The sequence below is a fragment of the Galleria mellonella genome, unplaced genomic scaffold (assembly GCF_026898425.1).
Source record: "Galleria mellonella isolate WM207_F2 unplaced genomic scaffold, CSIRO_AGI_GalMel_v1 utg778, whole genome shotgun sequence".
In the NCBI taxonomy this organism is placed as follows: Eukaryota; Metazoa; Arthropoda; class Insecta; order Lepidoptera; family Pyralidae; genus Galleria; species Galleria mellonella.
In genome coordinates this window covers 2,242,757-2,345,334 of record NW_026442150.1, presented here as the reverse complement: position 1 = coordinate 2,345,334, position 102,578 = coordinate 2,242,757, and the positions used below count along the sequence as shown (strand labels likewise).

General features: G+C 38.6%; 4 protein-coding genes across 8 annotated transcripts; 2 read left to right on the top strand and 2 right to left on the bottom strand.

The window, feature by feature from the left end:
- Positions 1-9,875: 9,875 nt before the first annotated feature.
- LOC113510056 (ATP-citrate synthase) lies at positions 9,876-70,488 on the bottom strand. Of its 4 annotated transcripts, none has more exons than XM_052901356.1 (23): positions 70,328-70,488; positions 37,112-37,239; positions 34,764-34,869; positions 32,936-33,121; positions 31,113-31,226; positions 30,232-30,311; positions 28,204-28,462; positions 26,802-27,014; positions 25,726-25,883; positions 24,688-24,850; positions 23,889-24,056; positions 23,267-23,390; positions 22,643-22,740; positions 21,619-21,717; positions 20,835-20,950; positions 19,833-19,973; positions 18,610-18,749; positions 17,925-18,163; positions 16,565-16,707; positions 15,147-15,309; positions 14,381-14,514; positions 13,713-13,919; positions 9,876-12,651 (listed from the first exon to the last, which is right to left on the bottom strand). In XM_052901356.1, the coding sequence occupies exons 2-23, from the start codon at positions 37,159-37,161 to the stop codon at positions 12,489-12,491; spliced, it is 3,264 nt and encodes a 1,087-aa protein (XP_052757316.1). In that variant the 5' UTR covers positions 37,162-37,239; positions 70,328-70,488; the 3' UTR covers positions 9,876-12,488. The 4 variants fall into 4 exon arrangements, with proteins under 4 accessions (XP_052757316.1, XP_052757314.1, XP_052757315.1 ...); XM_052901354.1 differs by lacking the exon at positions 70,328-70,488 and adding an exon at positions 55,616-55,775; XM_052901355.1 differs by lacking the exon at positions 70,328-70,488 and adding an exon at positions 55,612-55,765.
- A 162-nt stretch (positions 70,489-70,650) lies between these two features.
- On the top strand, positions 70,651-80,027 carry LOC113510165 (zinc finger protein 2-like). The gene is made up of 6 exons (XM_026893613.3): positions 70,651-71,110; positions 72,377-72,645; positions 73,311-73,509; positions 74,679-74,820; positions 75,889-76,069; positions 76,721-80,027. The coding sequence occupies exons 1-6, from the start codon at positions 70,949-70,951 to the stop codon at positions 76,887-76,889; spliced, it is 1,122 nt and encodes a 373-aa protein (XP_026749414.2). The 5' UTR covers positions 70,651-70,948; the 3' UTR covers positions 76,890-80,027.
- A 633-nt stretch (positions 80,028-80,660) lies between these two features.
- On the bottom strand, positions 80,661-96,635 carry LOC113510057 (uncharacterized). The gene is made up of 10 exons (XM_031910684.2): positions 96,480-96,635; positions 94,910-94,975; positions 93,558-93,623; positions 92,193-92,324; positions 87,607-87,672; positions 86,515-86,646; positions 84,991-85,106; positions 83,107-83,288; positions 81,607-81,790; positions 80,661-81,038 (listed from the first exon to the last, which is right to left on the bottom strand). Exons 1-10 carry the CDS (start codon positions 96,504-96,506, stop codon positions 80,903-80,905), a joined length of 1,107 nt encoding a protein of 368 aa, XP_031766544.2. The 5' UTR covers positions 96,507-96,635; the 3' UTR covers positions 80,661-80,902.
- A 2,686-nt stretch (positions 96,636-99,321) lies between these two features.
- Positions 99,322-102,060, top strand: LOC113520115 (zinc finger protein OZF-like). 2 transcript variants are annotated; one of them, XM_026905380.3, is made up of 3 exons: positions 99,322-99,458; positions 99,563-99,699; positions 100,404-102,060. In XM_026905380.3, exon 3 carries the CDS (start codon positions 100,411-100,413, stop codon positions 101,965-101,967), a length of 1,557 nt encoding a protein of 518 aa, XP_026761181.2. In that variant the 5' UTR covers positions 99,322-99,458; positions 99,563-99,699; positions 100,404-100,410; the 3' UTR covers positions 101,968-102,060. The 2 variants fall into 2 exon arrangements, with proteins under 2 accessions (XP_026761181.2, XP_052757333.1); XM_052901373.1 differs by having other exon boundaries at positions 99,563-99,787.
- The last annotated feature ends 518 nt before the right edge of the window (positions 102,061-102,578 follow it).

The following is a 102,578-nucleotide window of genomic DNA, read 5'->3' as shown; positions in this document are numbered from 1 at the left end:
ATATATTGTATATTATATATATAAAATTTCTATGTATTACACAGACTCCAGTGTGAGAGTACGCAGTGTTCTTTTTCGTCACATGAATATTTTTGCAAAACTAACTCCAATTAGAACAGATATGATATCTAAATTTTAAATGACTTCAAAAAATAAGGTAAAAATGTATATACCATAGTTATTAGTCTCGTTCTCTCTTCAGAGTTGACGTTGACTTCGAACAGATTGAAAGTCCAATATGAGTTTATTTTTCGCTTGTTACATCTATTCTTTTTTTTTTTGAAGTCAGTTATTTTTAAACAAACAAGTTTGTTTATTGTTTACATTTCATCAGATAGATTGTATCTTTAACGCCTTTTGCTTACATATTTTTTTAAGAACAAATAAATGCGAAGGCCTAAGGCACTTATACAGTTATCTCAAACTTAAAACATCTCTGAATGTTGATATATTTAATTGTAAACTATTTAATTTAATTTTATCTCTAAAATTAAATTAATAAATATCGAATCGGAAAGTTGTGTCATTATTGTTAAAGGTAAATATGTAAAAATGAAAATTATACTCTGCTAAGTGCGTTTATATAAATAGATAAATATAAATATAAAAATAGTTAAATGAACAAAATTATTTATACATAGAAGATTGGTATGTAAAATCAAAGTATTTGTTGTCCAAAATGTATTTAGTATCATTAGTTTTTTGTTGTTACAAGTTCTTATTCGGGAACGGGCAAATGAAATTGTCTATACGTCTTTAAAATTATCGATTGTGACTAAGCGGTAAAACTGTCATATGATGATTGATAAAAGAGGTCGATAAACGTTCTTCCTAATTTTGGTTAAAATAGACTAGGGTTGATCCTAGAGCGTCATTTCTCTAAAACGATCTCTTAATCTAATATTTTTAATCGATATTTCTGAAAAAGTACTATTTAATTAGTCATATTTATAATAGTTTTGATCTATTAAAAATTGACTTCATATTGGTTCTTAGAATAAAGGTTATGCTGTAGTCATCGTTTATATTAGCTGTTAACTGTCCACTGCTGAACATAGGCCTCCCTCATTAACTGTCATCAGGAACGGTCTCGAGCCATCAGCGTGCTAAACTCCCTGCGATGCATTTGAGGTCGTAGTTCCATCTAGCGAAAGTCTGTTCTGCATTACGTTTATTTATGCGAGGTCGCCACTCAAGAATTTTTCTTTCCATCGGTTGTCGGTTCTTTGAGCTACGCGACAAGCCCATTGCCACTTCAGCTTGTTTCTTTACTTACTTTACTTTGGTTCTTCTGCGGATATCCTCATTTCGGTTTCTATCACACAAAGACGCTACTTTATTGTGGTATCAAATTGAAGTAAATTAAGTATAGAGAAATGATCTCTCGACCCCATTGTCTGTATATTCTTGTCGTAGATTATCTGTGGCAGATATCTCTGTTCAAACTAAGAAACGACATAAAATTCGAATGTATTTGTTAATCTAAAATAGGTAAAGACTGTCTACGATGGCACGCCCCTTCAAAATGCAAAAAATTCAAAATGTGCGAGTAAAAACATTTCCAAAGTTTCGACTGAGCAATATAATTTTGCCGGAAGAAATCTCTTATTAGAGATAAGCTCGCCTTTGTACATTATGTTTATAATGAATTGTGATTAACAGTATGTTTTGTGTACAATAAAGAATAATGCTCCTCTTGCCGGACTGCCGCTGAAAACGTCTCCTCACAAACACAAACAGAGCACCACGTCTGTATATGGACATACAAGTTGAAGGAAAAAGATGGAGGAGCGTGCCATGTTAACGTGGACAGTCAATAACTACACCAACTTGCTTGTAAAACTAAAGTTTTACGTAATTAGACACATATCGTGAGAAAACAACAAAACGAATGTTTTATAACATTTATTTTAATTGGTTATGCATTAACATATAGAAGAAGGAAAATACCGAAGAAATAACTACATGGCACAGATATAGGAAATACCAGGTGCCATATTGTATAGGGAGGTCAAATATATGGCCTGGAATAGAGCTGGCTGGAGGAGAATGCATGAATTAGTTGCTGCGGCAAGAGAAAACTCTAAATGAAAAAAAAAATGAATTGTATATTTATATTTTAATTATAAAGACTGTTTACTAAATATTCCAATTAGATAAAATCCTATCCCTATAATGAAGTACAGTGTTTGTGACTCACCGTTCATACCAAAGGTTGACTGGTAGACAATGCTACTAGCATTTTTTTTTTAATGGGTGAAAATAGTATGGTAACCCCGCCTGCGCTAACGGGATACGCTGGCGGAGCACCAGTGAAGGGTGATAGATGAGAATGAAAACAGGCCAGTTAGCCCATCATGATGAATTCATCATGCTACTAGCATTAAGTCCGCCTTTTTGTACCATATTTTCGTTTTGGTCAATAAACTTAGTGCAATGTTTTTGCAACTTCATATCGTATTTGGGGGTTATGCCCTACTGTCATGCTTGGCAGGCAGATTGGCAACCGCAATTAGACTGAAGATATTTTAAGAGGGACGCTGCTGCCCACGCCTCGCTCTCCCTTAGTCGCCTCTCACGAAACCCACGGGAAAGGAAGGAGTGGCTTATTCTATGCCGGTACCATACGGCGAGTGTATTTGGATTTTGGACATATAATATAATTTCCTTTGCCCATTTCTTTAAAAGAACTATTATTATTATTATTTAAATAATATGCCACATGTAGCTATAATATGTTCACGAGAATAGAAAGTAATTGTTTTATAATAATTTCCACGTTGATTCGTACAGATGATATGTTATCCAGTAAGAGAGAAAGAGACGAATATATTTTGATTATTCCTCTCGTTTCAGTGTAAATATTTAGAATTTAATTATTAATAAGCAGTTAGAAGACCAAATTATACCCTATTAGTATAAAAAAAAATATTGTTTGTATGTGTTTAGTGTTAATGATGTATAAAAACCCGTCATTTTTTACTGACATTTGTATAATTAACGAAAAATTATATATTTTTAGTTATATAAAAATAATATAGAATCAGCCACATTTCCATAGATTCTAAACTAGTGTTTTACTTTTTAGGATTAACGAATATATATATATATATATATATATATATATATATAAAAATATAAAAACTCATTGTATATTTATCTATAGTTGTATAATAGTTTAAATTAATAATAATAGAAGGTAACTTTTGCAGGTTAACGTTAAAAAGTAATTTGATATCGATTTAAAACTATTATTTTTTTCTCAATGAATACAAATAAAATATTAATTGTAAAAAAAAAAATATTTACGCAGATTATAAAAAAAATAAATATAATGTTAATTTTATTTCGCAACCGAATTACGTGGCGTGGCGTTGCTAAATCGTCACTATGTAACTTTAGTATACAATATTATATATTTGTATATTATCTTAGCGTTGTCAAATGTATAAGAGCCGTCGTAAATATAAGTTATATAGGCTAATGTATAATATAAAAAATGAAGTATATTTATACATTCACTTGTTCCTCAAACGTCATATTTCTGATAAGCGAAAAACAGGTCACAACTTACAAAATATTTTTACCTTTATACATATACTGGCGACCCGCCCCGGGTTCACACGGGTGCACCTTACATTACATTAGAAACCTCTAAAATTATCATTGTTTCTCTACAATTTTATGCATGTATTATACACGTAATCCTTTCTCTTGAATCACTCTATCTATTAAAAAAAAACGCATCAAAATCCGTTGCGTAGTTTTAAAGATCTAAGCGTACATAGGGACAGACAAACGGGAAGCGACTTTGTTTTATACTATGTAGTTATTTTAGTCACAGGACAAAATTATAATTTCTCTATGCAGCAAACTATATATATATATATATATATATATATATATATATATATATATATATATATATATATATATATATATATATATATAAAAAGAGCCTGCTATGAATTGAGAAAAATAGCAACTGATGTTGTATCTTTCGTCCTCTTTTTACTAATTATATTTAAATAAGAAGAAAGGAGGCGACCATATGATTTACAGTTTTTATCATTCCTTCCATGTAATTCCTTGTTCTTAGAGCCTATGCTACTCATTGAAAACGTAGCTTCCAATGTATTTTACTGTGATGAATTGTGAAGAGAAATGATTTAATATATGATTAACAGTTTCTATTTTATCGTTCCCTCCATGTAATTCCTTGTTCTTGACGTAGGCTATATCCTATTTTAAAAAAAAAAAACTAAGCTATGGAGCAATGAAACAGAATGTTTTGTGAGTTGTGTTCCTCAATGCAGAATTAATAGTTTTACATATTAATTGATATACCTATTAATGAATTTTATTTATAATTATGTCACAATTTTACGACTCGTTTCATCTCGAGACTCGATCGCGTCGCGTCTTGCTGCTTTATAGGAATCGACGGAGATGTCGCGTAACATACAAACATACACTCCTATTAAGATCCTCTTAGAGTCGGTCGCATAAAAAAATGGATAAATGTTTTAAAATTGCAAAATTTTTATTAGACAGTTGTCAATGTTGGTAATAAAACTGCCCGTACACGTCGATAATTCACCGGTAGATACGTTTTCGCCACCGCATCCGTGAGAGAAGGAGATAGCAGCGGCTGAAGTCTTGTTCCTTTTTTTGACAATAGCATGACATGTGAGTACACCGTCCTGAGGAGTACAGAGACTTTATGATCCATGAAAATGATGAAAAGAGATAGAATGATTCACTCACAACAGTCGACTGCACTATGCCGGCTTACTAAGTGAGCTCCCTGCCGAGGTTTTCCCAAGAGACTACAGCATGGGGTTCTTCAAAAGGGGGGTAAAGAGGTTTCTTCAGGGTCGGCAACGCGCGCGTAATATCTCTGGTATTGCAGGCGTTCATAGGCTACGGTAACCGCTTACCATCAGATGGGCCGTATGCTTGTTTGCCACCTCAGTGGTATAAAAAAAAAGTGCCATTTTACGCTTCGTTTGAAGGATTCGAGGTTGTATGGTGGAGGGTCGTGGGAAAGGTCGCTCCATATTTTCTTACGGTACGGTTCACGTAGGGATCCGCGAACTTGGGCATCCCTGCCATCTACCGGACTTTTTTTTTAATGGATGATAATGGAATGGTAACCCCGTCTGCGCTGTCGGTATACACTGGCGGGGCACCAGTGAGGGGTGATAGATGACGGTGAAGCAGGTCCGGTTTATATGTACACGCGTATGTAGCGCGGGCGGCCTAGTCTATACGGATACACGTGGTGGGACGTCGGAAATATGATTTTTTTTTCTAACGCGACCGTTTAATATAGCGATATCAAACTATATGTTTTTCTTTCTATGTTTGGCACAGTTTGTGAACAATCTCGGTATGTTTTATCGAAATGACTAAATGTTATATATATATATATATATATATATATATATATATATATATATATATATATATATATATATATATATATATATATATATAACTAATAGTTAATTTTATTAATTTAATCTGGTTATTATTATTTTTTATTTGTTTTATTTTAAACACAGCTTTAGAATTGTTGCTTTATGGCAGAAAAAATGAATGTTTGTGCTAAAAGGGTGGTATACCGTAACTGTCCATTGCTGAACATAGGCCTCCTCCAATGGGGGGGGGGGGGGGTATATGGCAATAAAATTACGTTGTTATTCCTTAGCACTTTAGTCCACAAGAATGGCAACGCATGGAAGTATCATGGGCGGCACAGTGTAAACTGTTATGTCCATGGTGCTGTTCATGTCTATAGGCGACTGTTAGCCCTTTTTGGATTTTGAGTTCTATAAGAAGCCATGCTAAGCCATTGGGGTCGATTCTGAAGCGTCTCTAAAGTTATCCCTTAGTATTTGAATTTGATAATTTCACGAAATGTCTGTTTTACGGACGATCAAAAACTATATTTATAAAAAAAAAAATTTAAAACTATATAAACATTAATTTGTATTGGTCCTTACAATAAAGATTTCGTTATAATATCAAATTGAAAATTTTATTTTAGCTTTAGATAAATGACGCTTCAGAACCGACTCCATCGTTAACCAATAGTGCCAACTGTAGAAAAGCAATTTTATATGTGTCCGCGGTATCTCTAAGCGGCTGGAAAGTAGCAGCGCGACCGCTGCAACCCACCCTGACCAATGTATTATAGACATATAATCTTACTGTCCAAAAATTGGATGTCTTGTACCAAATTGTCATATAGTTGATAAGTTATATTTTGTAATGTTTAAGTTAATCGCACGTAGGTTTGGTGGCGCGTGTAATGTACCTACGAGTACTAATTGACGTTTGAAATGTATAATTCATCACCAATGATGAAGAGAATAGATAATGAATCAACTTCATCTAATTGACATTGTGACCAATTAATATTACAATTATTCGTCAAATTTTTATTAATTTTACAAAATACTAAATATTGTTTTCATATTTAATTAATTTTTTTTAATAAAAGTGTGTCGATTCAGTGTTGCCATCTCTCTAAATCTATTTTTTAATCAAGTGTCCCAACATTTTTTCCCTTCTGACTGTTAGTCATTCTAATTAATTAGAAAAAAATAATTGGCAGTCTGCTCGTTTGCCTCCCTAACAATAAAAAAAAAAACACTGCTATATCAAATTGAAATTTTAAGTATAGAGATAGGTTTAGAGAAATGGCGGCTCGGAATCGACCACAATGAATGGCAGCATCTTCGAAGTACTCGTGTGCGCACTCCACCAAACCTGGTTATTAATTATTATAATAATTTTGTTATCAACTCATAGGTTATTATTGTTTTATTTATGAACGTGATCGGCGACTATTCAAACGTTAGTATTTTTTATCGCTACAGGTAACTCATGTTAGTTTTACTATATTCTAAGTGGTGCCGCCATATTGTTGTCAATAAAATGGCGGACGCAGAATTTTCAGTAATGGAACGCAATTTGAAATTGTTAAGTTTAGGCGGGAAATCATTATTTAGGCTCGTACTGCTTTTGTATGTTTTTTTTAATGACCACAATGCATGGTTTTGTATTTACTACCCATAATTATTGTAAGATTATTGAAATAATTGGCGTTAGCTAACTCAAATATGTTATGTAAATGTTAGAACGCCTTTATGCTAAGTCTATACCTTTCAGGATTATTTCAAATCCATTTTTATATGACCATCGAGTTACTTTTTTTGTATGAAATAATGTTACTGAGAAATTAAAAAAAAAGGTATACAGTGTGAAAAGAGTACCTAATTTTTTTTCAGATTATATATTTTTTTACATAACAAAATATCCTCAGTTACTTTGCATTGAATATAGATGTGTAAAAACAATAGTATTTAATCAATTATGAGGCTCCTTTAAAGTTTATGTATTTAACTTTATCACGTTAAAGGGTGGCGCCACTTGGAAGTCTACTGACAGTGACATTAAATAAAATGGCGCGAAATTTTTTTTTTCTAGACTGTTATAAGTCATAAAAAATACAGAATATAAATAGAAATTAAGTTTGTTTATAACACAATGCTTGTTTATTGACAATTTATGTAAATATTTATATTAGTTTCTGTTTTGCACTACTGCTGCCCACTCACTTCCTATGCCACTGTGTTAGGTTGACTGGAAGAAATCTCTTTTAGAGATAAGTTCGTCTGTGGTATAAGAAAATTGGCAGTAGGCTTCCCCATATATTACATTAATTTTTTTAGAATGAGCCAAATTATTTTAGCAATAAGCGGTACTTGAAATCTGCGTCCGCCATTCAGCTCGGGCGTCACCGTAATTACCTGTTAGGAAATTTAAAAATAAAAATTTAATCAACATATGTGTTTTATTTACTATCTTTTCATCCGTTGCTTCGTCCGTCCGTTCGTTTCAGAAGGAAACCAATAAAGTAGATCTATAGATGACATACAAACATAACTATGAAAACGCCATCAAATTTGGTGCAGTAGTTTAGCGTAATGCTGGAATAAACATACATATGTATATACAACTAAATTACTAAGAATTACTTGTTAAAAGGTCATCACCCATTTCGATATCGCCCATAAATCAGTAATGACCTTTTACTAATTAAAAATGAATATATAATTAAATAAAATATTCAAAGGTTTTCTCTAATTGAATTTGAAGCATTCGTCCTAAATTTTTAATTGATGAAAAAGCGACGAGTTTACGTAAAGAAGACTGAGTAAGACCTCCAATAGCACCAATTTATTTATTTATGTATAATAATAACCAACATCAAAGTTCAGAGAAATCCAAAATATAGATATCGAATTGGTATCGAATCTATATTTCCCATGCTTAATAAAAACTATCGTACTGTTTTTTAAATGTCGCGAGTAAAGCCGACGCATAGACCAGAGGGAGACTTTGTACAAAAGTCGATTGCTTGGGTACCTCTGCCCCATTCGTGTTTCAACTGTGAAGCGGTTGTGTTTGCATGGCTGTTTCGGTTTGAAGGGTAGAATATCGCAGTGAATTTACTGGGTACAGAGGAATAACACCTGTCCTCAGGAATGGCAACGCATGGGGGGTATCGTGAGCGAAACACTATACCCTGTTATATCCATGGTACTGCTTATGTCTGTAGGCGACAATTACCACTTTTCATCAAGTGGACCGTCAGCTAGTTTGCCTTTCTAAGTTGTATAAAAAAAAAAACATTTTTGCCCGGACCGGTAAATGTTCATTTTGCCGATAAAGATACGGCAAAATAGGTAAATCGCGTGCTGATCAGGACGTGTGATCACATTAGTGGCACTTTGTCTGGATAATTTTGTATTTTTTTGGATAACATATTTTTATACTATATTTCTTAGTATATGAATTATCGATCAGAAAATAATGGTTGTTCTAAAATCAAATTTTGTAGAATATACAGACAAAAAGTCCCATGTATTGTCTCTATAGGCAATTAGTAGTCGTCGGTAAATTAATTTATTAGCCCCAGCTAGTGAGTGGCTAGAAAAGTAGCGGCATCTAGCGCACACATGAACAACTACAAATTAGGCTGAAGAATAAGTCGACTTAGGACTTTTCACTTCTTTGTTCGAGACGATGTATCTGTACTAGTATAGTATTATATTATCTGTGCTATAGGAGAAATAGACGCATCACGATTGTTCCAATTCGTAAATAAATAAAACTGCATTTTGTTAAAAAATATATTTTAGTAAATACATTAACAACTTAATTACAATAAAATGGCCAGTGACTATGTTAATGTCCATGGTTTATTTCAATAGAAATTAATAAAAAAAAATATATAAGAAAATGCATAAACAACCACAAGACAGTCGGCTGATGTCTAATATGATTAAAAAAAAAACAATCTAATATTTTGTTTTGTTACCAATTCTATTGAAACAATCTGTGTTTAATTTCAACTAAACTTGATTACCATTTTATTAAAACATATTATGCTATCATATATATGATCATATGTATATATATCGCAGTCAGTACAGGAAAGAAATTAAGTTATCACAATAGACTGTTTTGAAATTATACAAGGTGTTTCAAAATACTTTTTGATGTAGGAAGCATAGATGCAGTATTAAACAGTCAGTGTTCTCGTACTGGCAGACCGGCAATGGATTGAGAGCGGGAAAAACTATACTAGTATAATTACCATGGATGTACTTAGAGCGGTGTTTTTCAACCTATTCCAGGACACGACCCCCCCATTTTTTTTATAATTTTAGATAAAAATAAATGCAGATATGTTTTTATGAATAAGGGGCTATTGCCCCTTCTGTATGTAAGTAATCTAAATTTGCAAAGTTTTATGTTAAAAAAAATTTCAATTCGTAGGCATTCAAAATTGGTTTAGATTAATTGCTACATATTTTTATTCATCCAATTTTAATACATTTGTTATAGTTCTACAATATTATATTTAAACATATAAAAACATTTAAAGTGCACTTAATCGTATTTATTTATTTATTTACTAGTATAATGCGTTCTGTGGGTTTTTCTATGTTACATCCAATTTACACTAACATTTTTCCTATAAAAAAAAAAAACAAAAAAACTAAATCAACCCCAATTATCCCTTGTGAGAAATGTACACATATTCGCCGTCTCGCTCGCACACACAGAACAAACATATCTTTTTAAATTTAACAGATCTTTAATGTACTTATACTATATGCATAATATAATAGGATAGGATGTATTACATTAAAAAAAAAATTGGTGACCACAGACATTTTTTTAATATTGTCTATGGTATTAATGTAGTTGGTTTTTTTTTTTTATTTATCATAATGCTTGCAGTAACAAGACGACGAAACGCGATAGTATGTTTCGATGAAGTTAATAAACTAAACAGAATAATATAAGATTAAAAATCTTATTTTGTAAACTTAATGGAGCAATAAATTATTATTATTATTAACTTAATTAATAATTAATTAACATAATTTTTCTTATGTAACTGTAAAATAACGAACTTAAAGTTCGTTATTTCATAAGTCCGGTGTATGATAACAAACTATAGTTCGGTTTGGTCCTTCGAGCCGAATAATCTGACTCGAAGGATCAAAACAATAATTTGTTAATATTTTGACAAAACAAAACATAATTTACCATTTGTCCAAATTAATGTATTCCCTGTAACGAATTTCAAATTTAATGCTTCCTAATGTTTCTTTCTATGACAAACAGCACAATTTACAATTTAGTGACTAAAAGGAGAATTCATAATAGTAATAGATTAGTTCCTAAATCGCACTGCAGAGGCAGCACTGTAGTTTGTTCGCTATTCGCTCTTAAGTAATAAAAGAAATATTTGCTCTTATAGGAAAACATCCTCCGGATCACATTTTGTATAAATCATTCAGAAATATTGAAAACTGATTAATTATACTTGAAAATTGACAATACAGATGTGATCACACCAATATAGTCCATTTCAATAGAACTAATGAAAATATTGGCCATGTGGTCCCGGTATAGAACAGGCCACCACTTCCTTTCCCGTGGGTGTCGTAAGAGGGGACTAAGGGAAACTTATAGTCGAAGGATAGGCAGCAATGTCTCTTTTTAAACATCACCAAAGCTTAAATACAGCCCGATACGCTTGTCAAGCGCGGCAACTACTGGCAAAACCTCATAATAGTAGGAATAATAGACCTATGTCCAGCAGTGGACAATTAACGGCCGATATGATGATGATGGGAATGAAAACGTAAACAAACGTAAAACCGACCCGATCATAAGATACTCAATTTCATATCAAATTTTTAAGTCCACTGTTGAACAAAAGTCTCCCACTAAGGGGTTTTGCCAATAGTTGCTACTCGTGGCAGGCGGATTGGCAACCGCAGTGTTTTTAGGAATGTTTTAATAAGGACGCTGCTGCCTATCCCTCGCCTTTTCTTAGTCGCCTATAACGACACCCACGAGAAAGGAAGGGGTGGCCTATAGACACTCTGCTGACGTCCAAATATAAAAAAAAAACAATGGATTGAATGTATCCATTTGTTACCAAATTCATTTCTATGTTAATATTTAATAACAATTGGATTACATTTACATTAAGTTCTATTGGAACGTATTACACGTGCATTATTTTTGCTTATGTTTTGATTTGAGCATTGTCTATTTAATAGAAAAATAAATAATACATGTGTATTTATTAAGAAGTTACAGGGCCGGTGCCCACCGTTGGGACTTGAAACGTTTTAATTATTAGCTAGAGTTATTATATAGTTGACAAGTACAGAGGTTTGGATATTTATCAAGTTGTAAAAGAAATTCAAATTTAGAACAATAGGTTATTTATCTATGTCCCATATGAGAAATGAAAACAATAAGTAAAAAATAAGATTATGTCTATTACTCAAGGATATATTAAAAAAATAAAAATAAAGCGCAAAAATAGAAATATTGTTAGGTAAATTTAATTCTTACAGTCATATTTCTAGTTTTTTTTTAATGTATGCAATGTTAAAAAAAGAATGAGGCACATAGATAATATATTTTTTATTTTTACTTTTTTATTGATCGAACATTTCATAATTATGGTATATAATAAAATGAAATTAAGATTACTAATTCCATTTTTAAAATTGCATATTTGAAATTGGAATAATATTCAATAGGTAGATAAAGAATATGTTTTCTTTTTCTTATATTTTTAATGCAATTTTATATAATTTTACAGCATGACATAGACAAAAATTTATTCACACGCATGCATTTTTTTCTTCTTTCATAACGCGGCACATACAAAATAAATTTAAAATTGTCACAATAAAGCCCTACACACAATTTCTTACATTACAATTAATTAAATATAGAAAATTATCTACAATCATGTAACCTATTATGAACTAAGGGAACAGCGGTCGACTAACCAAACCTCTGACCGCCGGACGCATGCTAACGGGTGCTGACGCATGTTAACGCATGCTGACACGTATCTCGCGTGCTGCCGCTCAATTCAGCGGCGACATATAGGTGATATCGTCCCATGGGTGGCGGTATAGGGGTTGCTTCATCCTCTTCTGGTCTAAGTAGTGGCCAACAAGGCCTATGGTGCGGCCAAGCACGAACAGTGCATTAATGGATCCCATATTGATGTAGTTGTTGCCTTCCTCGCTGAAAATAGAGATATGTTTTATTTTAAATATATTTTTGTGTTGTTGCGTAGAAAAAGTTTTTTTTTTATTTTAGTAATACCTGTCTAAAGGCTAAAATAAAAAAAAAAAATTGAAAGTAAATGAAAAGAATATCAAAACATTTTCTTAATTCATTGCCCATTAAACTGTCTTTTAACCTCGACCACGTAGTACCACTAACAATTCCCGCGGTGAACAACGGCTACAATACCGTCCACGTAAAGCCACTGTGACGTCATATACGTCACTAGTCGGACGATAACGGCGGAAAATATCAACCATGACGAAGACTACACCTTTCATATTGAGGCAGGGTAACGTCAAAACACACTTCACCTGGTAAATAGCTAACAATGGCGGAACAGATCAATTACAGAGGCGGTGCCAACACCTTCAAAATTGAACTATCGTGACGTATAGTAAAAAATAACTCACGCAGTAAACAGTTATTAATGGCGGAAAAAACCAACCATGGAGGCAGCGAAGACGCCTCCCAAATAGAGCCACCGTGACATTACTCACGCCTCTAACAAGTAACAGTTCAAAAATAAACTCATGCGGTTAACAGTTGACAATGGCGAAAGAGATAAAAAAAAAGGCCGCGACGACGACAACTTGCATACTGATCCACTGACATTACTTATATTCTAGGCACTAAAAATAAAGAAAACTCACGCTGTGAATAGCTGACAATGGCGGAAAAGATCAAAAAATGGCGGCGGCGACGACACCTTTCATATTGAGCCACTAATGTTATTTACGCCTCTAGTTACTAAAACTTATAAAAATCACAAATCACGCTGTGAACAGCTGACAATGGCGGAACAGATCACCCATGGTGGTGGCGACGATACCTTCCATATGAAGCTACTGACATTACTTACGCCTTTAGTTACTAAAAACTATAAAAATGACAACTCACGCTGTGAACAGCTGACAATGGCGGAAAAGATCACCCATGGCGGTGGCGACGACACCTTTCATATTAAGCCACTAACGTTTCTTACGCTACTACTTAAAATTATAAAAACGACAACTCACGCTGTGAACAGCTGACAATGGCGGAACAGATCAACCATGGCGGCGGCGACGATGCCGTCCACGTTCAGTATGAGATTGGGCTTCTTGCGGGTGGTGATGGCCTCCACGTCGAGCGCGTACCTCGTCACGGGCCACGCGGGCCACCGTGACGTCACGTACGCCTTCAGCTCGCGGACGCGCGAGTCCGGGTTGTTGATTGACTTCACCCTGTATATACAGATATAAAGGTAATGTTTTTTAAGAGTTTTTATTTAACTTGCAACATATGCTTTTAAAAGCTTTTATTTAACTAATAATCATGGACTGAAATAATTCAAATAACTCTCAAGCTATTTGCGAGTCAGAATTGACACAAATTATTCATGTGCGCGGGTATATGTATGCGTTTCTTTTTCTGTGTATATATGTGTATGTGTGTTTGAGTGTGTATATGTGTGCATGTGGATGTGTATATGTGCGTGCGTGCGTGTGTATATATGTGCGTGTGTGCGTATGTATATATATGCGCGCGCGTGTGTGCATGTGTTTGTTCGTGTGTGTGCGTGCGTGTGCGAGTGTGTGTGTGTGTGTGCGAGGGTGTGTATGTGTGTGTGTGTTGTGTGTGTGCGTGTGTGTGTGCGTGCGCGTGCGCGTGTGCGTGTGCGTGTGCGTGTGTGTGTGTGCGTCACCTGTGTCCGATGCCCATGATGAGCTCGCCGCGCGCCCGCTTGTCGTTGACGAACTCCTGCGGGTGCAGGCCGCGGTCGTACGCCGCGCAGAAGTCGGCCGCCGCGCGGTCCAGCGCGCCGCCGAACCGGTCGCCCTGCACCGCACGTGCGCATACACGGACCATTAATACTCGTACACTTCATTTATAATATAAACGTGGGATCACATCAACGTCATCATATTCCCAACTTTATCTCAATTATTATTTAGCCGACTCCAAAATCGTAATATATTTTTCTCTTCCATACTTCTCTATTCGCTCTTATTCCCATGTTTGTATATAGCGTTGGACTGCTTTGATTTTACAATATAATAAATAGTTAAAAATATATATATATGTAGAGTTAATGATTAATATTTGCATGCCATTTGATGTGGCATAACACATTAAATGGCATGCAAATTTTTTATACTACTTAGAATGGCAAACAAGCTGACGGCCCACCTGATGGAAAGTGGTAACCGTCGCCTATAGACACCAGCAGTACTATGGACATAACAGAGTATACTGTTTCGCCCATTATACCCCTCCTTGCGTTGCCATTTCTGAGGACTCAGGTGTTATTCCTCTGTACCCTGTAAATTCACTGCCATATCCCACCCTTCAAACCGAAACACAGCTATGCAACACAACTTTACGGTTGAAACACGAATGGGACAGAGGTATCCAAGTAAACGACATTTGTACAAAGACCCCCTCTGGTAAAATATGGGTTAGAAACTAACTATGGTGAGCAGGCCGCTGACGACGGAGGAGATGAGGTCCTTGCCGGCCCTAGCAGTGACCATGGTGTTGTGTGCGCCGGAGACGGCCGGCCCGTGGTCCGCCGTCACTATAAGCACCAGCTCGAAGAACTTGCACGCCCACTCGGGCAGCTCGCGCTGGAACCTGCACCACACGGAAACATCTAGGCTTTATTTATTTATTTATACTTTACTAGGTCTAGCTCTATCCCGCAGCTTCACCCGCGTGAATCAGCATATAAAACAGTGTTTCCCAACCTTTTTGTGCCATGCCCCACTTAAACAATTCTAAAATTTTTATGCCCCCATACATAATTGTTCCCGGCAAAGTTTACTTGACGACTCTAATCGCCCAATTGATATTTTGGTAACGTCAAACGAAATTATACCTAATAAATATTTAAAGCATTTTTTTTTTAATTTACTTTTATGTTAAATTTGCCACCGATATCTACTTGTAGCATTACATTTAAATGGCCTGGAGCAAGAGAGTTAAAATCGCTTCAAGTCCATTTTTTAATTGCCCCTATGTGGCGTGGGCCCCACGTTGGGATATAAAGTATTCTATGTTCTAACTTACCTCCTTATTTATATAAACGACAATCCTGTCACAAACCTATTTCAGTTACTGGATTGTTTTGTCTCTCTCTCTCAAAATAAATAAATAAATAGTTTACATAAAAAAAAATATGAATACTAATTGCTTCTTCTTTAACTTAATATTTTACTTCTGAAATGAAATCTGTGTTCATGAGATCAGGTGTTGATTGTTGAAATACATTTGAGAGTATGCATTTGAGGTCGTCACCCCATCTAGTGGAGGGTCAGCGTTTGCCCGTGCGGGGTCGTCATTCAAGAACTTTTCTTCCCCATCGGTTGTCGGTTGTTCAAGTCATGTGACCAACTCATTGCCACTTTAATTTACTTATACTTCGGGAGAAAGGGATTAGTGGGAGGAAGGGTTAGTAATGCGGAGGTTAGTCCTTATTACTGTCAATACATCCTATCAGGTCGACCTCCACGTGGTCCTCCCTGGAAACCATCGTGACTAATTTATCGTTGAATTCATCACGATGAGCTTACTGACCTGCCTTTTCATCCTCACCTATCATCCCTCACTGGTGCCCCGCCAGTGTATACCGATAGCGCAGGCGGGGTTACCATTCCATTATCATTCATTAAAAGATAGATCGATATTCTAAGTGCTATAAATATGTATATATAAAAATATTATTCAAAAATGCACCGGCTACGTATTTCTCTGTTTGTCCAATGGTCGACTGGTAGAGAAAACCGTCCGATGTAAAGTCCGCCATATGTACACAGAATTTTACTGTGCGTTAAAGTTTAAATAAATAAATAAATATATATATAAACATAGTGTTTGTTCCCCCACTGACCAGAGCAGACTGATGACACCGCCGACGCCGAGCTGCCGCTCGAGCACCTGGCTGATGGGCACGCCGCAGTAGCTCAGCTCCTGGCCGCGCTCGTCACAGATGGTGCTGATGAACGCCGCAGGTTTCCTAATGATGCCCAGTTTCTGTCGACATACCGTTTATAGAGCATACTGAAAGCGCACGAAGCACCTATACTTGCATGGTTGTTTCGGTTTGAAGGGTTATGGAATGGTAACCTCGCCTGTGCTAACAGTATACACCGGCGGGGCACCAGTGAGGGATGATAGGTGACGATGAAAAGACAGGTCAGTAAGTCCATCGTGATGAATACACCTGGGATTCAGGATAATGGTTTCCAGGGGGATAACATGGAGGTTGACCTGACAGGGTGTATTGCTAGAAATGGTACTGGTAATCTGCATTATTAACAATTCCTCGCTCCTGTTTTGAAGGGTGAGATATGGCAGTGAAATTGTAAGGTACAAAGGTATAACACCATGGTCCTAAAAATGGTTTGAAAAGTATTCACAAGGGTCACAATGTACTCCTGGTGCTCATATTACTTTCCATCAGGTAAGTCATCAGTTGGTTTGCTATTCCAAATTGGTTAAAAAACAGCTGCTTACTTTCTTGACTTATAAGTTGCCAATTTCAAAGTTACTATCTTATAAGGTTACTAATTTACAAATTGTTAATTTTCATATTGCCAACTTACAAGTTACTAATTCATAACTTGCCATTTAAAAAATGCTAACTTAGAAGGTTGCAAATTTATAAGTTGCCATTTCAAAGTTTTTTTTTTTTTTTTATAGAACTTAGAATGGCAAACAAGCTGACGGCCCACCTGATGGAAAGTGGTAACCGTCGCCTATAGACATGAGCAGTACCATGGACATAACAGAGTATACTGTTTCGCCCATGATATCCCCCATGCGTTGCCATTCCTGAGGACTCAGGTGTTATTCCTCTGTACCCAGTAAATTCACGCCATGTCCCACCCTTCAAACCGAAACACAGCCATGCAAACACAACTGCTTGTTGTGTTTGCATGGCTGTGTTTCGGTTTGCAAGTTGCTAATTTATAAATCGCCTATTTATAAGTTGCTAATTTATATGTCGCCAATTTATAAGTTGCTTATTTCAAATGGTTAACTTATAAGGGTGCTAATTCAGTTATAAATTGCTAAATTACAACTGACTAATAATCAATCAACTTTAATAATAATACATTACTGGAAAAAACAAAATATGATTTTTTTTTACTAACAATTTAAAGTTTGTTACTAACAAAACGGATCTTGTTATAAGATTTAAAAAAAAAAAATTTGCAACCTGAGAATTTTTAATTTTACAAACTCACCCTCGCCCAATCGTAGTCCATGGGCACCTTGGGCGGCTCCACCTCCTCCTTCACGATGATCTTGCCCGCATTGACCAGACTCTTGTACACCTTGTTGACGGCGTCGCCGAGCCCGTCGAACGACTCCGGCACCGTGACGCCGTACGCCTGGAGGCCGGCGTTCTTCGCGACCGCCTTCTCGAGGGCAGAGCCCGCGAGCGAACCCGCGTGACCGAACTGTACTTCCGACGTGAACATGTCTGTGGAGGAATATTGTCATTAACTGATATTTTCTCCCATGAAATGTTATTAAATGAGCTCCCTGTTTATGTTTTTCCAATGGACTACAGCATGGGGTTCTTCAAAAGGGGGATAAATGTGTGAAAATGGAATTATTACCCCGCCCGCGCTAACGGGATACGCTGGCGGAGCACCAGTGAAGGGTGATAGATGAGAATGAAAACAGGCCAGTTAGCCCATCGTGATGAATTCCATATGTATTCATCACGATGGGCTAACTGACCTGTGTTTTCATTCTCACCTATCATCCCCCACTGGTGCCCCGTCCACTCCATTATAATCCATTTAAAAAAAAAAGACGAAGGTTTGGTGATAAAGATTATGACAGATTTAGTACCAAATGAATTCCACGGTAATCACCAAGTACCCTAGCAAGATCACCAATATAAACAAAGTGGCTGCCAACCTGAGCAGGTGCCGATGCACCAGGCGACCATGGGCTTGGTGATGAGTCCGTCGCGGATGGCGCGGCACACGTGGTACTCCTCCACGCCGCCCACCTCGCCCAGCAGCACTAGCATCTTCACCGCCGGGTCCGCTTCGAATCTGCACAATTATATATAGATAGATAGATTGTTCATACAACTTAGAATGGCAAACAAGCTGACGGCCCACCTGATGGAAAGTGGTAACCGTCGCCTATACACATGAGCAGTACCATGGACATAACAGAGTATACTGTTTCGCCCACGATACCCCCCATGCGTTGCCATTCCTGTGCACTCAGGTGTTATTCCTTTGTACCCTGTAAATTCACAGCCATATCCCACCCTTTAAACCGAAACACAGCCATGCAAACACAACTGTTTCACGATAGAAACACGAATGGGACAGAGGTACCCAAGCAAACGACTTTTGTACAAACTCTCCCTCTGATAGATAGATAGATAGATACTCTTTATTGTTCCCTCCATAAGAGTACAATAATAAACTTATTATAGATACAAACAATTACAATTATGGTATAAACAGGAAAAAAAGAAATTTATTCATCTTTAACGAATAGTGCCACATGATTACACCAATCGCAGTGTGGAGGGAGACTTTGTACAAAAGTCGATTGCTTGGGTACCTCTGTCCCATTCGTGTTTCAACCGTGAAGCAGCTGTGTTTGCATGGCTGTGTTTCTGTTTGAAGGGTGGGATATGGCGTGAATTTACTGGATACAGAGGAATAACACTTGAGTCCTCAGGAATGGCAACGCGTGGGGGGTATATTCTAAGTTGTATAAAAAAAACAGAATAGGCCATCCCTTCCTTTTCCAGTGGGTGTCGTAAGAGGCGGCTAAGGAAATTTAATGGTCAAATAATAGGCAGCAAAGCCCCTTATAAACCATCACCAACATCTAACTACGGTTGCCAAGCTGCCAAACGTGACAACTACTGTCCCCCCCTCCTCAAAGGGGCGGTCTACATTCAGCAGTGGACACTTCACAGAACTGTCCATATTTATCGGCAACGGTTACCACTTACCATCAGGTGGGCCGTCAGCTTGTTTGCCATTCTAAGTTGCTTAAAAAAAACGAACATATATTTATTTATATATATTCATTCTAAGGATTTACAAAAATATTAATTTTGTTGAATATTTTTATGTTAATACAATAAGACATAGATCCGTGGTGATTACCTGAGTAGATGGTCGATGAAGGTCGTCCCCGGGTACCTGTCGCCGCCGATGGCGACCCCCTCGCACACGCCGTCCGCATGCTTGGACAGTATGTTGTTTAACTCGTTGCTCATACCACCCGAACGCGACACGTACGCCACGCTGTTAAAATAAAAAAAAATAATAAAAAAAAAAGTCTATATTAGAACACTAAATGAAAAAGTAAAAAAGTTACATCAATACTAGGATTGGGTACTGCAATATATATATATATATATATATATATATATATATATATATATATATATATATATATATATATATATATATATATATATATGCATGCGTTGCCATTCCTGAGGACTCAGGTGTTATTCCTCTGTACCAGTAAATTCACGCCATATCCCACCCTTCAAACCGAAACACAGCCATGCAAACACAACTGCTTCACACACGGTTGAAACACGAATGGGACAGAGGTACCCAAGCAATCGACTTTTGTATATGTACATATAGTATGTCAAATATCAACATAATCGGAAGCCAGCAAGTGGGTTAATAGATTTCAAATTTATTTTTTTAACCACTTTATTCAGAGGCATAATTATGAAAGTTTGTAACAATTTAAGATTGTAATCCTGAGTCCTCAGGAATGGCAACGTGTGAAGAGTATCATGGGCGAACAGTATACTCTATTACGTCCACGGCTCTGCTCGTGTCTATAGGCGACGGTTACCACTTTCCATCAGGTGGGCCGTCAACTTGTTTGCCATTCTAAGTTGTATAAAAAAAAATATTGATAGAAAGGAGAGAAAGGAATTATCAACGATAGAGTATAACTCCCCAATTGGTAGCTAAATCCCTACCAATAGTCTTATCAGATCCACCTTGCGATCCTGGAAACCACCGTGCAGAATTCCATGCACATTCATCACATGCTCACCTATCATTCTTCACTAGTGAATTCAGAAAAAGTACCATGTAAAATTAATGGGAACAGGTGGTGTGAAGCATGACACGTACCTGCCGGGCCTGTACAGTTTGCTCTCGACAATGTTGTCGATCATGCCGGCCGTGTTGCCGATCTTAAAGCAGCCCGGCTTGATGCCGCCCACCGTCGCCGGCCCGATTATGTTCACCTGCCGAATGTATATAATAATAAAGGTAAAGCAGTTAAGGGGTCGCCTGTAAATCAGCGCTATATAGGTACATCTCGCTGGAGCTGGACATATATAGCAACAGCTGAGGCGGCTCCAGCAACCAGCAACATTAATTGTTTTTTTTTTCTTTTTGTTGTTTTTATTTTTTATTTTCTTAATACTGGTAATAAAGGTTATCTATCTATCTATCTATTTATCTAATATATTTATTCATGTTTGCTCACAAAAAAACCTAAATTTACACATGAGGTATTTAGGATAAAATAAAATTAAAATAATACCAGAGAAGAGGAGCTGTTCTGTTCTGTTCTGTTCACCAGAGGGAGACTTTGTACAAAAGTCGATTGCTTGGATACCTCTGTCCCATTCGTGTTTCAACCGTGAAGCAGTTGTGTTTGCATGGCTGTGTTGTGTGAGGCCTGTGAAGAACCCAGGAAGCTTCTGCGCTTCTGGGCGGAGCTAGGTTGGCTGTACTAGCCACGACTCATACGCACAACGGCCCAAATGAGAGGCTAAGCGCGGAAAATGGAGTCTCTTTCACATTCACCCCCCTTCATGGGGAAGAGCTATGTCCAGCAGTGGACAATTAACAGTTAAGCTGACAAGATGATGTTAATGATGATTGCATATAAAAAAAAACCACTCACCCCTCTGGCGTCTGCCAACTTGATGAGCTTCCTCGTCATGTTCTCAGGTATGCCTTCGGCTATGATCACCACTGTGTTGATCTGTGGGTGCTGCATCGCCTGTTTAAACGAGAGATATAAAAAAATATTATTTTCTCTCCACCTGCATTGGATTGTCTGGAAGAGATCTCTTAAAATAATCAATTAGTCACGATGGGCCTGATCTGACCAGCGGGTGTACCACGAAATGAAATCCCGAAATTTCGGACTCAATTTCGTGTTTTTGTTTATACCAAAATCGGACCAATAAATGGAGTTTAACATTTAGTTCGTCATACATCCTATCATAAAAGTCCAAAGGAACAATATTTTAACATTTTTAATATTTCCAAACGACATGTATTATGTAATTTTAACATCAAATTTCCGTTTCGTTTGGCTCCGAAATTTCGGAAAACATTTCATGGTAAGCCCTCTGACTTCGTGCTCACTTATCACCACTCACTGGTTTCCCACCAGCGGGGTTACCGTTCCATCACTGTGTATCTTGCATAGAATAACAGCGCTGTGGCAGTAGATAAACTGCCATAGCATAATACTGGGTCCTGGGCACGTGGGCCAAATAAATAAGTAAATAAAAAAAATAACTAAACAATTCCTCAAAAGGGGGGTAAAGAGGTTTCTTCATGGTTGGCAACGCGCGCGTAATACCTCAGATATTGCAGGCGTTCATAGGCTACGGTAACCGCTTACCATCTGGTGGACCGTATGCTTGTTTGCCACCTCAGTGGTATAAAAAAAAAAAAAGTAAATTTATAATTACTCCTCTCCATCCAAAGGTTGGCTGGAAGAGATCGCTCTTAGCGATAAGGTCGCCCATTGTTCTCTCATTGTGATTATTTCTTGTAATTATTTATATTTATAATAAGTTTACTATTGTAATCTTTTGGAGGAAACAATAAAGAGTATCTATCTATCTATCTAAACAAATAAGTAAATAAATAAATAAATAAATTATTACCCATTAAAGAATGAAGGCGATTACCTGCAGCGTGGAGTCGTAGGCGGAGCGCAGCGAGGCAAAGTTGACGAGCACCGTCGCCTCCTGGTGCTTGCGCATGGCCACGTCCATGTCGGAGAACACTGCAACACGCGTACATGTTATTATGTATTTATGCGTATATATTACTCGCCATGCTGTCCTGGTGTAGAACAGACTACCCCTTTCCCCGTGGGTGTCGTAAGTGTCGACTAAGGGAGGGCGAGGGATGGGCAGCAGCGTCCCTATTAAAACATCACCAAAGCCTAACTGCAGTTGTCGGGTGGAAGGGATTGTTAGCAATGGAGTTTGACAGGTCCATTGCTAGCAATATGCCCTATCAGGTCAACCTCCACGTGGTTCCCCCAGGAAACCATCGTGAACAATTCTTGTTGAATTCGTCACGATGGGCTAACTGATCTGCTTCGTCCTCACCTATCATCTCTCTGCCAGTGTATACCGATAGCGCAGGTGGGGTTACCATTCTATTATCACCCATTAAAAAAAATACCTCCAAAGCCTAACTGCGGTTGCCATTCCGCCTGCCAAGCGTGGCAATTACTAGCAAACCTCCACTTATGGGAAAGGCAGTGGACAGCTGAAGCCTGATATGACAATGATGGTACCAACCTGGTATAAAGACTTCCTTGTTGCCGAAGTAGTACTTCTGCTTGTGGTCGGCGGTGAACGGGTACACGATCGCCACTACCGACGGCTCCGACCGTCGACATATATAGTCGAAGTCGAGCATACCCTGGAAATTTAACATAGTGGTGATCAATCTTCGAGTGTTACCAGATGCAAGCATACTAAAAGTAAATATTTATGAGTAGGGATATATATTTTACATTATTATATGTATCATACCAGAGGGAGACTTTGTACAAAAGTCGTTTGCTTGGCCACCTTTGTCCCATTCGTGTTTCTACCGTGAAGCAGTTGTGTTTGCATGGCTGTGTTTCGGTTTGAAGGGTGGGATATGGCGTGAATTTACTGGGTACAGAGGTATAACACCTGAGCCCTCAGGAATGGCAACGCATGGGGGGTATCATGGGTGAAACAGTATACTCTGTTATGCCCATGGTACTGCTCGTGTCTATAGGCGACGGTTAACACTTTACATCAGGTGGGCCGTCAGCTTGTTTGCCATTCTAAGTTGTATAAAAAAAACATATATTTGTACTAATGAATAAATAAATAAATAAATAAAGTAGCGTGAAAATCTATACTATAGCGTATAGATATGACTTACCTGTATAGCTCTGTTTTGCATGCCCCATATGATCGCCTTGGTGCGATCCGAGAAAAGTGGCTTCCCTGTCGACATTTGCTGTCCGAGGTCCATCTTTGTGGGCGCTTGTGAACACACCAGATCCAACAGCTTGTGAGTTAACTCGGGTATCTCCAGTTTGGGTTTGGGCTGGAATTAAATGGACACAATCTGTACTTATAATAAATCTGTAGAGAGGTCAATTCTGTACATGAAATATATTTACAAAATAACTATCAGCGGGTGATTAGTGATCGATACTGATGCCAAAAATGCAATCAGTAAAATTTTTGTCTGTCTGTCTGTATGTTCGTTATAGAAACAAAAACTACTCGACGCATTTTAACGAAACTTGGTACAATTATTGTTCATACTCCTGGGCAGGTTATAGTATACTTTTCATCACGCTACGATCAATAGGAGCAGAGCAGTGAAGGGAAATGTTGGAAAAACGGGAGAAGTTACTTCATTTTAAAGCCTCCGTCGCGTGTACAGCCTTAATGGTCACTTTTTAAAATGTAAAAACGTCCACCCGTGCGACGCCGGGACGGGCCGCTAGTTTACAATATGTGTATGTTTATTTTGTTTGTTTGTATTCTATTTGCCTTGTATATCTTTTTACCTTTAATAATAATATATTTTGGCAAATAAATTATTATTATTATTATTAAATGTCTTTTCTCATCTAAACGAGAGTATTTTTTTTGGGCCCATAACGTATTGAATTGTCGTTTCATGGGCCCATAACGTGTTGAATTGACACGACACTGTGGGTACTCACGTGAGGTTGCGGCTTGGGCAACTGCTTGGGCGCGTAGTCGAGCTGGTGTTCTTTGGGTATGGGCGAGTGGCCGAGCGCGAGGCCAACGATCGCCGTCATGTTGGTCTCTGGCCCGAACACGTACAGTGGGATGCGTAGACGCTGGCCCACTTCGCGCATTTGTCTGTAGAGGTTTAGAATGAGCGCGTTTAAAATGCATGATATGAAATTTATTCAGTAAAACTTGACCCCAGAAACCACGCGTGGTAAATAAGTAGCAGAGAGAGGCTGTGTACAAAAGTCTTCTGCTTAAGCACCTGTGTACCATTCGCGTTTCAAACGTGAAGCAGTTGTGTTTGCATGGCTGTGTTTCGGTTTGAAGGGTAGGATATGGCAGTGAATTTACAGGGCACACACGAATAACACCTGAGTCCTCAGGAATGGCAACGCATGGGGGTATAATGGGCGAAACAGTACACTCTGTAATGTCCATGGTACTGCTCACGTCTATAGGCGATGGTTACCACTTTCCATCAGGGGGGCGTCAGCTTGTTTGCCATTCTAAGATGCATAAAACGGCCAAGTCCCTTATACGACATTTTAATTGACACTTTTTACCACGACTGGTAACTTACATTACTGATTGTGACAAAAATATACCACAAACAGTATAAATGTAAGTTAACCAACCCGTGCCCCTTTTATGACAATTTTGATGGCATTTTTACCACAATTAGTAACCCACGTCTCTGGTTGTGGTAAAAAAAATATCACAAACAGTATAAACGGTCGGGTGGTGGCAATGATTGTTAGTAATATGGACTACCAGTCGCATTGCTAGCAATATGGTACCTAGGCCGACCTCTAAATGCTCCCCCTCTTAAAACCATCGTGCTGTATTCCAGGTGAAGTCGTCACGATGGGCAAACAGATATGCCTTTTCATCCTCACCTATCATCTCTCACTGGTGCCCCACCAGCGTACACCGACAGCGCAGGCGGGGTTACCATGCCATTATCATCCATTAAAAAAAAAAGTATTAAACTTTCAGTTACCAACCTGAGCCCCTCCTGGTAGTTAGGCCCGCCCCTCCTTACGAATATCGTCACGTTGTACTGCAAGAGGGCGTCCTTGTACGTCTCTATGGCGGTGATGATGCCGCGGAACGTGTCCGCGACATTTGTGAAGTTGGCGATGCCACCGCCGATGATTAGCACCTGTCAATTAATTTTATCAAGTCCTGTAGATCCCGGCATGGAATAGGCCAACCCTTCCTTTCCGAAGGAGTAAGGGATTGCTAGTAATTCTAACGTCTAACTGTCCTTTTACTAGTAATACATCCTAACAGGTCCACCTCCAAGCGATTCCTCCTGGAAACTATCGTGGTTAATTCCTGTTGAATTCGTCACGATGGGCTAACTGACCTGCCTTTATCATCACCTGTCATCTCTCACTGGTGCCCCGTCAGCATATACCGATAGTGTAAGAGAGGTTACTATTTCATTAACACCTATTAAATAAAAAATAAAAAACCCCTTCCTTTCCCGTAGGTGTCGTAAGAGGCGACTATGGGATCTTAATGGTAGAGAGATTTTTTTTATACAACTTAGAATGGCAAACAAGCTGACGGCCCACCTGATGGAAAGTGGTAACCGTCGCCTATACACATGAGTAGTAACATGGACATAACAGAGTATACTGTTTCGCCCATGATACCACCCATGCGTTGCCATTCCTGAGGAGTCAGGTGTTATTCCTCTGTACCCAGTAAATTCACGCCATATCCCACCCTTCAAACCGAAACACAGCCATGCAACCACTACTGCTTCACGGTAGAAACACGAATGGGACAGAGGTACCCAAGCAATCGAATTTTGTACAAAGTCTCCCTCCGTTGGTGTTGTGGGTGATCATGGGCTGCGGTAGTCATTTACAATCAGGTGAGACACATGCTCGTTTGCCCCTGTGTTGTAAAAAAAAAAACTACTGGCAAAACCACCTCTTATGGGGCGATTTGGATGAAATTTAGTAACCTCCCCGAGGTTATATCCTAACTTAACATATAGGATACTTAAATTACCGATTTAAAGGAACGATTTCGCGGTACAGAGCTAGTAGAAGTATAGGAGACGTACCTTCCCGTTGGGATGCTTCTCCCGGCACATGAGGCTGAAGATGGTCTTGGCGTAGTCGGCGGTCTGCGTCTCGGTGGGCGCGCCCGAGTACTCGCCGTAGTTGGCGAGCTCCGCAGCGCCCCCTAGCTCGCACACCGTGTCCGTGTACACCACGGACGCGCCGCCGCCCGCCACCATCGTCCATATACGGCCGGACTTGTTCAGCACCGTCAACTGGGGGGAAAGGGATTGTTAGTAACGTGGACTACCAGTCCCAGTATTAGCAGTATACCCTATCAGGTCTACCTCCACGTGGTCCCACCTGGAAACCGTCGTACTGAATTCCAGGTGTATTCATCACGGTGGGCTAACTTACCTGCCCTTTCATCTCACCTATCATTCCTCACTGGTGCCCCGCCAGCGTATACAGTTAGCGCAGGCGGGGTTACCATTCCATTATCATCCATAAAAAAAAAAGTAACATCAACTGTTAATAGGTACTGGCGACCCGCACGCATGCTAAAGGTAAAGGAGTTAAGGGGTCGCCTGTAAATCAGCGCTATATAGGTACATCTCGCTGGAGCTGTACATATATAGCAACAGCTGAGGCGGCTCCAGCAACCAGCAACATTGTTTTTTTTTTCTGTTTATTGTTGTTTTTTTTTTTATTTTTATTACTGGTAATAAAGATTATCTATCTATCTTATAACAAAAATTATAAAGTTATGACAAAATAGGCAAAAAATATTCTTATACAGCTATATTTACCATTTACAATCAGCAGGTCTACTCTTGAATCTGATACCAATATCAATCCAGTCTATTGCCAATGACAATTCTATACTGCACTCGTGTAACAACAGTTAGGAATTAGCTTATAACTGGGATCGGTTTACAATGGTTTGCATCGACAAGTTGCACTAATATGCATCTATCAGAACAATATGGAGCCATTATGTCGCTAGTGTTGCGATTCGAGAGTGTGAAGTCACAATTTCAATATCGATCTATTGGGATTTATTCCAAAAGTAACCCACCAGTTGGGCCAAAGGCTTGTTTGTCACCTCAGTGGTATTTTTTTTTATACAACTTAGAATGGCAAACGAGCTGACGGCCCACCTGATGGAAAGTGATAACCGTAGCCTATAGACACGAGCAGTACCATGTACATAACAGAGTATACTGTTTCGCCCATGATACCCCCCATGGGTTGCCATTCCTGAGGACTCAGGTGTTATTCCTCTGTACCCTGTAAATTCACGCCATATCCCACCCTTCAAACCGAAACACAGCCATGCAGACACAACTGCTTCACGGTTGAAACACGTATGGGACAGAGGTACCAAAGCAATCGACTTCTGTACAAAGTCTCCCTCTGGTATCGTGGTTGACCGAGGCTATTGCCTTCCAGAACATCACTAACCTTCAAACTGGCCCCACTCTTCGCGTCCAGATCAGCGATATGCGCCTCCTCGGGGTACGCGTCCCGTCCGAACGGCGGGGGGAACACCACCTCTCCCCAACTCTTCGCACAGATGAAGTCGGCCGTCTGGTCGAGCTTGGCCGCCAGGTCCAGGAGGTAGATGCGCTCGTTGGTGACCACTATGGGGTTTATTTCCATATACGTGAAGTACAGGTCCACATATACACGGTACAGTGAATGGATGAACAGGGTCAGTATCCTGGAAGAGAAGAAATATAAAAGATTGATAGTCTGTTACTAAACTAGGTGTTATCTCGCGGAAGTCCATATCACTGGTTTCCTATCATCACCATATCAGCCTTTAACTGTCCACTGCTGAACATAAGCCTTCCCCCTTGGGGAGTTTCGAGAGTACTTATCATGCTTGGGCGGGCGAATTAGCAACCGCAGTTAGGCTTTGGAAATGTTTTAAGAGGGACGCTGCTACCCATCCCTCGTCCCTTAGTCGCCTCTTATGACACCCACGGAAAAGGAAGGGGTGGCCTATTCTATGCCGGGACCACACGGGAAATACAACTGGTTATTTGTTTAGAATTATTTTGTTTAATTCCGCTACTGTTAGTATGTGTGCGACTGCCAACACTCGAAGACTGACCACCGCTATTACTGCCAGAAGTCTCACAACCTTCCATATTAGATTGACGGCTAATATGGAAGGTCGCGGAACTTCTGCTAGTAATAGCGGTGGTCAGTCTTCGAGTGTTGGCAGTCGCACACATACTAATGGTGGCAGAATTAAACAAAATAATTGTAAACAAATGACCAATCCATAGTAATTGGTTAAACGTATAAGTGCCTCTGTTCCATTCGTATATCTATCGCTAAGCAATCGTTCTTGCTTTGTTTAGGGTATTTTTTTTTGTATACGACTTAGAGTGGCAAACAAGCTGACGGCCCACCTGATGGAAAGTGGTAACCGTCGACTATAGACATGAGCAGTACCATGGACATAACAGAATATACTATTTCGCTCATGATACCCCCCCCCCCCCCATGCGTTGCCATTCCTGAGGCTCAGGTGTTATTCCTCTGTACCCTATACATTCACTGCCATATCCCACCCTTCAAGCCGAAACACAGCCATGCGAACACAACTGCTTCACGGTAGAAACACGAATGGGGCGGAGGGAAAAGGATTGTTAGCAATGGAGTTTGACAGCCCCATTGCTAGCAATATACCTTATTAGGTCGACCTCCACGTGGGTCCCCCTGGAAACCATCGTGAACAATTCTTGTTGAATTCGTCACGATGGGCTAACTGACCTGCTTCATCCTCACCTATCATCTCTCACTGGTGCCCCGCCGGTGTATACCGATAGCGCGGGTGGGGTTACCATTCCATTATCATCCATTTTAAAAAAAAAAAAACACGAATGGGACAGAGGTGGTCACGCAAACGACTTTTTTTTTTAATTATAAATTTGATATTATATAATGTTGAAAGCGCTATGTTTTACTGTCTTTTGACATACAAATATTATCACAAAACCCTTTAATTTTAATTATTTTTTTTTAATAATAACAATTTATGTCAATTCAATTTATTACAATGAATTATAAAAACTTTAATGTAATCAACAAAATATTTAATAACTAGCGGCCCGTCCCGGCGTCGCACGAATGGACATTTTTAACATTTCTCTTCACTGCTCTGCTCCTATTGATCGTAGCGTGATGAAAAGTATACTATAACCTGCCCAGGATTATAAGGAATAATTGTTCCAAGTTTCGTTAAAATCCGTCGAGTAGTTTTTGTTTCTATAACGAACATACAGATAGATAGACAAAAATTTTACTGATTGCATTTTTGGCATCAGTATCGATCACTAATCACCCGCTGATAGTTATTTTGGAAATATATTTCATGTACAGAATTGACCTCTCTACAGATTTATTATAAGTATAGATTTATTTTATTTATTTAGCTAGCTAGCAACTAATGACTCGAGTCAAAGATAACCGACTGACCTTCTGACCGTTTGTGACTTGACATTCTTGAGGAGAACCTGATCGATCTCCTCGCCGGACGGGAATGTGTCCACAGGGACCTGCGTATCAGCAACACCAAGGAGTTAGTTCTATATATTATACATAGATAATTTATTTGCATTACCTACAGCACACAAATAATAATACAAACTTACATATAATACAGACATATACAGTAAAAGGAGATAAAAGAATGAAAAACAAAAAAAAAGCAACAAAAAAAAAAAACAAAAAGCAAAATATATATAACAACAGTTTCCTTTATAATTTAATTTAATTATTTTTGTGAGTTCAGTTCAATTCGACTGTGCGTGTGCGTGCGTGCCTTCGTGCGTGCGTGCGTGGATGTGTGGGCGTGCGTGTATGAGACACTGTACCGTGTGAGATTGATCTCCACGTGGTTCTTCTACAAACAGTCGAGGTTTTTTTTGTATTAGGTGATAATGGAATGGTACTCCGCCTGCGCTATCGGTATACGCTGGCGGGGCACCAGTAAGAGCTGATAGGTGACGATGAAAGCAGGTCAGTTAGCCCATCGTGACGAATTCCACTTGGATTAACCACAATGGTTTCCATGGGGGAACCACGTGATTAGCACACTAGCAATGGGACTATTTATCCATATTACTAACAATCCCTTTCCCCCAAGAGTCGAGGTTAATTCCTTTGAACTGACCTGACCTCATCCTCACCTATCCTCATTCACTGGTACCTCTCTGGCGTATACCGATAGTACGCAAACAGAGTTACCTGTCTTTTACATCCATTTTAAAAAAAAAATTGGCATCTGTGTATTTGTGTGTACGTGTGTGTGTGTGTGAGAGAGAGAGAGAAAGAAATAGTGAGACAGAGAGAGCGACCTCTAGCCTGACGGCGAGCGCGTCCACATCTCCCACGTCGACACCGCCCTGGTGGTGGAACAGTATGGTGTCCGAGCGCCGTCCTGATTGGATACACAGGTACATCTCCTCATTCTGGTAGGAAATAAAAGAACATCATTATAAAATTAATTTAAAACAAAATAAAATTTTAGTCTACGTAATAAAAGGAGATAGATTCCAATTGGCTTCCCATTCATTAACGCAGAAACGTTAGGACTCTTTGTACCCTCTTTACTCTTTTTCGAAACCCCCAGTCTCCTAACTACTTAAGCAGCAAATTCCAGTACCTTTTTGAAACTAGACGTAAACGATCGTAACCTTCGTTCTAGTAATACTCTGCAACTATCTATCTCCTTTTTTTTTATACTACTTAGAATGGCAAACAAGCTGACGGCCCATCTGATGGAAAGTGGTAACAGTCGCCTATAGACATGAGCAGTACTATAGACACAACAGAGTATACTGTTTCGCCCATGATACCCCCCATGCGTTGCCATTCCTGAGGACTCAGGTGATATTCCTCTGTACCTAGTAAATTCACGCTTTATCCCACCCTTCAAACCGAAACACAGCCATGCAAACATAACTGCTACACGGTTGAAACACGAATGGAACACTCTCACCGTACTGGTTTCGCTTCAAATTCTTTTCTCCTACATTCTTCACGACTCTGGAACGCGCTCCCTGATACCATTAAGAGACTACCGACTAAACAGTCTTTCAAAAAAAAAAGTTCATGCTCATTTTTTTATTTTATCCGAGCAACTAACTAGGATCGCGAATCTGTCTAAAAAATAATGTAGAGAGTTTTGCCAATAGTTGCCACTTGCCACGTTGGGTAGGCGGGTTGGCAACCGCAGTTTTTTTTTTTTGATGGGTGAAAATGGAATGGCAACCCCGCCTGCGCTAACGGGATACACTGGCGGAGCACCAGTGAAGGGTGATTGATGAGAATGAAAACAGGCCAGTTAGCCCATCATGATGAATTCATCAGGAATTAAGCATGATAGTTTACAGTGGACCGCGAGGAGGTCGACCTGGTTGGGTATATCGCTAGCAATGGGATTCTTAGTCTCCATTACTAACAATCCCTTTCCCCCCTGGCAACCGCAGTTAGGCTTTTAGAGATGTCTTAAGGACGCTGCTGCCCATCCCTCTACCATTATCTTAGTCGCCTCTTATGATACCCACGGGAAAGGAAGTAAAAACATAACCTAATTATAGCCACATTGTCCCTGTGCCTCTGTGTCCCTGGCCGTGTGGTCCCGGCGTAGATTCTAATTCTACTATTCTAAGAATTCTATACCTATTCTCATAGATCACTTCTTCCTTTCCCGTGGGTGTCGTAAGACGCGATTAGGGGATTTACGCGATTTAAAAGGCCGGCGGCACACCTGCAATGCCGCTGGTGTTGTGGGTGATCATGGGCGGCAGTAGTCACTTACCATCAGGTGAGATGCATGCTCGTTTGCCCCCTGTATTGTACAAAAAAGGGGAAGGCGAGGGATGGGCAGCAGCGTCCTTCTTAAAACATCTCTAAAGCTTAACTACAGTTGTCAACCAGCATGCCAAGAGAAGCAACTGCTGGCAAAGCGCAGCAAGCAGCAAATGTTCAGCAGCGGACAGTAATAATAATAATAATCAAAGCAGAGAACTTACACAATAACATAACAATAAAGCCTAACTGCGGTTGCCAAGCCGCCTGCCAAATGCCGCAACTACTGGCTAGACCTTCCAAAGGGGAGGCTTATGTCCAGCAGTGGACACCTAAAGGCTGTTCTAATGATGATGCTGATAGTCACCTGGTCGTGTTTGACGAACGGCTCCACTATGAAGTGCCTCAGTTTGCCAACAGCGGCGCCGACCTGCTGCTCGCGGCCCATGTACTCGCTGAGCCACTTGCGCACTTCAGCCGCCGTCTTGTTCACCCCAACGAGGCCCAGCTTGCCGCGCCGCTTGATCAGCTGGTCGGGCTTCACTACTAGTTGCTGTAATTAAATAGAATGGATGTTAATAGTGCCATTTAGAGGGTGGGAGGGGGGGGGGGGGTAGAGAGGGATTGTAGTAATGAGGTCTAATAGCACCATTGTTAGCAATATACCCAACCAGGTCGACCTAGTCGCGGTTCTCCCTGGAAACTATCATGGTCAATTCCTGATGAATTCATCATGATGGGCTAACTGGCCTGTTTTCATTCTCATCTATCACCCTTCACTGGTGCTCCGCCAGCGTATCCCGTTAGCGCAGGCGGGGTTACCATACCATTTTCACTCATAAAAAAAAATCATCTATGATGACGCACATACTGGTCAGGGTTGATTTAAAATTTTTCATTGTTTGCTTATCATTATGAAATATTAAAATCCGGATTAATATTTGGATCATCAGCGAAGAATGATTAAGACATTAAATACAGGATATGAAATACTCCGCAGTTTGTCGCGACCAATGTATTGTTGTTACAGTAGATGATGAATCAACATCATTTCAGACTTTCATTGTCCCTCACTAGGCATAGATAGCTTATCTTAATTCTCTACATTCTTTTTTTTAACCACGAAGTTGGCAAACAAGCATACAGCCCGTCTGATGGTAAACGATCACTAGCCTATGGCTATGGACGCCTGCAACACTAGGGGTGTCACGTGCAGGCACACCCTACATATGACCCTAGGAGGTGTGCGCACGTATCCGTGCCCTCCTGTGATGGTAGGGTGGGAGGGACATTCCCCACCCTAACTAAGAGAGGAGGCCTGCCCTACACCACCTACAGGGCGGGCCGTCGCGTTGGATACTCGGTAGTCGTACAAACGGGAACCCGGTATCCAACATAAGCGCCTCGAGGTACGTCGTGTGGTTTTTAGTGGGCACGAATCCCACACACCCCAGCTGCCCTCCCTCCGGCAGATGGGACGGACTTGCTGAAGATTTTCCACACGTTAAACAAAAAAAAGGGGAGTCATGTGCGCGTTGCCGATCCTGAAGAAACCTTTTTGAAGAACCCCATACTGTAGTCTCCAGGGAAAAACCTCAGCAGGGATCTCATTCTACAGCCTGAGCGTTCGCGTAGTATGAAACAAAGTCGCTTCCCGCTGTCTGTACGCATATTTTTTTTAAACTACGCAACTGATTTTAATGCGGGTTTCATCAATAGATATAACAGATATCCGTGTCCAAGTGGCCGTTAGCTAACTCTAAAATAAAAAAGCCAGTCAAGTACGAGTTGGACTCGCGCAACGAGGGTTCCGTACAAAAGCCACTAATTATTTTTTTTTGTGAAATAACTACATATTTACGGTTTTCGGATTTTTTCCTTCACTTTTGCTACATGACATTGCTTCTTGGCAAATTTCATGATTCTAAATCAACGGGAAGTACCCTATAGGTTTTGATTCCCATTGTGAATGTCAAAATATGCGATATAAATGGAACATCAACGGCCGTATCTTTTGATGGCGTCGGTTTATAAGCTTGATTTTTTTACTACTTTAACAGATTGCAGACCTGAGTATATGATATATTAATTTCAACTTGATACCTCCACGCGTTCCTAAGAAAAAGGGTCTTGACAGACTGACGGACGGAAAACGAAGGGCTCCGTTTTATTCTAGCTTCGAAGCTAATCCTTACCTCCTTGGCGAGCCATGGGTTCTTCCCTAGCTCGTCCTCCCACACTGTGCTCTGTTCGAAAGTAGCGAAACGACTCGGCACCAACGCCGTTCCCGGCGCTATATGTCTGCAATGAGAAAAATACACCATAAACTAAAATTGAAAACATACAGTACAGAGACATAACCTTTTAGTGGCACATGAGGGTTTTTTTTTTAATGTGGGTCGTCATATCATCATCACCAATGCCAAACGATAGACAACATGTTAAACATCGTGTGGTCCCGGCATAGAATGGGCCACCACTTCCTTTCTCATGGGTGTCGTAAGAGGCGGCGACTGAGAAAACTTATTCGAGGAATAGACAGCAGCGTACCTCTTAATCTATCACCAAAATCTATCATATACAAATACATATACATACATACACACATACATACATATACATACATGGATATAAACGCCTACACAAATACATAAAAATATATAAATATTGTTCACGAAAAGTATGCAAGTAATAAGTATGCTAACCAGACATATAAACATATTAAGAAGATGACAACTTGCTGAAATAAAAGTCCTTAAGTTTTGTTTTAAAACTAGCCATACATTCTATATTTCGTAAGGAAACTGGTAAAGCATTCCATAGCCGTACAGCTTGCACCGTAAATTATTTGTCATAAAAATTAGAGAAATGTACCGGAGTCTTCAGCTGGAGGCCCTCAGAAGACCTAAGATTAAAAGAATTGACGGTATGCAGGAATTCAAACCGCGCCTTCAGATAGTGAGGGGAAGAAGAGTTGAAAAGGGCATTGTGGAGCAGTGAAAGAATGTGAGTATTCCGGCAAAAACGAATAGGAAGCCACTTGAGCTTAGTGCGAAACTCGGAAATGTGATCATATTTTCTAAGACCGAAAATAAACCTGATAAAAACATTTTGAAGACGCTCAAGTTTGTTAAGCTGGTCTTCCGTAAGATCCAGATAACAAGTATCGGCATAATCAAGAATTGGAAGTAAAAGAGATTGGGATAGCGCAATTTTGGTAGCAGTAGGAAGGAAATTACGCAGTCTACGAAGTGAGCATACAGATCCGAAAACTTTCCTGCTGACAGATTCTATTTGTGGCCGCCAAGTAAGGGAACTATCTATAATTATACCTAGATCTTTCACTTTTATATTCTTTACATATATAATATGTTTTTATATTATTCTCTTTGTATATATATATATACAAAGAGAATAATATAAAAATTAAAATATTTTTAGAACAAGATAAGATATCACTTGAGTACTGTTTTTCTATTACAATGCATATTTAGTAAACAAATTGGCTATATCTGTTTTATCATTATTAGTCATTTACAAAAACAAGACAGACAAAAAAATAATACCTTATCTTATATATTATATATTTATGTATATATTTATTATGTACAGATATAATTGTGATTATTTACACATGTTTAGATCAATTTTTTTAATTTGCCATCTAGTCATTTATTAATTCCTACTATCCCGGGGGGAAGGGATTGCTTTTTTAATGGGTGAAAATGGAATGGTAACCCCGCCTGCGCTATCGGTATACAGTGACTGGACCCCAGTGAGGAATGATAGATGAGAGTGAAGGTGAATTCGACAAGAATTAATCACGATGGTTTCCAGGGGAACCGCTTGGAGGTCGACCTGACGACCGACGGCCCTATTGCTAGCATTAGGGCCGTTCCAAATCATTTCTAACAATCTTTTTCCCCCGAGAAGGGATTGTTATCAATGGGGAGATTTTTTTTTATGGGTGAAAATGGAATGGTAACCCCGCCTGCGCTAACGGGATACGCTGGCGTAGCACCAGTGAAGGGTGATAGATGAGAATGAAAACAGGCCAATTAGCCCATTATGATGAATTCATCAGGAATTAACTATGATAGTCTCCAGGGAGAACCGCGATGAGGTCGACCTGATTGAGTATATTGCTAGCCTACCTACTACCCTACCCTGGTGTCTCGCCAGCGTATGCCGATGGCGCAGGCGAGCTTACCATATCATTATCATCCATTAAAAAAAAACCCTTCGTAATAGTCACGCGAGGGGGGAAAGGGATTGTTAGTAATGGAGACTGAGAATCCTATTGCTAGCAATATACCAAACCAGGTCGACCTCCTCGCGGTTCCCCCTGGAAACTATCATGGTTAATTCCTGATGAATTCATCATGATGGGCTAACTGGCCTGTTTTCATTCTCATCTATGACCCTTCACTGGTGCTCCGCCAATGTCTCCCGTTAGCGCAGGCGGGGTTACCATACCATTTTCACCCATAAAAAAAAATAGTCACGCGAAGTCGCTGGTAAAAATTTGTCATTCTATAATTACCTATTTATGAGGTCCTTGCCGGTCGCTTCGTATATCGCTTTCGAAGACATACTGTCTGTTTGTTTATCACTAATTAGATATCAGATCTATGGGGCGCTGGCTTCGCGTCATATGGCTGATGGTTGGATCTGAAACAAAAAAAAACATATTTATACATTTTTGTATAACTTCTTTGTATGGTATATTTGTATGTATTTATGCGTATATATGTATATGTGTATGTGTATGTATATATATGTATATATTTGGATGTATGTGTTTATTTATGTATGTGTATATGACTATGCTGTCACAGATATTATTTTTTACAGATCTATTTCTTTTAACGCGCCACCTACCTACTTATGCTTTAATTCCTTCTACCCAAAGGTTGTCTGGAAGAGATTGCTTAGCAATAAGACCGCCTTTTGTACTACACTATACGTATTGAAAATTGTTCAACAAATTATGTTATGTTGGTGCAATAAAGTGTTAAAAGTAAATAAAAATAAATAAAAATGGCTGGTGTGATGACGTCATAAGACAGATTTAGTTTTGTCCTTCAATATAAGTTCAAATAAATATTCGTATGTAAATTTTCATGTTGAGTATACGTAGGGCTGCCATCCGTCCGGAATACCCCGGATTTGTAATAGTTTGAAAGGCGTCCGGGCGCCGTCAGGTAGGGGTTTTTGAAAACCAATCTTTTTTACAGGTAGGCGATCAATTGAAATAAATCTAAGTTACAAATTCATCCACAATAACCCTGGTTTTACATAACAATGTTTTTATTTTTGTTACAAAAAATATTCTTTCAAAAGCGTCCGGGGAAAAAAACCACATTTTGCCCAAATGTCTGGGGACTTTTGCCATGTTTATCCGGTGTCGGCTATTTAGGTGATGGCAGCCCTAAGTAAACGTAATTCTTTAAACATAAGCGGCAGAAATCAATATTTGGCAACTATGTTTTAGAATTCGTACCTACAGCGTCGTGCTAGCTTTTCGATCGCTACACATTTGGTTTCACTATGAATCCTACCATAAATGCCGGGGGGAAAAGGATTATTAGTAATTGGGACTAATAGCCCCATTGCGGGGGGAAAGGGATTATTAGTAATGAGATCTAATAGCCCCATTGCTAGCAATATACCCTCTCAGGTCAACCTCCACACGGTTCCCCCTGGAAACCATCATGTTTAATTCTTGTCGAATTCATCATAGTGGGCCAACTGACCTGCATTCATTTTCACCTATCATCTTCCACTGGTGCCCCGCCGATGTATACCGGTAGCACGGGCGGCGTTACCATTCCATTATCACTCATTAAAAAAAAATAGCCCCATTGCTAACAAACCCTGTCAGGTCGACCTCCACGCAATTCGCCCTGGAAACCATTGTGATTAATACTTGTTGCATACGTCACGATGGGCTAACTGACCTGCCTTTCATCCTCACTGGTACCCTTAAATTTTTTTTTTTCAAGTTAGAATGGCAAACAAGCTGACGTCCCACCTGATGTAAAGTGGTAACAATCACCTACAGACATGAGCAGTACCATGGACATAACAGAGTATACTGTTTCGCCCATGATACCCCCCATGCGTTGCCATTCATGACGACTCATGTGTTATTCCTCTGTACCCAGTAAATTCATGCCATATCCCACCCTTCAAACCGAAACACAGCCATGCAAGCACAACTGTTTCACGGTTGAAACACGAATGGGACAGAGGTACCCAAGCAATCGACTTTTGTACAATGTCTAAAGAATGATATTTTAAGATTTTCAATATGTTTAAACGGTAATGTATCATGTATTATTGTGCCACACGCATGAAGAGAAAAAAATTTATACAAAATTTTATGCATTTTGTTTTTGTATTTTTTTTTTTATTTTTTGTACATGCATCTTTTTTTTTATCTTTTTTCACCGTGCATTTGTGTCTGTTGCCGTTTGTGTGCTGTAAGTAATGCAAATAAATTGTTTATCTATCTATCTATCTAATTAAAACACGAAATTTTGTTTCGTTCGGCTCTGATTTTTGGAAAACAGTTTATGGTAAGCCTTTTGGTTTCACTCGGGGTTGTTGTTTTTTTTTTAATGGGTGATAATGGAATGGTAACCCTGCCTGCACTATACATTGGCGGGGTACCAGTGAAGAAGGATGACAAGTGAGGATGAAGGCAGGTCAGTTGGCCCATAGTAATCAATTGAAAAATTAACCACTATGATTTCCAGGGGTAACCGCGTGGAGGTCGACCTGATGGGGTGTATTGCTAGCAATGGAGCTGTTAAATCTCATCACTAACAATCCCTTCCCCTCCGGGGTTTTTTTTTTGATGGGTGAAAATGGATTGGTAACCCCGCCTGCGTTAACGGGATACGCTGGCAAAGCACCAGGGAAGGGTGATCGATGAGAATGAAAACAGGCCAGTTAGCCCATCATGATGAATTCATCAGGAATTAACCATGATAGTTTCCAGAGAGAACCGCGAGTAGGTCGACCTGGTTGGGTATATTGCTACCAATGGGATTCTTAGTCTCCATTACTAATAATCCCCCCCCCCCCACGTGGTTATTGTTGTAAAAGTCGAGTGTGGCTGGTAATGGTGCGCCGCGATTGGTGGACGGGGATCGCGCGCGGTCGCGTGATCGTAACGACTTTAAGGTAGACACTGAGAACAAGGAATTACATAGAAGGAATGATAAAGTAAAAACTGTATATCATACGGTTGCCTCCTTTCTTCTTATACAAATATAATTAGTAAAAAAAGGACGAAAGATACACCATCAGTTGCTATTTTTCTCAATTCATAGCGGGCTAGTGTACAGAATCCATAATGTTTTATGTATTTGTTGTTAAGCGTGTTGAGTCTCCCATCCGAGAAATAGGTACTGGCGACCCGCACGCATGCTAAAGGTAAAGGAGTTAAGGGGTCGCCTGTAAATCAGCGCTATATAGGTACATCTCGCTGGAGCTGTACATATATAGCAACAGCTGAGGCGGCTCCAGCAACCAGCAACATTGTTTTTTTTTTCTTTTTGTTGTTTTAATTTTTTATTTTTCTTAATACTGTTAATAAAGGTTATCTATCTATCTATCTAATTCAATATGGCCGGTTTTTAATGGGTGATGATGAAATGGCAAACCCGCCTGCGCTATCGATATACGCTGATGGGGCACCAGTGAGGAATGATAGGTGACGCTGAAAACAGGTATGATAACTCGATAGGTGAGAATGAATGCAGGTCAGTTGATCCATCGTGACAAATTCATCAATAATTAACCACGACGGTTTCCAGGGGGCACCGCGTGGAGGTCGACCTGTTAAGAGATAATGTTAAGCCCCATTACTAACAATCCCTTTCCCCCAATATGGTCGGTTTTAAGTCGCTATTTCTCTAAAACCTTCCAAAGTGGTCCAGATGGACCCATAAGGGTCTACGGAGGCTTGACAGGGATCTGGTCACGTTGGAATGACAAAAAAAAAATGGGGGTCACAATTCGTAAGCGGGGGGTCCATGAAAATTCAATGAATTGAATCATTCAAGTGAAATACTGTAGCGTAAAGTACAGATTAAAATATACACATAAAGGTACTTAGGATCCAATTCTCCCCTCAACAGAATGTTATCATCGTATAATAAAGTCGTAAACGTTGACCATGATATCGACATCTTTGGTAATTCTTTAGTGCAGTATACTAGGCTTATTAATAATATGGATTGGTAGTTAGGTCTTTTCTAATTGTATAATTGTTAGTTAGTATACATTGACGCTTATCTGTGAGAGCTGTATACGCCTTTAATTGATATGTTCATATAGCCTTAAGCTTGGTAGTGAGGAGTAAGATTTTTTGTTCAAACTTAGATTTAAGCATTTTGTAATAGTAGTTTTTCTCTTTTAATTACTAATAATATTGTATATTATCTACTTAATTATTGTGAGCATATTGTTGGTGTGTCTTTTATAAATAAATAAATAAATAAAGGTACAAAAGGCGGTCTTATCGCTATAACAATCTCTCACAGACTTATGATATCATATTACAATTTCCGAGTCATTTGGTTGTAATGACTTAATTATTATTGTTATTACATTACATTGTAGATGATTTTTTTTATACAACTTAGAATGGCAAACAAGCTGACGGTCCATCTGATGGGAAGTGGTAACCGTCGCCTATAGACATGAGCAGTACCATGGACATAACAGAGTACACTGTTTCGCCCATGATACCACCCATGCGTTGCCATTCCTGAGGACTCAGGTGTTATTCCTCTGTACTCAGTAAATTCACGCCATATATGCCACCCTTCAAACCGAAACACAGCCATGCAAACACAACTGCTTCACGGTTGAAACACGAATGGAATGATACTTCATCTATTTGCATGTACATCATTGCAACACGCGTACTAAATTACTAGTTACTACACGTGTTTTTTTTATCCAATTAGATGCAACTGTACAGTAGAGACTGAGGGAATAAAGTTGCAGAACCGACGAGGTATGTTCGTAATGGGGACTAGCGACCCCATAAACTATAAACACAATTTCACACGAGATGTTGCGAACAGCTGAGCGATGGTTGACCGCGCACCGCGATTGGTCGACGCGGATGGCGCGCGGTCGCGTGATCATAACGATATTGGAGTAGTCGCCACAGATATACATGCAATTAGATGGAGCTACAAATTATGCATAAATATTATAATAAATATATAAATAGTGCCGTTTCTACCGTGAAGCAGTTGTGTTTGCATGGCTGTGTTTCGGTTTGAAGGGTGGGATGTGGCGTGAATTTACACGGTACAGAGAAGTTTATTTATTTATTTATTTACACATACACTAAACAAACCTTTCATTTAAATGATATCATTAGTTAAATACAATCGCTCTTTAAGAAAAATAATATAAATTATACATGTTACATCTGACAAAACAACATAATAATGAAGACCACACAATTATATAATGACATTACTATTTTACTTTGAATTTAGAATAAAAAGAAAAACATATAAAAAACAAAATGAACGTAGCAGTGTTTGTGCAAAGGACCTAACTCGGCATATGTCGCAGTTTCAAATCTGAAGCTACGACACTGATATTCAGTAGGCCCTGATTAATATGTAACTCACGAACACACGTGTGCAAGAGATGTTATGTATAAATATATAAGAATAATATATAACATTTAAGTCCTCAGGAATGGCAACGCATGGAGAGATACCATGGGCGAAACAGTATAATGTCATGTTCATGGTACTGCTCATGTCTATAGGCGACGGTTACCACTTTCCATCAGCAGGTGGGCCGTCAGTTTGTTTGCCATTCTAAGTTGTATAAAAAAAAAACAGTGATTCCAAGAAAGACAGTGGAATCTATAAAATCAAGTGGTTCACTATTAAATTGTACATTAGAATTAGAATCGTGATTTTTAGAAAAATAAATGTAGCCCTATCCCATATAGTACATGAATACTATGAATGAGTCCATAAAGTTAGCGCAGGTGTGACGTATTTACTGGTCTCGGGATGGTTTGTGGGATCATCGGCTGTAGTGTTCGCACAGTATACTCCTACAGTGCGAACATTGTAGCGGATGCACCATACTAATATTGTTATGAAATATGGTTTTATTTGCTTAACGGATGCTTATGTTTTGCGCTGTGAATAACTATAATTAGCTAATATGTAGTAAATATAATTTAATATGTATTCAATTTTGTAAAAAGCTGTTGTTTTCCCAAATAAAATAAAATAAAAAAATACCAAATTTCACTGTGAATAGTTGAGCGGTTCAAACGCCAAGAGATAACAAGCGAACTCACTCTCAGATATTATATTAGTAAGGATTAACGTAGGCCAGTCCGTCCGCCGTTCGGAGGCCGCCAGGGTACCGTACGCTGAAGCCGGCCGCAGATGTGTGGCTAGCGGCACGTTTTACAAGCGGGATGAACGACCGGCCTACATACGGACCAGCCTTGATCTTGACTTAGTGTGATACGGAGCCGCGGTCGACGGCGAGGCGGAAATCGCGCGAAATATTATACTACCTTTTAATAACTGTCATAATAATAGATGTGTGGTCCCGGCATAGAATGGACCACCCCTTCCTTTCCATTAGGTGTCGTAATTGGCGCCTAAAGGAACTTGGTTAAGAGACCCTTTTAAAATATTACCAAAGCCTAAATTCATCTGCCAATCGTAGCAATTTTTTTCTACAACACAAGGGGCAAACTAGCATGCGGCTCACCTGATGGTAAGTGACTACCGCCGCCACAAAACCAAAGGCATTGCAGGTGTGCTGCCGGCCTTTTAAGAACTACTGGCAAAACCCCTCCAATGGCAAATAGAAAGTGGAAATGGCTCCTGGAATGCAGGCGCTCAGAACTGTTCCTTATGGCAGTATTTGGGAGACGTTTATGTTCAGCAGTGAACAGGTAATGGCTGATTTGAAAGACGATGAATGAATCACACTGATCACCTGGTCCTCGAACTAGCATATCCTGTGTTATGAGGAACGTTCCTCTTCCTCCTATAATATCACCAAAGCCTAACTGCGGTTGCCAGCCCGACCACCAAAGCAACTACTAACAAAACTCCACCTTTTGGGATAGTTACCTTCAGCAGTTAAGGGCTGACATTATGTTGAATCTTGTAGTCACAGCATAGAATAGGCCACCCCTTCCTATCCCGTGGGTGTCGTAAGAGGCGACTAAGGGAGGGCGAGGTATAGCAGCGTCTAAGCTAACTGCGGTTACCAATTCACCTGCCAAGGGTGGAAACTACTGGAAAACCCCCAAGGCGTCCATTGCCAAACATAAGCTTCCTGCTTATGTTTAGCAATGGACAGTTAAAGACTGATATGATGAGGATGATTGTAATTAAAATACTGGAGAGAATTGGCGCCTCAGAATAGATCCAATTACCCTCTTTCGCGAAGTTGGTTAAACAGTTTTTTTTTTAATTTAAATTGGTGATAATGGTATGGCAACTCCGCCCACGCTATCTGTATACACTGGCGGGACACCAGTGAGAGATAACAGATGAGGATGAAATCAGGTCAGCTAGCCCGTCCTGGTGAATTTAAATAGAATTAAAAACAAAGGTCTCCAGGGGGAACCACGTGGAAGTGAAGAAGAAGACCTGAGAGAGTATATTGCTAGCAATGGGACTGGTAGTCCGCATTAATAACAATCCTTTCCCCCCCTGGCTCCCGATTTTTTTTTTTGATGGGTGAAAATGATATGGTAACCCCACCTGCGCTAACGGGATACGCTGGCGGAGTACCAGTGAAGGGTGATAGATGAGAATGAAAACAGGCCAGTTAGCCCATCATGATGAATTCATCAGGAATTAACCATAATAGTTTCCAGGGGGAACCGCGAGGAGGTCGACCTGGTTGGGTATATTGTTAGCAATGGGATTCTTAGTCTCCGTTACTAACAATCCCTTCCCTCCAAGCTCCCGATTAGGTTATTAGATTAGGAAGGCTGACGTCAATTCCATACAATACAATAGCATACGCACGTTTGTATCCGTGATCCCGAGGGGGGAGGGGGGTGTAAGCTAGCCCATTATTAGCAATATACCCTATATTTCTAGTAATGGGGCTATTTGCCCCCATTATTAACAATCCCCCCCCCCCGGTTAAGCAGTGTTGTAATGCTGTACCTCGACGTATTGTGTTCGATAATGAATTCCCATTGTACTCTAGGACGTCCACGTGACGTCACGCGGTATTTCTTCACGCTGACGCTGGGCCGTGAACCGTGACACGGGTGTCGAGTGACGACGTGATATATTTGCAATAGATACGTCATAAACACAATATCTAGTATTTTCTGTTTGAAGAATGGGATATGGCGTGAAAAATGACATTATGACAGCAAAAGCCAAATTTTTTTATACAACTTAGAATGGCAAACAAGCTGACGGCCCACCTGATGGAAAGTGGTAACCGTCGCCTATAGACATGAGCAGTACCATAGACATAACAGAGTATACTGTTTCGTCCATGATACCCCCCATGTGTTACCATTCCTGAGGACTCAAATGTTATTCCTCTGTACCGTGTAAATTCACTGTCATATCCCACCCTTCAAACCGAAACACAGCCATGCAAACACAACTGCTTCACGGTAGAAACACGAATAGGACAGAGGAGCGCAAGCAAACGACTTTTGTACAAAGTCTCCCTATGGTAAATCTCCATTTGGTGGAGTATTAAAAAAAAAATTGTATATTTAGCACTTGCGCGTACATTAGACGCGTCACGGCGCAATGTCAAAGGTGACTACGACACCAACATTGATTCCAGACTAACGTAACACGAATACGAGAGAACTGAAAATTGTACAGTCACGGCGTTACGTACGGACGTGTATTTGTATTTTAAAAGTATTTCTACAAAATTATTTTTATAAGCAAATAAAAAAAAAGGCAACATTTTTAATCCTGACAAAATTATTAATGACAAGTAACCTAACGAGTCTTATTAAAAAAAGATATAAGATGCGCAATTCTTTTTTTAAATAAAATAACACGCTCAAATTTCCAATAAAACAACGCGCGCAATTCTTATTTTAAATGTAATAACGCGCGCAATTCTTACTTCAAATGTAATAACGCGCGCAATTCTCATTTTAAATGTAATAACGCGCGCAATTCTTATTTTAAATGTAATAACGCGCGCAATTCTAATTTTAAATGTAATAACGCGCGCAATTCTAATTTTAAATGTAATAACGCGCGCAATTCTTACTTCAAATGTAATAACGCGCGCAATTCTTATTTTAAATGTAATAACGCGCGCAATTCTTATTTTAAATGTAATAACGCCCGCAATTCTAATTTTAAATGTAATAATCCGCGCAATTCTTACTTCAAATGTAATAACGCGCGCAATTCTTATTTTAAATGTAATAACGCGCGCAATTCTTACTTCAAATGTAATAACGCGCGCAATTCTCATTTTAAATGTAATAACGCGCGCAATTCTTATTTTAAATGTAATAACGCGCGCAATTCTAATTTTAAATGTAATAACGCGCGCAATTCTAATTTTAAATGTAATAACGCGCGCAATTCTTACTTCAAATGTAATTACGCGCGCAATTCTCATTTTAAATGTAATAACGCGCGCAATTCTTATTTTAAATGTAATAACGCCCGCAATTCTAATTTTAAATGTAATAACGCGCGCAATTCTTACTTCAAATGTAATAACGCGCGCAATTCTCATTTTAAATGTAATAACGCCCGCAATTCTTATTTTAAATGTAATAACGCGCGCAATTCTTACTTCAAATGTAATAACGCGCGCAATTCTTATTTTAAATGTAATAACGCGTGCAATTCTTACTTCAAATGTAATAACGCGCGCAATTCTTATATTACTATTATAATAAAATTGTAACTAAACGATGTCTTGTCTGTACATGAAAGATATGTAAGAAAAATTACCATGAGGCATTAAAGATGGGAAAAACAATAATTTTTAGAAGTTTTAGCTGTCTATCCTGTCTGTCTACCTATTTGTTCGCATCAAATTGGATGCAATTTTCACAGTTGTTTTCCTTATGCTCTAATTTAAACTATTGTGTATTTTTCCTCTCATTACTACATCTAGAAGAGATATATTAATGAATTTTTTTACTTCTAAAATCCACGCGAGCGAAGTAACGGGCAATAAGTTAGTTTCATAATAAAATAGACCGCACCGATGACCGTGACGTTTCGTAGATAGATTGGATTTAAATATTTAATTTTAGAACACTATATATGTTAGTGGAGGCTCGGCATGTTTGCATGGCTGTGTTTCGGTTTGAAGGGTGGGATATGGCATGAATTTACTAGGTACAGAGGAATAACACCTGAGTCCTCAGGAATGGCAACGCATGGGGGATATCATGGGCGAAACAGTATACTCTGTTATGTGCATGGTACTGCTCATCTCTATAGGCGACGGTTACCACTTTCCATCAGGTGGGCCGTCAGCTTGTTTGCCATTCTAAGTTGTATAAAAAAAAATATCACCTTGATTTTTTTCACCAATAAAAAACATCATGCAAAGAAGGGTTAACCTACTAACTCTCAACTTTGCTATATACATACTGTAAGTGACGCAGAAGATTACAGGTTACCTTTTATGCCGATTAGTAAACATACTCCGGTCACGCAAAGTCGCGGATAAAAGCTGCACACATAAAACATGCTGCGTGGAAATATCAAAATTAATAAAAAAAAACAGTTTGTAAGCACAGCTGGTCGGCGATGTCAGAAACATGGACGACGGACGTATAAACAGCTGACTTTTGGACACACCTCCTTGGTTCAATAAAGAGTAAATTAATAAATAAGTTAATAAAGAAAATTAAATCGATTATTTTTAAACGACTACTAAAATTAGATGGTCTCAAGTCGATTATATATGTTTATTTTATATTATTACTCTTATTTTGCAATAGATAGGGCTCACTTTAGTATTTATCTCATGTTACCTTTATCACGATCGAATAATCTTTCACAAAAAAAAAAAAAAACAACTATTTTCTTTTGCGGAGCTAAATCCTGATTTAAATTTAGAACAGGATTCTGTCAAATGTAGAACAGTGATACATTTAACAGAATTGCACATTCCAAATTCAAACATATCAGATGTAATAAAACTGAATCATACACACCGTCCATTGATTTTAAAATAAGAATAATAAAATTACAAGACAATAATGACTTCATCACAATTAAAGTCGCATTTTTCTTTTGCTACGCAAGCGTCCAAAACACCTGGTCGTCATATCTACACTTCTACATTTGACAACTTTCCGTATTCCAAATTCAAATATTTAAATTTAAATTATATTAACATCGATTGTTGCATTTTATTAGTTTTAAAATTAGAACAATGAGACTGTAAATCATTTGTAATTTTGTCGACGATAGAATTGGCTTTTTTTATGCGGAGTGGAAACTATTTTTGTTTACTATATCTATTTTTGTGCTGTTTACCCGATGCGGTTTGCATTCGTAGTAGATAGTATTTGAATAATGCATTGCATCGTACTCGTGTAAGTAAATAGTTGACTATATACTTTAAACCATAATAAAGAAGTGCCAAGGTCGCCTCTGCGAGTATTCTTTTTAACAAACTTCGACAAGGAGTATGCCATATACGTTTATATGAAGACGATATCGTATCAGCCGTTGTGTTCACTGCCGAACATAGGCCTACTGGAATGTAGCACGATGGTTTCCAGGTACCCCGCCAGCATATGCCAATAGCGCAGGTGGGGTTACCTTTCCATCTTCACCCATTAAAAAAAAAACAATCCCTTTCCCCATTGAACATATAAGTATAGATGGGGAAAACTATATAATGCGCTACTTTAAACCCTTTTTTGCATGATTTTTTTTATTGGTGAAATAAATCAAGGTGATATATATAATATTCAAAATTAAAGGAAAAATGGTTAAAAAAATAAATTTGACAGCTATGTTTTTTTTCTGCAATGAACATTAAAAAGGTATCTAGACACGATCAACTTAAAGTGAACTTGTTCTTTTATATAATTTTTGAGCATTCAATATCACGATGGAAATTTCCACCGTTATGCAAATAGGGGTTTTTTTGATGAGTGAAAATGTTGTGGTAACCCCGCCTACGCTAACGGGATACGCTGGCGGAGCACCAGTGAAGGGTGATTGATGAGAATGAAAACAGGCCAGTTAGCCCATCATGATAAATTCATCAGGAATTGACCATGATAGTTTCCAGGGAGAACTGTGAGGAGGTCGACCTGGTTGGGTATATTGCTAGCAATGGGATTCTCAGTCTCCATTACTAATAATCCTTTTCCCCCCATTATGGATCCTGTTTTATATAATTTTTGGACATTCAATGTTATGATGGAAATTTCCACCATTATGCAAAGAAGGGTCAGTCTACAAACCACGGCGGTCACGTGGCCAAGTGACAGATAAAGTGATTAGTGGCACTAGAATGATAAATTCTCATTAAAAAAAAAAGTTATTATCAGAAATGATTCACAGATATATTGTTTATTGATAAAGCATGTCGTAGTAGAAATGGCGGCACGTTACACCGGTCACGTCATTCATAGGATCATATCCTAGAGACGTCATTTTTATAATTTATTGTGTTATTTCATCATTTCGTGATTAAGCAAAACAATGATGGATAACAGGGGGAGACTTTGTACAAAAGTCGTTCGCTTGGCCACTTCTGTCCCATTCGTGTCTCTACTGTAAAGCAGTTGTTTGTTTGGGTGTGTTTGGTTGTGTTTCGGTTTGAAGGGTGGGATATGGCGTGAATTTACAAGGTACCTAATGACACCTAAGTCCTCAGCAACGCATGGGGGGTATCATGGGCGAAACAATATACTCTGTTATGTCCATGGTACTGCTCACGTCTATAGGCAACGGTTACCACTTTCCATCAGGTGGGCCGTCAGCTTGTTCGCCATTCTAAGTTGCATAAAAAAAGCAAATCAGTGATGAATAACAGAGGGAGACTTTGTACAAAAGTCGATTGCTTGGGCCACCTCTGTCCCATTCGTGTTTCTACTGTAAAGTAGTCGTATGCAAACTGTGTTTCAGTTTGAAGGGTGGGATATGTCAGTGAATTTACACTATAGGTATAATAAACACAAAATATAAAAATAATAATAATTATTATTATTATTATAAAATTGATCGATAATTAAAACGTTGCAACACATAATTATGAACGCTTTTAAATACCGGTTTTACGGTAAAACATTCGCAATGGATTGCAACGTAATCAACTTTTGTAAATAGCATAAATCATTACGATCATTATGGACGTTCCATTCAGCTAATTCACCGACGTATATTTCACATATCCTTAAGGGAATAATGTTTTTACACTTTACATAGTATTGCACCAATCATTTCTAGGGTTCCGTACCTTAAAAGGAGAAAACAAAACCCTTATATGATCACTTCGCTATCCATCCGTTCGTTAAGACCCTTTTTCTTAATACCGCGTGGAGGTATCAAGTTGAAATTAATATAAAAAACTCAGGTCTGCAATCTCTTAAAGCAGCGAAAAAACCAAGCTTCTACATCGACGCAATCAAAAGATACGGCCGTTTATGTTATATTTATATCGCATATTTTGGCATTTGCAAAGGGAATCAAAACCTATAGGGTACTTCCCGTTGATCTAGAATTATGAAATTTGGCAAGAAGCAATGTCATGTAGCCCAAGTAAAGGAAAAAATCCGAAAACCGTAAATTTGTAGTTATTTAAAAAAAAAAAAAAACTTGATGATTTTGTACGGAACCCTCGTTGCGCGAGTCCGACACGTACTTGACCGGCTTTTTTTTACATGTCTATTTGTGCTTACACTTTGTATACACGCTTGAACCTAAATAGTCACGTACTACGCGATTTTAAAGGAATTTCCTCCAGCGAACGTTCAGGCTGTGAAATAAGCTCCCTGCCGAGGTTTTCCCTAGAGACAACAGTATGGGGTTCTTCAAAAAGAGTATATTAAGGTTTCTTCAGGGTCGACAACGCGCACGTGACATCCCTAGTGTTGCAAGGGGGGAAGGGATTATTAGTAATGCGGACTAGTAGCCCATTGCAAGCAATTTACCCTGCCTGGTCGACATCCACGTAGTCCTCCCTGGAAACCATCATACTGAAATGCAGGTGTATTTATTACGATATGCTATCTGATCTGCCTTTCATCATCACCTATCATTCCTCACTGATGCTCCGCTAGCGTATACCGTTAGCACAGTCGGGGTTACCATTCCATTATCACGCATTTCGCCATGTGTGTCTTGGCATAGAATGGACCTCCCCTTCCTTTCCCGTGGGTGTCGTAAGATGCCCATCCCACGCCTTCCTGTAGTAACAAGGATGGGCAGCAGCGTCCCTCTTAAAACATCTCTAGAAGTCCAACTGCAGTTGCCAACCCGCCTGCCAAACGTGGCATGTCAAAACTCCCCTTATGGGAAAGACTTATGGTTCATGGATGATAATGCCATTAAAAAAGTATTACAGGCGTCAATACTCTACAATAACTGATTACCATCAGATGGGCTGTATGCTTGTTCGCCAACTTCGTGGCATAAAAAAAAACACGTGGCCGTGTCAAGACCACACAACCACATACATGAAGCTAGTTACATACGAAAACAATTAAGCAGTTTCTTAAAATGCAAAACTGGAAATGAACTTTGGATATATGCTAATACCGCAATCAAACGCTATTCGTCGAAATAATGTACACGTTAAGAAAACCCGATGACGTCAATCCGACACACTGGTTTTATATTTCTTTGTTTAAATATGATTTAAACACGAACATTAACTTATTGACTTCAATAGGGGGAGACTTTGTACAGGGGGCCTACTATGAAATGTTTTCCGAAATTTCGGGCTCGAACGAAACGCAGCTTTGATCTTAAAATTACCATAATACAATTTTAAAAAATATTTAATATGTTAAAATATTGTTCCTCTCGACTTTTTTGGCGGGATTAAGAACGAACGAAACATTAACATTCATTTACTGAGCCGATTTCGGTATAGATGAAAACATGAAATTGGGTCCGAAAATTCGGAATTTCAAGACCCCCAAAAATCATCCACATAGAAGGGCATGGGTAATATCAATACCGCTGCGATATCTATCTATATGTTGTTTCTATAACGAACATACAGACAGACAGACAGACAAAAATTTTACCGATTGCATTTTTGTCATCAGTATCGATCACTAATCACCCGCTGATAGTTATTTTGTAAATATATTTCATGTACAGAATTGACCTCTCTACAGACTTATTATAAGTATAAATTATAAATTAATGAATAAAAGATGAATTATAACTTTATTTGCTTTTTATATTATCACTACATAATATAAATACACTCCCCGTCTGTCTGTCCCTATGTATGCTTAGATCTTTAAAATTACGCAACGGATTTTACTACTGTTTTTTTTTTTTTTTAAAAAAAAAGAAAGAGTGATTCAAGAGGAAGGTTTATATACATAATACGTACATAATATTGTAAAGAAACATTGATAATTTTAGAGGTTTCTAATGTAATGAGGGGCGGGCGGAGTTATTTAGTATCAGCATAGCACCCGGACGAAGCCGGGGCCGGTCGCTAGTTAATTATATATACGATTATATATTATTATATTTTAATCGTATTTAAAGTGACAAATGATTGAGGCGTAATTATGTGAAAAACGTGCAATAATGTGGTTGTTTTCTTGTAAATTATGTTATATACAGGTATAACACAATTAATTAATTCTAATTGCATTCATCACCATCATCATCATCACATTAGCTTTTAGCTGTCCACTGCTGAACATTAGCCTATACCAGAGGGAGACTTTGTACAAAAGTCGTTTGCTTGGGTACCTCTGTCCCATTCGTGTTTCAACCGTGAAGCAGTTGTATTTGCATAGCTGTGTTTCGGTTTGAAGGGTGGGATATGACAGTGAATTTACTGGGTACAGAGGAATAACACCTGAGTCCTCAGGAATGGCAACGCATGGGGGGTATCATGGGCGAAACAGTACACTCTGTTATGTCCATGGTACTGCTCATGTCTATAGGCGATGGTTACCACTTTCCATCAGGTTGGCCGTCAGCTTGTTTGCCATTCTAAGTTGTATAAAAAAAAAATTAAAACTAGAATTGGCCACATCTCTCTGAGCAAATTTTATATCGCATTACAGAAACGAACTAAGCATAGATTTCTCTATGTTTTATAACGGTATTGTAATAGCCTGACATGATGTCTCAATGCCAGTAATATTAGAGTCTACGATTTATTGAATTTAGAATCGGGGCATAGACGTAAAGGTGCTGCAGTTTTTTTTTTTTTAATTGACTTTTAAAAGGAAGTTTTTTTTGATGGGTGAAAATGGTATGGTAACCCCGCCTGTGCTAACGGTATACGCTGGCGGAGCACCAGTGAAGGGTGATAGATGAGAATGAAAACAGGCCAGTTAGCCCATCATGATGAATTCATCAGGAATTAACCATGATAGCTTCCAGGGGGAACCGCGTGGAGGTCGATCTGGTTAGGTATGTTGCTAGCAATGGGATTTTTAGTCTCCATTACTAACAATCCCTTTCCCCCCAAAATATTTGACGATATTGAATATGTACCTACACACATTAATTGATTTATAAATAAATAAATGTTTAAGAACCGTTTTTTTCTTTTTTTATTATTCTATAATCTTAATAATAACTAAGTTAAAATTGTATCCTTATTTAATCAATAAATTAGATTTGCACGCCTACAATTTTAAGGCAATTGAACAGATGCCAAAAAGTTTTGTCACATGGCCCTTATAATGTCAAGTGTCTGTTTAAAGCAAATTAATATTTCGTTTCATTTCGGTTGTATTTTTTTTTTTTTTATGTTTTGTTACCGCCATCATTTGTAAACTGACTTGGGATTTTCTTTTTTTTTTTATTTGAATGGATACTTATAGATACTTTTTAAATTAGTAAATTTTTTTTTAATATTTTAAGGGCTTTTACCTTCTTCAGGTATATCAGTCCTATTGTACCCTGAACTGATTTCTCAAACTAGTAAATTTTAAATAGTAGTTTAGTTTTTTAAAATAAAATAACTGGTTTTACTACAAAGTGAAGTCAGTTTTCGTTTTTGGAACACAATCTTAAGTTACATAATACTTAGAATGGCAAACAAGGTGACGGCCCATTTGAACAAAAATTAAAGGTAAAAGGATTGTTAGTAATGCGGATTACCAACAATATACCGTACCAAGTCGACCTCCACGTGGCCCCTCTAGAAACCAAAATGCTGAATTCCAGGCGTATTCGTCACGGTGGGCTAACTGACCTGCCTTTACATTCTCACCTATCATCCCTAACTGGCGACCCGCTAGCCTATACCGTTAGCGCAGGCGGGGTTACCATTCCATTATCATCCATTAAAAAGAAAACTTGATGGAAAGCGGTAACCGTCGCCAATAGACGTGAACATCACAGAATAAGCTGTGATAATACATTTGTTCTACACTTTTTTCTTGTTTAGTTATGTATTTAATTTTTTTTTATTTCATTTCAAATATATTTTAATTTTCGAGTACCTAAATGATAAAATTGTAATAATAAAATTGTAAAAATAAGGAACCGGACTGTAAATGGCAATAAATGTGAACTAAATTAGCCAATCACTGACTACTACGATACAGGCCTGCGAGCCTAGTGTAGTAATCACTGTATAAGAAATTGTGTACCCGACTTTTAGCTACAATAAAGTTATTATTATATTATTATTATTACTTGTTTGTTGAACTTTTTGTTACTTTTATAAACAATGTTAATAATTTTAACACTAGATACAAATTAAAACATCCTGTTCCGAGGTATCGTTTAGAAAAAGTTAACAGATATTTAATGGGAAAGTCCATTAAATGTTATAATAAGATACCGAAAGGTATTTTGGATCTACCTTTTAATTAAAACTGTTATTTTTTTTTTTTAATGGATGATAAATGGAGTGATGACCCCGCCTGCGCTAACGGTATACGCTGGCGGGGCACCAGTGAGAGATGATAGGTGAATAATGAAAAAAGCAGGTCAGTCAGCCCATCGTGATGAATGCACCTGGAACTCGGCACGATGGTTTCCAGGGGGAACCGCGTGGAGGTCGACCTGACAGGGTATATTGCTAGCAATGGGACTGGTAGCCCGCATTACTAACGATCCCCTCCCCCCTAAAACTGTTATTAAAAAAAAAACACTTATTGAACAAAGCCTATCACACACTAAGCGATTACTTGAACGACAAACGTGCATGGTGTTAGGTCGATCATGCACGGGCCTTTAACGACCATGCAGTTTTTAGACATAGTACATTTAAATAAATACACATAATGTTAACAGAGATTTAAAACAGTAACTGTCGAGTTTCTTGCGGGCTCTTCTCAACAGATAACAACTTTCCGAACTCAGCGTTCATAGAAAAAAAAAAATGACTATGTAAAATAAAAGTGCTTGTAAACAAGTACCATATATTTGAATAGAGACGATTATAATTTGAATTTAATGCACTGGTATAATTCCACGCAAAAAATAATCGCTGCTGTCATTCAAATAGATACCTTGAGTACATTGAGTTAATGTTTAAATGTAATTAGCGAAAAGAGCACGCCATATTTACTTAGGTAGACCGTACAAACTCCATTAGGAATTAATTTAAATATATTAATTGTATATTCTTTATTTATAGACAAAATTAACGGTACGCCAAACTGAATAGTGCAAAGAACGCGGCAACGGGATCACTAACCTGACCAGAGACAATTAATTGAAATTTAATAAACTTTTTCCTTTTCCGCCCAGCTTGGCAACACCGGCCGTACGCTAGACGGAACAAACACACTTTCGCCCGGACAACGCGAACTTATTTACATAAATTGTAAAATAAAATTTTTATAATATCAATACGCACTCACTTCGAAGCAATGCCGGGCCGCTTTCCGTTTATTCCTGATAAATAAATAGATTGTAATCACACGCGTTTCAACACACGCGAATTTCAACAATTACTTTTTTTTAAAGACACGTCTGCGTTCCGCGACAGTCGATGAGTGACTGATTAGCGGTACCAACCTTCGTATAATCGGTCGCTTCGTACATACAGGTTGTCTGTCCTGTTACGAGCGCTGCGCATGCGACGTGACATCGACGTATCGAGGTATCGTTTTTTAAAAACACATTTACATGTATATCGGCAAAGCGTTCGAATACTCAAATCCTATACAATACCTAGACACCATATCAGAGGTTGAGAAGTCGAAGAACAGTCCTCGGTGGAACGTTTTTTTGGGGTGAGAATGGAATTGTCACCCCGCCTGCGTGGTCAATTAGCCCACAGTGACGAATTCCACAAGACATAATCACGATGGTTTCCAGCGGGTACCACGTGGAGGTCGACCTGACGTCCTCGCGGTTCACCCTGAAAACTATCATGGTTAATTCCTGATGAATTCATCGCGATGGGCTAACTGGCCTGTCTTCATTCTCATCTCGTCCCGAGTCGGTCAGTGTGATCCCGGCATAGAATAGACCACCCGTTCCTTTCTCGTGGGTGTCGTAAGAGCCGACTAAGGGAGGGCGAGGGATGGGCAACAGCGTCCCTCTTAAAACATCTCTAAAGCCTGACTGCGGTTGCCAATCCGCAAGCCAAGCGTGGCAACTACTAGCAAAACCCCCCAAAGTGGTATTATTTTTATACACCTTAGAATGGCAAACAAGCTGACGGCCCACCTGATGGAAAGTGGTAACCGTCGCTTATAGACATGAGCAGTACCATGGACATAACAGTACACACACATACTGTTTCGCCCAGGATATCCCCCATGCGTTGCCATTCCAGAGGACTCAGGTGTTATTCCTCTGTACCCAGGAAATTCACGCCATATCCCACCTTTCAAACCGAAACATAGCCATGCAAATACAACTGCTTCACATATGAAACACGAATGGGACAGAGGTACCCAAGCAAACGACTTTTGTACAAAGTCTCACTCTGGTATAGGCTAATGTTCAACAGTGGACAGCTAAAGGCTATTGTGCCAAGCATGGCAACTACTGGCAAACCCCCCAAGGGGGAGGCTTATGTTCAGCAGTGGACAGTTAGAAGGCTGAAAAAAAATTCATAGATTAAATCTAGCAAAATAAAAAAAACTCACAATTACATAAGTAAGTAAAGTCTAACATGTAGTTACTACAGGGCTCTTGTAGGTCGAGTGCGTACCTCTTGTTTTTATGGTACAACGACATGTAACTTATATAGACAGTCAAGGTTGAGAGGTACGTAAATATTTTGCTATTTGCTAACAATACGTCATCTATATTCATACATAAAATAAAACTGAAGAAGTCAAATGTGTGTACGTAGAAAAAAAAAACTAAAAACCAAGTCAGAGAGGTAAGGGATACAACATAGTTTTTTTTTATTGCATGAAAATGGTATGGTAACCCCGCCTGCGCTAACGGGATACGCTGGCGGAGCACCAGTGAAGGGTGATAGATGAGAATGAAAACAGGCCAGTTAGCCTATCATGATAAACGTATTAGAAATTTATTATGATAGTTTCTAGGGGAAACCGCGAGGAGGTCGACCTGGTTGGGTGTATTAGTAACAATGGGATTTTTGGTCTCCATTACTAACAATAACCGGATATATATAATGGGATATGGCAGTGAATTTACAGGGTACACAGGAATAACACCTGAGTCCTCAGGAATGGCAACGCATTGGGGGATATCGTGGGCGAAACAGTACACTCAGTTAAGTCCATAGTACTGTTCATGTCTGTAGGCGACGGTTACCACTATCCACCAGGTGGGCCGTCAGCTTGTTTGCCATTTTAAGTTGCATAAAAAAAAATATAATTATAGATAGATAATTTATTTACATTACTTACAGCACACAAATTACAATAAAAAAAAAACATACATATAATAAACAGTAAAAGAGATAAAAGAATGAAAATAAAAAAGCAATAAAATATCGGACTCAATTTCGTGTTTTTGTTTATACCAAAATCGGACCAATAAATGGAGTTTAACATTTCGTTCGTCATACATCCTATCGCAAAAGTCTAAAGGAACAATATTTTAACATTTTTAATATTTCCAAACGGCATGTATTATGTAATTTTAACATCAAATTTGTGTATCGTTTGGCTCCGAAATTTCGGAAAACATTTCATGGTAGGCCCTCTGGTTTTACGTTCACTTCTAATACTATATATATATAACATAACATAAAGAACTCGGGGTCGTGATCGCAACTCGAGCCTTAGCGACCAGTACTGACCTAATATCGGTCACTTAAGACCATTGAAGGCCACTGTCACAATGCATTCACGTATTGTGACCATAGATAAGGCAATTTGATTTTTATTAACAATACATCTGGATCTTATACAGTCGTAAAACTAAGAACTAACTTTATTCATAAAAACATCACTATTTCAACCATTAAAGTGACGTCTCTTTATTTTGCGGTAATTTCTCTATTTAAAATGACAAGACACTCGACAAACAATAGGTTTTTTTTTATAATTTTTTATGCAACTTAGAATCGCAAACAATCTGACGACCTACATGATGGAAAGTGGTAACTGTCGCCTATAGACATGAGCAGTACCATGAACATAACGGAGTATACTGTTTCGCCCACGATACCCCCCATGCGTTGCCATTCCTGAGGACTCAGGTGTTATTCCTCTGTACCCTGTAAATTCACAGCCATATCCCACCCTTCAAACCGAAACACAGCCATGCAAACACTACTGCTTCACGGTAGAAACACAAATAGGACAGACGTGTCCAAACAAACGACTTTTGTATAAAGTTTCCCTTTGGTATAAGTCTTAGAATAGGTTTGGAGGCTTTAGTTTCAGTGAATAAGGATGTAAGAATACATTCATGCTTTAGAATGTAATAAGAAAATAACCGGTTTTAACGATTGAAGCAGATTAATTTTGTGGTTCAAAGTCCCAATCATATTTATATATATCTATATTGTATATTATCAACGTGAAAATATATGCTTTCAAATAAAAAAAAAAAAAACCAAACCGGTTTATAAATAACATAATTTTAGAGTAACATAAAAACATAGTCGGAAAATGATAAAAAGTAAATACCCTCAAATATGTTGCCCTCATTTCGGCGGCGATCAAGTGAGAATGGCACGTTTTTCGTTAACAATTTCTTTCGACGGCGCCACCCATGTACCACGCCACGCAAAGGTTTAAGGTTAAACCAGATCACTCACCTCGCACTCTGCGCGCACTGATCCAACTTATTGCCTAATCACTCGTTAAACATACGTGTAAAAAAGATAATTAAACAATAAACAAGATAACCTCTCGCTAAATGACCATAGATAACCTAGACCCTGGCGTGACCGTGACGAGCAGATGGATCGCATGTTGTGATAATAAGTTCTTACTTTATCTTATCCGTAAGGCCGTGTTCACACCAAACGTATAGGGGGGAAAGTTATGGAGACGTGTTAGTAATGGAGACTAAGAATCCCATTGCTAGCAATATACCCAACCAGGTCGACCTCCTCGCGGTTCCCCCTGGAAACTATCATGGTGAATTCCTGATGAATTCATCATGATGGGCTAACTGACCTGTTTTCATTCTTATCGATCACCCTTCACTGGTGCCCCGTTAGCGCAGGCGGGGTTACCATACCATTTTCACCCGTAAAAAAAAACCAAACTTATAGGGGGGAAAGGAATTGTTAGTAATGAGGTCTAACAGCTCCATCGCTATCAATGTACCCTATCAGGTCGACCTCCACGCGGTTTCCTCTAGAAATAAATAATAAATAAATATAGCCTATGTTACGCAGGGTGAATGTCACATTCTAATGGTGAAAGAATTTTTGAAATAGGCAAAGTCGTTTTTGTATTTATTCATTACAAACATACATACATACGAAAATACAAATCTTTCTTCTCTATAATATTAGTGTAGATGTAGATAAACAAACACTGCGTGATCACTTCGTGACAGATTGCTAATTGTCAAAAATAAATGTATTATGAAGCACGATAGATTGCTAATCGATAGATAGAGTAGATCACAGACATATAGGGTAGCCAGGTGGGCTGTTCTCATAGACTGGTGTCCGCCCCCATAATCCCTGATTCCTGGAGAGAAAGGGATTGTTAGTAATGGAGAATAAAAATCAAATTGCTAGCAATATACCCAACCAGGTCGACCTCTTCGCGGTTCCCCCTGGAAACTATCATGGTTAATTCCTGATGAATTCATCATGATGGGCTAACTGGCCTGTTTTCATTCTCATCGATCATCCTTCACTGGTGCTTTACCCCGCCTGCGCTAACCGTACACGCTGGCAGGGCACCAGTGAGGGACGATAGATGAAAACGAAAAAATCAGGTCAGTAAGCCCATCGTGATGAATTTACTTAGCATTCAGCACGATGGTTTCCAGGGGAGACGACGGTGAAAGTTAACCGGGTTGGGTATATTGCTAGCAATAGGACTCTTAGTCTCAAATACTAACAATCCCTTCCCCCAGGTTTTCTTTTTATACAACTTATAATTGCAAACAAGCTGACGGCCCACCTGATGGAAAATGGTAACCGTCGCCTATAGACATGAGCAGTAGCATGGACATAACAGAGTATACTGTTTCGCCCATCATATCCCCCATGCGTTGCCATTCCTGAGTACTGAGGTGTTATCCCTCTGTACCCAGTAAATTCACGCCATATCCCACCCTTCAAACCGAAACACAGCCATGCAAACACAACTGCTTCACGGTTGAAACACGAATGGGACAGAGGTACCCAAGCAATCGACGTTTATGTAGTTTGAAATCAGTCAACATCAAGAAACTGTTTAGGGTCGGATCCATTTTTTTTATTTACATTTACAATAAGTTCTACTGAAACGAACTATACGTCTATGGTCGGGCGACGGTGTTCGGTGTGAACGCACCCTTACTATGATGCAGTTTGACGTCACTGCAGTACAGTTGCATAAGTCGCCTCAAGTACACACACCGGTTCCGAACTCTTGACTCCTCCCACAGATAGCGTATGGTCTATCTGATCACGATAGGCAAGTGTAAAGGCCAGCGTAGACGAAGGAAAAAAAATCTTTTATGTAGTAAAAAACAAAGCATAATGTTTTCGGCCAGTGTGATTTTCTTTATTCCCCCATAACTTCTAAATGCCTGTTTTTAATAGATGATAAGGAAATGGTAACCCTGTCTACGCTGTTGATATACCAGGGAGAAATGATAGGTGACAATGAAAGCAGGTCAGTTGACCTATCGTGATGAATTATTTAATAATGAGCCAAGGTTTCCAAGTAGAACTATGTCAGAGGTCAGCCTTATACGGTATATTGACATCAATGGGGCTGTCTGACCCCTATACTAACAATCCCTACCCCCCCATGGGTTATCGTTATAGTTCATACATTATCCCAAGTTGACTTTATCGAAAAAGATTCGTTTTTTTGCAGAACACTCACAACCGTGAAGCAGTTATGTTTGCATGGCTGTGTTTTGGTTTGAAGGGTGGGATATAGCGTGAATTTACAGGGTACAGAGGAACAACACCTGAGTCCTCAGGAATGGCAACGCATGGGGGATATCATGGGCGAAACAGTATACTCTGTCATGTCCATGGTACCGCTCATGTCTATAGGCGACGGTTACCACTTTCCATTAGGTAGGCCGTCAGCTTGTTTGCCATTCTTAATTGTATATAAAAGAAAACCCGAAACCACTTTAACATGGCCTTTCTCGTTTCAATTGCACAGAGACACCTTTCAAATCAACTTGCTTGCACACAACTGAATTATAAACAAGTTGAAGGCTTAAATGTAAAGGTCTTAATATCATAAAAGCTTTGTCTTGAGGTCACAACACAATCGAGAGCAGATCTTGTGACTGGTAAAAAAAATCACACACGATCATGTTTCTTAAAAACAGCTATCTCAAACTTGCTGTTCCCAAGTATCGTTTAGAAAAAGTCAGTAAGGGCATAGGAATTAAATGTTATAATAAGATACCGAAAAATATTTTGGATCTGCCCTTTAATAAATTTAAAACTGTTATAAAAAAAATCACTTAATGAACAAAGCCTAGCACACTAAACGATTACTTGAACGACAAACGTGCATGGTGTTAGGTCGATCATGCACGGGCTTTTAACGACCGTGTAATTTTAGACATAGTACATTTAAATAAATACACATAATGTTAACATAGATATAAAAGAGTATTTGTTGAATTTCTTCTCTTCTGAACAGATAACAACCGTCCGAACCCAGCAGTAGATTTTAAAAATATCATGATTTACAAGTCTATTTGAAAAGATGAATTTGTATTTAATTTTAATGGTGACCCGCTTACGCTGTCGGTATACGCTTGCGGGATACCATTGAGGGATGATAGCCTTTTCAGACCCAAGTTTTTTTTTTCTTTCAGATTAAATATATTTTCGTGTTTTGGAGCGAAGCCATCTTGCCGGCACGCACGAGACTACTGTACCACCTGACCGCTAAAATGATTTCTTATTGGCTGGTTTAGAATCTCACTATCATGTTATTTCAGCTTCGTGCGTAAAAATGAATTGCGCGCGTTTTTAGAATTTTTTAATGTTACAAATCAAGCCCGTATCGTTCAGGTCTGGAAGAGATAGACGTGGATAATGTCAAGTCAGTTCATTTTAATGCGTGAAATGGAATGGTCACCTTGACCGCACTATCGGTATACACTACGGTATGGCGAAACACCAGTAAGAAATAATAGGTGACGACGAAAGCAGATAAGTCGGTCCATCGTGACTATTTTGACAAGAATTAACTACAGTAAGGGAACACAACGACCCCATTACTAACAATTCCTTTCCCCCTAATCAGGCCAGTTGGCCCATAGTGACGAATCAATCAGAATCAACCAGGAAGATAGCCGTGTCGCTCCAGGCATAGAATAGACCACCCGAAACCGGGACGGGAAAAGTCCCGTGGGTGTCGTAAAAGACGAATAATGGAGGAATTGGTAGTACTTAGGAATGGGTAGTAGCGTCCCTCTTAAACCATGACCAGAAACCATATATACCAACCATAATACAAATACCAACCCGCCTGCCAAGCATATCAACTATTGGCAAACCCCTTCTTATGGGAGAAACAGGCTATGGTCAGCAGTGGAGAGTTAAGGACTAACATAACAATAACAACCAGGAAGATAACTAAGGTATATCGATCACAGGCGGTTTTTTTTTTGATAGGTGAAAATGGTATGGTAACTCCGCCTGCGCTAACGGGATACGCTGGCGGAGTACCAGTGAAAGGTGATCAATGAGAATGAAAACAGGCCAATTAGCCCATCATGATGAATTCATCAGGAATTAACCATGATAGTTTTCACGGAGAACCGCGACGAGGTCGACATGGTTGGGTATATTGCTAGCAATGGGATTCTCAGTCTCCATTACTAACAATCCCTATCCCCCCCTATTGTTCACAGGCGGTTCTCACCATTCCATTTTCAAACGATTATAAAAATAATTATATTTGCGGCGATATTTCGCCGAACCGCCAACCCTTCTCGATTGGAAAGTCGAAATCTGAAACACCAGAGGCCAGCTAGCAACGCTTCCTGATACAGACCTCTGTGACCCTCGAGCGATAGCCTTCGAACCTGCCAATGTCGGTCCAATGACGGCCCGTCCTCCTGATAAGTCAGGTGACTGGGTGAAGGTGAACCCGTATTGATCATAATGATACTCATGCGCTCTCACGAAATTTTATGCGTGTGGAGAAGCCATTTTAGACGCATTACTTGGTTTTGTTCTAAGACTAGTTCTAATATCTATTATTCAACACTTTATTGCACCAATATTACAGGACTTGTTGATGTGTTTTTAATAAGCATAGTGTTGTATAAAAGGCGGTCTTATTGCTTAGCAATCTCTTCCAGACAAACTTTGGGTAGAAGGAATAAAAAATTGAATGGGTGGGTGGTGCGTTAGAAACATTAATGTAAAGCTAATTATATACATAATTATATCCGTAAATAAAAAAAAAATGTCATAAATCACCTTTTATTTTCAGACTTTAAATTACATTTAGTCATCTTTTATCATAATTTTAAATATACCTAACAAAACAAAACCTTATTAAAATTTCTTACAAATTATTTTAATAATTATTTAGAATGGCGGTGAATTTAGCGAGTCGCTTCATCGGTTGACCGCGGCGTGCGGGGACAATACGTGAGTCGCAAACGGACCAAGACTTTAAATTTTTAAACCCGGACTAGCCCCTGCCCGGAAGCTCCCCGGATACCCTCTAAACTAGGACAAATCCGGGGAAACCCGGACGAATGGCAACCCTATACATATAAAATATTAATATACAGGCGGAAAGGGATTATTAGTATGAATGAATGAATGAGTATACTTTACTTGCATTATACAATATAGGAAATAAGCAAGACAATTTACAAATACAACGATACAATTGTATACGTCTTGGGGTCTAATGAACCCATTGCTAGCAATACACCTTATCAGGTCGACCTCCACGCGGAAACCATCGTGGTTAATTCTAGTGAAATTCGTCACAATGGGCTAACTGACCTGCTTTCAACGTAACACATCATTCCTCACTGGTGCCCTGCCAGTGTATACCGATAGCGCAGGCGGGGTTACCGTTCCATTATCATCTACGAGGTTTGTCCGGAAAGTACGTATAAAAGTTTTTTAAAAATTTTATTTTACAATTATTCAGGTAAATCAATTTTATCCCCTTCAAAGTACTCCCCCTGTGACATAATGCACTTGTGCCAACGCCGTTTCCACTGTGAGAAGGCTCCTTGAAAGTCCTCTGGTTGTAGGTTTCTCAGCTGCCCCGTCGTAGCTTTTTTTATCTCATTTATGTCCCCCAAATGCCGCCCCCGAAGTACCAATTTGGTTTTTGGGAACAAGAAGAAGTCACACGGGGCCAAATCCGGCGAATAGGGGGGTGTTCGGTCACCGTAATGGAATTTTTACTCAAAAACTCACGGACAACAAGAGAGGTGTGGGCAGGGGCATTGTCGTGGTGAAGAATCCAACGCCCCTCTCGCGCCAATTCTGGACGAACTCGTGCCACACGAGCTTTGAGGCGTCTGAGCACATCGACGTAGAATTTTCCATCAACTGTCTGGCCTGTGTTCGTCGGAATGTGAAGTGGAAGGACGTCCTGAACGTGGGTCATCTTGAACGCTTTCTCGGCCCTCTCTGAATCTTTTTAGCCACTTGTGGATGGTTGGTTCCTTCACAGCATCATCCCCATAAACTGTTCTGAGATCGGCAAAAATTTCACGGCCATTCTTGCCGAGTTTCGAGAGAAACTTGATTACGACGCGCTGCTCTTCAACGGAAGCGGGCTCCATGCCGACGGGGTTTCGTTAAGAGGTAACTTCACAGATGGCGTGACAAGCCAGTTCGCACCGCACGGCGGTCAGACCAGAACTGAAGCATTGTTAGGGACATAAGGAAGGGGTCCTGCGCTTACCTGGCCTCCCCACTCCTCTTTCTCGCATTCCAGAACACTTTTATACGAACTTTCCGGACAGACCTCGTATTAAAAAAAAAAACAAATTAAGCAATTTCATTTGTCACAGAATTCGCTAAAAATTCAAAAAATCGCTACAAAATTCAACAAAACAACCACTTCTTGGAATCAAATTCCAGCAGCAGTATTTCCGAATTTTTAAAAGGCCGGCAGCACACCTACAATATCTCTGGTGTTGTTCATGTGTGATCATGGGCGGCAATGCCAGCGGTGGTCACTTACCATCAGGCGGGACGCATGCTCGTTTGACCCCTATGTTATAAAAAGAAAAGATGGCATCACAATCATAACACAATCGAAAAAAAAATCAGCCGAATTGAGTACTCACTTCTTTACGAAATCGCTTAAAAATGAAAAAAAAAAAATTTAAAGATTTATAAACCGCTCACCTGAGCCACCAAAAACTGATTAGATAATAACATAAAGACATATTTTTTTTTATTATTTTCTTATAAAACTATAAATAACTTCATCTAATCTTCTATTTTATGTTTCGAACGGACCGCGACCTTTGTAGATAAGGCGAGAGACATAATGTTTATGCCATTAAAAGTCAACAACATTATCAAATATAACGAAAAAAAAAAAAACAAAACAGCTATGTTTATGAGTTCTAGATTTAAAAATAAATTTGTTGTAGCATGCTATCATCATCATCATCATCATCATCATCATCATCATATCAGCCGTTACTTGTCCACTGCTGGACATGGGTCTCTTAAAATGTTTTACTAGTAATTGGCGGGCTTGGTAGGCAGTTTGGCAATCGCAGTTAGGCTTTTGGTGATATTTTAACTCTTCTTTGCATAACGGTGGAAATTTCCATCATAACATCGAATGCCAAAAAATTATATAAAAGACCAAGTTCACTTTAAATTGATCGTGTCTGGATACCTTTTTAATGTCCATTGCAAAAATTAAAACATAGCTGTCAAATTTACTTTATTAACCATTTTTCCTTTAATTTTGAACATGAATTATATTACCTTGATTTATTTTACCAATAAAAAAAGTACCCGTAACCGGCGAGCGTGTATGAAAAGATTGATGAATGTGGAAGAAGCGAAAGAGGTTTGTTTGAATCGAAGCATTTGACGTCCCATTGTTTCTGCCTAATTTAATGGGAGACAGACGTGACAGATATGTATGTATAAAAAAAAGCATGCAAAGGAGGGTTAAGAGGGACGTAGCTGCCTATCTCTTGACAATAAAGTTCCTTTAGTCATCTCTTACGACTAGAGTTGCCAATTGTACTGTTAAAAACACTTATATACTGTTTTTCACTACATTATACTTTTTACTGTGGAACAAAAATAAAGTATACAAAATACTGTTTCAAGGATCAAAATGCTTTACACTATAAGTGTTAGAGGCTCACACAATTTTTTTTATTCAGTCAGAGGGCGCTCAGTGCAGATTAATTTAATAAAAAATGAGATTCGCATTTATTTAAAAAAAAAAAGACTAAATTAATAGGTTGTGCAATAAGTTTTAAGAAATATGTATTCAAAACATTTAATACATAAATTACTGTTTATTTTTTCTAAAATACCGTTTAATATTCTTCTCAGATCTAAATATACTTTATTTGTTGTAGAAAAAGTTGGCAATCCTACTTACAACACCCACGGGAAAGGTAGGGGTGGCCCATTCTATGCCAGGACCACACGGTGACATCTATACGATACCTATTTTATCTTACAAATAAAGGAAAATTGTAACTGAACAATGCCTATTGATGCCTGGTGATTCCTTAGGGTCTAGAACGGTGTCCCAATGTGGGGCCCACGCCCCACGGGGGGCCAATTTGGTAGTTAAGGGGGGGGGGGGGGGAGACGATTTTAACCTCCTTGCCCCAGGCTATTTAAATGCAATACTACGAGTAGATATCGGTGCCAAATTTAACAAAAGAGTAAATAAAAAAAAAATGCTTTAAATATTTATTAGGTATAATTTCGTTTGACGTTACCAAAATATCAATTGGGCGATTAGAGTCGTCAAGTAAACTTTGCCGGGAACAATTATGTATGGGGGCATAAAAATGTTAGAAATGTTCTAGTGGGCGATGGCACAAAAAAGGTCGGGCAACACTGGTTCTGCTAGAACCCACTTTATTTAGAAATTGTTTAAAATAGGAATGCAAAACATTATGGCGCGACCATCGAATCATCATTATTTATTTACACGATAAATGTGATACAGTTTTCGTGGACTTTGCCTGCATTAATGTTGTTATAAATGTGTTTGTAGTAAATAGTATGTTTTCGAAAGATAAACTGCAACGAGATATCATGAGGATTGTTATCAAATCACAAAATATCACCATTCAAAACAGATTGAAGGCAACACAGGCACAATAAACGTTATTGTTATTATTATTATTGTTGTTACACGTCAACTAAATATGTTATTACAAGTCAACTAAATAGATTATTAACGATGGAGAAGAGAAATAAAAAAAAAAAACAACCTTTTTTAGTTCTGTCATTGACACAAGAAGTTTTTTTTTTTAATACCATAAACAAAGTTAGGGTTGCTATATAGAGTTCACAATAAACTATACTTCAACAGTTATTCGTACGATTATTTGTTTAAATGGTACAGCTGTTGTACTCCATCTACACTAATATTATAAAGAGATTATATTATAGAAAGATTTATATTTTTGTGTGTATGTTTGTAATTATTCATTACAAAACTCAAAAACTACTTGGCCGATTTCAAAAATTCTTTTACCATTAGAAAGCTACATTCACCCTGAGTAACTTAGGCTATATTTATTGCTAGAAAAGATTAGGGATCCTTACTAAAACTTTAGCTACGTCACTCGAGGTGTAAAAAAAATGCTATAAAATATCTGTCGTCGCGTGCTCCGCGGAAACTATTGGTGATAGAACAAAAGTATGTTCTACTATATTGAAGAAAATATCAATAACTACAAAAAAACTTCGCGACACTATATGTCCAACTATTATCGTTATGTCACAATAACCACTTTTTAAAATGTAAAAATGCCACCCGTGCGAAACCGGGACGGGCCGCTAGTACACCATAAGTAGAATCACTGGAATAAAAAGGAACCTATAACCTTTTCCATACCACATAGTATACAAATACTAAATACAAAATACTAAGCAGTATCTGATCATAAAATTTAAAATATTTGGTATATCATTAATTTTTTTTTTCAGGCAGTATCTGAAAATGAAAAAAGAGGCAAAATGCTGGGCCACCTTATATGACATGACGATTTATTTTAAGAGCATATTAGAAGGAAAAATAGAAAGCAAAAAAGGAAGGGGAAGACCGAGGAATAACTACATGGGACAGATAAAAGAAACACTAGGTGTCATGTCGTTTTTTCTGTTCCTATTGTCACAATTTATGTATATCTCTTAATGCATATAAAGAGTTTATCCATCTATCTATTTTTCAATAAAATAAATCCATTGCAATGCTAAATGCTGCAACATATTAGCTTGGCATGCGGAACTTTTTATATATTCTTGTAATATAAAGTAATTCAAATACACTGGTAAAACACTTTTAATTCGGGGGGAAAGGGATTGTTAGAAATGGAGTTTGATAGCCTCATTGCTGGCAATATGCCCTGTTAGGTCGACCTCCATACGGTTCCCCCTGGAAACCATTGTGAACAATTCTTGTTGAATTCGTCACGATGCGCTAACTGACCCGCTTCATCCTCACCTATCATCCTTCACTGGTGCCCCACCGGTGTATACCGATAGCGCAGATGGTGTTACCATTTCATTATAACCCATTAAAAAAAAACACTCTTAATTCAAATCCATTCAGTAGTTTTTACATGAAAACATCCTTACGCATTCTGACATTTATGCAATAGTTACAAGATCCCTCCTGGGGGGGAAGGGATTGTTAGTAATGCAGAGGAGTAATCCCATTGCTAGCAATATACTCTATCAGGTTGATCACCAGTAGTTCTACCAGAAACCATTATGCTGGATTTGAAATGTATTTCTCACAATGGGCTAACTGAACTGCCTTTTCATTCGTGCCAATCATCTCTCACTGGTGCCCCGCTAGTGTATTAGCACAGGCAGGGTTACCATTCCAATATTTTTTATTTATTTATTTTTATTTATTCATTAAAAATTTTTACAACATTATGACAGCAAAAGCCAAATCAATGTTAGAAACCCAGTGTGCTAATATACAAAATTATAATATTATAACTATACAGCGTGAGTTAAGGGAGCGTGCTGAAGTAGGTAAGTTATATTAGTACCACATTCGAGTATTCTGACACTTCCCTATGGTTGATTGGGAGAGAATGCTTTTAGTATTAAGTCCGCCATATACACATATATGTACTAATGAATAAATAAATAAATATTTTTTTTATTATTCCACTACAATTTGTTTCTCAATACATAGCATAATTAATAAACATAATATATCTATGTCAATTAATAAATAAGAAATAAAGCAATAAATAATATGCAATTTCTAATTATATCAAAATAATATGAAAGTAGACTAAAATGAACACTATAATATTAAAAAAAAAATATATTATAAAAACTATAGTATAATAATTTATGAGTCAGTCCTTAGGTAATTTAAAAATCACACAATTAAAAAAATATTTTAAAAGTAGCTTGAGAGCTTTCTGAATTTTGAAATTAAAAAAATATATATTCACGACTGTATTCCTTGAGGTGAACGTAAAACTTGTCCTCATTTCACCTAACATATTAGAATCCAAAAGGTAAACAAGACTCTAATGAAACGTTGCTGTTAACTATATAAAAAAATACCGATGTTATTTATAAACGACAAGTCAATTTCGTGACGATAGTGCGTAAAGATAACCGAATGAAAACACGACAATCAATAAGCCGCGATTAAACATTGATTTATATTCAAAAATATATTATTAATTACAACGTTATGATATATAAAAATCAATTAAAATCAGTAGAATAAAAAGAGATAATCGTTATCCCTATCGCTAAAGTTGTTTTTCATTAAATGTATAAAATTACTTACAGATATAAAAGCCGCTGCAGCGAAGAGTATTGGTTATAAAAATGCACTGATAAAATCTTTAGCAATAGATTAGATTATAAAAAAATGGGTAGCTAAATGTAAACTGTCACTATCGTCAGTCCCAATGAATGGATACAAAACGAAACGACACTTTATATTAATATTTAATGATTCTTTAACAAAACGACCAAAACGCGTCACCGCAAATTGGAATTCAATTCAACAGCACAGACTTAGGCAACAGATTATTTGACATTGACGTTTGATTGACTGCTGATTGATAACTGAATAGTATCTAACGTCAACGTCATCGCTCAAATGTCATTAGAGATGGACAGTGCATTTGACAATCTACAGACTTTCTGTGATTTAACATTATAAAATTATTTATACAGTTTTTTATTTATTTTCTATTGTTGTCTTAAAAATAAAAAAAAGTACCTATTTACCAGTCCAGCTAATTATATTTTTTGTATTATTTTGGAATTGGCTTTATATTTGTTATGCTATAACGAATAAAAAATGACACTATTTTAATTGTTGTGTCCTACCCCTATTCTTAAATTATTCGTATTTGTAAATTTGAAGTAAGAGAAATAGTGTGATTTTAATACTGATGAAATGGAGTTAACGCAAACGACAACTCTCCCCGACTCCTTACCGAGGATTAACGGAATCAAAGAGTCTTGCAGAGTGTGCATGGCCAGGAAAGCTAACATGAGTCGAATGTTTGATACGGAATTCGATTTTATCAGTCAAATTGAATTTTGTACGGGAGTTGTGGTAAGTTATTATATTTGCCTAAAATTTTTTTTTGGTAGTAGTTTTTCTAGTTATATACATAAAAAATTGGTATAGATATGTAAAGGAAGACCCTACCCTTAGGTTTGTTTTGTCTATTAGGTCAGTTCTCTCACTGACTAAAACTTCTAGATACATAGGGAAAAAAACACTGAAAATAGATCTGCATTTAACAGTATCTTACACTAATTTCCAACTTCAGCAGCAGGAGAAGAAGGGATCATTAGTAACATGAACTACCAGTCCCATTGCTAGCAATATACCTTGTCAGATCACGACTAAGAGAGGGCGAGAGATGGGCAGCAGCATCCCTCTTAAAACATCTCTAAAACCTAACTGCGGTTGCCAACCTGCCCGCCAAGTGTGGCAACAACTACTAGCAAAACCCTCCCTTATAGGGGTGGCTAAGTTCAGCAGTAGATAATATTATTCCATTTCTTTTTTCTTCATTAGTTTTATTATGTTTATATTATAACTTAATATTGTTAATTCTGCATGTACAAATACATAATACTAGTTTTTGTACATATAACATTTTAAAAATTATAAATTAAAAATAAAAAATTTTGGACTTTGGATAAATAAATAAATAAATTGGCATACAAAGAACATATTACCCTAATTTGTAAGTCGGGGCAAAAAAATATGGAGCAGTGCAACCCTGTATTTGGTAATAAAGGATTTTATTGTTATATATTATGTATTATTATGTATAATTATTTCAGTATGTTGCTATAATTATTTCACATATTTTTTCACCACATCTGCCCTTCATATGCTTTCTGTTTTTACCTTTTTACCTTCTGTTTTTCTGTTTCACCAGAGGGAGACTTTGTACAAAAGTCGATTGCTTGGGTACCTCTGTCCCATTCGTGTTTCAACCATGAAGCAGCTGTGTTTGCATGGCTGTGTTTCGGTTTGAAGGGTGGGATATGGCGTGAATTTACAAGGTACAGAGGAATAACACCTGTGCCCTCAGGAATGGCAACGCATGGAGGGTATCAGGGGCGAAACAGCATACTCTGTTATGTCCATGGTACTGCTCATGTCTAAGGCGACGGTTACCACTTTTCATAAGGTGGACCTGACGGTCAGCTTGTTTGCCATTTTTGTTGTTATAAGTAAGTTGTATATACAAAAAAAAACCTAATGGTTAGCTGGTAGAGAATGCCATATAGCATTAAGCTCGCCACTTGTACAAAATTTTATTGTGCAATAAAGAATAAATAAATAAATATATATTTACAGTTCGCAAAAGAAGACGGCTTACCTTCACAAATATGTGAGACATGTGTCACTGATCTCACTGTCGCTCACAAGTTTAAAACAACTTGTATACATGCTGACAACATGTTCAGGAAACTCCTCACCGATATCAAGATTGAAGCTAGCGATGATGAATTAAATGATGTATCATATAACTTAAATGAGGTTGATGTAAAAAAGGAAACTCTGGATGATGAGATTTGTGATGAAATAACAAAGGAGATAAAGTTAACGCCACATGTTAATGAAAGGTATACTTGTAGTGGTCTTGTGAATTAACACACTGCTTTACTAGATAGTTATGGGTTTGATTCTCATATGGTATTTGCATTTACAACTATATATGTTTGTATTAGTCTCGGTATATATATACATAGACTAATACAAAAAATGGGTAAAAGCCAGAAAATATTCTATATATTTAAAACTTACAAGCTTTTACCTGTAATTTCTTCTGTGTGACTGAATTATATTTAATGGTCAGGAGATAAATAGCCTATATGCCTTTCCATATACCAATCACGTCACATACCAAACACGTTATTAATACCAAACACGCCATTAATACCAAACACGTCATTAATACCAAACACGTCACATACCAAACACGTCATATACCAAACACGTCACATACCAAACACGTCATTAATACCAAACACGTCATTAATACCAAACACGTCACATACCAAACACGTCATTAATACCAAACACATCATATACCAAACACGTCACATACCAAACACGTTAAATACCAAATGTCATAATGATTGCTTAAGCCATTAAAGCGCTATAAGGTAACAAATAAACTCACATTTATAATATTAGTATAAAAAGAAATATAAAATTGACTTATTGACATATTCTATCAGAAATTTTCATCGTATCAAAGCACTTTACATACATTGAACTTTTTCAGCAAGACAGAGATCAAGAAAGTGGCAAAAGTGCGTAAGACTCGTGGCCCGTACAAGAAAACTGGACGACCTAAGAGGCTGAGGAAGTACAAGTTCACGAGGCTGCAGTGCGAACCGTGCGGTGTCAAGTTCACCAGCAGGGAACAGTCGGAGGAGCACAAGCGGAGTGTGCACAAGGAAAACGAGAGCTGGGTCTGCGAGGTGAGTGTGCGCTCTACTTAGATAAATATACATCTGTACTTATAATAAATCTGTAGAGAGGTCAATTCTGTACATGAAATATATTTGCAAAATAACTATCAGCGGGTGATTAGTGATCGATACTGATGACGAAAATGCAATCAGTAAAATATTTGTCTGTCTATCTGTATGTTCGTTATAGAAATAAAAACTACTCGATGGATTTTAACGAAACTTGGTACAATTATTCTTCATACTCCTGGGCAGGTTATAGTATACTTTTCATCACGCTACGATCAATAGGAGCAGGGCAGTGAAGTGAAATGTCGGGAAAACGGGAGAAGTTACTCCATTTTTAAGCTTCCATCGCGTGCGTAGAATTAATGGCCACTTTTTAAAATGTTAAAATGTTCACCCGTGCGACGCCGGAACGGGCCGCTAGTACACAATAAATATGTTTCTACTGCCAAGTTTTGTCAGTAGATACATTTTCGATACTGCATGCATTATTATTATTATATACAGGGAGATTCTGAGGGGAGAGAATTTTTTATTCATGAAATGGGCTTCATTATTAAAAAAAAAAATAATTTGATTACATTGATATTTTTTTTAATACATTAAAAAACAATGGGAATGCTAGTATGTCACCATTTTTTTTTAATTTGTATGGGACCAATCTGAAGTGTGTCCTTTCGGATAAAAGAGAAAACCTTCTTTTTAAAGTTGGTTGAAAAAAGACTAATCTACCCATAGAATCGTTTCGGTGTGTGCACACACGAGAAACAAGAATATATAAATACCAGAGGGAGACTTTGTACAAAAGTCGATTGCTTGGGTACCTCTGTCCCATTCGTGTTTCAACCGTGAAACAGTTGTGTTGAAGGGTGGGATATGGCGTGAATTTACTGAGTACAGAGGAATAACACCTGAGTCTTCAGGAATGGCAACGCATGGCGGGTATTATGGGCGAAACAGTACACTCTGTTGTGTCCATGGTACTGCTCATGTCTATAGGCGACGGTTACCACTCTCCATCAGGTGGGCCGTCAGCTTGTTTGCCATTCTAAGTTGTATAAAAAAAAACGCTAAATATTGCCATCTCTCTCTATCTCGAACTCGGTAGCGACAATCTATCTATCGATATTTTCGTTTACCACTTGTCTAGAGGGGTCCGATGATGTCCACAGATGTGCGGCAAGGTGTTCACCCACCGCGCGTCCCTGTACACGCACACGCGGTCGCACCTCCCCCCGCAGTACGGCTGCGAGCGGTGCGACTACCGCACCTGGCACAAGCACGATCTCGTCAAGCACCTGCGGATACACACAGGTGAGATTGTGATCCCTTGCGTAGCGCACTGGGTTCGATTCTCGGTCGGGCCAATTGTATTGTAAAATCTTTATTGGACCACTAGCTTTTTGTCTGCTACTTTGCACGCGCGGATTTAAGACAAAGCAGTATTTCCCAACCGATATGACATCATGACCTTCAAGAAAGGGGGGAAAGGGATTGTTAGTAATGGAGACTGAGAATCCCATTGCTAGCAATATACCCAACCAGCTCGACCTCCTCGCGGTTCCCCCTGGAAACTATCATGGTTAATTCCCGATGAATTCATCATGATGGACTAACTGGCCTGTTTTCATTCTCATCTATCACCCTTCACTGGTGCTCCGCCAGCGTATCCCGTTAGCGCAGGCGGGGTTACCATACCATTTTCATCCAACAAAAAAAAAACCTTCAAGAAAAGAACATATTCCTTTTTAAAAGGCCGGCAGCACACCTGCAATGCCTCTGGTGTTGTGGGTGATCATGGGCGGCGGTAGGTTTTTTTTTACAACACTGGGGGCAAACGGCTCATCTGATGGTAAGTGACTACCGCCGCCCATGGTCACCCACAACACCAGAGGCATTGCAGGTGTACTGCCGGCCTTTTAAAAAGTTATATGCTTAGGTAGTTACTTGCCATCAGGTGGGCCGCATGCTCGTTTGCCCCATGTGTTGTAAAATAAATTGGTAAATATAATCTCATCATATGTATATGCTTTAAACATTTCCGAACGCAATATCCTTCTACCCTCCTTACCTATCCATATTTCCTATCAAATCTGGGATCACATTGGGGGATAGATGGACAAAATCAGTCTGTAATCCAACTGCGCGTCGAGCGAATAAAGTTCCGCCAATATCACGAAAAATCTCCGCCAGTTGCGAATTGGTCAATCAGCCGCGATCTCCGCGCAACATACAGTGACACCTTAAGCAAAATCAACACAAGTGTTAGATATTTAGAAGAGAGAACGAGAACGCGTACAAAAGACCTGCACGCGGGGACTAAGTGAACCAGGTTTGTCCTTCACCCTTCTTTTTGTCCAACATAAATAAATGATATTGCAGGTGAGAAGCAGTACCAGTGCCACTTCTGCACGTCATCCTACCACACGTCGTCGAACCTCACCGACCACATCCGCCGCTTCCACGAGGGTGTGAAGCGCTTCCAGTGCCAGCTGTGCGACCGCAAATTCTTCGACCGCACCAAACTCAACAGGCACGTGGACTCGCACAACGAGATAAGGCGGTGAGTGGCTAATCCTCGTTTTTCTTAACCGACTTCAAAAAAAGAGAAGTTTTTAATTCGTTTGTGTTTTTTTTCCATGTTTGTCATCTCATAATTCCGTTACATAGATTACCTGTTATTATAATTTTTTTGTTTGTTTTGCGTTTGATATGTGTGTGTATGTGTATATACATTGCTAGCAATATACCCTGTTTTTTTTTTTGATGGGTGAAAATGGTATGGTAACCCCGCCCGCGCTAACGGGATACGCTGGCGGAGCACCAGTGAAGGGTGATAGATGAGAATGAAAACAGGCCAGTTAGCCCATCATGATGAATTCATCAGAAATTAACCATGATAGTCTCCAGGGAGAACCGCGAGGAGGTCGACCTGGTTGGGTATATTGCTAGCAATAGGATTCTCAGTCTTCATTACTAACAATCCCTTTCCCCCCATATACCCTGTTAGGTCCACATGGTCTCCCTGGAAACTATCATGCTGAATTCCAGATGTATTCTTCACGATGGTCCAAATGACCTGACTATCGTCACCTATGTATAACCCCTGACTGGTGCCCCGCCAGTTAGCGCATACGGGGTTACCATTCCATTAAAAACCATTGACTAGAGCGATTTGTTACTCATACATATTTATGCAATAAACGATTTTCAGATTCGAATGTGATATATGCCACTCATTCTTCACACGCCGCTGTTACTGGAAGAAGCATTTGTACCGGCAACACAACGTGGAAGTGCCACCGCAGCGGCCCGGGAGAAGACCCACGTGGGCATCAGACAAGTTGCTGACCACACCCCAGGAGGTTGCGGAACTTTCATAGCAGCTCCTGATCGCTCGGCAGGTAGCTGCGCCATCATAGCGATTCCTGACGATACCCAGGACGTATCTGAATCTTTATACAGTCCCTGATGATCGTCAGGAGGTAAATGAGCTTACATAAACAGTTCCTGACAGTCTCTCAGTATCTCAGATCAGTCTCAAGGTACTCTGATCAGAGTCGAAGAGTGAAATAGAATGAGCGAAGGTACCTCATGCAATAATGTGTAATACCTCTGGTATTGCAGGCGTTCATAGGCTACGGTAACCGTTTACCATCAGGTGGGCCGTATGCTTGTTTGCCACCTCAGTGGTATAAAAAAAAGTTAGATGATCCTTTATAATAATTGCTGAAAATCCTCAGGAAGTATTTAAATATGCAATATATAACTTTTCGATCGAGTTAAAAAGGTCCAAATTCGGTTGTATTATTTTTATGTTTACCTCACAACACATCTTCGTTATTTATAAACCGATATGGGTGATTCTTTTTTTATGAAAATTAAACTATATACGTACATACACATGTAGGTACATATCGATCACGCCTGTCTCCCATTAGAGTAGGCAAAAACAAACTTTTTATTTTTTTTTTATACAACTTAGAATGGCAAATAAGCTGTCGGTCCACCTGGTGGACAGTGGTAACCGTCGCCTATAGACATGAGCAGTACCATGGACATAACAGAGTATACTGTTTCGCCCATGATACACCCTATGCGTCGCCATTCCTGAGGACTCGGGTGTTATTCCTCTGTGCCCTGTAAATTCACTGCCATATGCCCACCCTTTAAACCGAAACACAGCCATGTGAACGCAACTGCTTCACGGTAGAAACGTGAATGGGATAGAGGTGGCCAAGCAAACGATTTTTTTACAAAGTCTCCCTCTGGTAAAACCTGCCTCTGGCGTTGCGGATAATCATGGGCGGCGGTAGTCACTTACCATCAGGTAAGCAGCATGCTCATTTGCCACCTGTATTATAAAAAAAATGTGCGATAGGAAAATTTTACTCAAAATAGCAAAAAAAAAAAATTATCTGGCAACACTGACTCGTTTAATAAATCATTTTCATCAAATGGTAACTCTGTTATGTCTATTGCGACGGTAATCACTTTCCATCAGGTGGGCCGTCAGCTTGTTTACCATTCTAAGTTGCATAAACAAAATCGCATCATGCAACTTGGGTAACGTTTTTGAAAATTTTGGGTAATAGTTTTAGTACTTGTAAACTCTGTACGGGTATATACGATACATAATTAAAATAAGATAGTGTAAAAATACTGAAAATTATATCCATTTAGATAAAAAATGGATTTATGTTTGTTTGTATGAAAATGTTTGGGTAAAAATCAAAATTCGCATCTTGCAACCCTGAAATGAGTAAAAATCTGTGACAACCCTGTTGTCAGTGAGGGGAAGTGGGATGTAAGTTGTCGGCGTCGGTGCACTCACAATGGAAAGTACATGAAAAAACAGTGTCACTTCTACCATGATTATTTATTCTTATTATTTAGTTTATTTGCTATATTTTTAATACTTTCGCGGCAGTACACTTTCACCTTACAACATACGCGTGCGCATACACATTCACACGCACGCACGCACACACACACACGCGCGCTCACACACATGTGCATGGTTCCTGTAAATATGCATTTAGTGGTTATGCAACCACTGGTATGTATGTAAACTGCCGCCCTCTGCCTGTCGGCCTGTACTATAATTTTGGAAACGATGCAAATATTAGCTAATCATCGATTTATTTGAAGTGAGTTTACTTATCTTACTACAACATACGCACGCACGCACGCACGCGCGCACTCGCACACTCGCACACGCACACGCACACGTACATGCAAACGCACACGCACACGCACAAGCACGCACAAGCACGCACACGCACACACACGCACACACATACGTACGCACGCACGCACGCACACACACATACGCACGCACGCACACTTACGCACGCACACACACACGCACGTACACACACATGTGCATAGTTCCTGTAAATATGCAACCACTGGTACCATAATTTTTGAAAAAATGCAAATATTAGCTAATCATTGATTTATTTGAAGTGAGTTTAGGAGTAATTTACAATTTTATTAATTTCCTATACGTGTACATATATATACATATAAATGATGCAAAATATGCATTGACGTTTCACCTTTCGAGAGCACTGAGCCAGCGACCTTAATGCGAGATGAAAGCTAAAATTCCATTGAAATTCCTTTATTGTGACTTATTACAATACTCTAATGTAGATATGTGTCTACATAGACACATATTTGGGACCATAAAATATGACCAATCACTATAAAATTTTAATCAATCATTAATCAATCATCTATCATCATTAATTAATACATATAATAAAATTGTAACTGCTCGCTGTCTGTACATGGAAGATATTTAACCCTTTGAGTGCCGACGAGCGCCATCGCGCTCGTGCGCATTGCAACTAAAAGTGGCACGAGCGTCATAGCGCTCGTGGAAACAGTCGCTGTTTAGCTTGCTGTATAAAAAAATAATATTAAAATTGGATAATTTTTGGAGGAGATACAGTTTTTTTTCGAGACAAGGGTAAACGATATCAACACGACAAAGATTTCTTTGGCATTTTTAAGTAGATATGAGCAAAAATCAATGGCACTAAAAGGGTTTTTTTTTTAATAGATGATAATGGTATGGTAACTCTTTGCGTTAATAAACTTCCCTCCCTATAATAGTTTTTCTTAACCCTTTCAGTGCCATTGATTTTTGCTCATATCTACTTAAAAATGCCAAAGAAATCGTTGTCGTGCTGATATCGTTTACCCTTGTCTCGAAAAAAAACTGTATCTCCTCCAAAAATTATCCAATTTTAATATATTTTGTACAGCAAGCTAAACAGCGACTGTTTCCACGAGCGCTATGACGCTCGTGGCACTTTCAGTTGCAATGCGCACGAGCGAGGTGGCGCTCGTCGGCACTCAAAGGGTTGAATTATAGAAAATTTAAATTAAAATTTCTAATACGTGTGTATTGTTATTTATAATAACGTTGTGAAAGATTTTATATAACAGTATTAAATAAATATGCAATAATCTGTGAGAAATTATTAATAAATAAATTGTTTATACAAACTGTGTTTTTTTGTTAGTGTCATACTCGTGGACGCTTTTTTAATACATGATATTGGAATGATAATCCCGCTTGCTCCAACTGTATGCGCTGGCGGGGCACCAGTGAGGGATGATAGGTAAGGATGAAGCAGGTTAGTTAGCCCATCGTGAGGAATTCAACAAGAATTGTTCACGATGGTTTCCAGGGGGAACCGCGTGGAGGTCGACCTAATAGGGCATATTGCTAGCAATGGGGCTGTCAAATTCCATTGCTAACAATTCCTTTCCCCTTAGCATGCTGTATTATCTTTAAAATGATTGTACACTATGTATAAATAGACAGTAATTTTACTATTAAATCATGTCAGTGTAACAATTGCTAGGAGACCAAATAAAGATAAAATAAATAACCGTGAAGCAGTTGTGTTTGCATGGCTGTGTTTCGGTTTGAAGGGTGGGATATGGCGTGAATTTACACGGTACAGAGGAATAACACCTGAGCCCTCAGGAATGACAACGCATGGGGGGCATCATGGGCGAAACAGTACACTCTGTTATGTCTCATGGTACTGCTCATGTCTATAGGCGACGGTTACCACTTTCCATCAGGTGGGCCGTCAGCTTGTTTGCCATTCTAAGTTGTATAAAAGATAAAATAAAAAAAAGGTTTTTATTTATCAGCAAGCAAAGCACATCATGCAATTTGGGTAACATTTTTTAATATTATATATAAAAAAAAAACTATTACATTAAAATGGCTTCCCTTTAGTAAATAAAGTTATTTTAAATAAAACAAGTATTTACTTCTAACGTATAATTATGACGACCACCTTTCCACCTATCCATTATATCCACCACCTCAGCCCTCGCCGTACGATCAGCAGCTTGTTGGCGGTGGTCACTCCGCGCGCAGGCAACGGTCAGAGCATCGCTTGAGACAGTCGACGTCGTTGCGGCAGTGCGCGCGGCAGCTCGCCTGACACCGAGTCACCTTGCGAACGTTCGTCCTCGCCAATCGCTCGTCGAACATCACACTGGCCAATAAGACATATCAGTAATCATCATCATCAGCCTTTAACCCCTCCTTGCAGGGGGGAAAGGGATTGTTAGTAATGGAGACTGAGAATCCCATTGCTAGCAATATACCCAACCAGGTCACCCACCTCGCGGTTCCCCTGGAAACTATCATGGTCAATTCCTGATGAATTCATCATGATGGGCTAACTGGCCTGTTTTCATTTTCATCTATCACCCTTCACTGGTGCTCCGCCAGCGTATCCCGTTAGCGCAGGCGGGGTTACCACACCATTTTCGCTCATCAAAAAAAACCCCTATTTGCATAATGGTGGAAATTTCCATCATAACATTGAGTGCCCAAAAAGTTATATAAAAGAACAAGTTCACTTCATAAACAAAAAATTTATATCAATCTAAAGAATCACATATAAAATGCTATAAAATATATGAATACACCTGGAATTCAACACGATGGTTTCTAGGGGGGGACCACGTGGAAGTCGACCTGATAGGGTATATTGCTAGCAATGGGACTGGAAATTCGCATTACTAACAATCCTTTTCCTCCTTGCCTATGACACTTACCTGTCTATAAACGGCACCGAGGTGCAAGTGGCTGCGTCGCAGTGCAACACAGGGGGCGCCACCGCTGCCATCAGGGAGCTGTCCTCGCCCACCACGTACGGGATGTGATCGATATAAACGTTGTCGAAAAGGCACATACGCTTCATGTACTCCTCAGGGTGTGTGAACATTGTGGGTGGGGTGCCTGGTGAAGTGACTCGTTGTTATTTATGTTTTCCGTCAGGTGGACAAGCTGATGGCCAACCTGATGGCAGGGCCGGCTTAGCTTACCAGTCCCCCTAGACGCGTAGAAAGCAAGGCAATGAATTGGAATGAGACATCCGACGTTTCTATCTCTTTCCATCTTACAGATTTGCTAGCGATGTGGATTCCATCGATGAATTCGTTTGCCACTTGTCTAGAGGGCCTGGTGTCTTGGATAATTTTTTGTCATATAAATCGTCACCCGACCCTAAGGTTCTCCCGCTGAAGAACTGGAAAATGGAAATTAGCAACCCATTGCTAGCAATATAGGATATATCAAGTCAACCTCCTTGAGGGGAAAGGGGTTGTTAGCAATGGAGTTTGACAGCCCCTTTGCTAGCAATATCAGGTCGACCTCCACGTGGTTCCCCCTGGAAACCATCGTGAACAATTCTTGTTGAATTCGTCACGATGGGCTAACTGGCCTGCTTCATTCTCACCTATCATTCTTCACTGGTGCCCGCCGGTGTATACCGATAGCGCGGGTGGGGCCACCATTCCATTATCACCCATAAAAAAAAAGTCGACCTCCTTGCAGTTCCTCCTGGAAACCATCGTTATTAATTTGCTGCTGAAATCGTTACGATGCGCTAATTGACCTGTTTCATCCTCAGCTGTAATACCTCACTGGTGCCCCGCCAGCGTATACCGATTGCGCAGGCATTTATTATTATTATGGTGCTTTTCACGTTTGTAAGTGATGATTACATCTCTTACATATTTACTAGAGAGAGACCTTCGTTTGCTTGGCTACATCTGTCCCATTCGTGTTTCTACCGTAAAGCAATTGGGTTTGCATGGCTGTGTTTCGATTTGAAGGGTGGGATATGGCAGTGAATTTACTGGGTACAGAGGAATAACATCTGAGTCTTCAGGAATGACAACGCAGAGGGGGTATCATGGACGAAACAGTACACTCTGTTATGTTTATGGTACTGCACATGTCTATAGGCAACGGTTACCACATTTCATCAGGTGGGCCGTCAGCTTGTTTGTAATTCTAAGTGGGTATTAAAATAGTTCGCTGTGTACCCCGGCATAGAATGGGCCATTCCTTTCTTTCCCGTGTCGTAAGAGGCGACTAAGGAAGGCGGAGGGATGGGCAGCAGCGTCCGTTTTAAAACATCTTCAAAGACTTAACTGTGGTCGCCAATCCGCCTGCTAAGCGTGGCAACTGCTGGCAAAACTCCCATTCAGGGTAAGGCTTATGTCCAGCAGTGGACAGTTAACGGCTGAAATAATAATAGATTCACTCACCAACAGTATAATATCTGGTGTTGCAAATATGCTCCTGTATAAGCTCGGAGCGGTTGTTGAACCAGCCAATCAGCCACTTAAGGTCTTCAAACTTGGTGATCTCGTCGTTGATCACTTTCCGCGTCAGACGCAAATACTCGACGTCCGCTTCTATCACAGATTCGTCTTTGTCCTCGCCGTAACTGAGGAGAAATTGATGTTTAAAGATTTCTTGGGTCAGAAAGTGAAAACGTAAGGTGAAATGCAGCTGGTCTGATAGTTGTAATCAGTGTGGTCCCACATTGAAGTCCGTCTGAAGCCCGGAGCGGCAAAGCAGTATAAAGCCTCCACTTTAACAAAGGATGGTCAGCAGCGCCCTCTAAAAAAAACATCTCAAAAGCCTGACTGTGGTTGCTAATCTACCTTCCAAACGTGGCAACTACTGGCAAACCTGCCAAGGAGGAGACTTATGTTCAACAATGGACATTTAAAGGCTGATATGATGAAACCACGATGGTGTCCAGAGCTCTACTAGATGTGGTACATTTATGTTACGCTCCATTACTAATAGTCCATGGCACTGCACTGCTCAGCACTGCACATGTGTATAGGCGACGGTTACCACTTTCCATCTGGTGGGCCGTCAGCTTGTTTGCCATTCTAAGTTGTATAAAAAAAATAGTCCCTTTCGCCTGTTGCCGGATCAAGCGTTTTTTATGTGATCCTATTTACTAGTTTTATATAGTGTAATTTAAAAGTACATAACCTTAAAAACAAGCACAAATTGATCATATTAATTCTTTTAAAAAGGTATTCCATTAGACAAACTGAAATTTTTTTTTTATTTCGTCGGTCGATAACTCGCCAACTACCAATCGATCAGTTACATCACGGAGTAAGGATGAGAACGAAACCGGCCTCCTTTCGCTCGCTCTCTATACAGTTTTCATCTATTTCTTTTTTTTTGTGTTTTATTTCTGTCACGATCATAGCAGTGACTGTTATACGTCATCATATCATTTTAACTTTTCAGTACAACTCTCATGTTAGTTTTGTTCTCATTGTGAATTTATTATTAAGTTTAAGTTGCTATTAAGTGATCATTGGTACTTTGGACAAGGCATGCCCGCATTGTCATGCACTTAAATTTAAAAATCAGCCAGCCGGGATGTGTTACATTTTTTTTTATACAACTTAGAATGGCAAACAAGCTGACGGCCCACCTGATGGAAAGTGGTAACCGTCGCCTATAGACATGAGCAGTACCATGGACATAACAGAGTATACTGTTTCACCCATGATACTCCTCATGCGTTGCCATTTCTGAGGACTCTGATGTTATTCCTCTGTACCCAGTAAATTCACGCCATATCTCACCCTTCAAACCGAAACACAGCCATGCAAACAACCGCTTCACGGTTGAAACACGAATGGGACAGAGGTACCCAAGCAATCGACTTTTGTACAAAGTCTCCCTCTGGTGAGAGGGAGGCTTACTTATCATAAAACTGCAACTAATGGAAATTGAAACACCACCAGAACCATTGCACGGCTTATTTATCAGTACGCATCCAGATTCTATCCTGATTAATCTTTGTTTATTTTTTAATTGCCATAATTATTGGTAGAAATATAAGAAAAAATACTATCGATGTATAGATAGCTATCAAGAATTGTAATTTAATATGTATTTGTTGTTTTGAATAATTTATTAACATAAATGAAGTATACTTTAATTGCCAACAACACTTCATTTCTCTTTCAATTATAATTACGTATATAAAAATAATGTATATATATATATATATATATATATATATATATATATATATATATATATATATATATATATGTATATATATATGTATATGTATTTATATATATATGTATATATTAATTCCATACTTGCGGTACTGCATCTTGAGTATAGCTTCTGACATATGTATTCGAAAGATAACGCCGGGTCGAAGGTGGGCCTGGTAAAGATCCTTGGGCATCTCCACGAAACCGGACTCCCATTCCTATACGAACAATGGTGGCAATCAAAAAACCGTCTGATGGTAAGTGGCTATTAGAATTAATAAATTAATGAACGCATGACATCCATCATTAGTGGGTTACTGCCTCTTGTGACGTTAAGTTTTTTAGCCAATACCTAGTATGTAATTTCAATACCAATCTAACCTTGAAGAGTTAAATCATAAATTTCCACGATAATAAGAACAAGGATTATACCAGAACACAGCATGTAAGAAAATTGCTTGACGGTAGAATTCATTAGTGCGATAAGGGGTCAGGAATCGCTTGCATTTTGCAGACGACTGTACAAGGTCTATCTTTTAGTATGCAGCTTGGAATAGCCAACAAAACTGACGATCCACTTGATGGAAAGCGGTAACCGTCATCTGTAGACATGAACAGCCCCAAATATATTGTACTGCCTATCTCACGTTTGCTATTTCTAAGAGCTAAGATCCTTCGTGATCTTCTTATTTTACTGCTATATCTCTCAAAAACGAAATATACCCGATATAATACCAGAGGCAGACTTGGTTTAAACGTCGTAGGAATAACACCTGAGTCCTCAGGAACGGCAACTCATGGGGGGTATCATGGGCCAAACAGTATACTCTGTTATGGCCATAGCACTGCTCACGTCTATAGTCGACGGTTACCACTTTCCATCAGGTGGGCCGTCAGCTTGTTTGTCGTACTAAGTTGCGTAAAAAACACCATTAAAGGCATAGTCAATTCATGGCAGTAACACGAGTATGACAGAGTTATCCACGCAGACGACTTTTGTACAAAGACTCTATTTGATTTTATGCAAGTTATAATGCCAACTGTTATATCTTACCATTCAAATATGGATATGCTATGTAAATACAACTGTCTGGTAGCAGAAACTTGATAACCACGTGTGTTGCGCAGCAGTAAACATTGCTTCCCTAATGAGATCTCGGGTTCGACATTTGGACCAATATACGAAAGGAGTTTTTCCAAATTGGTTCAAATCTGAGTGCTTTGAGTTGTGTTCTCACCTGTTAATTGCTTGGTTCCTCATAATAAAGGGTAATCCTAGTTTGAGGACTAAGTGTTTGAAGTGATAATGTTGTATTTTTTTTTAATTAGTGATAATGGAATGGTAACCCCACCTGCGCTATCGGTATACACAGGCAGGGCACCAGTGATGATAATATGGATGATAGGTGAGAATGAAGCAGGTCAGTTAGCTCATCGTGACGAATTCAACAAGAATTGTTCACGATGGTTTCCAGGAGGAACCACGTGGAGGTTGACCTAATAGGGCATATTGCTAGCAATGCGGCTGTCAAACTCCATTGCTAACAATCCCTTTCCCCCCTAATATAATGTTGTATTAATTATTACTACTAAAGTCTCCTTCTGGTAAATTGGCTTAAATCATACCTTTACTGGGGGATCGTAAGTGTCATATTTGGGTTTATCCTTTTTGTGCTTCTTTTTTTTCTTCTTCGCCTGCTGCGTCTCCCAGTTGTTGCTACGTAGGGAAGGTGTCTCCGTAGTGCTTGCGTTTTTCACCTGTTAATTTTTTATAGTTACATCCAGTATCTTCTTTAGTTTTAATCCCCCATCATACAGAAGAATTTCGATACTATATCTCAAAATTTTTTTAGTTTCAATTTTGAAACCGGATAGTTTACAATTATACATAGGTCAACTGTGCCGTGTGATCCATTTTTTTTTATACAACTTAGAATGGCAAACAAGCTGACGGCTCACCTGATGGGAAGTGGTAACCGTCGCCTGTAGACAAGAGCAGTACCATGGTCATAACAGAGTATACTGTTTCGCTCATGATACTCCCTTTGCGTTGCCATTCCTGAGGACTCAGGTATTATTCCTCTGTACCCTGTAAATTCACGCCATATCCCACGCTTCAAACCGAAACACAGCCATGCAAACACAACTGCTTCACGGATCCAGCATAGAATTGGCCACCCTTTCCTGTGGGTGTTGTAAGAGGCAACTAAGAGAATTTAAAGGTTGCAAGATGGGCAGCAATGTCTATTTTAAATCGAAATCTAACTGCAATTGTCCCCTCCCCCCTAACTCCATAGATTAAGGTGCCTGACAAAAACGCCTCGCCTCCATGCAAAAAAGCTCCGTGATTCTCAAACCGCCCAATTTAAATTTATATGGCTCTCATATTGTTGGAGTTTTAATACTGGCTGCTTAAACTTAAGTTTTTAAAACATGTATTGTTTTTTTTTAATGTAATCAGCCCTTGGATTATAAAATATATAGATTGGTACAAACAAACTCACATTCAAGTTTATAATATTAACAAGAATTATAAATACGTTATACATTATATATAGCAATTTTTGTAATGAACATTTAAACTGTTAAGGCGCTAAGAAAAGACGAACAAACAAACAAACAAAACTTTTACATTCATATTATATTTAATAGTAAACTGTTTCACGCGTGCAAAGGCGCAAGAAACGGCTAGTTCAAAAATAAAGTTATAATACATACCTCATCATCACTTGAGGGTGAGGAAGCTCGCAGCTTGCTGCGTCGTCTGCTGTGACCACGCCGCCTCTGATGTTAACGGGACAAAGATGGCGGAAATAAATACGAATACATTTATTTTTATTATTTTTTTATTTATTTATTCGTTAGTACATTATGTATGTGTACATGGCGGACTTAATGCTAAAAGCATTCTCTCCCAGTCAACCGTAGGGAAGTGTCAGAATACTCGAATGCGGTACTAGTAATTATTGATATACATACATACTAAAATTACATATATAAACGAATAAATATATATGAATAACAAATATACTTACACATATATAACATATACTATATTAGACACGAAATTGAGAATAATATAAAGTACTCACTGCTCGGATAAAGTAAAAAAGTGAGCGTGAACGTTTTTTTTTGAAAGACGGTTTAGTCGGTAGTCTCTTAATGGCATCAGGAAGCGCGTTCCAGAGTCGTGAAGAATGTAGGAGAACATAATTTGAAGCGAAATCAGTACGGAGTGAGAGGAGATAGATAGTTGGAGAGTATTACTGGAACGAAGGTTACGATCGTGAGTTTCAAAAAGGTACTGGAATTTACTGCTTAAGTAGTTAGGAGACTGGGGTTATTAATGATTCATAATAAAATGGTAAATCCGTCTTGTGGGGAGGGGGGAAGGATGTCTCTCCATTGTCACATTTTTTTTATATACCACTAAGGTGGCCAATAAGCAATATATATTTATTTAACACTTTATTGTACCAGTATTACAGAACTTATTGAAGAATATTCAATAAGCATAGTGTAGTGCAAAAGCCGGTCTTATTGCTAAGAAATCTCTTACAGATAATATGCCCTATCAGGTCGACCTCCACGCAGTTCCCCCTGGAAACCAGCGTGATTAATTCATGTGGAATTCATCACGACGGACTAACTAACCTGCTTTTAACTTCGCCTGTCATCTCTTTTTAAATGCGTGATAATGGAATGGTAGCCCGCCCGCGCTATCGGTATGCACTGGCGGTGCACTTTTATACCACTGAGGTGGCAAACAAACATACGGCCCACCTGATGGTAAGTGGTTACCGTAGCCTATGAACACCTGCAATACCAGAGGTATTACGTGTGCATTGCCGACCCTGAAGAAACCTCTTTACCCCTCTTTTGAAGAACCCCATGCTGTAGTCTCTTGAGAAAACCTCGGCAGGGAGCTCATTCCACAACCTGAGTGTTTGTGGGAGGAAACATCTCTGAAACCGCGCAGTACGCGACCATTGAGGCTGTAGGACATGAGAATGAACTCCCTGTCGATGGCGAGCCGTACGATGGTAGAAGGTGGCTGTGGGCATCATATTGAACAATTCCTCTGAGCGCAATCCATTGTACAGGCGGTGAGAATGAAAAAGCACTTGGAATTCAGCACGATGATTTCCAGGGGGTGATCCCCTGGAAACCATCTGGTCCTTTGAGCCAGATTGGATAAAGGTAAGGTAAGGTTATGAATAAAATAGTGCTGATATCAAAGACGACAATAAAAATAATCTTTTCCAAAGTCTTTATTAAATTCAAAAGTAACATGCTTACTCATCGAGATCTTTTGGTTCAGTTATAGAATCAACAAACACTATAGAATTACACTCGGCAGCATCACACTGCAGCATAGGAGGCACCTCCACTGGCGTGACTGAATACTCGTCCCCGATCACATATGGGTTCCCATCGATCCATAGTGCATCGAACAGACAGTAAATGTGAACTTTAATTGTCATGTAACTTATAAACTTGTAGATCCTTCCACCGCATTCTCCCAAATGCTCTTTTATACTTCGATCCGTTTTGTACATCAGTAGGAGATTGTGGAACTTGGTGATCTCATCCATAACCACCTTTTTGATCAAATTTGTGTATATTATATCGGATTCGATATGCCGTTCCGGGTCTTCGTACATACGCTGTTTGATCCTCAGGATGGCGTCGGACATTCTGACCCGGAAAATAACGCCCGGGTTCATCTGGTCGGGGAGAATACCAGGTTTTTTGGTGCTGGTAGTGAACTCCAGTATCCTGTCTTTCACAGGCTCCGGGTATAGGTAGTGGTGCGGTCGCTCCCGGATTTTCGGGCCGCTCAGTGTGTCAAGTCTTCGCGTATTCTGCGAAAGAGCAAGCCGGTTATACACAGTCATGTGTTTGATTTATGTCTGTGACATATTCTTTGTAGTTGTAGTTTTAGTAGTTGACAGATTTTTTTATAGTTCCCTTACAAATATATTAGTCAGACTTGTTAATTTATTTGAGAGAATGTAAGGTGACAACTTTCACATTTAACATTTGCCTCTCTCTAACCACCATGTAAGTATTCTTTTTCTTAAGAGACAGGTGGTATATAGGAGTTTCGCGCTTGATTATTGAAACAGCATAATTAGCTAACTACATCCACCTTACAGGAGATAAATGTCACAAGAATTTTAGGTTCTAGCAGCGAATTTTATCAGTGTGATCTTTTTTCGTATTGCTTTGACAGAATTTAAAAAATTTTTTAACGCTTTGAAGAAAATTTTACTAGTTCTTCCGCTTCTACTGATGGTACTTGAAGTCTTGGGTGTTATTATTAGACAATTATTTAAAGTGCTCTAAATATGATTTTAAAGAGTTTAGAAGCTGGAAGTGGATCACATCTCGTAGTCGCAGCACCATAGTCTTTTGCCAATAGAAATTTCACCGCTCAATATTGTATTTTGGATAATAATTATATTTTTCTACCAATTACATGGTGTAATCAAGCATACAGCATACCTAATAGTAACATAGCTTCTGAAATTATTTTAGATAACGCGTTGCTAATCTTGAAGAAATCTTATAGCCCCTTTTTTGAAGAACCTCACGCTGCGATTTCTTAAGAAAACTTCTACACGGATCTATGATTCATCATGATATATTCTACAGATCCGTGTAGAAGTTTTGTTGCCCATATTCCGGAATGCCCATAAGAAAAATATCATACCTTCTGCAATCTCTGGATACTCATAATGTGAGAGTATTCTTTAGGCAAAAAATACACTACCTTAACATATACGAGTATGTATAACATATTCTGGCTATTAGCTATAGGTTTGCAAAAAACTGAATTTAGACAATTACTTTGAACTGAAAACTAGTGTAATTTTTTTATTTTATGTCATAATATAAAGAAACTAGCTGACCCCGTAAACGTTGTTTTACCACTTATTGAGAAATATAAAAATCGCTATTAAAAAACAGGGGTTGATCGTAAAAGGGTAAAAATTTGAAGCTGTATATATTTTTCGATGCTTAGTCATAATAAAATAAAAATAAAAAAAAAATGTTAAAAAATTTTTAAAAATATATTTAGGGATGGGTCACCCTTATCATTGAGGGGTATGAAAAATAGATGTTGGCCGATTCTCAGACCTACCCAATTTCACAAAATTTCATGAAAATCGGTTATGTCGTTTCGGAGGAGTTTGGTAACAAACACCGCGACACGAGAATTTTATATACAAGATAACAATATTTTGTAATGAAATACTATGAAACACCAAAAAATTGCAATGTAATACATGTATTCAAATCCTGCCACAACGCATGGAATCAGCTGTGTAAGGTTTTTTTTTGATGGGTGAAAATGGTATGGTAACCCCGCCTGCGCTAACGGGATACGCTGGCGGAGCACCAGTGAAGGGTGATAGATGAGAATGAAAACAGACCAGTTAGTCCATCATGATGAATTCATCAGGAATTGCCCAAGATAGTTTCCAGAGGGAACCGCGAGGAGGTCGACCTGGTTGGGTATATTGCTAGCAATGGGATTCTCAGTCTCCATTACTAACAATCCCTTTCCCCCCAGCTGTGTAAGGTCAACACTTCAAGCATACGAAAACTACCCAAGAAGAAGCGCGCGTCGGTATCACGCGTCGTGAGGATCGTAAAATTTCAAATATTTTGCGCGGCGTCAAAACTAAGAATCTGTTATGATGCTACGCTGCTGGCCATCCCTCGCCCTACCTTAGTTGTTTCTTACTACACCCACGAGAAAGGAAGGGGTGGCCTATTCGATACCGGGACCACACGGATATCTTTTATACATGTAAGTGTATATATATATCAATATTTACTAGTACCGTATAGAAGTATTCTGACACTTCTCTTAGCTTACCAGAGGGAGACTGTAAAAAAGTCGATTGCTTGGGTACCTCTGTCCCATTCGTGTTTCAACCGTGAAGCAGTTGTGTTTGCATGGTTGTGTTTAGGTTTGAAGGGTGGGGATATGGTGTGAATTTACTGGGTACAGAAGAATAACACCTGAGTCTGCAGGAATGGCAACGTATGGGGGGTATCATGGGCGAAACAGTATACTCTGTTATGTCCATGGTACTGGTCATGTCTATAGGCGACGCTTGCGACCACTTTCCATCAGGTGGGCCGTCAGCTTGTTTGCCATTCTAAGTTGTAAAAAAAAAAAGCTTGATTGTGAGAGAATGCTTTTAGCATTAAGTCCGTCATGTACACATACATGTAGTTATGAATAAATAAATAAAAAAATGCCACTAAAACATGAAAGAAACGTCTACCTTAGGACTCCGCCGGATCCTGTTGTGATCTGCGTCATCTTCCCTATGGGCGTCGAGGTATGCTTCGAGCTTCGTCATGTCGTATGGGGACCAAGCAACTTCAGCGCGCAAGCCCGTCTCTGGCACAGCATTCTGTACAATATTTTTTTTTTTACAACGCAATTTAGGGTCAACATAAGATACAGCGAAGCATTTCAGTACAGGGGGAAAGGGATTGTTAATAATGGAGACTGAGAATACCACTGCTAGCAATATGCCCAACCAGGTCGACCTCCTCGCGGTTCCCCCTTGAAACTATCATGGTCAATTCCTGATGAATTTATCATGATGGGCTAACTGGCCTGTTTTCATTCTCATCTATCACCCGTCACTGGTGCTCCGCCCGCGTATCTCGTTAGCGCAGGCGGGGTTCACCATACCATTTTCACCCATAAAAAAAACCTGGTTTACAACTGGCTGATTTATGAGGTAAAGAATATTAAAAAAAAACATACAATTGAACTGAGAACCTTTAGAATTTAGGAAGTCGGATGAAAATAAAAAAAAAAACTTTATTCATATAGGCAAGGTTGCCAGAGACGATTTTTTATTTTTGTCCAAATATCAAATACTTTTTTATTAAATTGGTACGATTTCCTTCACTTGTACCCAATTTTACACAAACTTGTATAGATTCTTCCTATTATTTTACATGTACCACAAGATGTCCAAACGTCAAATATTTTTCCTCAAAATCGATGTTTTTTTTTATACAACTTACAATAGTAAACAAGCTGACGGCCCTCCCGATGGAAAGTGGTAACCGTCGCCTATAGACATGAGCAGTACCATGGACATAATCCTGGAAATTCGTGTTTCAACCGTGAAGCAGTTGTGTTTGCATGGCTGTGTTTCGGTTTGAAGGGATATGGCGTGAATTTACAGGGTACAGAGGAATAACACCTGAGTCCTCAGGAATGGCAACGCATGGGGGGTATCATGGGCGAAACAGTATACTCTGTTATGTCCATAGCACTGCTCATGTCTATAGGCGACGGTTACCACTTTCCATTAGGTGGGCCGTCAGCTTGTTTGCCATTCTAAGTTGTATAAAAAAAATGAACGACAAAAAAAGTTATTACTTCTGTTTCTAGTTTTCCTTCTACTTCTCTTTTCGTTATGTACCTTAAGTCATATCAGACATTAACCATCCATTGCTGATTATGGCCTCCCCCTTTTGAGGTTTAGCCAGTAATCGCCACGCTTGTCAGGCGGGTTGGCGACCGCAGTTGGTTTTTGGAGATATTTTAAGAGGGACGCTGCTACCCATCCTTCGACTGCTTACCGCACCTCAGTGATATAAAAAAAAAATTGTAATTAACTAACCTTGTTATGCGGAGACTTCTCAGTTACCATCATATTCACTGGCTGATCATAGATATCATCTTTAATCTGTGATTTAGAAAAAAATATTTATTTATTTATTCATTAGTACATATATGTGTACATGGCGGATTTAATGCTAAAAGCATTCTCTCCCAGTCAACCATAGGGAAGTGTCAGAATACTCGAATGCGGTACTAGTAATTATTGATATACATACATACTAAAATTACATATATAAACGAATAAATATATATAAATAACATTTGTTATTTATATATATTTATTCATTTTATTATTATTTTTTATTTAGTCGCCTATAGACATGAGCAGTACCATGGACATAACAGAGTATACTGTTTCGCCCATGATACCCCCCCATGCGTTGCTATTCCTGAGGACACAAATGTTATTCTTCTGTATCCCGTAAATTCATTGCTATATCCTACACTTTGAATCGAAACACAGCCACGCGAACACAACTGCTTCACGGTAGAAACACGAATGGGACAGAGGTGGCCAAGCAAACGACTTTTGTACAAAGTCTCCCTCTGGTGAAATTGGGAAAAGGCAAAGCAATGATGGTTTAGAAGAATAACTAACTGTTTGTCTACAAATTTTTTTTTTACCGCGTAATTAATAATAATATAATAAGTAGTAATAATACAAAGAGTATTTATACAGAATGTGCATATACAAAAGGCGGCCTAGTCGCTGAAAGCAATCTCTTACTGACAACCTAACAACAACAACAACATGGGCATCTCTTGCTTGCCGCATGATGTGTGGGCGGGCGAGGTATGGGCCTCGGGGTGTACCCCTCTACCCCGGCTTCAACTCCGGAGGCGACGACCTCCGGGTCGCCGGGTTCTTCAGCCGGCATACACTGATACCGGCGTACAGAGGAATAACACCTCAGTCCTCAGAAATGACGACACATGGGGTAAGTATCATGGGCGAAATCAGGTGGGCCGTCAGCTTATTTGCCATTCTAAGTTGTATAAAAAAAAAGTTAACTTAAAAAACGTAATAATATAAAAATGATAGCTGTCAGTACAGAGTATAGGTACATTTTTTTTCTAAATTACTAAAATATTTGTAACACAATAAGTTTTTTTTTTTACAACACAGGGGGCAAACGGGCATGCGGCTCACCGGATGGCAAGTGACTACCTCCGCCCATGGTCACCCACAACACCTACGGCATTGCAGGTGTGCTGCCGGCCTTTTGAAAAGGAATATGCTCTTTTCTTGAAGGTTATATTGTCGAATCGGTTCGGAAATACTGCTGCTGGAAGTTGATTCCAAGGAGTTATAAATAAATAAATAAGAATAGGCGGTATTTTGAAACTTACGTTTGGATAGTTAAAGTTGAAACTTGCACTAGGATCCGAGTTTGAGAACGTTGTTGAAGACAGCAACTGCAAATTTTACTATCATCAATAGGTACATGTTACGGGTATAAAACAAAGTCACTTCCCGTCTGTCCTTATGTATGCTTAGATCTTAAAAAATTACAAAACCGAGTTTGATGCGATTTTGTTTTAATAGAGTGAAGAGGAAGACTTATATAGTATAGTAGAGAAACACTGATAATTAGGGGGGAAAGGGATTGTTAGTAATGGAGATTAAAAATCCCATTGCTAGCAATATACCCAACCAGGTCGACCTCCTCGCGGTTCTCCCTGGAAACTATCATGGTTAATTCTTGATGGATTCATCACGATGGGCTAACTGGCCTGTTTTTATTCTCATCTATCACCGTTCAATGGTGCCCCGCCAGCGTATCCCGTTAGCGCGGGCGGGGTTACCATAACATTTTCACCCATCAAAAAAAAAACTGATAATTTTCGAGGTTTCTAATGTGATGTCGTAAATAAACACTTTTTTTTCTGCGCTTACATTACAAACGCTGGCTGAACTCAACGAGATAGAATCAAAATATTGTACTATTATATTAGACACCTTTAGAAGGTCTACAAAAAGTCTGCGATGGTATATGTCTATCTTTTAATGATAATTGTGGGTTCAGCGTTGCACTTGTGCGAAGTTGGAGCGGGTTTTTTTGATGGGTGAAAATGTTATGGTAACCCCGCCCGCGCTAACGGGATACGCTGGCAGAGCACCAGTGAAGGGTGATAGATGAGGATGAAAACAGGCCAGTTAGCCCATCATGATCATCGGGAATTAACCATGATAGTTTCCAGGGGGAACCGCGAGGAGGTCGACCTGGTTGGGTATATTGCTAGCAATGGGATTCTCAGTCTCCATTACTAACAATCCCTTTCCCCCCAGTCGGAGCGGGTCGCCATTAAAATATAAATGGATGTTTATTTTTTGCCGTAAAATTAAACAGCTGTATCGATTTTCAAAGTATATTCTTTGAGATAAAAATAAATTCCAAATCGGTTTATGTTAGACGTATGATTTTACAAACCCAACAAATATTTAATATTTTATGTCATGGCAACAACCCCCTTGCTTGAATTACCGTGCCGAGCAGACGTGTTTTTTTTTTTGTATTAAAATATTGTGTCCGAAATACGTAATAAAAATGTCGTGTGTAATTGAAACTGATATACCTGAAGAAGGTAAAAGCCCTTAAAATAATTAAAAAAAAAAAAAAAACAATTATTCCTTCATTCGCGTATCCAACAATCAACTTACAGTTCATTCTCCCGGAGCTAAACAATTGCAGAGTAATTAAATCCAATTAATTTTTTCTGGTAATGAATGTAAACTATGGATATATAGGCCGGCAGCACACCTGCAATGCCGTAGGTGTTGTGGGTGACCATGGGCGGCGGTAGTCACTTACCATCAGGTGAGCTGCATGCTCGTTTGCCCCTTGTGTTGTAAAAAAAAAAAATATATACTAGAAATAAAAAAAGATTTCTTTTAAATCGTCTGAAAAGTCCAACTTACCAATGCTAACAGAAAAATTGGCCGCATTCTACCCTTTTGCTTGTTGGAACACGACTGATTGTAGACTTGGCAATAAAGAGTAACACACACTAATTGCTTGTTACAGTGATTGCTTTTATTATTTTAAAATAATGTCAGGGAATTAAACTGTACAGCCAAATTAACAAGTTTGTCGACATCCGTGGCGCAGTGGTGGGCACATTGACTTGCGTAATGAGGTCCCGTGTTCGAATCCCGTTCGGGTCAATTTCGGTATCGCAATTTAGGTCCACGCCATTGGTCTAACTGCGTGGGTCCGTGAAACTTATTTATTATTATTAGTAATAATTACTTGAAACAAACGTTTGTCCGTGACGACGTGGCATACTTATCTAAGTTCGGTAACAATACAATATGATAAGGGGGGGGGGTGTTAGTAACGTGGACTACCAGTCCCATTGCTAGCAATATCCACGACCTCCTCGCGGTTCCCCCTGGAAACTATCATGGTTAATTTCTAATGAATACATCATGATGGGCAGGGTTGCCATTTCATTACCATCCATTAAAAAAAAAAAAACAAAAACAATATTATGGTATGGGTCTGGTCTTATGAGAAAAATAGATAAAAAAAAAGAAAAGATACTTTTATTTAAATAACTATTTTTAAATAACTAAGAACAAGGAATTACATAGAAGGAATGATAAAATAAAAACTGTAAATCATATGGTAATAGAAATTATAAAATAATACAACATATTATAATTATTCGTTTGTCATTTGTTTTACGGTTTGGCGGCAAATTGAAAATAGTCTGTGTAACGTTATCATGAACTTAACACGAGAAAATTTTCGAGCGATGATTTTTTATGACTTTCGATGTCATCTTCTTAGATGACATCGAAAGTCATAAAAACATTATACGATGAAGCCCCGTCTCGTGCCACTGTTTACAACTGGTTTAATGAGTTTACATGTGGTCGCACTAATCTCACCGATGATGTGCGTGAGGGACGGCCTTCTACGGCGACGACTGAAGATAACATCAGTGTTATGCGGTGTATGATAAAGACTGACATAAGAGTGCACCTATCAGCAGATCCAGGCAAGCTTAGGGATTAGTGTGAGTCAAATGCACAAAATCCTCCATGAACATTTAGCGGTCAGGAAGCTTTGTGCCTGGTGGATACCTCATAATTTGACCGAGGATCAAAAACTCCGTCGTGTTGATTGGTGCCGTGAAATGCATTAAAGATTTAACGGAGGTGACTCAAATTCTATGTTTGACATAGTTACGGGAGACGAAAGCTGGATTTACTGTTATGATCCCGAAACTAAAAGACAGCTCAGTGGGTGTTTCCTTCCGAGGAATTGCCAACTAAAGTGAAGAGAGGTCAAAGCGTGGGAAAAAAGATGGTGGCCTCGTTCTTTGGAAGGACAGGTCGTTACGCGACAATTGTTTTAGAGGATCGAAAAACAGTTACTGCAGAGTGGTACAGTAACAATTGTTTGCCACGTGTTTTGGAAAAAGTGCGTGAGAAACGACCTCGCAGTAGGATCCTCCTTCATCACGACAATGCTTCGTCGCACACCGCAACACCGCCAGGCAAACGATCGATTATTTGGCGACCTCAGACGTAGAACTACTGGGTCATCCGCCTTATAGCCCCGACCTCGCACCTTGCGATTTTTATTTATTACGAAAAATAAAAGAAAAACTTCCAGGAAAACGTTTTATGGACACCGAGGAAGCTGTGGCTACGTTTCAGAAGGCCGTCGAAGAGATCCCTAAGGACGAGTGGGCAAGGTGCTTTTCTCAGTGGTTCTATCGGATGCAGCGATGTATTGACGTGAATGGACACTATCTTGAAAAGATAAAATGAAGGTAAAAAGTTGCTAATTTAATCAGTTTTTGATTTTCTAAGGACTTTCAGTTTGACCCTCGTATTACTGAACTTCTGAGCTCCTCCTACTGTTAAACTCAATACTGACAATGATGCTGAAAAACTAAAATATTTTTAACAGTCTTGTTATTCATTCTCATCTATCACCCTTCACTGGTGCTCCGCCAGCGTATCCCGTTAGCGCAGGCGGGGTTAACATACCATTTTCACCCATCAAAAAAAAAAAAAAACAGTCTTGTTATAGGGAGAAAGGGATTGTTAGTAATGGGGACTGAGAATCCCATTGCTAGCAATATACCCCAACCAGGTCGACCTCCTCGCGGTTCTCCCTGGAAACTATCATGGTTAATTGCTGATGAATTCATCATGATGGGCTAACTGGCCTGTTTTCATTCTCATCTATCACCCTTCACTGGTGCTCCGTCAGCGTATCCCGTTAGCGCAGGCGAGGTTACCATACCATTTTCACCCATAAAAAAAAAACAGACTTGTTATAGGGGGAAAGGGATTGTTAGTAATGGAGACTAAGAATCCCATTGCTAGCAATATACCCAACCAGGTCAACCTCCTCGTGATTCCCCCTAGAAACTATCATGGTTAATTCCTGATGGAAGAACAAGGAATTATACAGAAAGAATTATAAAATAACAACTGTAAATCACGTAATTGTCTCCTTTCTTTTTATGCAAATATAATTAGTAAAAAGAGGACGAGAGGTACAACATCAGTTGCTATTTTTTTTTAATACACGGCAGGCTAGTGCATTAAAATGTTTGATATGTCAATTATTTGTCAATGACAAATTTTACATTACTAGATTATATGTATATTCGACACAGTTTATGTAAACAGTATGCAAGCAGGTTGTATCTGAATTTATTGGGGTTATACGGCCGTATATCTTTTTCTATACACTAGCCTACTATGAATTGACATTCCTTCTATGTAATTCTTGTTCTTAGGTTATAACAAGTGTTTATACACTCTTTGGTCTCTCTTTAATCTGTGGTAATTATTCGTGTATCTCATAAATAATTTAACAAAATATTTACTTGAAACATCTTGTTTTACATGAAAATATATTTTGTTATATAGGTATTGTAACACAAAAAGTTTAAAATACAGATAAATTTGTTATGTTGATACTATTTCCGTTTAGTGCTTGTGTAATAATTTTAACAAAACTGTTTATCTTTTAGGCGCTGTCATATTTTGACACTAAAGTAAAAACGAGTGATTCTAAATCCTAGAGTGAACCTCTACGTATTATTTTGCTGTACATATTCCTTGTCCATTACGGTGTATTTTATTTCTCACCGTCATTATAATAATGAAGGTAATACCGAACACTTTTTTTAATAGATGATAAGGAAATGTTAGCTCCACCTGCGCTAACAGTATACGCTAGCGGAGCACCAGAGAAGGTATTATCCGATAAGTGAGAATAAAAAGGCAGGTCGGTTATCCCATTGTGATGAATACAACTGGAATTCAGAACGATGATTTCCAGAGGGGACCATGTGGAGATCGAACTGATAGGGTATATTTTTAGCAACGGTAGTGGTAGTCCACGTTACTGACAATCCCTTTCCCCCACCCAATATCGTACACTACACAACATTTACAAGTTTTACATAAACAAATAAACATGCAGCAAACTTCAAAATTTGTGTTAGTGATGTCACAACAGTAGTGAACGCGAGGCGTCTTCGTGACTGTCATACTGGGTGCACAGGGCATGATGAACATATCTACATTAGTAGTATAACTGTAATTGTTTGTTGTAGTAACATTTGTCTTTATTTATCTATGTATACATTTATTTATTTGATATATTACATATATGTTTATATTAGTGTAATTATATGTTTATAATATATGAATATATATTACATTTTATATTCCTTCAATTTATTAATGCACCGCCTACTTATTTCTCTGTTTGCCCAATGGTTGTCTGATAGAGAACACTATCATGTAACAAAAAATTAAAACTAAACCAGCGAGTTGTATTCTCACACTTTCCACTATGCCTTTCAGTTGAAACATGACTACCGGCAAATCACAAGGTGAGAATTTACATATCTCCCACAACACCGACCAGCAGGTGGCTCCACAATATAAAGAGCGTCCAGACTGCAGCACAGTGATGAGAACTACACAGGAACAATTGATTAAACAAGATAACATTCAGCATGACGTAGACGAAGCGGGAGTTGTAAAGACAGAGTATGTTGATGTCACAGAGGAATTGGACGGTGATCATATAATATTCCATGACCAGGAGAATGATCTCCTAGAGCTGTATGAGGGTCATGAAGTAAAGAATGAGTTGGTTATAGGACCTACAGTTTTACAAATAGGGACCGTCTTTGGAACTACTAAACATTTAGAACCTGATTCTGAACAAGTTCTGAATAATGAGGATGAGGAGCATGATATCTATAAATTTGAGCATCAGGAAGTGTCTGATAGAGTTTATTCATGTGATATTTGCAGTAAGACATTTAAGTCCTACAATACACTAGAATGCCATATGTCTGTCCATACTGAACAGGAACTATATTCATCTAAACATTGTAATAAGCCTTTTACCCAGGTATCACACTTGAAACATGACTTGTTAATACATGCTAGTGAAAAGCCATACACTTGTGATATGTGTAAAAAATTTTTTAAATTAAGAAGACATTTCAAAAAGCATATATTGATACATGCTGAAGATAAACCATATAGTTGTGATGTATGTAATAAATATTTTAGCACAAAATCACATTTAAACCAACATTTGTTGATACATACTGGTGACAAGCCATATATTTGTGATGTATGTAATAAATGTTTTAGCAAAAAATCATATTTAAAGACACATCTGTTGTTACATACTGCTATTAAGCTATATAGTTGTGATGTATGTAATAAAAGTTTTAGCCAAAAATCATATTTAAAGACACATCTGTTGATACATACTGGTGAAAAGCCATACAGTTGTGATGTATGCAATAAATGTTTTACCCGAAAAATAAATTTAAACCAACATCTGTTGATACATACTGGTGAAAAGCCATATATTTGTGATGTATGTAATAAATGTTTTAGCAAAAAATCATATTTAAAGACACATCTGTTGTTACATACTGGTATTAAGCTATATAGTTGTGATGTATGTAATAAATGTTTTAGCCAAAAATCTAATTTAAAGACACATCTGTTGATACATACTGGTGAAAAGCCATACAGTTGTGATGTATGCAGTAAATGTTTTGCCCGAAAAACAAATTTAAACCAACATCTGTTGATACATATTGGTGATAAACCATATAGTTGTGATGTATGTAATAAATGTTTTAACCAAAGATCAACTTTAACACAGCATCTGTTGATACATACTGGTGAAAAGCCATATAGCTGTGATGTATGTAGTAAATGTTTTAGAATATACTCAGATTTAAAAAAGCATTTATTTATACATACTGGTGAAAAGCCATACAGTTGTGATGTATGCAATAAATGTTTTACCCGAAAAACAAATTTAAACCAACATCTGTTGATACATGTTGATAATAAACCACATTGTGCGATGCCGTTGCCCCCGAGAGTCTGAAGGCGCGTCAGCACCAGGGAGCTCTGGTACGCCCAGACGTCGACGTAAATAAATAATAAAACAATTTCGTATTAATTTTTCTTTTTATTAAAACTCAGTGTTGTATTTTATTCATTTACTTAATATAAGAAGCTTATCTATTTTCTACACATTGTAGTTGCCCATTTTAAGTAAACTTTAACAGTACATACTTTAAAATGACGAAAATGTAGCTGGGCATAAATATTTATAAACTATTTGTGGATAAGTATATCAATTCTAATATTATGATTAAATTAACTTACCAATAACAAAGAGTAACTTAATAAGCATAAATATACAAGCAATAATGTAAAGTGTGTATGTCAGTTTTTTAAAGTACATTACACATGTCTATATTGTAAAAAGAATTTAGGTAATAAGAAAATATAATTTAAATAAACATAATAAAGTTAGCTAAAATATAAATTCATTTTTGTCTATTAAAAATTAAGTACTAGTACGTATTGTATAATAAAAAACTAAAAATATTACCTACAGTATGTATATATTATCGACAAAATTAAATGGCTGAACAGAAATAAGTGCATGACCACTAGTTTTCAATTACGATAAAAAAAAATTGCACACTC

Coding starts and splice junctions, on each gene's coding strand:
- LOC113520115 (XM_026905380.3), top strand. CDS start 100,411: ATGACTACCGGCAAATCACAAGGTGAGAATTTACATATCTCCCACAAC.
- LOC113510165 (XM_026893613.3), top strand. CDS start 70,949: ATGGAGTTAACGCAAACGACAACTCTCCCCGACTCCTTACCGAGGATT. Junction 73,510..74,678: donor ACGAGAGCTGGGTCTGCGAG/GTGAGTGTGCGC, acceptor TGATGTCCACAG/ATGTGCGGCAAGGTGTTCAC. Junction 76,070..76,720: donor TCGCACAACGAGATAAGGCG/GTGAGTGGCTAA, acceptor AACGATTTTCAG/ATTCGAATGTGATATATGCC.
- LOC113510057 (XM_031910684.2), bottom strand. CDS start 96,506: ATGCGGCCAATTTTTCTGTTAGCATTG. Junction 85,107..86,514: donor CTTACGATCCCCCAGTAAAG/GTATGATTTAAG, acceptor TTGTTCGTATAG/GAATGGGAGTCCGGTTTCGT. Junction 83,289..84,990: donor CTCAAGATGCAGTACCGCAA/GTATGGAATTAA, acceptor ATTTCTCCTCAG/TTACGGCGAGGACAAAGACG.
- LOC113510056 (XM_052901356.1), bottom strand. CDS start 37,161: ATGTCTTCGAAAGCGATATACGAAGCGACCGGCAAGGACCTCATAAAT. Junction 33,122..34,763: donor ACCCATGGCTCGCCAAGGAG/GTAAGGATTAGC, acceptor ATTTAATTACAG/CAACTAGTAGTGAAGCCCGA. Junction 18,750..19,832: donor TTCATCGACCATCTACTCAG/GTAATCACCACG, acceptor ATAATTGTGCAG/ATTCGAAGCGGACCCGGCGG.